We start from the raw sequence: 144,179 nt of genomic DNA, 5'->3' as shown, positions 1-144,179 counted from the left end.
AATGATTTGAAATTTCAAATGTCTATTCCTATATAATGATGTAACTATTTAATTAAAGTATGTAAAAAAAAGAAAAAACACTTCAAAATAATGTTTCATTTGTATTCTACTGCTTTTTATTTGATTTGATTTATTTATTTTTATTTTATTTTATTTATTTGGCATTCATTTTACATAATTTTTAGGGACAGAGATAAGTCAGGGGATTATATTGCACATCTTGATCATGGTGTTGTTAATAAAATGAATGGTTTTTAGAATCATGTGTGGGGGTAGAGGAATGTTTATAGAAGTTGTAATCCAATGATGTTAAATTTATGCATCCTTCTTTTACAAAAGAGAAAAAAAAAAAAAGAAAGAAGAAGAAAAAGAAAACACTATATTGTTGATATTATTTACTTATTTATTATTGGTACTAGCAACAACAACAACAGTACTACTAATAACAACAATAATACTACTACTTTTTATGGATAAACTTATTAAGAGTATGTTTAGGATGTTGCATGTCTCAATATGTATGTAGGAAGATATTCCATAATCTTAATTTGGTTTTAACTAGTGATTATATGATATTCCTTTTGGTGGAAAATAATTTGCAAGAGTTTTTCCATTTTGATGTTTAGTTTTTGGAAATTATTTTCTTATTGAATAAGGAGATGTGTTAGAATGTCTTGCTATAGATATGGACATGAGGAAACATGTGTAAGATTATTTTGGTTCTTAGGTTTTGTATTGGTATTTGTATTCTCCTTTTGTAATATTCCCTATGATATAATTCGACTAGTTTTCGAGGATGTATTCATGGTTTAGTGAAATTGTATTGCATTCCATTTTTTTGTACATGTTCGAATTAATTACGCTAAGAATATATGTTGTTTGTGGATGGTATGGTTCTAGTTTATGAAACTTCAGTAAAGGTTACTTCTAAGTAAGAAGACACACAAAGGCTATGCTTCACAAGGTTTTTAGGTTAATTAGACTAAGAACCAATATAGATGAACTTAAAAAAAAAAAAAATCATCCTTAAACTATCACTTTTGTCTTAATCTAGGCCCTATGGGTTTGTTCCTTTTTTTTTTTTCCCTAAACTATGCTAAAATATCAAATAAGCCCTTCTACTAAGATTTTCTATCAAAAAAAGGATGAAGAAATGTGACAAGCACTTAGATATTTATGAGCTTTTATATGATATATTTGAATGTGCCCAATTTGTCTCCGTGCTTTTCACAGGGGTTTCTACATCAGTTTTTAATGAAAATCTTAATAGAATGATCTATTTAATATTTGGGCATAGTGTAGGGTTGAATTTGCTTTTAAAAAAAAAAAACAAGTTTAGGGACTAAATTGAGACGGAGATGAAAGTACAAGGATGATTTTTGTAGTTTACCCATTAAGATAAAATTAAACAATGTAAGATTTACAACATCTATGGGTCAACATTCCTCTAGAATCCTCACACATAATATTAAAAAAATTTCTAGGAAATGGGGCAATCCTTTCATTGTCAATATTATGAGTTGAATGTAGCTTCATTTGAGTTACTCAATATTGCAAGACCAATTTTGGGCCCTTACAGTTTGAAGGGGAGAAATTTTTTGTTGGAGGTTGAAGAAAACATTACAGTTACCATGTAGTTGGTTTGAAAAGTTTCTAGGATATATAATATAATTGATGTTCTTATATCAAATTTTCATTTTTGAAATTTCCACGAGGAATAAGGCAAGGAGGATGATATTTCCCATGTGATTAGAATATGATCATGAAGCCAAGAAATGCCTTTTGGGTGTTTATGAAATTAATCAAAAGAAATTTTATGAGGCAAATGACTCCACTACTATGAATGAGTGACCAATTCAAGTCTTAAGGGACCAGAGCAATGAGAAGAGGCAAAAGAATTGTGTCAAGGCGGCACACAAATCTTTATGTATGGTTAACTTGGAGCTAAAAACTTGGATTCTTACAAAATTTGAGTTTGGTGATTAGAAGGAAATAAGAAAAGAAAAAATAGTTGATTTGAGTTGGTGGTTGAAAGAAAAAAAAATTTGAGAGATAGGGATGAGGCTACGTGGATGTGGATGAACAAAACATGTATCAAGTTTGTTGCTAACAAAATTTGGAATGATAGTTGACATATGAAAAATGCATGTGAAGCATAACTACATTTTTTGTGTTTATCAAACTAAACTTTTTAACGGTTTTGAAGAATATATGTACTTCAAATGAGTCTTAGAGAACTATATGATATAAACTTCTTGAACATATAAGGAAAGATGCATCAAAATTGTCAGCAAAACCTAGTCAGGTTAATTTCTAAAGTTGAAATTGCTTAACATATAATGCCACAAGTCAATTGGCTTCAGCATAGCTCTTTGGCATTATATTTGATTTTCTTTTGTATTTTTCATGATAAAACCAAACACCAAAAAGTTATTTTCTTCATATTTTATTTTCTTTTGTAATTTCACTCTATCAACCAACCACTCTGACATTAATTGAAAAAAATATTCTCTAATGACATAATTTGGCAGCTTCTTGAATTGTAATACTTGAGAGTTGAAGAATGTCATCAGAGATAATTATGAAATCTGCTAGAATCACATTTACTTCCAAAGCTGAATATCCCAGTGCTCCTTGATCTCCTAAAACTTAGAAGCATTTAGGTTGATAATTAATTGGAGTAGCCATAGCATCTTTGTAGAAGATTAAAGTGCTATATGTGACATGTTGAAGAGATTGACTTTCAACAATGTCAATGCAACCAATATGAGATCCATCAAAGGGCAACAGTCAACACTTCCACTATGGGAAGATGATGACATCAAACAAAGATTACAGTCTATTTGCATCCTCAACTGCCTCATCTAGAGGTTTGTGTCTAGGATTCCAAAACTTTAGCATGTACTTGTCTAAAACTTGCTACCCTGTATTCAATTTCTGAAGCTTTGCTACTTCGGATTGTAATTTTTGTTTTTTCAATATTTTTCGTTTCAGATTATTTTTGCTTATGTCTTGCTACTTCGGATTGTACTGTGTAATATGTGATTGCAGCTACTGGACTAAAGTATTATTAAGATTTATTAGGAAAGAAAATCTCACAGACCCACCCCTTTTGTGAAATCTTTTGATATTGTTCCATAATCCGGTCATAATATTCATATAATTTCCTTGAACAATATTTAAATACTATATCTCCCTTTTAAAGAATTGTCTTTTAGTTAGTTTTCATGTATTGTACTGTAGAAATGATTGTAAATATATGAAAATTTCCCACAAGACTTTGCATACTCTTCTTAGGATTTCTCAGTGTTGTTGCTCTTTCTGAAATTTTTGGCAATTAGGATGTTCAATTCTTTGGTGTGCATGAGTTTTCTCTTGCTAATTTACGTTACTTCTGATCTTGGTAATCTTCTTGTTTTTATTATTTGTATAGAATTTAGTCTACAGATTTTTATGGAAAATGCAATATGAAGAAAGATTTTCCCTTTTTTTAGTTTCTACTGTCTTCGGGTGGTCTAAAATGGTTAAAATCACATTCAAGGAACTGTTCTGGCCCATAGTACCAATGGCCTGTATTCTACAGCTTTAGAGGACAAATTCTAGTAGTCTTCAACTCTAATTTCATTCATTTGGTTAACGGCTGCTGCCAAATTCAAAGCATATTTGAAAATGCTGTTAGTTTATTATGTTTCAAATCAAGAGATTGCAAAAGAAAAAACAGTGGATAAAGTTGAAACTGAAGGCAAATTGGTAACAATACTAGCCCTTTCTTTTTTCAGCTAAAAGGAGAAAGCTAAGCAACTTGCTTCTGCAGGGCACTTCCTTGCTTGAAGGTTGAAGTTGATGATCGATTTCTGCCAATTGAGTCATCAAATCAATGAACACCACCAGTCTGCCTCTCCATTGTTTTGTAAAACCGAATATCAACTGTATGCCATTTTCTTTCAGGTTTTTTTTTTTTTTTTTTTCTATTACAACTCCATTTTAATTCTCTAAACATGCCCACTCCTCTCGAAAAATTAAAATTTGATTGTTCCTTGAATACAAACAAACTGAAGATGTCTCTTTTCAATACTGAATTCAAAAGCATACAACAAATACATATCACAACTTATTCAAAGAGACTAGAGAAGCCAGGTTTGATAATCCAAACAGTCTTTCTGTAAGGTTCTGAGTTTCCTTTTATGCACAACCAAAACACAACACAAAATAACTAAACAAACAAACAAACAACCTGAAATAAGGCAATTAGCAGCTGTAAGGAAAATATCAAACTTGAGCATGGAGATTGAATGAGCAAACAGAGGAGTTCTGAGAGTGGCCATCTCAAGGAAAAATACCCCAGTACTGGCCCTTTCTTTTTTCAGCTGAAAACGAGCTGCAGCTCCATAATTGCTCAAGCTTAGCTAGTATGCGCATGTAAAGCTAAGCAACTTGCTTTTGCTTTGAGGTTGTTTCGATCTCTACTGAAGGGGCCTTAGAGGAGTCACCAGGACCTGTCACTCATACACAAACAGCCAACAAAATATCAAATATAAGAAAGCAGATTAAAAGTGCGAGTTCAAAATCTGTTTTGGGGCATTCAAACGCTTGAGAATACCTTCTTTGCAAACTAGAGTAAAGGATTTTGAGGAAAACCAGCAAATTAAAATGTGTCCATGCTTGTTTGAATTCTACTTGCAATTCCATAATGAACAATAATCCCCCTTTGGGAAGAGATTTAAATATGTAGTATGACAATGAACCGGCTGTGGATAACATAAATAAAATGGAGATGATCTTTATATTTGAAAAGAAAGGAAAATGGATAAACAACCTGACTGTTGAGAAGGCTTTTCTTTTTGTGTCTGGGCTTTAAGTTGATCATTGATTTCTGCTAACTGAGTCATCAGATCTGTGTCCCCTTTGATTGGAACAAAGATAGAGTCCAGGTTTGGTGTCTGCAACCCTTCTGACTTATTCCACTTCAATGCACTCCACCAGTCTGCCTCTCCTATCATTACCTTTAAATCAGTACTGCTAACCAGGCTCGGACGCTTAGCCATTGTAATTTTGGTGCAAATGGTGAACCACCAGAGATGCTGACCAATTTAGGGATTTAATGAAGTGATAACTTCTTTAAGTTTGGGGAGAAACCTCATCCATGGATTTGCATCTTTAGCAGGAACATTATGACTCAATATGTTGTAGATTTCAGAGCAGTCTTCAACCACGATGTCCTCTAAGTTGTTGAAACCTTCAGAACAGTAAGTAAAATGGTTGTTAATTGGGTACAGGTATGCAGTGCCAAAGCTTTTAGATGTAACAGAAAAGTCAAGCCAAATGACCCCTTGTAGATGCGCCTTAAATTCTCCATTATATGAAGAATCAAGTAATATAGTGATCCAATTACAAGACTGCTATAATCATCTCCATCTATAATGGTTTGAATCTATTACATTCCCCTAATACACAAAATTTTAGACTCTTCGTATTCTGAACCCCAAAATTAGATAAATTGACCAGTTACAAATGACGATCCAGGACAAATGTAGTTGCATGTTGGAGTACCTCCTTAATTTCAATTGGGACACCTTCACCATTTACATACTTCAAGCATCTTTCTTCTTCTTTTTCTTCAAATTTAACTACAAATTCATGTGGTAATCGAGATATTATGCACTTTAGATGACTGTTAGCAGTAAAACTAAAGTGAATCCATGATGTTTATTCCTCAAGTCATTCAAAAGTATAACTGTGGCAAGTAAAATTTAAGAGTTTCCAACTGGTTTAAGCTACAAACTTCCTTTACAATATCTTCCAGTCATGTTTCATCCCTCATAATTTGGATTCACATGTATGCTTAACCCTTCCGATTGAGATAGATTGGATATCACATTATGGGGAATGATTCTATTGGACTGGTTGCTTTTTCTATTGAGATTATTTTAGGAATAAAATGATACTTTCAAGCTTGTCAAATTTATTAATTTTCCTACAACATATGATTTCAGTCCTTTCAAGATCAAGCACTTCAAGATTACAAACTTCTCTAACTTCAGTTGGTAGCTCCTTAAACAGTTCACAACACCTTGAAATGAATTTCCAAAGTTGGACCAACTTAAAAAGAGATTTTGGTAAAGATTTTATTCTTGTGTGGGGCAGGTCTAGAATTTGTTGGACTAGCATACATTTGACAAGAAAAATGGAGGAATAGCTCTTAGATGATGATTAACTTGTTAAGAATAATACGCTGAGTTTAGGGCAATTTGAATTCTCTAGTACCTTTGATATTTTAATATTCATCAAATGCATCTCATAGGCTTCCTCCCATGCCTCATTTTCCAATGCCTTCATTAGTCCTCTTCCATATAGTTCAAGAAACATAATTGGATTTATTTTGGTTTTGAACAAATTTATTAACTCCTTACAAATTTCATCTCGCATTAGGACTGAATCTCCATTCCTAAAGCTTTCTAACAAGAAGGCATTGAGAAGATCTTGAATCATATCCTCTCCGTGACTGAGTGTTCCAATTAAGCCATCCTTCATCCACCTTTTGATCAAATCAACTTTTTTTGTCCCTTCCATCTCTAAGTAGGATGCACATTATTTTACACATTTATTTGTTGAACCTAAGCGGCCTTGAACAAATGCTAATGCATTAAACAAAATTCTATCTTCTCTGTATGTGATGTTGGTAGCAAGCCTAGTACCCAAGATGCATATTCCCAGATGCAAATATCCTTGACCTCTTTCAAGGCTTTTGTTATAAGAACAGTGGCTAGTAAATAGCCATAGCACTGTTTCAACACTTGTATGGCTAGGCGTCAGATACTTGAAGAATGCACAACTGTGCCAGCATTCCCACTAAATAATTCCATTGATAACAGATGACCTTTCATCCTAATCTCCAAATCCACTGCCAATTGACCAAATTTGTTTCCCATACACCACCAACTTGCAACAACTATCTTCTCCAAGTTCTTTGCGTCATCCAATTCTTTTGTGATACTTTCTTCAATATCTCTACTAGAGATCTTTAAGTAATCCAGCATTTAGAGACGAGCGTGATCAACCTTAGTTAACATGGGGCTTCTCCTCTTTAAGTAATCTAGCTGCCCATCCGCCTTTCCCTTCCAAAGTCTGTCTGACTACCCCTACCACCAATTCTGTTATCATATATTATCAAATGTGTTAGGTGGTGTTTAGCTTAGAGAAACCTCTAACAATAACCTATTTTTCTTTTATTTTCTAAAAAACAGTGTCCTGATAACTTATGCTATCACTTCATTTGTACAATCATTTTACGTAAACGCAGGTGTGATGGTTTAATGTGGGTTCAACAATCATTTTTTTCTTCTGTAAATGTATTTTAATGTTGAGGGAAAATGAACTGAGTAGATTAAGCCCTTCTGAGTATTCCATCTTTATTCTCAAAACTTCTGCTGCTACTTCCTTCAGTCTACTAGTCTGAAAAACATGTCCACTCCTGGAAAATGGAAATTGAAAAATTCACTAATCAACTTTTTGTGATAAGAGGCCGAGGAGAATGCAACCTATCATAGACTGAATTCCACTAGCACATCCTTCTAACATATTTTGGCAATGGAACGTCTCAAAACTTACGACATAGTCATTATAAAGAGCAATGTTCTTTGAGTACAAATCAAACTAGAAGGAGGGAAAAATGTGTAGCACTACACAAACCAGAATACATTAAATAAAACAAACTGATTATCACTTGAGTACAAATCAAACTGATGCATAGCACCACCAAATTCTGCATGCCAAAGCATACTGCAAGTCTACGTTACAATTTATTCCAAGTGATCAGAGAATAAGCAAGTTTTGATAGTTGAAGCAGAGTTTTTTGAAGATTCCGAATTCCCTTCCCTTTTCCACATTCATGGCAACTAAACAAGGCTTCAAGAACTACAGACAATAATTGAAAATATAGTCAGCAAGATTCTCAGAAGTTTTAAAAATTCAGACATAATTATACAAGCATGAATAACTCAGCTTCCAGTCCAGAGAGTAGCCACTTCATTTCTTTTTCCACCATAAGGGAGGAGCTGTTCAGGGAGTAGCTGTTCAGGGAGTCTCCTCAATCTATCACTCACAGACAAACAACCAACAAAAATAAAAATGAGACAGAAGAATGAAAATGTGCACCTAGAGTTAGAAATTTGATACACATGATAAAAATGTCGAGGGAAATTAGTATTTAGCCACCATGTTTTGTGGCATTCAAATGAATTGATTCCCCTTTAGCTGTTGGAAATTTGAGATTCAATATCTCGTAGGGACGGATACCTTATTCCAATTTTTCATAAGTTGATATGACCTATAGATGGTATATGAGATTCCCCGCATATATAGATTCAATAGCACTTGTAGTGCAAGTACTACTGGAGAACATATTAGGGGAAAAATGCTTTTCAGCAGGACAAAACAAAGGTTTATTTCTTTGGGAAACTGAAAAAATTTGCACATGCTTCTGGAGATTCAACTTGCAACCCATTCTATGATAATGAATCATTTAGCTCTCAATGAAGATACTCAAATATGCAATGAATGGAACTGTGTACCTACTATGAATAAAGCAAATACAAGAGGGATTACCTGTCTTTGAAAAGATAAGGAAATGTAAAAATAACCTGGATGTTGAGAAGGCTTCTCTCTTGCTTCAGCTGAAGCTGATCACCAATTTCTGCCATCTGATTCATCAATTATGTGGCTCTTTTAACGGGGACAAATATAGAATCCAGATTTTCTTTCTGAACATCCCAAGTCAATTCATTCCACCAGTCCACCTCTCCTATGATCCCCTTTAAATTGCTACTTGAAACATCCATGGGAGAAAGAGTTTTGAGGTTTGGGCAACCATAGAAGCTCATCCATTCTACTTTTGGCACAATGCGTAGAGCACTAGAAATACTGATCAATTCATGCATATAATGAAGAGATATCTTCTTCAACTTTGAAAGATGCTCTATTGAGCACAACTGTTGCAGGAAGCTCATGGGTTACAAGGCTGATGATTTTAGGACAATTTTCAATCACAAGCTCCTCTAAGATGTTGAGATTTTCAAGCAAATCCCAAGTGAAAACGATCGTCAATTGGGGACATGTATGCAATGCCAAGGACTTTAGGCTGGATAGACAACCCTTTTGAACTCGCCCTTTCAAGATGCTCCTTAAATTCTTCAAATAATGAATATTCAAGTACCGTAGTGATCCAAGTACAGTTTCTTCATTGACATCTCCAGCATTATCTTCTTGTTTGTTGATTTCAGCTCCATCCACAAGGGTTTGGATCTCCTTACATTCCTCCAATACACAAACTTCCAACTCCTTCATATTTTCAATCCCAAATTCAGATAGCTTGGTAAGAGCTAAATGACGATCCAGGAAGAGTGCAGTAGCATGCCGGAGCACCTCCTTAATTTCAACTGGGATATCTTCACCATTAACATACTTCAAGCATCTTTTTTGCTTCTTAAACTCGAATGTTGTTTCACGTGGGAATTGAGATATAGTGCGCTTAAGATGAGCACCAACTACAAAGTTGAAGCTTGACAATGACCGGAATGATATCTCATTCTGATTGAATTCATTCAACAATGTAACTTCGGGCAAGTAAAGTTTGAGAACCTTCAACCCTTTTAAGAAGCATACTTCTTTTATAATATTTTTCACCGTCTCATTCCATCTCACATCATCTGGATTCACGTCTATGCTTAACTCCTCCAACTAAAAAAGTTTTCCTATTACATTCTAGTGAGGTTTCTAACCCAATGACTGCAGTTATGATGACAGCATGTAGCAATAAGATACCTCAGATCCCAACTCATCTTTCAAAGGAGGGGTTGGATTTTTTGGCGAAATGCCTGGATAGGAACCCAGCAAAGAGGTGGACAGCCGAGGAATTGCTTAGCCATCCCTTTGTTTCGAGGCATTTGGAGAGGAAGAATTTGAGAAAGGAAGATTTTGACTCACCCAAAAGCATCCAAGATGTCAGAAACCATGAGGATGGTTCTGACTCAGATCAACCAGAGTGTGTTGATGGATGTGGGTTTTTTCGAAGAATCTCATTCTCAAAAAGGCATGGCTGCAAAAGAAAGAAAATGAACAAAAAATCACGAAAGCAGTTAGTAGAAGGTGACTTGGCTTCATCTGGCAATTGGGTTACTGTTAGATCAGGATGAAAACCTAAAATCTGTGCAAAAGGTTTCAAGTAAATATAAACATAGACTTACTGGATTTGAGTGTACAGCTAACAAGTAGAGACAAATAGGTTCTTCACATTATGTTGTATTTTCCCAAGAAAATCTTTCCTTTTCAATGCACACTAGTAGGTTTGCCATATAAACAATTCATTCTCCAAACAATTCAATCAGAAAACCAGATCATAATCTTTTGAAGCACACAGAGGCTAGGCAACTTAATGGAAAAATGTAGATTATTTTTTTGATAGGTCTTAAAAAAATGTAGATTATAACAGAGTGAGTTCATTTATTCAACACAACATCAGTCCCAACCAGAGCAATTTTCCTCATCATTTATACAAAAATACAGCATTCATTGATAAAGAATTCAACTGGGTTAAATATCTTGTCTGTTAAGATGCCAACAATGAGGTCCTACTCGATTCATGTAAAGGATGGTACAGGTCACAGGATATTGAGGTGCCCATTGACTATAATTGCAGGCAGAACCTTGAACAGGGTTCTATTCAGTATCTTTTATAGCATCTTGCACCAGAAACAATAAAAGAACGAGCAAATGAATTATTGTTTCAAATTTGTTGGGAATTCTGCTATAACATTTGCTTCATCAGTTCAAGTTGATTATGTCTAGTGAATTATGGCTAGATCTCAGAAGGGCTGTCTCAGCATTTTTCTCAGAACAGATCAAAGGCTTAGAAACAAATAGGTAAAAATATGAAACAGATCAATAAATCATGGAATTACCTTTGCTAGGCGTGTCACATAAACTGCAGCCAGGGCTGTTGCTAAGAGTCCCAGGCCCAGTGTCAATAACTGGCCATTTCCTCCAGGTAAGCCAAACTCTGATTCTTCTTGCTGCAGAAACCCCCAATAAATCCCCAGCCCAGAACACCAAAAAGGGAGTAAAAAGGATGAGCAAAGCAACAAAAAAAAAAAAAAAAGCCTTCTAGATTGAATCAAATTACAAAATGTGAGATCAAAGATGATGCCACACAATTTCTCTAAAACATCCAGATGGTAAGAGTAGAAGAGCTTCAAATATCAAAACATTGCAAAAAACAAAGGAATTCAAGGCTATGAGTATAATTTCTTATCTTTTCACAATTATTTCTTCTACATCAAAATCTGAAAAAACGCAGTTGTATATAAACTTTGAGCATTTTCTTCATTTCCCAACAAGGACAAAGTTCAAAAACTGAAAAAAATCAACAAGATACACACACACAGAGAGTAGATATGACACTACTATATTGTCAAATACTTTACTCACAATGATTGCTCGCCCAAATGCACCAGCACTGACATAAGCCCATGTCCCAGGAAGCATTCCCAACCAACTGCACCAAAATTTGCGGTTGAATTGGTAGCAGGCATAAGATGCTCTTGATCCTCAGCTCATTTCCAATTTAATCAACAAACTATAAAAATAGGACTGCATGTATATGGGCATTTCACCTTTCACTGAGAAAATGACTATAAATAGGGCAGAAAGGAGAGACATGATTTGAGTCACCGATCCTAGGACTCAGTTAAACTATGATCTGATATTATTCTGGTTTGAATTCACATGAAAGGCTGAATCTCCATTAGCTAACATCAATCAAGCACCTCAGGTATAGGAACTTAAGAATGCCTTTCTGGTTTTGCTTTAAATGCAATAGCATCCAGAATTTGATTCATTTTAAATAATTTCTTATATTCAACAATTTGATTTCAAATTTGGCCAAAAGAACTAAAGAAAAAGAAGAAAATCTGATAAATGCCCTCAAGAAGAAGTGCATGAAACTGTACATACCTATTGAAGCTGATAGTGTGACAATGAGGTGGTAGTGGTGTGTCAACAAGAGAGAGCTTGTAAAAATTTCTGAACAGAATTACCAGAAATTATTCTTTTTCTTCTCTAATTCTCTATATGGTATCAGAGCTCCTGAGAGCTTGAAATCCAACAATGGCATATTCTCCCCAAACACCACCAACCTATTCAAGTATTTTGCAACAACAGTCAGAAACAGTTCCAGTGACGATGACGAAAGTCAAAGCAGCTACCCAACTTATTGCAATGAAGCTCGACCACAATTACTATCTCTTGAGGAAGCAGCAGATCTTTGCTGCTGCAGAAGGTTTTGGCCTGGAGGGATTCCCATCTGGATCTACCCATGCATCCATCAGAATTTGTCTCATCCACTCCCAGCAACAACTCTCAATTCAAACGCAACCCAGATTTTGATCTGTAGAATCACCAAGATAAGTTGATAGTTTCCTGATTGGTCAGCTTAATTTTGGTGAGCATTCTACCACAACTTGTAGTCTGTAAAACCTCTTGTGAGATTTGGGATGTTTTAACATCTTATTTTTCTGTTCGAAATGGAGCTTATATCATGCAATATAAGTATGATCTGCAAAAACTTCAATAGGGAGGTTTAATAATGAGGGAATATCATTTAATCAGAAGAAAACTCTCATTTATTCACTAGCCTCTGTCGGAGATATCATCTCCAAACATGATCAGATTCTGGCTGTTACTACAGGACTTGATAAAGAATATGAATCTGAATTTGTTCAGATCACTTCACCTTTGGATTTATACAAATCTTCTGATGTCTCTGCTCTTTTATTGGCTCATGAGAAGAGAATCGAACAACATAACAGTACTACTACTGAATATGTTATGTCTACTAGCTTGGTATATCAATTTCAAAACAATCCAGGAAATAAGTGGAAAGGAAAAGGTAGAAACAATGGTGAACAATTTGGTGGTGGCTCTAAACCTCAAATGCTAACTTCGGAAAATTTGGTCATACAGTGATAAAAAGCTATAAGTCTTTTGATCCCTTTTTCACTAGACTCAACAATTCCTCCTGTAACACTGCTGGGGATGGCATAAATCCTATGGAGGGTAAAGACCAAATGAGAGCTATGGTTGCTGCAGCTGGTATGACCAGTGACATGTCTAGTGGAGCATGTGGGCTACAAATTGTGTCACCAATAATTTCAACAATCTCAACATTAGTACTGAATATTAGGGCAACAACAAGCAGCATATGGGCAATGGAGCAGGTTTAAATATTCTTCACATTAGCCAAGCTACTTTCTCTTCACCCACATCTTCCAAAACACTCATTCTTAGAAATATATTAAAGGTTCCTCAAAACTAATTAGTGCTATCTCAATTTGTAAGAGATAATCAGGTGTATTTTGAATTTACCCCTCTCTCTGTTGTGTCAAGGCTTTGGGAATGGATCAAATTTTACTCTAAGGGGATGCTTAAGAATGGATTGTATTGGTTCAAGCTGTCTTGCTCAAAACATCAGCTCAGTTCACTAGTTACAACCTCAGTCCGTCCCAATTCCATCACTGCTTCCACCAAGCCTATCTGCCATACTTGCTAATTCTGCAGTTTCTAGCTTAGATTCCATTTGATCAAGTTGTAACTAACAACATCAGAACAATTTTGTTCTGTGTTATCAAAGACTAAGTCATCCAACTGCCAAGGTTGTTAAAATTATTTCTCTTGATGTAATGAAGTTTTGTCATATAATAAAAATTTTCTGTTTTGTGTTGTTTGTCATTTGGGTAGAAGTCATAAGCTCCCTTTCCCTATTTCTGAACTCAGTACACAAAACCTCTACAACCTGTGCATTATGCTCTTTGGAGCCCTTTACCATCAGTTTCCACAATTGATTTAAAATATTATGTTACATTAATCAATGCCTATTCTTGCTTTACCTGGATTTATTCTCTGAAAACTAGATTTGAGGTGTTTCAAGCATTCCAAAACCAAAGCACAAGTTGAATTGCATCTGAACTACCCCTTCAAAAATATGAGGACTAACTGGGGAGGAGAATATCATTCCTTGACAAAACATAATTCATCAACTTTCCCACCCTGACACTCCTGAACAAAATGGAGTAGCTGAATGTAAACATAGACATATTGTTGAGTAGGGTCTTACACTCTTAGCGTAAGCATGTCTTACACTCTTAGGTCAAGCATCTCTACCTCTGAAATACTGGGCCTATTCCTTTTCCATTGCAGCATATCTTATCAATCGCTTGCCAACTCTAGTGCTCAACAACACTTGCCCGATGAAAGTTCTCTTTCATATCAAGCCAAATTACTCTGAACTAAAAGTATCTGGCTGTACTTGTTTTCCTTATCTCAGCCCTATAATGCCAATAAGCTTGAATATCGATCAACCCCTTGCACACTTCTTGGATACAACAATCATCACAAAGGTTACAAGTGCCTGTCTCACAATGGTAGACTTTACATCTCCAGGCATGTTAAATTTGATGAGCAATCCTTCCTATTTACTCAACTTAGTGCCTCATCTTTACCCTAGTCTAGTCCAACTTCAACCCTGTCAATTCCGTTCCATGTGTTGGACCCCTAGTCCCTGCACCTATTCTATCATCTTCTACTCAATCCCAGCATGATAGTCCATTCAACAACACTCTCGAGTCTCCCGTGCCACCAACTATTGTTAGCTTTATATCTTATTATTCTTCCCTTCAAAATCCATTAGCACCGACTCCTATAGAATTGGTGAATGAGTTGAATGCTCTAATTAAAACTCATCCCATGCTCCTGTAGAATTTGTTGTCATGGAGCTTCAACAAATAACAAATTGTTTCAAGGTCTTCAACAGAAGCTGTGTATTGCAGTTTAGCTCATGTAACTGCAGAGATACTGTGGTTATAATGTGGTTACAAAGTCTTCTTATAGTTCTGGGTGTCCAACAAATGAAGCCGCCACTAGTATGGTATGACAATTTTAGCACAGTATCCTTACCAGTGAATCCAGTATTACATTCCCATACCAAACACATGGAACAAGATTTATAATTTGTGAGAGAAAGTCATTGAAAAGAAATTGCAAATTCAACACTGGATCAAACATCATACATACTCACAAAGGCCTTATTAGCCTCACATTTTCATAGACTAAAAGGCAAGCTACACATGGTCTCACTAACCTCGATTAGCTTGAGGTGAAGAATTAAAGCTGATAGTGTGAAAATGAAGTGGTACTGGTGTGTCAATGAGAGAGATCTTTTGACACATATTCAGGTTGTTAGAAATTAAAGAATATAAATGAATAAATTAATAAAAGGCATGTATTGTTTTGCTCCCTTTTTTGTATAAAAAAGAGGGGAACTCTTATGTAAAAATGTCTTAACAGAAGAAATTCTTCTTCTTCTCTGATTCTCTATAATATCTCACTCCAATAGCTTGCATTCTAGACACCATCTGCAACATACTGAAACTCATCAGCAACTAGCTGAAAAAGTGTGTCTCAGTGCCCTTTCATGTGTGTGCCTATGTATGTGGATGCATATTCAGGCAAGCCAAAGGGATGTCAAATTTTGATACAGATTTGCCGACACACTTGAGCCCGACATGTTTTACGGGTTTAAGTTGAATATAATCATGTTCTACATGACCCGTTTGATAAATAAGTTGGTTTTAGGCCAACCTGAATAATTGAAATTTAACTTGAATTGACTTTTAAATAATTATGCTAATTAACCAACTCGATTATAAACATAACCTATTTAACCTGCAATGGACTAGTTTAAGATTTAATTTTGAATAAAATTCATCAACTGAATCATAAATGTATTAGCTTGGAGGTTAATCATATTAACTCAAAAAATATTTAAATCAACTTGATTATTTTTTTTTTTTTTTGATAGGTAAACACAGAAAAATTATATTAAAAGAAGGGAGCAAGAAGGCAACCCGAAGCATATAGGAGGTATACACGAGAAGCCCCACAAACAAGAAGCACAAAGAAGCAAACACTCACCAACCCTCAATTAGAACCCAACCAATCTACAAAGTTAATTAAGGAACGGGGCTCTCCATCTAAACAAGACTTAGACCAAGAGAAAAGATTACAAACGAAGGAGCTTTTCAATCTTTGGATCGACAAAGCCTCATTATAAAAAACTATCATATTTCTTTCTTTCCACATCGTCCAAAATAAACAAAGGGGGGCTGCCCGCCAAAACTTCCCACACTTCTTGTCCATAAAGGAAGCGGACCAACCAAGGAGAGTGTCTCTAACCGTGAGCTGAAGGACCCAATTAACCCTAAACAACGAAAGCACAAGAATCCACAACACCCTCGCCTTGGGGCAATGAATAAGGATGTGGTTTATTGTCTCCTCGTCATCACAACATAAGAAGCATCTGTTTGCTAGAGACCAACCCCTCCTTTTGAGTTGATCTTGGGTTAGCACCCTCCCCCAAGAAGCTTCCCAAGCAAAAAAACCCACCTTAGTAGGCACGCAAGGGCTCCATATGATTCTCCATGGAAACGGGACTGCACCACCAGAATCAAGAGTATTGTAAAGGGATTTTACAGAGAAAATCCCATTCTTAAAAGCATTCCACACCACTCTATCCTCCATCCCAACATTGAGCCTTTTTCCTTGAAGGACCGAAAGGAGACTCGCCACCGCCTCCAGCTCCTAGTCATTAAATGATCTAGAAAAATAAGGATACCATCCCCCCACATCCCCCATAGAATCCCAACAATCCGCTACCCACGCATCTTAGGATACCGCAAAGGCAAACAGAGAAGGAAAAGCCTCACATAGGGGAATGTTTCCACACCAAATGTCCTTCCAAAATTTCACCCTTTTACCATCCCCTACATTGAAGGAAACGTTTTTAAACATTAGAGCGCCTTCCTTTCTAATTTCCTTCCACAACTCCACCCCATAACCTTCCCTAACCTCACAAGAGATCCACTCTCCTCCTTCTTCCCCATACTTTGTGCTGATAATAAGCTTCCAAAAAGACTCTCTTTCAGCCGCAAAACGCTAGCTCCATTTACACAACAGGGCCCTATTGAGGATAGAAAAATTTCTAATCCCCAAGCCACCCTTCATTTTATGAGAGCGAACCACATCCCACTTAACAAGGTGAGGCCTCTTCTCCAACGCACTCCCACCCGAAAGGAAATCCCTTTGGATTTTCTCAAGCCTCAATCTTACAACTCTTGGAATACGCATCAGGGACATAAGATAAATCGGCATGCTAGATGAGGGTGATTCTCCCCTCCCCCCCTTAAAAATGAACTGCCTCTTCCACAAAGCGAGTCTCTTCCTCATCCTTTCTTCCACACCATCCCACACAACCACCGATTTGTGAGGAGCACCTAGAGGCAGCCCCAAGTAAGTGGAAGGAAGAGAACCCACTTTGCAACCTAGTTAGAAGCCAAGACCTCAGCATTCTCAACTCTTCCCACCGACAGAATTTCGCTCTTTTCCAAGTTGATGTTCAGGCCAGAAATGGCTTCAAACCACATTAAAAGCCAGCTTAGAACAACCATTTAGTCTTGGGAATCCTTACAAAAGACCAACGTATCATCCGCGAATAACAGATGAGATACTTGAATCCCATTTCCACCCCTACCCCTTAACCTGCATCCGGAAACGAAGCCCCCCCTAACCGCTTTATTAATGAGGCAGCTTAAGGCCTCCATTCCTAAGACAAACAAGTAGGGGGAAATGGGGTCCCCTTGCCTTAACCCTTGAGTGCTCTGGAAGAAACCCGCTGGCGAATTGTTAATCAGAACTGAGAAGGAGGCAGTGGAGATGCACCACCTAATCCAGCCAGCCCACTTCTCCCCAAAACCCATTTTTTGCATCACTAACATCAGAAAATCCTAGTTAATATGGTCATAAGCCTTCTCTAGGTCCAGTTTGCATAACACACCAGCTTCATCCCCTTTCAGCAGCGAGTCTATGGCCTCGTTAGCAATTAACGCTGCGTCAAGGATTTGCCTTCCTTCAACAAAGGCATTTTGGGAAGAGGACACCACCTTACTCACTACTTTCTTCAGCCTATTGGCTAGAACCTTGGTGAGAATCTTGTACAGACTACCCACCAAGTTGATGGGTCTATAGTCACGTAAATCCTCAGCCCCACCTTTCTTGGGGACTAAAACTAGAAACGTGGAGTTAAGACCTCTAACGAATTTCCCCCTCTAAAAAAAAATCCTTAAAGAAGCCCATTATTTCGTCTTTGACAAAATCCCAACAAAACTGCCAAAAAGTAATGGGAAATCCATCCGGTCCAGGAGCCTTGTCCCCATTCAGCTCCGAAAGGGCCAGATACACCTCTTCCAAGGAGAACATCTCCTCCAGCCTGGCAGCCTCATCTCTTCTAATTCTATCAAACTCCAAGCTGCTCATACTCGGGTGCCAGCCACTAGGATCCGATAACAGGTCCTGATAGGCCCTCACCACTCCCCTTTGAATTTCTTGATCTTCTGAAAGCCAGATACCACTGACTTTACTCTTTTTCAAACAATTCCTTTTACTGTTAGAGTTCGCCATCTTATGAAAGAATCCCGTGTTCTTATCTCCTGTCTTCAACCATATTTGTCTTGATTTCTGCCTCCACGAGATTTCCTCCATAATCGCCCACTTTTTAAACTCCTTCTTGCCCTCCTTTCTAGCCTCTAACTCCTGCTCGTTTAACGTTCTCTGCCTCTCCTGATCATCCCAAAAAGAAACTTTGCCCAAGGCCATCCTCAAGTTTACCCCCACTTTACCAAAGACTTCCTTATTCCAATTCTTCAGCTTAACTTTTAAGGTCTTTAGTTTTTCTGAGATGACAAAGCTATAAGAACCACTGAAATTAAAACCTTGCCACCAGCCCTTCAGAAGCTCCTTAAATCCCTCCTCCTTCAACCATATATTCAAAAAACGAAAAGGAATAGGACCTCTCCTAACTCCACCCCCATCTAACAGGATTGGGGAATGGTCAGACACAGGCCTTGGGAGTGTGCATTGAGACACTCCACTAAAATGGTTTTCCTAGTCCTCCGAAATCAGGAAACGATCCAGTCTTGACCTGGATTGGCCATTTAACCCCCCACTCCACGTATAAGGACCCCCCTGAAAAGGCAAATCTCTTAAAGCCAACTCATCTAGCACCTCCGAAAACCTTCTCATAGAACCAGACAATCTTCTTACTCTACTCCGTTCACTGGGAAATCTAGAAACATTGAAGTCCCCACTGATGCACCAGGGATCAGACCACAGACCTCGAATTGCACCTAACTCTTCCCAAAAAGGTTCTCTATACCTTTTCATAATAGGTCCGTAGACCCCCGTGAAGAACCACATAAACCCATCCTTGCAGTTCTTGAATCGACACGAGATTGAGAAGATTCCCACTTCCAGGCCTACTAACTCCAACACTCTCTTATCCCAGAACACCACCACCCCTCCAGCCGCCCCTTTTGCATTCACAACTCCCTAACCTAAAAATCTTCCCACTCCAAGACTGTGAATAACCCCTTAGGACATTTCTTGGATTTTGGTCTCCTGCAAGCACACCAAATCCATCTTTTGCGATCTGATTAGGGCCTTGATAACCTTCTTTTTATTTCTATTATTAGCCCCTCTGACATTCCAAGATAGCATTTTTAGCTTCATCTAACTGTCGAGATTCTAACCCCACCTTCTCTAACCATAGGATTCTCTTTTTTTGCCCCATTATAATTGATAGACCACTCAAGTTTTTTCAACTCCCGATCAAACTTAGTGGTCCCTGACATTCCCTTCTTCAAATTTTGCTCTCTTCTTCTCTTAGTCCTTAGGAGCAAATTCAGGATTTCGCCTTCAAAACCATCTGTGGAGAAGCCCAAGAATTTGCTAAACCTCGCTAAGTAACTGTCGTCCCACCGGTACCCATCCAGATCCTGAAGCAACCCCTCAAACTCCCCACCCGGACCTTCTCCAGCCACTGGCTTCTCTCCCTTAGAGGCTAGCACCCCATTGCTACCGTCAGCTAGAATGATACTCAACCGAGTCTGCTCCTCTTCGTTGACCTCAGAAACCGAAACACCGATGGACCCCTCATTCAACGTCACCCGTCTGAAAGAAAAAGGAAAAGGAGAAGGAGAAGAGAGATCCTGGCCCCCCATAGGAATATAATAGAGATCGATGTACCTGGAAGCCTCTTCGCACAGAGCTTTGTCAGTCAAAAGCCCCCGATCCATCATCTGAGAGGAAACTCATGACGTCGAGTCTCCCGGCAGCTTGACGAGGGGATCAGCTTCTCCTCTTGCATCTTGACTTGCGCCCCTGGAAATGGGAGGCGATTGCAAAAACCGAGATCTAGGAAGCGAGATTGGGGTCTTGTTTCCATAACAGGCCCCATCTTCCAAAGCGCTAGCTTGAACAGGCCCACAGGCCTCACCCGACACCCCATCTCTTAAGGAAAGGGGACTAGGCCTTGGATCCCGGCCCAACACCACCCGGCTTACAAGACAAAAGTCTTAGGCCTCCCCAGAGCTTAAAGCTGAAGGGCCACAGCTTGGCCCACTGCTTGGGCCTGCCAGCCCACTTCCACAGTTGACCAGACTGATGGGAGAGGACTCCCTACCCCCTCCCACTAGGTCGGCTGGACCACCAGCCCATCTCCTCTCAACAGTCCTTTCTGTAGAGGCCTCATCAAAAGGAATGAGAAGTTTTCCTCCATTACGCGCCACGTCTTGTACCTCCACCTGCAACCCCAACTGCTCCACCCCCTTCCTTTGACTCCCACAGCAAGCCACCCGATGAGACCCAACAACTTCTTCACCTGCCCTCAGCCTGCCCTTCCCAAAGGAGCTTCCCATCGATACCACCTACGAGAACCAAGGTGCAGATTCTCACCACAGATGAAGGGAAAAGCACCCCGTCTCCAAAACTATATGAACAGAGTTAGGGACCTCCTAATTCGCACGCTTCACCAAAATCCTCGCCCATTGCATCTTAGACATGGATTTGGTTTCTTCATCCATTGCTATAAATCCTCCACACCCATCTCCAATACTTTTAAACACCTCAAGACTCCAAAGATGGAGTGGGAGCCCAACCACCCTAACCCATGACTCTACGGCAATGGAGTTCTTGAAGGAACACCCATCTCAAGATTCCATTTCTCCAAGATAAGCCAATTTTCCTTAATGCTTCTTTTGTCTTTGGCCAAAACATGCTCAGCCTCTTGAGCCTGCTTGAATTCGAACAACATAATACTTCTGCCCAACACAACAATCATCAAACTCCCCTTAACCTTCCAATTTTGGCGGGTCCAATTCCTAACGTAATCCAACTCAGGTAATGGAGCTGAGATAGAACCCCACCTCCCTATTAGACAATGTTTCAGATGCTCTAGTATACCACACACCTCTTTTTCCCCTACCTCTAACCACATTGACTCACCCGCCTTTCTCGGGGTCGATTTAACAGCTTCTGCAACACCTTCCGTGATAGTCAGTGGAAGCTCACTAGAGATTCTATGGTGATAGCAAAAGGAAATAAGAGTTCCACATTGTATTTGATGCAGGCAAGGGTAATTGATTCCAGTATCAATGCAGTGGATGATGATAGTACATTTGAGCTTTGGCACAACAAGCTTGGTCACATGAGTGGGAAGGGCTTGATGATTTTGGCTAAGAAGAATCTTCTTTCTGGTATGAAGAAGGGATCTTTGAAGAGGTGTGCTCATTGCTTAGCAGGAAAGTAGACCAGAGTTGCATTCAAAACACTTCACCATACAAGGAAGCCAGGTATGCTTGATTTAGTGTATTCTGATGTGTGTGGCCCTATGAAAACAAAAACACTTGGTGGATCTCTATATTTTGTGACTTTTATAGATGATCATTCAAGAAAGATTTGGTTTATACCTTGAAAACAAAAGACCAAGTGTTAGACGTGTTTAAGCAGTTTCATGCACTTGTTGAAAGACAATATGGTGAAAAGTTGAAATGTATCCAGACTGACAATGGGGGTGAGTATTCTGGTCCTTTTGATGAGTATTGTAGACAACATGGTATTCAACATCAAAAGACACCCCCTAAGACTCCTCAGTTGAATGGGTTGGCTGAAAGAATGAATAGAACACTGGTTGAAAGAGTAAGATGCTTACTTTCGCAGTCATAGTTGCCAAGATCTTTTTGGGGTGAGGCTTTGAATACTGTTGTACATGTTCTCAATCTTACACCATGTGTTGTGTTCCTTTAGAATTTGATGTTCCGGATAGAATTTGGTCAAATAATGAAATCTCTTATGATCACTTGCGTGTCTTTGGATGCAAGGCTTTTGTGCATATTCCCAAAGATGAGAGATCTAAGCTTGATGCTAAGACAAGACCTTGTGTATTTATTGGCTATGGTCAGGATGAGCTTGGTTACAGGTTTTATGATTCGGTGCAGAAAAAACTTGTAAGAAGCCGAGATGTTGTGTTTATGGAAGACCATACTATACAGGATATTGAGAAGACTAATCCAATGGAGTCTCAGCATAGTGGTGATTTGATTGATTTAGATCTAGCCCTCTGACAAATCTTCCTACACAGGTTGAAGATGAAGCACATGATGACCAACATGACATGGGTGATGTTGAAACACCCACACAGGTTGAAGATGAAGCACATGATGACCAACATGGCATGGGTTATGTTGAAACACCCACACAAGTTGAGGTGGATGATGATGTTCATGAGCAGTCACCAGCAGTAGAGGCTTCATCAGATACCACTTAGAAGGTCTACCAGAGACCGACATCCTTCCACAAGGTATTCTGTTGATGACTATGTATTACTAACTGACGGGGAAGAACCTGAAAGTTATGTGGAAGCCATGGAAGATGAAAATAAGATGAAGTGGGTTGATGTTATGCAAGATGAGATGGAGTCATTGCATGAGAACCATTCTTTTGAGCTTGTCAAGTTGCCAAAGGGAAAAAGAGCTTTGAAAAACAGGTGGGTTTACAGAGTGAAGCAAGAAGAACACACTTCACAACCTCGTTACAAAGCTAGATTAGTCGTCAAAGGGTTCAATCAAAAGAAAGGTATTGATTTTGATGAGATTTTTTCTCCTATTGTTAAGATGTCATCTATTCATGTGGTTTTGGGCTTGGCAGCTAGTCTTGATTTAGAGATTCAGCAGATGGATGTTAAGACTGCATTTCTCCATGGTGATTTAGACAAAGAAATTTATATGGAACAACTAGAGGGTTTCGTACTAAAAGGGAAAGAGGATTATGTGTGTAAGCTGAAGAAAAGTCTTTATGGCTTGAAGCAAGCACCGAGGCAGTGGTATAAGAAGTTTGAGTCAGTTATGGGGGAGCAAGGCTACCGAAAAACTACTTCTGACCATTGTGTATTTGTGCAGAAATTCTCTGATGATGATTTTGTTATATTGTTGCTCTATGTTGATGATATCTTGATTGTTGGCAGGAATGTTTCAACAATTGATAACTTGAAGAAGCAGTTAAGCAAATCCTTTGCCATGAAGGATTTAGGGCCAGTAAAGAGAATTCTTGGCATCAGAATTGAGCGGGATAGAGCATCCAAGAAACTATGTATGTTACAAGAGCAATAGATTGAAAAGGTGCTTGCAAGGTTTAACATAAGCAAAGCCAAAGTGGTTAGTTCTCCTCTAGCTAGTCACTTTAAGCTAAGCAGCAGACATAACCCTTCTATAGATAAGGAGAAGGAAGACATGAGAAGAGTTCCGTATGCCTTAGTAGTAGGAAGTTTGATGTATGCCATGGTATGTACTAGACCAGACATAGCTTATGCAGTTGGTGTTGTTAGTCATTTTTTATCGAATCCAGGAAGACATCATTGGGAAGCAGTCAAGTGGATTATGAGATATTTACGAGGCACTTCCAAGTTGAAACTCACTTTTGGAGGTGGGAAACCAATACTTGTTGGATACACTGATTCAGACATGGTAGGAGATATGGATAATAGAAGGTCTACTTCAGGCTATTTGATGACATTCTCAGGAGGTGCTGTGTCTTGGCAATCGAGACTACAGAAATGTGTTGCACTTTCTACAACAGAGGCAGAGTACATTGCAGCAGCAGAAGCATGTAAAGAGTTGTTGTGGATGAAGTGTTTTATGCAAGAGCTCGGGTTTAAACAACAGCGCTATGTGGTATACTGTGATAACCAAAGTGCTATTCACCTCAGTAAGAATTCTACCTATCATGCAAGATCTAAACACATTGATGTGAGGTATCATTGGATGAGAGATGCTTTCAATGACAACTTGTTTGAAATTGAGAAGATACATACAGATAACAATGGCTCAGATATGTTGACAAAGACACTACCAAGGGAGAAGCTTGGAGTTTGTTGCTCCATCACTAGGATCGTGAGTCCCTCCACATAGTTGGAAAGGGGGAGATTTGTTGGGTTGGGTTATTTCCTTCTTGTGGAGGAAAGCCCAAAGCCCAAACATTTAAGGCTTCTTAGGCCTTAATGTATAAAAGGGAAGAAGAAACTGTTTTCTCTTCTTCTTCTTCATCTTGGCAGCCTTAGGAGGAGAATAAGAAGAAAAAGGAAGAGAAAGTTAGAGAGAAAAAGAAAAAGAGCCACTGAATTTTTGAACTTAGAGAGAAGAAAAACGCTGATTTCTTTTCTTCTCTTTATTATCTAGATTTCATCAAATGGCCGATTCCGCTTCGTGTGTGGTCCGATCGACCTGAAATTTGAAGGAGAGATTTTCAACTCATTGATCTCTAATCTGAATGGTGGAGATCGGATTTGGAGTTCCGGAAGGTTGTTGTTTCAGTCCATGAACAGTGCGTCTTTGTTGTTGAATTTCTTCTCACCAGGGCAGTTCTGATCTTCAGCTTTGATCGAGCTTAATCCGTGGTCTGATCGAGATGATTTTTGGTTAACACATTCTTAACTCATTGATCTTCATTTTGAACGGTGGAGATTGGATTTGGAGTTTGGAACAGTGGTGATTTGTGTCTGGGAACAATGACTCTGTTTTGGTGAGATATCTCCATTGTTTTATGCAAGTTGTTTTGTATTTGCCAAGACTAATTGTCTTAAGATATGGTTGATGTAAATCTCTAGTTTCATCTAGAGAGAATTGTGTAACCCATTGATTATATTAGTGGAGGGTTTAAGTAGCCTAAGGGTCCCGTGGTTTTTACTTCTCACATTTGGGAAGGTTTTCCACGCTAAAAATTGTTGGTGTTCATATTCTTGTTGCATTGGGTGAATTTTTGTTACTCTATTAAATTGATTCCTATTAGGTTCTCACCAGAGGGGATAAAATTTGATTGTGCATTGTTTACGTTTATCCCATCAGGAACACAGAGATGAGAAGAGAACAAAGAAAATGGATCTCCACAACCATATATAATAACCATAACTCAGCATCTCTACGCTAGAAATATCAGAATGGCAAGAGATGAACAGAGTTTTACCTTCACAACACATATGGAATGAATTTAACAGACGTCAACCCATACAGATAATGGAAGCAAAGGGCTCGCCCGGAGAAGGGTTACAACCCTAAAACCATTCCCCCTGATAGCTTTGTCGATGGCCATGCCAAAAACTTTTTGTTTCCCTCCACCAGTCTAAGAATCCGCTCATGTGCAAAATATCTTGCAATAAGAAAGGCAACGGCTGCAGCCACCTGCAAAGGGGGCCATTGATTCATATTAACAAAGCAAGATATTTTTAAGATATTTTCAAGATACTTTTTGGGCTTTTTTGATTAAATGACCAAATTACCCTCTTCTTCAACCACCAAACACCTCCCCACCCAATCTTAATCCAATTTCTTCCCTCGACGAAGAAGAGGGTATTTTGGACATTGAATATATAACTTTTATTTTATTTTTTAAGAAAAAGGGAAAAATAATTTTTAAGACCGGTTTTTTAGAACAATTTTGAAAAATGATTCTTTTTATCCAGCAAAATTTAGTTTAAGAATTTGAAATATATTTAGGTAGTGTTTTTTTTTTTTTTTTTTTTTTTTTTTTTAAAATTTAATTCTAAATAAAACTTAAAACAAAAAAATACTTAATAATATTAAGTATTAAGATGTTTGTTTTTTTAATATTTCTTTTGAAGTATTAAAAAAAATCGATATAATATTTTTAATAGAAAAAGTCAGATATTTGAATTTTTTTTATTCAATCAAAAAATTTAAGAAATAAGAAATAAGTCAATAAAAAGTAAAAAAATAAATAATTTCAATATGAAAACAAAATACTTTATTTTTTATGTTTTTAGATATATTTAAAAAATAACTTTATTTAGATGGTTTTATTTTTAATATATCTTTATATTTATAGAAAACAACTCAAAACATTTATCTGAAAAAAATCATATTTTATGTTTTTCTTTTTTATTGCCAACACAATATTTTGTATTAAAAGACAAAACAGGGCCTTAGTTCAAGGAAACCCGGGAATGATTGATCAATCTTACCCATAATTGAGTATAATGAAAATGCTGCAATTGACCTAAGAAATCTCAAACGGGTATGGCAGAATTAGTCTGAAATGGGGCTGCCAATATCCCATGCACAAGCACAATTTTTCATCTAAATCTCTGAAATATTCACAGAATGGCATGGCAATACCACATACAGAAGCACAGATTTTCTCTAGAAAATTCTCAAAAAGCTGAAATGGGCATGGCATTATCACAAAATTTAAAGTGACATCTTCTTCAAGCTTGGAAGATGTACGATTTTGAACCATTCATTTTCAACACCAAATTCACAGGTCACTAGGCTGTTGATTTCAGGGCAGTCTTCAATCACAAGCTCCTCCAAGATGTTGAGATTTTCAAGCAGATTCAAAGTAAAAATGGTACTCAATCGGGGGCATGTACACAACACCAAGGATTTTAGATTGGACAGAGAGAGCCCTTATGAACTGGCACCTTCCAGATGCATTCCAAATTCTTCATATAATGAATACCCAAGTACCACAATGACACTGTTACAGTATCTTCATTAACATCTCCTTCATCGTGTTTGCCAGCCCGTTGCTTATGAATTTCTGCCCCATCCATGGTTTGAATTTCATTACATTCCCACAAAACACAAAACTGTAGCTTCTTCATATTTCCAATTCCAAATTTAGATAGCTTGGTAACAGTTAACAGGCGATCCAAAAAGAGAGCAGTAGATGTGATAAAAAATCTATTTCATCCCCTTGGAGATGTATGACAACTCGATTTTAATTCTCAAAAACTTCTACTACTTTGGTATACATGAGTATGAATATCATGTCAGTGTGTGGAGCTGCTTGATGTTTATTGAATCAAAGGCCAAGTTTGCCCACTGCCACCAGAGATTCTGGCAAACTTTTCAAATCAACATCAAAATTTATTGGAGGGTAACACTGCTTAAACAAGGGTACATTATATAAAACTGATTGTCACTGCAATACAAACAAACTGAAGGATGTTGTTTTTGAATACCAGATTCAAAAGCATAAACAGGTCCACATCACAATTTATTGAAAGAGATTAGAGAAGTAAGGTTCTGAGTTCCCTTTTCTCCACAACCAAGCACAACATGAAATAACTAAACAAACAACAATCAATAAGACAATCGGCAGCTGTCCAGAAAATACCAAACTAGATGCCTTAATCTGTCACATGCAGGGAGCTTGAATGAGAAAACGATGGAGTCCTGAGAGTGGCCACTTCCTGAAAAGATACCCATGTATCAACCCTTTCTTTTTTTTAGCTAAAAGGAGCAGCAGTTCCATAGTAGCTCTAGCTTAGCTAGTACTGCATATGTACAGCTAAGCAACTTGCTTCTGCTTTGAGCTTGTTTCGACCTCAACTGCAGGGTTCTATAGGGGGTCATTAAGACCTGTTCCTCATAGATAAATTAATAGCCAACAAAAATACCACGTATGAGACAGTAGAATAAAGCGTCTACATAGAGTAATAAACTTGGACATGTAATACGTATAACACAAATGTTGTTGGGGTAATTCAAACAGTGCCTTCCCACCCATGTTTTGGGGCATGGCTGTGTAGCAAAACATAAACGTTGGTTAGCCAAAATGTGCACAGCAGCACAGACTTGTTTGGATTCTACCTTCAACTCTATAATGAAGCATTTTCCAGTAGGGAGAGATTCAAATAGTAATAGGACAATTAATGTAGCAGCTGTGGATAAGATAGATAAAATGGAGATCACCCTTATTTCTGAAAAGAAAGAGAAATGGAAAACCAACCTGACTGTTCAGAGGGCTCTGTTTCTTGCATCTGAGCTTGAAGTTGATCATTGATTTCTGCTAACTGTGTCCTCAAATCTAAGTCCCTTTCAATTGGAATAAAGATAGCATCCAGATTTGATGGATCAAACATTTCTGATTCATTCCACTTCAATGCACTCCACCAGTCTGCCTCTCCTATTATAACCTTTAATTCATCACTGATAACTTCCTCCGGGGACAGAATTTTGAGGCTCGGGCAATCATAGAAGCTTAGCCATTCCAAGCTCGGTGCAATCTGTTGACCTCCGGAAATGCTGATCAATTTAGGCATGTAATGAAGTGATATCTTCTTCAACTTTGGAAAAGCAGTCCCCCACCAACTTCGTTCATCAGTAAGCAGCACTATGCTGTTGATTTCCTGGCAGTCTTCAACCACAAGCTCCTCTAAGTTGTGAAGCATTCCAACCAAATCCAAAGTAAAAATGTTAGTCAATTTGGGGCAGGAATACAATGCCAAAATTTTTAGAAACCCGAGATGATGACCCCACCAACTAAGTGAGCCTTTCCAGATGCTCCTTAAGTTCTTCATATAATGAAGACTCAAGTACTCTAGTGATTCAAGTCCAATATCTTCACCAAGATCATCTATATCTATACCAAGATCATCTGTATCAACAATGATTTCAATCTCATTACACTCCTGTAATATACAACATTTTAAATTCTTCATATTTTCAATCCCAAATTTAGACAAACTGGTTGCATTTAAATGATGATCCAGGAAAAATGCAGTAGCATGCTGGAGTACCTCCTTAATTTCAATTGGAATGTCTTTACCATTCACATACTTCAAGCAACTTTCTTGTTCTTCAAATTTAATTGTAGATTCATGTGGCAACCGGGATATTATGCGCTTCAGATGATTGCCAACAATAAATCTAAAGTGCATCCGTGACAGGTTTATCAACGATGATCCATTTCTCAAATCACTCAAAAGCAAAACTTCTGGCAAGTGAAGTTTAAGAAAATGCAATCGATTTAAGCAACAAACTTCCTCTACAATATCTTTAATGGTCGCATTCCACCTCTCATCCTTTGGATTCACATCTATGCTTAACTCTTCTAATTGAAGCAAGTTGGATATCACATTTTGGGGAATGATTCTATTGGACAGATTGTTTTTTCTATTGCCATTAGCTTGGGGATAAAATGACACTTTCAAGCATGTCAAATTTGTCAGTTTCCCAATAGCAACAGGTAAATTTATGATTTCAGTCCCTTCAAGATCAAGTACCTCAAGATGACAGAATTCTCCAACTTCAGCTGGCAGCTCCGAGAATAGTTCACAGCTTCTTAAAATGAATTTTCGGAGTTGAACCAGCTTAAAAAGAGATTGTGGTAAAGATTTTATTTTAGTTTGGGACAAGTCTAGGATTTGGAGGATAGGCATGCATTGGAAAAAAGAGGGAGAAATAACTCTCAGATGATGGTTACCTTGTAAGAACAATGCGTTGAGTTTAGGGCAATTTGGATTATCCAGTAGCTTGGATATTTTATTATTCATCAAATGCATCTCATTAGCTTCCTCCCATGTCTCATTTTTTGGTGCCTCCATGAGTCCTCTTCCATCTAATTCAACAAGTGATATTGGAAGCATTTCAGCTTCATAAAAATTCACTAACTCCTTACGGATTTCTTCTCGCATTCGAATTGACTCTCCATTTCGAAAGCTTTCCAACAAGAGGGCATTGACAAGATGTTGAACAATCTTCTCTCCTTCATCGAGTGTTTCGATTAAGTCTTCCTTCATCCAGCTATCAAGCAAATCCACTTTGTATGTTCCTTTCATCTTTAGGTGAGATGCACAATATTTTACACATTTATTTGCAGAACCTAAATGCTCCAGAACGAACGCTAATGCATTAAACAAAATTCTATCTTCAGCGTGTGATGTTGGTAGACAGCCTATTACCCGAGAAGCATGCTGCCAGATGCAAACATTCTTGACATCTTTTAAGGCTCTTGCCATTAGAACAGTGGCTAGTAAATGACCCGAGCATTGTCTCAATAGATGCACAGCTAGTTGTTGGATACTCGACATAACTTCACCAGCATTCTCACAAAATAATTCCCATGATAATAGATGATGGCTCCTCCAAATCTCCAGATCCGCCACTGGCATGATTCGAAAACGAGAATAGCACATCAAAACTATCTTTTGAGTGTTGTCTGAGTTCCACCACCCATTCCCCAGGTCTTGAAAATATATTCTCCATGAATCACAGTCATCAAGAAGGATTAAGAAATTTTGGCTTCTTAATAATTGCTCTGCTTCCCTTCTGCTAGATGTTGAGAAACCCAATTCTTCTATTATACTATTCTCGATATCTTCAATTGACAGACAAAACTTTACATTAACTTGAATGACGAGATCAAACATTTGCCTTATTGGTGGAAGATTCTTCAGTCTGCACAGAAAGGTTTTATCATTTACTTTTGAAATCAAAATACTCCGAATTTGGGGAATTTGTATATATTGTAAAATTTGGCGAATCATAAAATCATCAATACACAAATCCAGCACTACGTTCTTAGGTGTTGTATGCCATGGAGACCACCACTGACACATCTGCACAATGATGTGTGATGGAACATGAGCTTCAATATCATGGATTGAATGACAAAGCAATTCAGTGATTTCAAAAGAGAGCCCTGAAATATTCACTTGTTTCTTCCTGTTAAGTGCTTCTCTTGCTTTGTGAGTAATCTCCAAAACATCTCGAATCCAACCTCTGTGTGTTTCAATGTTCCGGGAGTTCAAAGGAGGATATGATAAAATAAGGCACACAACATCCTTCTTCCTGTTCAATTCCCTAAGTTTGCCCTTGATTCTGTATAGGATAAAATGCAAGAAAAAAAAAATCATTAGAGTGAGTTGAGAATGCAGTTCTAGAAGACTAATTGTAGCCGAGAGATTCTTAGCCGGAATTCAATAACATCTCTCACCCATATTGTGTTAAAATAAATTTTATGATAAAGTGGGCGATGGTGATTGGGGAAGTTGAAACAATGCTATTCATTTTCAAATCATGGAGGATTTTTTTTTTTTTTTTTTAATCAGGAATTAATCTTAGGCTACTAAAATTTAATTTAGGGACCCTAAAAATATAATAATTTCTTAAAAATGTTTTTCAATTTTTTTTATTAAAAATGAAAAATAAATCTCATTTTGGAATATGATATACTTCTCAACTCAAAAAAATGAATCTCACTTTCTAAAGATTTTAAACATGATGATTGCTAAAGGAAATCATGTTTAAAATTTCTACAACATAGGAGTTATTTTTTATTATATATGAATTACTTTATCACTTTTAAATAAATAATTTAGCCTAAAAATTAAGACTATTAAAATCTTATCCTATCTTCATTCAAACATGAGATAATATTAGTGGTGATTTATCATATAATTTTTATTATTTTTTATATCAAATTTTTATTTTTATATGTTATTTATTTTGTAAAATAAAAAAATTTGATTAAAAAAATTAAATTTGTAGTTAAAAAAAAAAGAATTAAAAAACTTGAAGTGTGTTCGTATATGACTTATTATTTTAAATTAATTTGGACTAAAGTAGTGTATTAAAGTCATAAAGTGGTTTCGAAAGGGATCACCCTAAAGCTACATTTGATCGGCAGAACAAGATAAGATATAATATGTATATCTTAAAATATCATATCTTATTGGATATAAAATATATATATATTAAGATATATATTTTCTATCCATTGGGATATGATACTCTTGAATATACATATCTTATGAATATGATATTTTAAGATAACATGTCCAATGTGATATATTATGTCTATATTTAATTTGTGAAATAAATAAAAAAATAATATGAAATATATATTTTTTAATATTTAAAATAAAAATTATATTACATTCCAAAATTTTCCATTTAAAAAATTGAAATTTCTCTTATATTTAACAATATTCATGATTACAATATTTAAACTTTATAAATAATTTTTTTATATTATGGTATTCAATATATATATATATATATACACTATATTAATATTAGTTTATAATTTTTTTTAGTTTTTATTTTTTAACCATAAATTTAATTTATAATAAAAAATTATTTTTCAAAATGAGTAAATAAAAAACTAAAAAATTGATAAAAAAAAAAAAAAAGTTTATGATCCATGGATATGCATATCCCATATCATAGCATAGATTAATAACATATCCTATGTAGAAGGGAAAAAAACAAGAACGTGAATAATATATCCCACCACTTATCTTATTTCATATTTAATTGAACATAAGATATAATAAATGATTAGTTAACTTATTCTGTCTCATTACCGATTAAATATGGGATAAAAATATAAGATATAATATCCGGTCAATTAAACATAAAGTAAATTAAAAAACTTTTTGATTCCAAAATTCAATCTTTCTTAATCATTAAAAGCGTACGTACGTTGCATGCAATAAGGGAGGATAAGGAAGAGAAAGCTTACTCAATCCTAGCCATCCCTGCTAAGTCTTGGGAGACTCCTGATCTCAAACCAATCTCACTCCTGGCCAAGGCTCCTGATTTCGAAGCAATCTCACTCTTCCTTGCCAAGGTACCAATATTCTCACTCTTCCCTGCCAACAAGGACTTCCCTGCCAAGAAAACAATCTCACTCTTCCCTGCTAAGTCTTGGGAGGTTTCGCTCTTCTTCGGCTCCATGATAAGGCTTGAGAGGGAAGGTATGGATCCACGAGAATCGATCCGCTTCTATCTAGCAGCAACTTGCAGTCCACGGATGATCATTTAAGCAAACTCAGGGCCTTTCCTCTTCCAACTCCAACTACTATATCAAACCTTCTCTTCCACTCTGCCTCTCTTTGACCTGTAGTGGATAAACAGCGGCTAGACAGCATTTCATAAACTTATAATATATTAAAAATTTAAGAGCGTTGTGTGATTTAAAAACTGTTTTTAAAAATTCTTAACACTACATTGTTTAGAGCATGTTGGACACTGCTTTTAGTGAAAGTATTTTCTTCTACAACACTTCTATGAAAACCGCTTTTATGAGAATCTAGAAAAGTGATTCTACTAATTTTTTATTTTTTTATAATATATCACATAAATACAAAAACCATTATAATAATCATAAATTACTAAAAAAGACATTTATTACAAAAAGAAAATATTATAATAAATAAAAAAATTTTATTATAAAAAAATATATAAACATTTATGTTGTTAAAAAAACTAAAAAAATTATTTTTATCAAAGGGAAGTGAAAGATGAAGAGGAGAGTGAGAAGGAAGTGAACAGTGAAAGGGAAATAGAGAATAGCTAGAAATGACATTTTAGTAATATATGAAAAAGTTTGAATTGTTTTTTTAAAGAAACATCTTTCAAGTGCTTCTCTAAAAAACACTTGAAGCGTTTTTCAAAATATTGTCAAACACCTATTTTTTTATATTAAGAATGCTTTTAGGTGTTTTTAGGGCTAAAAATGCTTTTAAAAAGTATAGCCAAACGGGCTCTTAGTCATAGTTATTTGAAAACAATTTTTGAAAACAAAGTGAAATAGAGAACGATACAGTTTTTAAAATCAGAGTGAAATAAAAAATAATTTTTAGAAAACAAATACAAGTTATTTTCATTAGTTTTTAAAAATAAAATGAAAATAGAAAATTTTAAAAATGAATAAAAAAATTGAACATGATATCATTCCTTTTCTCTATCCATGATATAATATCGAAAATCTTCAAATATGATCTTCTTTTAAAGTACATGTATTTTTATGAAAATCCTTTAACATCTCTAAAGTTTTTCAATGAACAAATAAATTTCAAATCAAATTATACTTGATATATAAAATTCATTAATTTCAAAATTAATTTGAAACCCAAAAACCAATTTAATTAATATTAAAAATTCATAGAACTCAATATCATTAGAGAGTTATAGATCAACTTTTTATATTTAAAATAAATTTTGGCCTATAACTTTTTAATGTTATTGAGTTCTATAGTTTCTCCTTTATATATATATATATTAAGCAAATAAACTCTAAATTAAGCCTTGCAAATAAACTCCAAATTAAGCAAGATTTAATGTTTTGGATTTATTAACGGATTTAATAATTTCAAAAAATTGACTTAAAATTTAAATAGTGAAACAATTAATATAAAAAATTTATGTACAAAAATTAAACAACTTTTTGAGTTATGGGCATATTCCTTTTCATAATTCAGTCTTTCTTAATCATTAATAGGGAAGAGAAAACTTACTCATCAGTTAACTGGCCCTTTCTGCAGGCTTACTGAATCCAACATCACCTGATTTCAAACCAATCTTACTCTTCGCTGCTAAATCTTGGGAGGTTTTGCCTGGCTTCGACTACCACTTCCACTTTGAAAACCTCTACGGCAACCACTCTCGCAAACCACCCTTTATGTCAGTATCCGAATAGGAAGTAAAGCTATCGAAATCACTCTCTCTCCGCTGCCAAGTCTTGGGAGGTTCCGCTCTTCTTCAGCTCCATGGTCAGGCTTGAGAATGGAAGGCATGGATCCATGAGAATCGATCCGCTTGTACGTGCTCTTCTTTGGCTCCAGATCAGGCTTGAGATGGAAGGTATGGATCCATGAGAATCGATCCGCTTGTATGTAAGAGCAACTCACACCGTACAGATGCTTTAAGCCGACTCAGGGCCTTCTGCCAACTCTAACTACTAACCTTCTCTTCCAAACTCTGCCCATCTTTGACCTGTTGCTTCAGTGGATAAGAACATGGACTAGACAGCATGTTATAAAAAATTTAGATGGTATTTGATTAACCAACTTAATAAATTAAGTGACTTTATAACTTAATTTTATCATTCTTTTTTTTTTTAAACATCGTTCTAGATTTAAATAAGAATAAATTAATTTTAAATATTAAGTCAAAATAATTAACTTATTTTTATTTAAATATAAAACTATATTTATAAAAAGATTTGAAATTAATATAAATTAAGTTATTAAGTTGATTTACCAAATATCCTCTTACAATACAAAACAAGTTTTATTCATCCTTATTTTTTCTTCCATTTTTTCTTGATTTCCACTTTTTTAAGCTTTCCAATAAATACTAATACATATAGTTTTTTAAATAATATAAAAAAGAAAATCAATAAAAATAAATTGCAATAGTAAAAAAAATAAAATGTATTACTTAGTTTATTTCATCATCATTTTTATTTATTTTTTGTTAAAATCATTCTTTTTCTATAAAAAAAAAAAAATGTTACATGCATCAACATTTTTTCTTTTCACATTCACTTCTTTTTGTTGTTTTAAGTAAGGCGGATATCAAGAGAGAAAAGTGAATGCATTTAACATCTCTATTAATGAAATATAATCATCATTTTAATTTTTCATTAACCCTTTTATTAAAAATTATTACTTTTTATAAATAAATTAAGTTGATTTTATTTGGAATTATATCTTTATTATACTAAATGAATAAAAATAAAGGATTCTATTTAAAAAATTTTAATTACATGAAGGAATTAGTAGTACAAATTTGATTTAAAAAAGAGACATTTTAGTATATTTAATAATTAAAACCTTTATTTTACAAAAGGATAAATATGTAATACAAAATGTTATAAAATTTAAAATTTACTTATCGTGTTTGATCATAAGTGGTCACTCAAGTCCTGTTAGTAAACAAATTCAAAGTTTTTGGATGGTGTTTAAACCTAAGTGGTTGGTTTAAAATTTATGTTATTGAGTGTGCTTAAAATATGGACAAACCATTATTAAGTTTATATTTTATTTTGGTAGTCTATAAAAAATAAGGACAATAAGACAAGTTCAGGAGGGGTTGCCCCCATCCTAACCCCACTCCATTTATTCAAAATAATTCATATCTCCATCCTATTAAAAAAAATTATACGGGACGGTTTAGGTATGTGAATTTCCCATACCCGTTCGGCCTATCCTACCCCATTAAATTTTTTCTTGAATTTTGATTTATTTTTAAATTATTTAAAAAATTTTAATTATATTAAAATAAATATATTTTACGAATAATTAAAATATTATAAATTTTTATAACTTATTTTAATTGAAAAGTTTATTATTATTATTATTATATAAAAATAAGAAAATAAAAATTAAATTAAATTAATTTTTAAAATTAATTTTATATATAATCGTGACGGGACAAGGTGGGATAAGTTAATATCCGAACCCACCCCAAACTCATTGTAGGTTTTAAAATAAAATTTCAAATCTATCTTTAACCTATTTATTTAAATTTCTAACTTATTCCATCGGGAGCAAGGTGAGGCAGATACCTGAAAAAACATACCCATTACTATCTCTAATAAAAAAGTTAACAAGGAATAATAAAATTGAATTGTTAAAGTAAAGTTTAAATAGACTTCTTCTTTTGTTTTTAATAACAAAAAGTGGTATAACTTCAAATAAAAAAATAGAAACTCATAAAGAAAAAGTATGAACTTATATTATGTTTTTAAAAATTATTTGAACTTAAAAACCATTTCTTCTTAATGTAAATCTATAACATTCTTAAATTTAATATAGAAGTTATTACAGTGTTTTGTTTTCAAACATAGAAAATATGAAGTGTACCAAAAAACAATGTTTTTATTACCGTCTTTACTAAAGACAAATCCAACAACAAATTAATCTAAGAAAAGTGGAGGCAATTTCTAACAATAGGTTTGAATGGTGGACAATACTCAAATATGACAGCTAATAAATCCCTATAGATAATAAAAATAAGAATAAGAATAAGAAATGATAACCTTGTAATCAAGGGGCCTTACCTCACTAGTTGATCACATTGGAAAGACAAGTCAAAGGGTTCATGGAAAAAATGAATAAACATCCAAAATTTGAAATTAGAGGCATAGAATTGCCGTAAAATTGTTGTATAATCATCTTTATATTATAAAAGCTGAGATGACAGTTTGTTGTAACTTTTCTTTTTATCCTCTTTTATTTATTTATTTTTTTTATTGAATATTTACGAACCTATCATTAATTCAATTTGTAATTTCACCCTACTTCATGCCCCTTTACACAATCCTTTGCTATGATGCGTGCACAAACCTTTGCCATGATTTGTGGCAAGTCGAATTCTTGCCATTACACCATCTGTCTCAAATTCATTTCTCATGTTAACAACTATGTATAATTTATTTCCCATCATTTATAATTAACAAATAAACATCATTTCCTCATAAAACTTTAATTTTAAAACTCGTATAATAAGTAAAAATGTAAGACAGGTCAAATAGTAGGATTTTGTTTTTTAAAATATATTCTCACTATAAATCTAAAGCTTTGAATATGGAAGTTTTTAGTCTTTTGACCCCACCCCTGTCACCTCGTCAAAATGATGTTATAAAAAAAATGACGTGAATCATAGATTATTGGGTAGTAAAAAATTTTTGTGTTTGAATCCTAGATTGTCTTTTGCTTTATATGATTGCATATAATATATCCATGTGGAGATGAACTAGTCATTCAGCTAGCTAAAACATCCTTTTTAATTTCTTAAAGGGAGATTGTTTTGGTTTTGATTTTTTTTTTCCCAGCAATACACTAGTTTAGTGAAGATATCTCCATGATTCTATCAACTTTATGAAGTACTAAAACATATGGGTGATGTTGTTCATAGCCTAAACCTCACTAATGTTTGAGAAAGAAACTGGGAAAACATATATTTGCCCAGAATCACTCGCCAAACAAAAAGATTTGTCTAGCACAATAATCAAACTGTCATCAACGTCCTTGTTCAGTGGCTTAATTTCCCAGTTAAATTTTTTAGGATTTGCCAATATTCAGCCTTGATGGCAAGACTGAAACTAAGGGTAGAGGAATGGTATTTGGTTCTGTATCAGTCATTGATTCCCTTTCCTTTTCTAAAACATCACTGCTTTACCCATTATTTGAGAGTCAATCAATGAAGTAATTGCCGCTGGATTTTGCATTCTATTGAAGAAATTTTTAGGGGTTGTATCAATTCTTTCAGGAGAAAACCAGAAAAACTTTTAATTCTAATGAATCCCATCACGTTTCTAAGTGGGTAGAGAACTTACAGCTCATTAGATTTGGATAGAAACTCATTTTTTGAACGGAAATCCAAGTCGATCTCAAGATGGTCAAGCTCAGGGTCATCAGACCTCTTGCTCTGCTTCGGCCCCATCATCCATCCACTACTTGGTAGGATTGCAGGAGGTCATGGATTTAGAGGAAGATCTGAAAATTTAGAGATATTTGAAAGAGGAAAGCCAATTGGAATAATAAGGAAAGAAACAAAATACTAAAAAAAATGATTTCATTATAGAAAATATAAAATATAATATAATATAGTTAAAATTTATCAAAAATTTATATATTTTTTGTTATAATTGTAATAATGAATGCCACCACATTAATGTTAATTAAGTATTATTTATGACTTCCATTAATACTCATTAATGAAAACCATTAATGTTATTTATGAGTTTCATTAATATTCATTAATGGGGATATTAATGGAAGCCATTTGAAAGCCTATAAAAGGGCTTCTCGTCTCCTGTAATATACATCCCGAAAAAAGAAAGAAATTCTCTTCCTTTCATTCTTTTTATTTTTCATTCTCTCAACTTTCTCAACTCTCTTATCTAATTTCTTTTTCCCTATTATAAATCAAAGTAAGATATATTTCATCTCTACTACTTTGATTTGCATTGTATTTGTCCTTGTTTTACAACACGTTATTAGTACGAATTGCTCTGAAGGTAATTCTCGTATCTTAAACTTGAAGTTATTTATATAGAATAAAATTTTACATATTTATATTATTGTTGATTTGTTTTGTTACATATTCTTAAAAGTTATAAACAAATTATTTGATTTTGTTTATAATCAAAGTTATACTAATGCTATCAAGTTATTATAATTGATTCTAATAATATTGTTTTGTCATATATTTGAAATTATTTGACAATGTCGAATCTCATAAAACTCAAATTTGTGGCACTGGACATTTCGAGAAAGAACTCTCTATCTTGGATCCTTGATGTTGAAATACATCTTGATGCAATAATCTTGGAGTTATGATCAAAGAAGGAAATCAAGCATCCCTGCAGGATCGCACAAAAACACTGATTTTTCTTTGTCATCATCTCCATGAAGGTTTAAAAAAAAAAAAAAAAGAGTTTTTGATGAAAAATCACAAGTCTCATCCAACTAGATTTGAATCATTCCCTGAAGTGAATGCAATATTGTCCCAAACTTGTGGACGTGGATGAGAACGTGGTTGTGGTCTTGGAAGAAATCCCCGATACCATGGTTCTTATAATAATAATTCTCAAAAAATGAAAGCCTCATTGCACCACCAGAAGTGGAACAATACAAAATGGAACAATACTGAGGCAAAACAAGAAAATGGAAAGCATTTACAAGATAAACCTCCTAAGAACCATGTGAATAATTGTTATAAATGTGGTATGAAGGGGCATTGGTCACGTACCTGTTGTATACCCAAACATTGGGTCAACCTTTACCAAGCATCAATAAAAGCAAAAGGAAAAGAGATAGAAATTAACTTTACCAATGGTGATGGATTAGACCGAACCTACTACGACATTGATTTCTTTGGAGGTCCCAATGAAAAAACAGACCATTTGATAAATGATGCAAAAATTAACATTGATTGATGGTACTTTATATATGAAATAATATATTATTATGTCTTATATTTACATTTGATTTTCTTTTGTTATTTACATTATGCCTTGTTTTTTATAGTTATATCTAAAATCCATGTGTTATTTGGTCTCAAGATGAATGAGGATGATGTATGTCTCGCAGACTGTGCAACCATGCACATGATTCTTCGAGATAAAAGATATTTCCTCGAATTGACATTAATAAAAACTAATGTAAGTACCATATCTAGTACTACAAACTTAGTTGAAGGCTTTTGAAGAGCAAACATAATGTTGTCAAATGGAACTAGATTCCATATAAATGACGCTTTATATTCTAGCAAATCCAGAAGAAATTTGCTCAGTTTTAAAGATATTCGCAGAAATTGATATCATATTGAAACTATGAATGAAGATAATGTAGAATATGTTTACATTACTTCCATTATATCTGGCCAGAAGCTTATAATGGAAAAACTTTCGGCTTTCTCCTCTGGGTTGTATCATACAACTATAAAACCTATTGAATCATATGTTGTCGTGAACCAGAAGTTCAACGACCCAAAAGTTTTTGTCATTTGGCATGACAGGCTAGGTCACCCAAGGTCTTCAATGATGCATCGAATAATCGAACACTCACATGGGCATCCACTAAAGAACCAGAAGATTCTTTCGCCCAATGAATACTCATGTATTGCTTGCTCACAAGGTAAATTGATAATCAAACCATCTTTTACTAAAGTCATATCTAAGTCACCAGTCTTTTTAGAAAGAATACATGGGGACATATGTGGGCCTATCCATCCACCATGTGGACCATTCCGTTATTTTATGATCTTAATAGATGCTTCTACTAAGTGGTCACATGTTTGTCTCATTTCTACACGTAACGTTGCCTTTGCTAGACTCCTTGCACAAATAATCAGATTACGAGCATAATTTCTAGATTATCCAATTAAGACAATATGTCTTGATAATGCCGACGAATTTACTTCTCAAACATTCATTGACTATTGCATGTCAGTAGGGATAAATATTGAGCATTTTGTTGCTCATACTCATACCCAAAATGGTTTAGCAGAATCCTTCATCAAACATCTCCAATTAATAGCTCAACCATTACTAATGAAAACCAACTTACCTACTTCCGCCTGGGGACATGCTATTATGCATGCTGCAGCTTTAGTCCGTATTCAACCTACAACTTACCATGAACACTCCCCTTCACAATTTGTGCTTGGAAAACAACTAAATATCTCTCACTTACGAATCTTTGGTTGTGCAGTATATGTACCAATTGCACCTACACAACGCACTAAAATGGGTCCCCAATGAAGACTTGGTATTTATGTAGGTTATGATTCTCCATCTATCATAAGATATCTTGAACCTTTGACAAGAGATGTTTTTACAGCCCGCTTTGCGAATTGTCATTTTAATGAGAGTGTTTTCCTGTCATTAAGGGGAGAAAAGCCGATTCCTAAAGAACGATGAGAAGTTAGTTGGAAGGCATCTACTATGACTTATCTTGATCCTCGTAGAAATCAATGTGAACTAGAAGTTCAAAGGATCATTCATTTGCAAAATCTTGCAAATCAATTACCAGATGCATTCATTGATACAAAGAAAGTGACAAAGTCACATATCTCGGTTGCAAATACTCCAGCACGGATTGATGTCCCTATAAGACAGTTAACAAATGAATCTAAGATACGTCTGAAGTGTGGTAGACCTGTCGGCTCAAAGGATAAAACTCCCCGGAAGAGGAAAACCCAAGAAAAACTTGGCACTCTAAAAGAGGTCATCAAAATGACTGATCAGTTTAAAATTGATAAATCTATGGCCCTAGAAGAGGCACAAATAATGTAGAAAGCCCCTGAAGAGGCACGTATTGAACAAGAAGCCCCCGAAGAGGCACATATTGAACAAGAAGCCCTTGAAGATCCACATATTGAACGAGAAGTTCCTGAAGAGGCACAAATACCTGAAAATTGTGAGATCTCAATAAGTTATGTACACACGGGAGAAAAATGGGATCGAAATAATATTGTTATTAACAATATGTTTGCTTTCCAAGTGGCCGCTGAAGTCATAAGAAATGATGAAGATCCCGAACCATGAAATGTGGAAGAATGTCGACATTGAAATGATTGGCCAAAATGGAAAGAAGCTATACAGGCAAAATTAAACTCATTAACAAAAAAGAGAAGTTTTTGAACCTGTAGTCCAAACACCTGAAGATGCAAAACTTGTTGGGTACAAATGGGTATTTATACGAAAACGCAATGAGAATAATGAGATCATAAGATATAAAACGCGATTAGTAACAAGGTTTCTTGCAGAGACCTAGTATTGACTATGAGGAAACATATTCTCCCTTCATGGACGCAATCACATTTCGTTTATTAATTAGTTTGGCAGTCTCAAAAGGACTGGATATGCGTCTCATGGATGTTATTACATCATATTTATACGGATCCATGGATAATGATATATACATGAAAATCCCTGAAGGATTTAAATTGCTTGAAGCAAATAATACAAAGCCTCGTAGCATGCACTCAATCAAGTTAGAATGATCTTTGTATGGATTAAAGTAATCTGGACGCATATGGTACAATTGCCTTAGCGAATACTTGCTAAAAGAAGGGTATGTGAATAACCCTATATGCCCATGCATCTTCATTAAGAAATTACAAATCGGATTTGCAATTATTGCAGTGTATGTTGATGACTTAAATCTTGTTGAAACTCTTGAAGAGCTCACAAGAACAACAAATTACTTGAAAAAGGAATTTGAGATGAAAGATCTTGGAAAAACAAAATTTTGTCTCAGCCTGCAGATCGAGTATTTTCCAAATGGAGTTTTAGAACATCAATTAATATACGTTAAGAAAGTTTTGAAGTGTTTTTATATAGATAAAGCGCATCCTTTAAGTTCTCCAATGGTTGTCCGATCACTTGATGTGAAAAATGACCCATTTCGTCCTTGCGAAAATGATGAAGAGTTACTTGGTCCTGAAGTACCATATCTTAGTGCTATTGGTGCACTTATGTATCTTGCCAATTGTACACGTCCAGACATTGCTTTTTCTATCAATTTATTAGCAAGATATAGTTCCGCTCCAATTTAAAGACATTGGAATGGTATCAAACATATATTGCATTATCTTTGCGGAACTAATGATATGGGTTTATTTTACTCAAGGGAATCAAAGTAACAATTGCTTGGATATGCAGATACAGGATATCTTTCAGATCCACATAAAGGTAGGTCACAAACAGGGTATGTGTTTAATTGCAATGGTACTGCTATTTCATGGAGATCTGTCAAACAAACAATGGTGGCCACATCATCAAATCATTCAAAAACACTGGCAATTCATGAAGTAAGTCGTGAATGTATATGGCTAAGATCTAAGATCCAGCATATTCGGGAATCATGTGGACTCTCCTCTATCAAAGGTGACCCGACAATATTATTTGAAGATAATGCTACATGTATTCCACAAATAACAGGGGGTTATATTAAAGGAGATAGAACTAAACACATTTCACCAAAATTCTTTTATACATATGAACTCCAGAAGAGTGGTGAAATTGCTGTGCAACAAATACGCTCAAGTGATAATCTAGCAGATTTATTCACAAAATCATTGCCAACCTCAACATTCAAGAAGTTAATACACAGGATTGGAATGCGTCAACTCAAGGATATCGACATGAGGGAGAGTATGCTTGTAAAAGGGTGTTAGTGTACTGTACTCTTTTTTCATTCATCCAGGTTTTGTCCTACTGGGTTTTACTGACAAGGTTTTTAACGAGGTAGTCCTAATATACCAAGAAAAGAATATTGTACTCTTTTTCCTTCGCTAGGTTTTTCCTAAAGGGTTTTTTACTAGCAAGGTTTTAATGAGGCATATTCTTTCAATGTGGTGGACATCCAAGGGGGAGTGTTATAATTGTAGTAATGAATGCCACCACATTTATGTTAATTAAGTATTATTTATGACTTCTATTAATACTCATTAATAGAAACCATTAATGTTATTTATGAGTTTCATTAATATTCATTAATGGGGATATTAATGGAAGCCATTTGGAAAGCCTATAAAAGGGTTTCCCGTCTCCTGTAATATACATCCCGAAAAAAGAAAGAAATTCTCTTCCTCTCATTCTCTCTGTTTTTCATTCTCTCAACTTTCTCAACTCTCTTATTTGATTTCTTCTTCCTTATTATAAATCAAAGTAAGATATATTTCATCTCTACTACTTTGATTTGCATTGTATTTTTCCTTATTTTACAACATTTTTAAATTATTTAATTTTTATATAATAAAAGAAAATAAATGAAATGAGCTTGAAAAGAAAATATAATTTATTAGATTTAAATTTATTTTTTATTTTTTTTCTTTTCTTCTGCATTTTTTAAATTTTATTTTATTTATTTTATTTACATTTTTCCTCAAATATTCCAAAAACCAACCTAAATAAAAAATGGAAAATATAAAATGAGAAAAGAAAGGCCAACAATGCATACAATGACCACAATGTAATAACAATATAAAATGCACGGAATTGTCAAAATGACAATTACTTGTAAAAGATATGTTAAACAAATGGGGTGGTGCTTCATCGAGAAAAATGAATAGAAATCCAAATTCCGGAGTTGGTGGCATGAAATTGTCATATGACTGTTATTTGTAAAAGATATGTTAAACAAATGGGGTGGTGCTTCATCGAGAAAAATAAATAAATATCCAAATTCCGGAGTTGGTGGCATGGAATTGTCATATGACTTGTTACTTGTAAATGATATGTTAAACAAATGGGCTGGTGCTTCATCAAGAAAAATGAATAGAAATCCAAATTCCAGAGTTGGTGGCATGGAATTGTCATATGACTATTATTTGTAAAAGATATGTTAAACAAATGGAGTGGTGCTTCATCGAGAAAAATAAATAGAAATCCAAATTTCGGAGTTGGTGGCATGGAATTGTCATATGACTGTTACTTGTAAATGATATGTTAAACAAATGGGGTGGTGCTTCATCGAGAAAAATGAATAGAAATCCAAATTCCGGAGTTAGTGGCATGGAATTTTCATATGACTGTTACTTGTAAATGATATGTTAAACAAATGGGGTTGTGCTTTCATCGAGAAAAACAAAGAGAAATCCAAATTATGAACTTGGTGGCATGGAATTGTCATATAATTGTTCCTTGTGAATTACATGTTAAACAAATGGGGTGGTGTTGTTATTCTGTAGTTAATTGTATTATATGTTTGTATATTCCAGAGTTGGTGGCATGAAATTGTCATATGACTATTCCCTGTGAATTATATGTTAAACAAATGAGACAGTGCTTTATTGAGAAAAGCGAATAGGAATTTAAATTCTAAAGTTGGTGGCATGAAATTATCATATATATATATAAAAGCCAAAACAGGGGAAGGTGAGTTAGATAAAGAGATCTTTTAAAATAATCGATCAAAAATAAAAATATTAATCACATATGAAAAGTAGAGCTATTGCACCTTGATGGTCCTACGTTCATTTTATATTGTTATTATATATATATATATATATAACCTTCAAGGTTCTAGTGACACTACATATGTTTATTTTGATTGATTATTTTAAGGGATAATTGTGTTTCCAACCCAGTTGGACTCCATAATTGAGTTAAGGTTCTCTTATCACCCATAATTAAACCCAAAACTCAATGAAAGAGTAGAAATTGAGAGAAATGATATTGCCTTAAAAACCCTAAAATATTCTTGACTATTAAATGAAAAAACTACTGGCCACTCCTACCTTTCTCACTCTCTTTTTGAATTTTTGACCCTTCTCTCACTTAGTTATTAGTAGGACCAAGTTGAATGATTTAACAATCATTTTTCTCCAACAAATTGAATATGAAAGATAAATGGTTAAAAATTATTATTATCAAATGCATTTTTGAAGTAAATAAATTTTAAATACCTTATCAAATATTATTCTTTTTTTCAAACTTACATAATATATAATAAATATTATTCTTTATTTCAAACTTATATTATTTCTCATATATATTAAACAATTTTTAAACACCTCATAAAATATTAATATTATTTGTTTGTTCTAACTTGCAAATTTGATATCATTAAATATATATATATATATATATATATTCAAACTTATAGAATATATGATAAATATTTTGAAATACCTTAGCAAATATTTTTTTGTTTCTTACTTACAAAATAATAAATATGTTGTACATTATTTTTCATAGGTCTTAATGGCATAGTTTGGTAAAAAAAAAATAGAAATAAAAAAAATCAATAATCGTTCTAATGTCAAGCTCAAGTTGTTTAAAAATTGTATAAAACCTATTAGGAGTCTTGTACGCCCTTATACACTTAGCACATTTTCCTCGTACAATTAGTGTAATTTTGTACAGTGGTACAAATTTTATATCCCTCCCAAGTTATGTGTTCATGTAAGTGTGTTAACCATGTTTTCAATGGTTTGGTTGAGAAAATGGTGGATGACTTATAATCAAATTTTTTTTTCCCAAACATCATTATTGGAGAAAACATTGGAATTTCCATATGAGAGTTAAATAAAGTGTATGACATGAGTATACAATCCTTGGGTGACAAGGAAAATAAAGGAGTGATTCAGAATCAATTGAAAATTTTCACAAATGGTAGCCTTGTATACCCTTGTACGCTTAATATATTTCCCTTATATAGTTAGTATAATACATTTGAACAATGACACAAATTTCATATCCCTCCTAAGTTATGTGTCCACGTAGGTCTAACCATATTTCCAATGGTTTTGTTGAGAAAATATTGGATGACTTAGGGTCAATTTTTTTTTTCCCTAAACAGCATTACTAAGGAAAGTATTAAAATTTTCATGTGAGAGTTAAATAAAGTGTATGACATGAGTGTACAATATGTGGGTAATAAAGAAAATAAAATGGAGTGGTTCATAATCAATTGAAATTTTTCACAAAGGGTAGTCTTGTATAACCTTGTATACTTAGTACATTTTCATTGTACAATTAGTGTAATACCTTTGTACATTGATACAAATTCCATATCCTTCTAAGTTTTGTTTTCACGTAGGTATGTTAATTTTCAATGGTTTGATTGAGAAAATGGTGGATGACTTAGGGTCAAAATTTTTCCTTAAACACCATTATTGTAGAAAGTATCGGAATTTCCATGTGGGTATTAAATAAAGTGTATGACTTAGGATCAAACTCTTTTGAGTCTTTTTATTATTTTCATATGAAAAAATAGTACTAAACAAGGTTTTCAATTTTCATTTTTAAAAATAGTTTTCATTTTTTAATTAAATGTATTTTCAAAAAAAGACAATATAGAATATAAAAAATATTTTTAAAAATAAAAATAAAAACTAGAAAAATATTTTAAAACCAAACTCAAACATAATCTATATAATTTTTAACTTCTTGTTGTCATCTAAAATGAGTAAATATACTTTTTAACCCTTTTATATAAGAAAAATTCAATATCTACTATGCATTGATATAATTCACTTCTAAAATTAAGTCATAAGAAAACATTTTAATTAGATATTTAAAATAAAAACTCTTCATCCATTTTCTTTCTTTCTTTTTCTTTTTCTTTTTCTTATTTTGATAAATTTTCAATTAATTCAAATCATTTTAAAAATCCTTAGTAAAAAATTTACAACATTTCATATAACTTGTTACTAAAAGTTATATTCAAAAAGTTATTAAAATAAGGAAGGAAGAAGATTTTAAAAAAATTTAAACTTTTTATTTTATAATAGAAAAAAGAAAACTTTAAAGTACTTTTTAGTATAAAAGAAAAGAAAATAACGAATATATTTATTTTAAATAGTGTTTTAATCATTAAATTATTTACTTCTAAATGTAAAAGATAATTTTTATTTATTTAAATTAATAATTTTAGAAAGTATTTTCCAAAATAGTTTTTTAATCATCAATATAATTTTTGTTTATTTATAATTTAAAATATATAAAATAATGTTAATTTTTTAATTATTTATAAAAAGGTTAAAAAAACCAATGAAAAAAAAAATCCAAAAATGGTTAAATAAGATAGAATTTGTTGATAGTGACATGTAAAGAGTGGTAGAATAAAGAAAGAAAAAAAAAAAGTCAAAGGAGTATTTTTGTTCATTACTATTTCATATCTTTGTAATCAATTATGGAAGATATAAGGACCTAAACTCAATTATCTAGCCCAATTAGGGTGGAAACACAATTCTTCCTTATTTTAAAAGTCCTCTATTTTACCTAACCTTTGAGGTCTTTTCATCTATGATTAATATTTTTATTTTTGATTGATTATTTTAAAAGTCCTCTTTACCTAACCCACCTTCCCTTAATGTAGGTCTTATACACACACACACACACACACACACACACACACACACACACATATATATATATATATATATATATATATATATATATATATATATATATATATAATAACAATATAAAATGCATGTAGGACCTTCAAGTGTGGTGGCTCTACGATTAATATTTTTATTTTTGATTGATTATTTTAAGGGAAAGTTGTGTTTTCATGGGCCAATATGGTAATAATATTGTTTTTGGAACCCAGGTTTGTGAAATGGGAAAAACATCTGTTAATGTGGAAACTTATATCAGTTTCATGCACTCTGAGCTGGCTGTGTTTTTTCTACCGAGCTTGCCCCTCCAGGTACCCATTCCTCTCATCTTTCTACACTCTGTCACGGAGGCGAAGTAGAGGTTCCCACAAGAAAACCCTAGCGTTCAGCCGTTCTTTCTTCCCTCTCTCTCATTTTTGCAGCCATTCCTCTCATCTGTCTTCACTCCGTCACCGAGGCGAAGCAGAGAATCTTGTATATTTTTCAACAATTTCTCTCATTTAATTTCTAAAGCCTTTAATCCCAAACTCCAATCTAGTTTTCTATCTTCAGCCCCTTCTCCTCTCAAAGTCCTAACCATTTGAACCCGATCATCCCAATTTCGTCACCCCTTCGGATCGAAGAGGGTGTGAAAATTTGCAAAATTTCACACATTTGAAAGTATAAACCTTTACTTGAAAACCTGAATCGAAATTTTTGTTGCTTGTGGTAATTGTGAAGAACCAAATGGAGCACTTCATTGAAACAAGGTCGAGTTAAGAAGACGGCTTGAGGAGGGTATGTGTTGACTGAAAATCTGGTTTAGGAAAGCGAACCGGAATGGAAGCGACAACTCTGATATATTGGGTTCATGAAAAAGAATCTCGTGTTCTTCTCATTGGATCACATTTTTCTGTAACCTTCACATCAAATGTGAAGGTAATTAATTTGTATTTAGGGTTGTTTTTTTAATATTTTTTTTTGTTTAAACTGGAGCAAAAGAGTGATTTTCGAGTGGTTGTTGTATTTGCAATTTTTCCTCCATTGGTGAGGGCATAGGTTGAGGCGAATGTCGATTTTGGATCGTATGAGCGGTTGTTCGATCTCAATATTTTTGTGTATTGGAGACTCATGAAATGGAAAAATGTTGTGGACATATTTAGAAATTGGGTGGAAAACTTGTGTATTTATTCAGATTTTTAGACTGATGGTAATAATTGATGAATATAATTAGGCAATATCATATATTGGCGATTAAAATGCATAAATTATGTGTTGGTTAGTAGAAATTGTTGGTAGTGTTTGTGAATTTGTAATGTTTGTTGGAATTTGTAGTGTACATCTTTTGTCAACGAAGACAGAATTGTTTCATCGCATCAGGTACTACCTTAATGCAAAACATGTACTACCTTAATGGGCTTGAGGTACTACATTAATGTACATCAGGTACTATCTTAGTGCATATTTGAGAAATGTTGTTGTTGTGTGACTTAAGACACAATTAGTTCATTTCATTACACATTGCAGCATGACATTGTTATGTTCTCATAGGTTACTCCATCGGTGGCGTATGTAATCATAAAAAATTTCATGTACTACCTTAATGCACATAAGGTACTACCTTAATGGTCTTCAGGTACTACCTTAATGTACCTCAGGTACTACCTTAACGCACCTGCGAGAAATGTAACCATTTTGTGGCTTCAGATTTTTATTAGTTAATTTCATTACCTATTGCAGCATGACATTGTTATGTTCTCATAGGTTACTCCAACGGTACCTTATGTAATCATAAGAAATTTCAGGTACTACCTTAATGCACATAAGGTACTACCTTAATGGTCTTCAGGTACTACCTTAATGTACCTCAGGTACTACCTTAACGCACCTGTGAGAAATGTAGCAATTTTGTGGCTTCAGATTTTTATTAGTTAATTTCATTACCTATTGCAGCATGACATTGTTATGTTCTCATAGGTTACTCCAACGGTACCTTATGTAATTATAAGAAATTTCAGGTACTACCTTAATGCACATAAGGTACTACCTTAATGGTCTTCAGGTACTACCTTAATGTACCTCAGGTACTACCTTAACGCACCTCAAGTACTACCTTCACGTGCTGAGATGGGCTGCTGACCTGGATACCTGGAGGGGCAATTTCGGTAGAAAAAAAACAACCGGCTCAGAGTGCATGAAACTGATATAAGTTTCCATATTAACAAATGTTTTTCCCATTTCACAAACCTGGGTTCCAAAAACAATATTATTACCATATTGGCCCATGAAAACACAACTTTCCCTTATTTTAAAAGACCTCTTTACCTAACCCACCAACTCCTGTTTTGGCCCGGTCTTTTATCTATATATATATATATTTATATATATATATATTACTTTTCATATACGATTAATATTTTTATTTTTGATTGATTATTTTGAAAGACCTCTTTACCTAACCCACCTACCCTTGTTTTGGCCCAACGTAGGTCTTTTATATGTATATATTAACCTTCACCACCTTCCCCTGTTTTGGCCCAACGTAGGTCTTAAAAAAAATAAAAAATTACACATTTGATTTGGACGTTAAAAATATTATCTGCCTAGACTGCCTTGCCCATGTGCATATCACGTTAACCAATGTATTTTTAAAATAAAAAATTCGAAAGGAAAAACACAGTTATGAATTTGGTTATTCTAAATAAGTAATCACGCAACTCTACTCGTGATTTCTCTCAATTTTTTTTTAAAAAGATAATTTTTTTTAATTCTTCTCTCTTTATTAAAATCATTTTTAAAGTCATTTAATGTTCCTATCTCTTTCCATTAAAACTTTTCATTCATTAAAGCATAATAAAACCTCTAATAATTTACCTTAACAATAAAATGTTGAATTTAAAAAAATTTAAAAATGCAATTTAATATATATATTAGAAATCTGACTGCTAATAAATACCTATAGATAAGAAGAACAAGAGAAGACAACTTTGTAATCAAAGACCGACATCAATTGGTCACATTGAAAAGGCAAGTTAAAGGCTTGATCGAGAAAAACAAATAGAAATTCAAATTCCAAAGTTGGTGGTATGAAATTGTCATATAACTGTTCATTGTGAATTATATGTTAAACAAATGGGGTGGTAGTGTTTGGTTGTAATTAACTGTCTTTTATATAAATATTCCAAAGTTAAGTGGCATGGAATTGTCAGATGACTGTTCTTTGTGAATTATATGTTAAACAAATGGAGTGGTGTTAGGTTATATATATATATATATATAAAAGGTTGGTGGCATGAAATTGTCATATAACTATTCTTTGTGAATTATATATTAAACAAATGGGGTGATGTTAAGTTGTAGTTAGCTGTATTACATATATATATATTCTCCATGTCAAGCAAAATGTTTAGAAAATAAAAAAAATTAAACACAAAACATTTGAAATCATACAATTCTTTAATTTTAAAACACATATAATAAGTAAAAAATATAAGACAGGTCAAATTGTAGGATTTTGTTTTTTAAAATATAATCTCACTACAAATTCGAAGCTTTGAATATTGAAGTAATGGAGAAACAAGTTTTTAGTCTTTTGACCCCACACCTGCCACCTCGTCAAATTGATGATATAAAAGAGAATAGGTGAATCATAGATTATTGGGTATTAAAAAAAATTGTGTTTGAATCCTCGATTGCCTTTTGCTTTGTATAATTGCATATAATAAATCGTGGAGAAGAGGTAACTACTAAGCTAGCTAAAACATCCTTTTTAATTTCTTAAAAGGAGATTGTTTTGGTTTTGAATTTTTTTTTTTCTAGTTTCAGCAATACATTAGTTGAAGTTGTGAAATTCTTCTTCCTCGTGGTTTGCAAAAATAGAAATGAGCTCACATATGATATTTTTGATCTCTTCCAAGGCTTGGTTAATATGGGCATTGATGGAGGTTTGATATTCTAGAAAGATGCTAATGATTTCCTCAAACTTAGTATTAGGTATGAGCTCATAAGACTTGAAATTTGGTTGATATTTATGGTAGTATAGTTGAGGTTAGTGTCGAAAAAATATAGGTTCTCATAATAGATTGGCCACTCCTTCCACCTAGGTCTATAAAGGTTGGGTAAGCCTCCCAAGTGTCACATGATAGGTCCCAAGATGGCTCCATAAACTCCCAATCCTCCTATGTATGCCTTTGAGATCAATCATGTGTTTTCTTCCAAAAAAATTATAATGGACCATGTAGAAATGGTAAAAATGTAGTTGATCGAGGTAGAATAGTATGAAAACGGTGTGATCAAGGTATACTAACTAATCAATCTAGTTAAATTTAATTATTGAATTTGAATGAACCAAATTTAACAAAAATAAAAATGAATCACTATTAATAAAAAAAGCTCATGGATTTAAAATTTACAAAATATCAATCTCTATGTTGGTATGTCTCACAAAATGATTTATTATTGATCGAGTTAGGTCAAGATCTTAAAATCTCTTCCAAACCAATTCTAGATTTAGCATTAAGTTTAGGTCAAATAAAATTTCCAAATTTGACATCCAATTACTATGATCAATTGATCAAACTCAATTAATCTCTAATCACCTTCCAAGAAGTCTTGTAATCAGTCTCAAACATCTCTTGTGGAACATAAGCTTCCATATCATCTCTTCCAAGAAGGATGAAACAGTTAAAGCAAAATTCTGTTTTAGAACTTAGACATAAAAAATAATTTTTCAAATATATTTTTATGAAGTTAGTGTGTACAATGGAAAAGTTTTTAAAATATTTTTATATTTTTAATCATTCTCAAAGAACAATATATAAAAGACAAACCAAAATAGTACAAATCCATTTTGAAAAATAATCTAGTGTTTGAATAAATTTTACAGGAAGCGGTTTTTACTAAACAAATTAATCTGAAGTTTTTTTTTAATTCCAAAAGGAGTTTTGAAAGGAAAAGTTGACTATGGAAAAGGGCGTGAATGAAAAAAGGGAGGGTGTATATAGAACCCACTTTGCCAAAATTTCATTGGGTCCCCCGGTGTACTGTCTGGAGAGTGACAAACAAAGAGAGGGAGAGAGGGGTGTGGGTAAACTTTGCACTTTGGATTTACTTTTGACATTTCTCTCCCACCAAGAGATCAAAACCAGCAGCAGGAACACTATATTTGGATTTCTCAACACCATCTCTCTGCTCCATTCCTTCAATCAGGTTCACTTTGTTCTTTCACTATGAATATTCTTTTTTTTCTTTTTTTCTTTTTCAAAAGCAATATAAAGTATGAATATTTTGCTTTGATTTTAGTGAAGCTTGTTTGATTTCATGGACTCTAGTTTGAGTAGCTGCTTTGGAAATAGCTGTTCCAAGAACCACTCATCTCTTATCAACCGAAAATTGAACCCATTATTGGAGAACGCTGAGTGTTGACTTTGGGTTCTTGCCCATTTTTTTTTTACTTTAATCTGAAATGCTTATTACAGCTCCATGTCTAAGCAAAATTTTGTTATAGGAACTAAATTTGTTGCGATCATTGTTGATAAAATAGAGTTATTTATCTATTTGGGTCGTTAATTTTTCTCCATTCAAGTAGTATTTGGTTTGCATACTACTATTCCTTATTCATTTATTTTTTGCTGTTTTATATTTAGCATGAGAAGAATTGAGTTTCAAAATAGGCTTACATATAATTAATCAAAATGCATTATTATTATTGTTGTTGTTTTCTTTCTACCTTGAAATGATTTTATTTCTTCACACATAAGTCTTATTTCATCATCTTAGATTCCATTTCTTATTACCCTAGTCTTATTTGTTCGTCCATAGATTTCATTTGTCTACATCTTTCATAATGATCTAGATTTACCTATCATTAGAGGCTCGAATTTCAAGTTCAATATGATACCCTATCGATACTCTAGAAATTTCAAAACGTAGTATATGATTAAGAAAAAATGAGTGTCTCATTATGTATATGAGAAAGTGTGTTAAAATTTTAATCTAGGTCAAGTTCCATGAGATCCCTCTTTAGTATGTGTTGTTGTGTAGATTTTGATGTTGATGTTTTCTTGGTTGTTTTGTTCAATTAATGTCATTGAATATTTTTATGTTGAGAGCTTTAAATTTTGTAAGGTGTATAATATTTTTATGTAACTGAAATAGAGGTAGAAAACATTTAATAGATCAAGGAAATATGAGACTATTTCAAAACTCATGTTTTCCAAGTAAATTTTTCTTTTTTGTGCTCTCTCTCTCTATTTTTTTGTTACCCCTTATAATAGTGGATTGATTTATCTCATCTAAAGATATAGGCATATTTATTTTTTTGATAAGCAGGCAACAAATATGTTAGTAGCACCCATAAAAAAAGAGCACATTGAAATACGTAGGTAATATCATATACACAAGGAAGCAAAAGATGAAAGTGCAAAAAGGAAACCAATATATAAAAAGTGATTACCGTTGCCTTAGATAACACCTAACCAATCAATTAAGTCTACGATAGACATAGATGCATTGTTTAAGCCAATATTTTAAAAATCAGATCGGATCAATCGGTCTGATTGGTTCGGTTGTCGGCTGGTGATCTTTTCGATTTGGTCCACCCTTTTAAGTTGGAGACTTATTAAACCGGCCTCGAATAATCAGAATTAATGGTCGGACAGGTAAACTAAGTGAACCGATCGGTTTGTAGTGAACCAAACAATTCACTGCATTTTTTTTTCTATTTTTCCATGAGAGAGAGATAGTGGGATGGTGGGGATGAGACGGTTGTTGGACGACAACTGATCTTCGTAGGAGCTACTGCCTATAGCGAGGTGGTTGGTGGTTGATTCGTGCCCAGTCGGGTATTTTAATAAAAAACATTTATAAATCCTATGACCTCATACTAGCGTAGCAAAACTACTATAGTATAGCAGCTCTAGGGTCGAACTCTGGGATGGGTTTTCACTTCACAACTGATATTAGTTCAAAAACGAATTGGTGCCTTTTCTTTTCTTTGTAAGCTTTAAAAGAAGACATAAGTTTGAATGAAAACGGATGGTATTAAGCTAACCTAACATAAAGTAACTAAAATTAACTAGAAAGAAATTAGAAAGAAAGGTGTTTCTTAGGATTTCAGGTTACTAGGATCAGGTGCCAACTGTAAAGTGGGAAATTCCGGATTTTTCTCATCGCATTGGGGATTTAACCTATAGTTATTTCCCGAACCGGTATAGGTTTAATAATGAAGATTTAATCCATAAAAAGTCAATAGAAATGGTAGTCAAGTTCCATTAATGGCTTTAGACACTATGGGTCTTCACCTTGAACCACTTTCCAATGGCTCGTACATGATAACTAATGGACTGATATGGATCTAGCAATAAGCATCCACAGAGACCTGAAGCTTACCATGTATTGGCCATTCAAAGTGATTCTAAGGGATTTAAAGCAAAACTTTAGATTTAAAAGCCATTTATGAACTCCAACTACCTGTATTTAATGCACGAGAGTTTTCCACTTTTGCATCTGGACTTTTCACCTAGCTTCCTTCACCCAAGAAACAAAAAGCCTAGCCACTCATCCTCTGAGAAAACATCTCAGAGAATGTTTGGCTAGCAAGAAAATGAAAATGAAAGAGAAGGAAAAATAGAGCAAGACTCTGTATGTTCTATATAATTATATATCTATATAATGGATCTCCTGGAAAAAGCTCCCCGAGAGTCTCTTTTTTAGTGTTTACAAGAGAGTTTATATAGGAAGGTAATTTACCCTTCCTTGGATACTTCCTAGCTAAGGAATTACATGAGTGACTGAATACAAGGAAAAAATGGAAATTTAGACACAAAAATATCTGAAGAAAAGATCTAAAAGAGTCGGTCGCAAATATCGGGAAACTTCAGGAGAAATTCCATAGCACTGTGCAAAATGGTTGCGAAATCATTTCGCAGCAAAAGGGTGATTTCGTAGCCGTGCAAAATTCTTCCTTCAGCTTGGAGTGATTGGCTTCCAATGGCTGTAACTTCCTCATTTTAGCTCCAAATCGTACACCGTTTGAAGCGTTGGATTCTTGACTTCCTGAGCTTTGAAGTGGTATATAGAATGTAGAAAAATGGACTTCGGGAAGTGCTCCAAAAGTGCGAAAGAAGACTGCAGCTGCTGTCCTCTGTTTTCCTCTTTGCTTTTCTCCTCTTTGCTTCTCTCCTTTGCTTGACTTGTCTTAATGATCCAAAAAGCTGTCAAAACACTAAAACTAGCCACAAATATGATTAGAAGTCATTGCTAGGTCCTTAACATGCCAATTGGAATAAAAATGGAGAACTACTACACAAAAGTGCTTAAAACATAATGAATTAAAGACACAAAATAACACTTTTTGGGTAGTAATCAGTGGTGAGGGCAGGTGTGAGCACAGTGAAAGAAAGAGGGAAAGAAAGAAAAGAAATGGGAGAAGAGAAGAAGAAGAAAAAGAAAAAGAGGAGAAGAAGAGAAAGGGGGAAAAAAAAAATAGGGAAGTGTGATTGTGGTGGGAAGAGATGGGTTTTGAGGAAAATAAGAAGAAAAGAAAGGGGAAAATATGAGGAGGTGTGACTGTGGTGGAAGAAATGGGTTTTAGGGTTTGTTTTTGAATGAATGGTGGAGATGAATTGAAAATGAAGGGTCTAGATAGGTTATCTAAAAATGGGTATAAATGGGCATAAAATTGGGCTTTTTAAAAGTAAAAATTCATTTATAATTTATCTTTATTATTTTTTATATTTGATATATCAAATATAAAATTGAAATATTATTAAAAAAATTTATTACATATATATATAATTTCTTATAAATATTTTCATTTTTAATAATATTATATCAATTATATATTTATGATGTCATTGGTTCATCATTGTTTGACTGTCAGTCTGACTAATGAACCGTGAACCGGTGATTTTTTCGGTTTAATGACTGGTTTGGTTCTGAAAACATTGGTTTAAGCCCATCCTTACCCACTCCATAGACAATCAATTTTTTTATAAGTAAAGGCAATTGTATTTAGGCATATTTATTTTTGAGTGCCTAAGGCAAAAAAGGATGAGGAAAAACACAAAGACACACTACTTACATCCCAACCAATCAATGAAATCAAATAAAAATTGTGAGCTAAAACCTATATGCATCCTAACCTAATCTAAAAAAAAAACTATACAAAAAGGATCGTAAAATAGTTTGGTTCCCTAATTCGAAATCTTCAAAGGTTCTTTTGTTTCTCTCTTTCTATAAGGTTCAAAATAAGAACAAAGGAGTTGCATTCCATGTCTTCTTCTTTTTCTTCCCAACAAAAGAGTCGTGCCATCTAAGAATCATAAAAAACTATTGTTCAGTAGGCTAACACCTAGAGGAGGGTGGATGAGTATATTTTAAAGATTATAATATAAGTGATGAACTATTACCCAAATTAATTCGAGGAAATATCAGGGATAAACAAAATAACCAAACATCAAACAAATGAGCAGGAGACATAAGAATTTTACGTGAAAACCCCCCATACTAACTATAAAGATAAAAAACCATGGGGTCTAAGACTTCTAATTTAAAATCCCCTATTTGTGATCAAGTCACACATAATTACCTAGCAACTTACCCCCTAAGACTTACTCTCTAGAGCTTACAACTTGATCTACGTCTGTGACACAACAATCTTCAATTGCTCTAATGAATTATCCTCAGCCTCATTGAAGGGATGCGGGTTTTCTAACAACCTAAGATTCAAGCTTTGAATATTTCTTTGAGAGGTGGGAATGATAGGCCAGTTAGGCTAAACCTTTCTATAAGTGTCCAACCTTAAATGGATTAAAGAAGTGTTTATATAAGCTTATAAGTCCGTATCTTGAATTTTCCAAAAAGAATACTCGTGAATTTCCAAAAAATAATCTACCATATTCTAGTAGATTTGGAATAACCACTCGAGCTCACTTACCCACTTGAATGCCTCGGGCGCTTGAGTGTTGGATAAGTGTAAAAAATGGGTTTTGCTTAAATACCACTTGAATAACAACCGAAAGTCCAATTGAAAACACCTAGAAGAGGGGTGAATGAGTGATTTAAAAATTTACAACAATATTTATAAATTATAATAAACTTTTTCTAATCCTAAGATATCACAGTGATATTCATGATGTCCAAAAGTGAGTTTACCCCAAATCTTATCTGATAAAAACTTGAATTTTATGGTTAATTGATATTTAAAGATTATTTGGGGATAAAATAAATTAATTATTAATATCCGAAGGATATCCTAAGAGGTGTTAGAGATAACAATAATTAGTCATAGATAACAACCATAACCACCAAGATAACCACCCTAACAACTTCAATAGCAATCTGAACAAATCAATCAAATAAAATCTAAGCAGGAATACATAGATATGCACCTTTTATGAAAACCCTACAAGATATTAGGGATAATTCATTTAACCTATTCTAGGCAATTCAAATAGAATATCAAATGTAAAAGATATAGACAATGAGACACAAGATTTTTACATGGAAAACCCCCACAAATTGTGGAGATAAGAAACCACGAGGTTTAAAACTTACCAATCTAAATCCATTATTCGAAATTAAGTTACACAAATTTACTTGGCCGCTTTACCTAAAAGATTTACTCTCCAGCACCTACAACTTGAACCACGTTTGCGACGTAGCAACTCCCTGTTGCTCTCTAGTAGATTTTCAGCCACTCCGAAGAGATTAAGGTCTTCAATCAACAATTCAAAGATCCAAATCCTTGAATGAGAGAACGAGAATGGTGTGTGACAATTAGGCTTTCTCACAAGGAGTCCCTCTAAAGAATAAGAGGACTCTAAACAATCTCAAAGATCTCTATGATCTTTCTAATATCCGATGTGTTAACCCTCAAAGGCTTACAAAGAATGTATTTATAGGCAAAAGCCATAAGGATTTTGGTATCTTAAGTTTCCAAATTTGAGTTTGAGTGAAATTAATTCAAAATATGTTTCTAAACTTGGCAGGACTATTATGTTCACTTGAGTAGACTTGGACTGCTTAAGCACTCCGCTTGAGAGGGTTGATTGCTTGAATGCCCCCTACTACGTTTGAAAAATCATTTAAAAATATTTTAAGTCCACAAATGATATCGAACTTTTTTATACCTCAAATAAGCCTTATATACCACAAGCTAAACCCTTTTAGATGTACTTGTGACTTTTCAATTGGATGAACAACAACTCTTGATCTTCAATGGAGAGTAAGTCACTATCTAAACAGACTTCTATGGCTAAACATTAATTGAAACAAAACTATCAACAAATAAACATGACTCAATGTCCTAATAATCTCCCCATTTGGCAATTTTGTGACAAAACATCGTTACATAAATCCACCTAAACTCTCATATTGCAGTTTAAATAACACACAGAAAACTAAACTAAGTGAATACTTTGCAACACTTTGTAGTACTTATCTTCTAATCCTGTAATCCACACACATATAGAAAACTATACCAAAGGTAAAACAGTGTGAAAGATAAAATAATATTGTGAAAGCAAAATATAATAGTTGGAGGTTTCACTTGATGCCTTGTGAAAGCATGAAAAAAATAATAGATTCCTTTAGTAACACTAAGGTATAAAGCAAAGCTCGAGAGGAAAATAGATGTATGCAAATCAACCAAACATAATAGAAGCTTAATAAGACACAATAGGTCAACAATGATGCCTAAAGATCTATTTTCAACTAGAAAATAGGCAATGATAACCATGAGAAGAAACTTCTACAACTAGGATTAGTTTTAAAGAGATAGACAATTCAAACAGTAATATTTTGCGGGAAACATTTGTGTTATTTATCTCTCTAAACTATCTAAGTTATGCTTCCTAAGGTTGATTTGGTTTACTCTAATGTCTCATGTTTAGTTTCCTCCAATATTTCAATTAAATTCCCTTAATTAAATAAATTAAAGAATTAAAATTAAAAAAAAAATTAACTCCCCTTAAATTAACGAGTTCTATTTCTCCATTTAACTCCATTTTTTTTCTTAATTCAATTTTATCCCCATTTTTTGTCACAAAATGGCAAAGTAATAAGGATATAAATGAGAGAAAGCACATAAGAGATAAGGAGAGAAATGAACAACATATATATATATATATATATATATATATCACAAAAATGGAAAAGTAACAAGGATATAATGGCAAGAAAACACTTCAACTGATCCTTGATCTCATAGAGTTGAGTGTCCTGTGAGTCCAACCTCTGAAACACTATAGACATGGGATCCATTTCTTGAGAAGTTGGGTGTGCGGAAGACGATGCTCCATGAGAAGCTCTAGATGATTTGGCATGACCTCGATTGGAGTGAGTCCTTAAAGGAACCTCTGGTATGGGTGCATCCTGCTCCATGGCTCGAATCTCATCCTCCTTGGCAAGTACCTCTTAAGCAGCCTACTGAGCTAGTGCAGTATCTTGGGGGCCATGGGGAACCGGAGGGGCTATAGGACCATAATGGCTATAGTGTTTGGCCTAAGAGCTCTCATCCAACAAGGCATGAGTAGCTTGAACCTTCTATGCAGTAGTAATCTCAAAGCCAATATGCTCCAACAGTTTAGAGATGAGGAACCCAAAATGGAGTGCGCCACAATGAAAGGAGAAGTCTTGGTAGGGAGTGATGGTGTCAATGATGACTTGACCAATATTGAACTATTGTCCAAATAGGATGGTATGGATGAAACAAGTAGTCGATTGACAAATCTCGATACGATGGGACAAGGGATAGAAAGAATATGTAAGGAAAGTAGCAAGAATCAAGAGGAATATACATGGGAAGCTCATGAGGAGCATTATATAACAAAATTAGAAGTGAAAAAAACTCTCCATGTGTGAGAAACTGAACCTCTAGAAGGAAGGAAGGAAGACACGCATGAAGTATAGGTAGGTCGAGTATACACCTAACTAACAAAGAGATGATATGAAAGAACTGACCAAACATGACCATTCCAAAAGAGCGACCGGGAGAAACAGTATGCATGTTCATATAAAACATGTGAACTAAAAGGGGATAGTAAGATCCTTGCAAGGTAAACAAGGACTTCCACTCTCTCTCTTTGAGAATGGCAGTAAGAGGAGTGTACTAGAAGTCATGAGGGTTAATAGAACACTTGACCTTGATACGATGGCTTTGAAAAGAAGCATAAAAATGATCACGAGACTCTTGAGAGTAGAAACACTCCATAAGAAGATTAGAAGGGTCAAAAGGACCTTAAAGAGCGATACCTTGAATGGGGCTCAAGTGACCCAAGAGGAGTCATCTCTCATTGATGCCTATGACTAGACATAGCTAAGGGAATGCTTAAGGACATGAAAATCGAGAAAAATATGGAGAAAAACTAAACCAGTAGAAATGTTCTAAACAAAGTGTAGAATAATACTATGAAGTCAAAAACATGAAAAATGATGAAGACTGACCTTAAAAGACAAAGAAACAAAGTTCAGAGCGTTTGAGAGAATAGGAAAATGTTTGAAATACAAAAGGCGCACTGGATGGGTTTTTATACTCGAACATACCATTGGATGCAGATTAGCACTTGAGAAAAACGCTCGATGGATGTGCCGCTGGATGCAACTAAGAGTGCTTGAGCGGTAGAGCCGTTGGATGAGGCTTAAGCACTTGAGTGTTAAGGACACTGGATGTAGTGCTCAAGTGGCCAGAACCTAATTTCAATTCTAACAAAAGATAGAATACTCAACTAACTTAGAGACAAGGATTGACACCAATTGAAACAAATTTTAATGATAAACTAAAATGAGTAGATAATTAAGTCCATAAACTTTCAACATTAGCTCAATCAGTAATAAGTTAAGTTACTTTAGATAGTATACATCAATCCATCAGGAATGAAGTTTCAAGATCAAAGGTGAGAGTTAATTGTAATCTTAGTTTCGAAAACCCAATGCATAACCATTAATGTATAAAAGAGATAACATAGAAACATAAATATTGATTTTCAAGGGAATACAACTTACTATCTAGTTCTATATTTTGAAATTGATCACTTAGAAGAGATCCAGTCATGCCTTTGGTCAAATTAAAGAACACATCCAGTCAATTTGAACTAAAATCATTAGATTTTTGTTTAACATGGCCTTGTTGATCTACATACAACACAACTTGAATCCCCCTTAATTTGATATCATTTTTTTTTTTCTTTTTCTTTTGAAAGTGGAGGCATTACACACCATGATAAATTGATTTTTTATTTTTATATTCATTCATGGTTGCCTTCGTATCCACTTGGGGGTGTTTCTAAATGTTGCAAGTGAGCAACATACATTCATGAATATGAATCTTGGAAAGAGTATGAGAGTTATGCTTAACCAAAGATTCAATATTTTGTATTGACTCACCTTGGGAAACAAATAATGATCATAGTCAAACAAAGTATGTGGATAATAAGAATTGAGCATGATAATGGATCATTCCAAAGCAGTCAAAGTCTATTTTATTGAGTTCCACTTAAGAAGTCTCACTCTTGATCAAGTACAAGATGTAACTAAAATTTGAATTTCTCATATACAAAGACATTTAATTATCAGGAATCAAATAATAGTGATTAACAAAAATTTATGATTTCATTCACATAAGATCTTGTAGATATAGTATATTTCTATAAATCATAAACTCAAGGTATTATGAATCATGCTAATATATCAAGTAAATAAACAAAAATCATATGCCCAAAACAAAATAACGTCAAAGGAAACAAAAAGATATAAACACTAAGCTCAACACCTTTGAAACCTAAACCTATGATGATCAATCAATTAGGCATATGCAAAGAGATTTCCCAAGGTATTTAAATCTAAGAGAATCCAGGGTTTGGTAAGAATATCTACTAATTGAAGTTTAGTGGGGACAGACTCTAAAAAAACAACATTTTTTTCAAAAAGATCCCTAATGAAATGATGACGAATTTCAATGTGTTTAGTACGCAAATGAAAAACAAGATTCTTTGAGATATTTATAGCACTAGAGTTGTCACAGTGTATGTTCATAGTTCCTTATTCAATTTTTATATCTTTGATTCTTGAAACTGATATACTTTTGAGAAAATCTTATATCAAAAGCACGACTTTCGAGTCGTGCCAGCGCTACTAATTGAGTGCCAGCACGTAGCTGTGCTGTCAGTAAGAAGGGAGCCGGCGCCTTTCGAAGCACTTTCTAGTATGTTCATAGTTCCTTATTCAATTTCACAGTCTTTAAGCATTTGCTTCATCAATGAGAGTTACGTACAATAACACTTAACAACAATATACTCAGCTTTAATAGTAGATAAAGATATAGAGTTTTGTTTCTTACTAAGCCAGGCCATAAGATAATTACCAATAAAATAAAAAAACAAGCACTAGATGCATTTTTTCTATCCTCAACATTTCTAACCCAATCAGTATCAGAATATCCATCAATCACAAGAGGAGAACCATAGGGATACCACAAACCATAGTCAAGAGTCCCATTTATATAACAAATAATTCCTTTAACAGACATTAAGTGTAACTCTTTGGGGTCTGCTTGATATCTAGCACAAGCTCCAACATTAAAAGATATGTTAGGATGACTCGTAGTGAGATAAAGTAAACTTCCAACCATACGTCTATAAAGCTTTTGCTCAACATCTTTTCCAGATGCATCCTTACTAAGCTTAGTGGTAGTGCTCATAGGTGTCCTAGAGTGTTTAGAGGATTCCAAATGTTATCGAACTCTATCCACCCATCACTCCTAGTACCTACAATTTGATTCCCTTTCTCAACTTGAATTCTAGTGCAAAGAACCTTTAAGTGCTCAATAGTTTTAGATTTTTCTCTCAAGAAGGATACAAAGGAAAACCTAGAGAAATCATCTACTACCACTAGGGCATATCTTTTCTTACATTTATTCTCAATGCGCATAGAACCCATGAAATCCATGTGAAAAAGGTCTAAGGGCATAGTAGTATTAATCCCTTGAATTTTCTTGTTTGAGTTTTTCACTTGCTTACCTTTCATGCACTTACCACAAATAGATTTAGGTGGACCACTCTACTTAGGGAGTCCTCCAACTCTATCTTTATTCACGATGTGAACAAAATCCTTATTGTTAATATGACCTAACCTTCTATACCATAGTTTAGTGACATCAAGCTTAACCCTGCTACACATTAAAGAGGTTTTGGAATTAGAGTTAATTGCATAGCAATTATCCACAGTTTTATGCGGAGTGAAAGTGACTTTTCCTTCTTTGTTGATCACTTCACATAAGTCCTAAGAGAAATTAACCCTAAAGTCATTGGCACAAATTTGGTTAATACTAAGAAGATTAGCCTTGAGTCCATCAACATACAAGATTCCCTCTAATTTTGCTCAACTAGGAATAGAAATACTACTCCTACCTCTCACACGAGATACACTATCATCCCCAAAGGTGAAATTTCCTCCATTAAAATCCTCAAGAGAGTTGAATAAAGACTTATCACCCGTCATATGCTTAGAGCACCCACTATCAAAGTACCATTCACTAGGGGCTCTAATTCTAAGGGTTGTGAAAACAACATGACACTTAGATTTATTTTTTCTCATTCAAACTTGTTTTACTTTAGGTGGTGACTTAGAGGAGCTTTGTGGAGTCTTCGACTTTGGATTAGTTTTATTCTCTTTCCTAGTATTCAGAATATTGTTCATTAGAGAATTAAAATAATTTACAAGCTTATTTAGTTGAGACTCATACCTCTTAAGAAATCTAGTGTTGCATCTATTTTGAGTATGTCTAGACTTTTTATAGTGTGTGCAAAATAAGGGAGTGCTAGAAGGTGCTACTTGGCTAAGGGTTCCTACTTACCTTTAACAAAAACCATGTCTCCACTAGTGGGAGTTTCGGTTCAGTTAATATACCTAAGCCCTCTCTTATCTCTATGGGACTTGCATTTCTTAAGAATTTCATCTAACACTTGAGTCTTAGGATGAAAAACCTCATTGATGGAAGAAGAAGAAGAATTTATATTCTCAATTTAATGGGTTATCTAATCAATTTAAAGTAACTATGAGGTTTTCTTTGTATCTTGTAATGGTCGTATTTCTTTACATGGAGGTTTTGTTTCCATTTCTTAGATCTCATTTGTTCATAATTAGGTCTTATTTCTTTATATTTTTATCATTTTATTTAACCATCATCAAGGATTCAAATTTCAATTTCAAGATGATGTCGAATTGGTAACTCTAGAATTTTCAAAACTTAGCATATATTCAGGAAGAGATGCATGTTTTATTAGGTATATTAGGAAATATCTAAAATTTTAATTCAATTTGTGTTCCATGAGATCCCCTTTTGCTAGGCCATATTGTGTGCATTATCTTGTTGATGTTTTCTCGTTCCCTTGTTGAATAAAAAATGATCTAGGAATGTATTCTAATATTTTTATGTTGAGATCTTTAAATGTTATAAGGATATGTCTAGTTCCCATAAAATGTTAGGGACAAAAAAAAAAAAATGTTAAGAAAAATAATTTTCTTCTATTTGATTTTATTACGAAAAATACAAAAGATAATCCAATATAATTAAAATTAGTGAGAAACTTATGTATTTTCAAATTATTTAACCAGAAGGTGCTCGAGGTATATGGTCCTAACTTACCAATGTGAATGATGGGTGACCCATAAAATAGACTTAATGAACATAGACTTAATAATGGAACACCCTAAATGAAAGTATAGGGATAAAATCATAAATTAGAAATAAAAAATAAAATAAATAAATTAATTAGTTGATGGTAGAGAGGTCCTTTGCTTTTAAAAGCCCTAGGTATAAATTAGATGTTTTTGACTTCTTTATAAAAAATGTTTTTTTTTTTTGCATAGAGATGAAAGAGATCAGAGAATGTAGGACTGAAGATTTAGAAGCTTAGAGTTTGAAGATTAGTTTTTTCAAGTAAGACTTTAACCCTTAGATTAGTATTTTATGTTCATTAAATAGTTTTGAATGGTTTAAATATGTTTTTGAAGATCTCAATCTAAATTAATGATTTTATTTAATTTTAGATAAAAAAAAATTGGAGATATATAAACATAGATTGATTTATTGATGGAAATATGGAAAATCTGAATATTCAAATGAATATATCTAAACAAAAAATTAAAAATAAAAATAAATAGAAGAATCATAGATCTTGGATGAAAAAAACATTAAAAAAATGGTTATAGGAAAAAGTGTATAGTTATGAATCTAGATATAAAAAGTATTTGACTTATAAAAAAAAGCCTATGGTACAGGAGATGACATGGTATTGGAGTAGAAAGTATAAAGGATGGCTTGCACACCGTGATTGTCCTTGTGAAAAAAAAGAAGATATTATTTGAATGAGTAGATTTATAAAATGAAAAAAATAGATATAGGAAAATAATAACACATGAAAGAATGTAAGAATTAAATAAGTTAGGAGGAAAACAAACATATCAAGTTTGTTTATGTAACTTAGTTGTGGTAAAAAAGAATATGTTTATTTGTATAACTTGGTCGTGGGAAAAGAGAGTAAGATTAAGGGAAGAAAGAGTAAAAGAAGTTGCACTATATGTATGTGATGGATGACTGCATATATTAAAAAAAATAAAAATAAATAAAATAAAGAGTGTTATGAAGATGAAATATTATGCTATGGTGGTATTGTGGGAAACAATAAAGTAGATATAATAGTTGTTGTGTGAAGAGATGATATAAATAAATAAATAAAAGTTACAACATAGGTTTTGGAGTGGGATTACTACAATGCCTAGTGTTGGAGCGAGATTCCTACTTGCATAAGATGATTGTTGGTTTAAGTTTAATCGAGGAGAAAAATAAAATTTTAATAAAAACTAGTTTAGTTCAAATATTAAGAGTCTTTTAGAAAGTTTATAATTTTAAAAAAAGATAGATTCTTGGGATTGGATCAAGACTATGAGTTTTAAATTAATGTTGGAAATTAGGAATATTAATATTCACATAGAATATTATTTAGCAATGTCAAATTATAATTTTAGACTAATGACCAATAGTAATAGTTGTTTATTATTATTATTTTAATGTTAGGTGAGGATTAGATTCTTTAACAGTAATCTCTTTAAGGATTTTGAGTGTCTTTTAAAGTAAGAGAAATTAATATAAATTTTGTAAAAGAAAATATTTCCTTTTTATATGTTATTTTGAATTATATAAAATGTTATTTTTGTTTCTTTGCATGTTCAAAAATATTTTGCATAAAAAATATGTTAAAACATTTTCTTTTGCTTATAATAGAAAATATGGAGATATTATGTTTTTTTTTTGTAAGTTTGAATGAATAAAACAAAGTGTTTGAATCTGGTTTGTTTGACCTAAGTCAATGGAATATAATTGTTCACCTTTTATCCTAGTCAATGGGTCATAATTATTGACCTTTTTAACCTTAGTTAATGGGATATAATTGCTAACCGTTTTGACCTTAGTCAATGTGATATAATTGTTATCCTTCACATTTCTTGGTGGGGAATGTAATTGCTTTGAACCTTGACCTCTAGGGCTTTGGTTAGAGGTAACTAGTATTAGTAGTGTTTGGTTTGGTCCACATGAAAAGGAATAAATTTCGAGCTAGCCACCCATTTGTAAAGTCTTACCTAATTGGGAACCATTTGTGATTTGATAATTAGAGTAAAAATGTTTTGAATGCTTTTGATTTGGATTTGATATGAAATTGTTATTGACATAAATGTAAAAATATTTGGTTAAAAAGTTTTGGATGCTTTAAAATGTTTAAACTCAAAAGTTTTTAGAAAAAAATATTATACATTGTATATTCTATTGTAATCATAATTGAAAATGTTTGATTTATGAAACTGTATTAATATTCCTTATTGGGCTTTAAACTCATCCCCTTTTGTTAACATATTTTAGGTACTCTTCATTTGGGCAAGGAGTGATTGGTTAGGTTGGGAATTTCTTCTTATTAGGATTTTTTTTTTTAATTCTTATTTTGGACATTGTTCAAATGTTAGAAGTTAATTACTATTTGAATTGTTTAAGTTCAAAGTTTTTGGACAATAATAATGTGGTTAATATGTAAGTTTTTGAAGTTGAGTTTTGAGGATTACGGTATGTTTGATTACTTTGAACAAGAATTTGCTAATTGGTAGCCTTCCAATTACATGATGATTATTTGAGTCTTTAGGCTTTAGGTGTGAAATGATCGTTACACCCTTTGGGTTTGTCTAGGGGTGTGACATTTGAGGCATGTGAGAATGTGAAAGAGAGGTGGGAAACAATACGTGGATCAAGCAAATATGAGATTGTTCAAGCAAATATGAGATTGTTTCAAACTAATGTTTTCCAAGCAAATGGTTTTTTTTTTTTTTTTTATGAAATCTTTCCTAGTCCAAATAGTACCTCTATAAGTACTATACATTAAGGTCCTCAATTATTAGATAGATTAATCTTAATAGTTGAATCCCAAAAATTAACCTTAATTAATGTGTGTTAGAATTTGAATGTTTTTATAAAATCCATTGTTTACATGTGGGTTAAAGAAAAGGGAATGAATAAGTAAATAAGATTATGTGAAATTCAAATTTTGTTTTTGAATTCAATAGGTTAAAAATAGAATGGAGCTAATTTTCCATTTAGTTTGAAATCCTTATCCTTCACCAATCAGCTTTCTAAATAATACAATTATTGGTGAGTCAAATGATTTTTTTTAGAGTGTTTGAGCTTTTATATTTTTGCTATTTTCTATCAATTAAGTTCTTCTTGGTGTCTATTTTCATTTAGATACTAGAGGTAGAATCTGGAAGGCGAATTAATAAGAAACTCAAATAGTTTCTTTGAAGGAAACTAGCAGCAATTAGAGATTGTAATTCAAGGGACGCATATTTTTCATAGGTATGTAATCTGAACTACAATTTTATTTTTATCTTACATTGGTATTAGAGTAAGACAAGGCTTGACTTCATATCTTAATTATATTTATTTCTTTGAAATAAATAGAGATTTATTTCCATAAAAATATTTTTTATTATTTATAGTAAAAATGAAAGATCTGCCTTTTATTTATTTGAAATAAATAGAAAAGTGTTTGATATGTTTTTTAAATTTGAAATAAATATATATATTTTTAAATGTAATGTTCCTTGAAGTTTGTGGGGATTAGACACCGCATTAATTAATTTTATTTGTTATAGATTTTTAGTAATTCTTATTGTTTAATATTCACATCAATATGGTTGACTTAGGGGAAAAGCTTTGAATACTCTTACTTGAAGGCAAAGGTTCAAGTCTGAACAATTGGATTTTTTTTAATAATATAAAATGCAATCCAAAAGTGCAAGCCGCAAGCAAAAAAATGCAAGCAAGCCTAGGGCAGGTTCATTAAAAAAATGATAATAGGGTTATTAAATTAATTGATTACATCTCTCTCTCTCTCTCTCTCTCTCTCTCTCTCTCTCTCTCTCTCTCTCTCTCTCTCTCTCTCTCTCTCTCTCTATATATATATATATATATATATATATATATGATTTTTATTTGCATATAAATTGTTTGTGGGTTGTTTTGTCCAATATTATTTGAATTGGACTTATGGACACATGGAGCATTTTTTATTATCTCATTGCTATTATGGTTGTTTTTATTTTATTTTTATTTTTTATTAGCTATATAATGTTCTAGTTCATTTAATGAGTTATGATTTATAAGCATTGTGAAAATTTCAAATATCATTATGTTAACACAAATATCATAAGCTAATTTGAAATTGAGAAATGTATGCTAATGTCGTACTCTATCCAATAAATGTAATGAAATGACCACAAAAAATGTCATTGTTGATTTGACTAAATAAGAAAAATTAGATGATAATAATTATGATATATAACATATAAAAATCCAATACTTGTTAAATGAACAGGTGGTCTTAGAGACCTTAGCTAATACCTATTCTAGTTCACATTCAATGAGCGACGATTATAAGCATTGCAAAAATTTTAATATCATTATGTTAACAAAAATATCATAGGCTAATTTGAAATTGAGAATTGTATGCTAATGTCATACTCTATATAATAAATGTAGTGAAATGACCATCAGGAACGTTGTTAGTGATTTGACTAAAGGAGAAAAATTAGATGACAATAATTAGGCTATGTGGCATACAAAAACTCCAGTACTTGTTAAATGAACAAGAGGTCTTAGAGACATTAATTAGTGCCATGATCCAACCTGAAAAAGGGAATTCAACTAAACACCACTGTGATATTGAAGATTATTATTCATAGGTTATAAAAGATCGATATGCACATTTCACTATGTTAAGTAGCATGCACAATGACTTAATAGGGAAGTTTGAGAATTTCCCCACTGCCTAAAGCATGTAGAATAAGCTCGTGATTTCTTATAGCTTGACATTTGCAACTAGGTTGGGAATGCTCACTTTGAGGTTCATGCAATATGTCATGAACTCCAAATAAACCATGGCTGAACATTTGAGGATAATGTTAGCCCTAATTTATTACTTAAAGGCGTTTAGAAATAACCTAACTAATGAGTAGCAAGTCATAGTTGTTATTCACTCTTTTCTTGAATCATAGGGTTAAATGAAATTTATGCTCACATATAATGAGAATACAAAAAAGTTTACTGATATTTCTCGCCAAATTGAGTTGGAAGTTGAGTGCTTATGGGTGTAACACACCACATTTATCGCCCATGCAGGGCAATAACAGACTAATAAACCTAAGGAATGCGATGGTATAACTAGAAATTTGGGGCAAAAGAAAGGAAATTAAGAAAAATCCTCAAAGAGGCAAGTAAATTAGAAATAAAGATAAAATGAAATGCTACAACTATAGAATGTTAGGTCACTTTACTTGTAAGTGCATTGAGCCAAAGAAGGTATACCCAAATCCCAACTTTCTCTTTTCATATGTTTGTCAACATGTATTGGTTGATGGTTCTCTTCCTGAATGGATTGTAAACTCACAAGCAACAAAAACTATAGTAAGCAATTGAGTGGGATTTGTAGATTAGAGAAGGATACCAACTGAAAGACAATATATTACTCTAGGTAATGTAACAATAGAGAATGTTTTAGGTATTGAGACATACTTGCTAAAATTACACTTAGGGCATACATTACTATTTCATGATGTGTTATTTGAACTAGGTATCCAATATAATCTACTTCAATAATAACACTACTTGAATTGGGTTTTCAATTTCATTTTATTGGGTTAATGATTGAATTCTATTTAAATAAGGCCTTATATGGACAAAGTTTTTTTTTTTTTTTTTTTTTATCTAATGGGTTATTTATTTTGGATTTATATTCTTCATTTTCTTATGTAGCTTGTGATAATACTACTGATTCTATGAATTTACATGCTAGGTCATAACACATAAGTGGAAAAAGAATGATTAGACTAGCTAATGAAGGATTTTTAGGGTCTCTTGCTAATGTTAGCATACCTATGTGTGACTCTTGTTAGGTAGGCAATGCCTGTAGGAAACCTTTTAGAAAGGCACCAAGGCCATCTTACTCTTTATAGTTGGTTTATTCAGACATCTGCAAGCCTATGAATTTGAAGGCATGCCATGATGCCTCTTATTTTCTCACATTCATCGATGATTATTTGTGTTTCAATTATGTAAAATTGATTTCTCATTACTTTGAAGCATTGGACTGTTTCAAGTACTTTTGGGCAGAGATTGAGAATAAGAAAAAGAGAAGAATTTAAAGATTCTCTAAACTAAAAGATGTTGCAAATACTAATTGCATTAATTCTAGAAATTATGTGAGGAAAAATGGATACATAGGCAATTAACATTTCCTACCACTCCACAACAATATGGTGTAGTAGAAAGAAGGAATTGTGTTTTGTTAGACATGGTTAGGTCAATAATGGCTAAGGTTGACCTCATAATTATTTTTTTGGGATGTTATTTTAACTATTGCCTACATCCTTAACCGAGTGTCTTCTAAGTTAGTCATTACTGTTAAACTACTAATTTTCTTAAAAGTTTAAGCTTGTAAGATTTGGGTTTACAATGTATATCATGCTCTTTAACACCCCTCTCATGTGCGATCTCATACTCGTATTTGGAAAGATAGATAGGCCCATAGGTAAACAACTATAAATTGGGAAACAAATAAGCAAATAGGGGAACGAACATGTGAGAATCAAACATATGACCTCTCTCTAAACAAAGCTCTAATACCATGAGGGAAAATGTTATTTTCTGCTATATTAAATTATCCTTATAAAGAGAATACATATACAAATTAGCTATACCCTATTTAAGGATAGTTTGGCATTCTTATCAATCCCCAAAACTCAAATAGAGCGAGCTTTGATACCATGTTAAACTACAAATTTTCCTAATAGCTTAAGCTTGTAGGATTTAGGTTCACAACGTATCTCATGCTCTTGGACATGATACACATTGTGAACCCAAATCTTACAAGCTTAAGCTTTTAGGAAAATGGGTAATTTAACATGGTATCAAAGCTCTCACTCTCTAGGATTTTGTATTGCTGAAAAAATTTTATAAGAAATTTGACTCTCTGAAAAATCCTTTCTAATTGTCTATCATTCAATCTTATCCATTATTTGACCATGTCCAAAACATTTTAAGTCAACCCCTTTTTTGTGATTACTAAACAACAATTTGGAGAGATGCAACAAAACTTGCCAAAACAAAAGTTGTAGAATGTCCAATCGTCATATTGATTAAATGCCATAAACTACTTGTGGTGGTCACAAGTGATAAAGACTTTTCTGAAAGAAAAAGGGAAATTGAGCCATTTGATGGGAACCAAACCAACTCAGAATGATTTTGCATTTGTTAAATGGAACAAGGAAGATTCCATGATCATGTATTAGTTATGGAATTCGATGTTGCCTGAAGTAAGCATAACTTGTATGTTTCTAATAATAACAAGGGAGATTTGGGAAATAGTTCACCAAACCTATTCCAAGATGCAAGATGTAGCCTTGGTTTATGAAATTAAGACAAAACAACAAAAACCAAACAAGGCTTGAATTGCACTATTATTAAATTTTTAAAATTAAGTGTAGTAAAGACGCTGTCATGTTACTAAAGCTTGTAGAAAGGGAAAAGATTTTTAGTTTTTTATTGGACTTAATGTTGAGTTTGACCAAGTACGAGTGTAAGTTTTATGGAAGGAAACTCTACCCTCACTGTAAGGTTTCTTCTTAATAATCCAAGTCGAAGAAAATCAAAGAAGTGTCATGCTTGATTCACAACCCATAGAAGAGTCTATTATGCTTTCCATAAAAAACAAGTGATAGAGGAATCAAAAAAGATATTAAGGGATAAGGAAAAACAATTAAAACCGTAAAGAATGAATCAACAAGGTCATTGAATTGTGATGGAGTATGGTACACCTATTGTAAGAAGCCTTATCACACTAAAGAGGCCCTAATGGAAACTCCATGGGAAACCCAAAGGAGTAGATCAAAATGATGGTCTTAAGGGTGGACAACAGAGAAGATAGTCTCACTTGACTAATGAAAAAAACCATTCTTATAAGCATTCTAATTCGAGTAGGTTAGAGACTAGAGCATTCAATAAGGACCAGATAGAGAAATGTTGAGAAATCTTGTTAGTTCCCTTGAAAAAACCAAAGGGATCGTGTTCTTTGCACAAACAGGTTAGTTTCCTACTTTTCATGCCTTTAGTGCCTCAAACACATTCCACAATGATTCTTGGTCATAGACTCAGGAGTAACTAATCATATGACATATTCTTCTTAGTTATTTATCACTTATAATATTTGCCCTAGTAATATGAAAATAAAAATTTTATATAACTCTTTCACTACTGTTGCGGATTAGGGAACCATTACTTTGTTCCCCTCTTCTACTAAAAAAAAGTGTTGCATGTTCCTAAATTATCCATCGATCTTTTGTCTATTCATCAAGTCACTAAAGATTTGGATTGTAAAGTAACTTTCTATCCAACCTATTGTGTTTTTTAGGATTAGGTTATGAGGAAGACAATTGGACATGCTAAGGAAAATGATGGACTTTATTTCCTTGAGACAAAGGGTAGCAATTGCGACTAGCCTTAACATTCCTATTTATCCAATAATTTCACCTTCAGTAAAGATGGCATTTGGCTTTAATACTTCCTTCTTAGACATCCACTATTTAGTTTACTCAAAGATATGCTCCCTTTACTATTAAAAATATTGATGTTAATAATTTACATTGTGATATTTATGAGTTTGCTAAACATCATCATGTTTCATTTTCTTTGAGTAATATAAGACCATCTTCTCCATTTCCTTTGATTCACTCTAATATTAGGGAGCTATCTAAAATTCCTAATATTTTGGGTACAAAGTGGTTTATCTTATTTATTGATGATTACACAAGGGTAACATGGGTTTTTATCTTAAAACAAAAATCTAAAGCAAGTGAAGTTCTTCTGAATTTTTTCAAAATGATCACTTTGTAGAATTTAAGGAGTGATAATGCAAAAGACTATTTCAATCAAACCCTATCACATTTTTTTTTTCTTTCAAAAAGAAGGTATTCTTCATTATTCATCCTGTGTAGATATTCCATAATAAAAAGGGTAATTGAATGGAAAATCAAACACTTACTTAAGGTTACACTAGCCCTTTTGTTTCAAACACATGTTCCTAAATCTTATTGGGAAGAAGTCATGTTGATGTCAGTATGCTTGATAAACCAAATACCCTCAATGGTTATAGGGTTTAAAAGTCTTATTATTGTTTTTTCTAACCATTTTCCAGATTTTCATATCACTTGCAAGCTTACTCTTAAAGTTTTTAGGCATGTTAGCTTTATCCATATTCATGCTCATAATCGGGGGAAAGTTTTACCGACGTGCTTTGAAGTATGTCTTTGTATGTTATTCTACCACAAATATATATATATATATATATATATATATATATATATATATATATAAATGTTATCACCCACCTTTAAGAAAATTCTTTATCTCCATGGATTTTACCTTCATTAAAAAATAATCATTTTTCTCCACTCCTTATCTTCAAGGGGAGAGAACCACTATAGAAGATAAGGATCAATTTCTTCTTGATCTTTCTCTTCCATTAGGTTCACTAGGTTTTACTTGCCTCAACAACCACTATTTTCCATTGTGTTACCCAAGCCATTTCCTAAAACTCTAAGCAACACTCAACCTGAAACGAAGCCTAAAATAAAGATTAAAATAGAAATTCTAACCTTAGATCCTGCAAATGTTCGTCCATTCCAAGTATACTCTAGGAGAAAGGCATCCATTCATCTACCTATGCAAATTCAAGAATCTAATTCACAACCACATATGGAAGCACCTCCTATTATAAATGATCTAGATGTTTCCATAACACTTAGGAAGGAAATTAGTGCTATCAACATCCAATATCTCATTTTGTTTCTTTAGACAAACTATCTCCTTAGTACAAGAGTTTTTTTTTTTTTTTCACTAAGTGAATTCTATTCAAATTCCTCAAATTTATCATGAGACACTTAGGGATAAGATTGGAAAAATGTCATGAATGAGGAAATGAAAGAATTAAATAAAGATTAGACTTGGTAAATAATGTATTTTCCAAAATGGAAAAAAACTTGTATGGTATAAATGTGTGTTTACTATAAAGCATAAAGTTGACTGGTCTCTAGAAAGATATAAGGCAAGATTGATATCCAAGGGCTACATTCAAACTTATGGGGTTGATTATGAAGAAACTTTGGCACCTGTGGCAAAAATTAATATTGTTTGTGTGCTCTTATCTTTAACAACTAACATTTCCTAGTGTTTATAACAATTTGATGGGAAAATTGAATTTTTAAATGATGATTTGGAAGAACAAGTGTATATGGAGGCTCCGTCGGGTTTTGACATGGTTTTTACATGAATAAAGTTTGTAGGTTGAAGAAAGGTTCATATGGTTTGAAGTAATATCTGAGAGTGTGGTTTGGAAGATTTAATAAGACGATGTCAAAGATAAAATACAAACAAAGTCAAGGAGATCACGCATTGTTCATTAAACACTCGACTTTAGGGGGAGTTATTGCTAGGAATTTGGATTACTCTACTTCCTGCTCGTAGATCACATAAGGTGCATGTATCTATCCATAGGGTTCTCTAGATTTATCACATAAAAAACATATGACATCAGAAACCATTATAGAATAAAGATTTAGAGATAGAAAAGCTCAAACTTGCGATCTGAATGTTCTCAGATCGATTTCCATCTTATGAAGACTATAAAACCATGGTTGTCACTATAGAACTCATCTACTCAATGATCTTCCACTTGATATCTCCTTTCATGGGTCTTGGCATGAGAGAAAAGTGAACTTCTTTTTCTTTCTCCTTAGAGGGTGGCTAGGTTTCATTTCTTTGGAATTTTAGAAAACCGAACTACAAGATTGAAGCCCCAACTCCTAAAGGGGTTTATATAGGTCTCCTTATGGGTGTTAGTGACTTGAGCCCAACTTGGGCTTTGGTTACCTATTCCAACCCACTTAGGTCCTAATTAACTAGTTAACCCTAATGGACTTCAATCAATTAAGTATCCCATTCTAGAAAGTTAGTTCATAAGATCTAATGCAACCTTACGTTTTTAACAAAATGCCCTTATGCACACTTATGAATTACATACCAAAATACCCTTAAAGCTTATGCCACCATGAACTAGGAGCTTGAGTGGAAACCATTGGGACCTATAGGAAAATACTAGTTCTCTCATAATTCAATTTTGAAATTAAGTCAACACTCTACTAAAGAAACTTACTACATTCTAGTATCTTGTGAAATTACAATGAGCAAAAGTTCGGGTCCATGACCTACTATTCATTGCATACAAACTTTCCATGAACCGGTGTCCATAATCTAACAGGGTAGTGCTATCAACCTATCAAGATTACCTCTCCAATCCTTGAGTTATGAATCCTCATATTATGTGATCAACTAACATACTCTAGCTCCAAGAAATATATGTCAAATTTCACTAAAGGAGTTACTACGACCACAAATTTCATGATCACATGTCCTTGGGATCACCCAAGGGAACACACTATGTAAATCCCATGAGATATCATGTTGTCTTTGTTGAGAATATCTATTGCCACCAACCTATATCCATAATGGCCCAATATGTAGAAATATATGACCACATTATATTCTCACCTATAGATTAAAACCTCCTATTGATTCGACATAGATTCAATATCCTTTCAATATAGTAGCTTGGTAAATCATGATAACTCAATAGCCTTATGTCATGATTTGCCATAGGTCTTGTCCTATGTGTAACCATACACACTGATGCACTCACCATGGGAACCTTATTCTTATGGCCAAGACAAGTCATCCCTCTAATTAAGAGGTAGTGCACTATAGTCATTACTAGCTTATCCAAATCTATGAACTGATTGTGAAGAATTTATTATCTTGCAAGGAAACTATGCCTTGTATCCTTTGTGTAACTCCTAATGCATCAAAGTCATGTACAATACAAGTGATATAGGTTGAATACTTGAATCAATGTTAATACATAAAAAAAAGGGATAGCAAATGGATAGTCAAGTCTAACTTTGTTATATTATGTCTTGGTTTTAGGGGCTTAATCCTAACATTTACAACATTAATTATGTATATTGATTTATAATTATAACGGACAAAGATCCAATGAAAATGTAACTATTTAAAGACTAGTTGGCCAAGGAATTTGAAGTAAAAGAACTTGGAAAGCTCAAGTATTTCCTAGGAATTGAAGTAGATCAATCAAAAGAAGTAATATTTCTGTCACAACAAAAGTACATACTTGATCTCCTTAAAGAATCTGGAATATTAGGATACAAGCTTATTGACACACCTGTTGAACCAAATCACAAGATAAAAGAGGCTAGTGATGATACACCAATGGATCAAGGAAGATATTAGAGGTGGGTTGGCAAGTTAATTTACCTTCCACACACAACTGAATATAGCATATGTGAGGAGTGTGATAAGCCAATTCATGCATAATTCAAAGGATGTTTATTTTCAAGCAACTTATAGAGTTCTTTGATATTTTAAGAGTATTCTAAGGAAAGGAATTTTCTTTTAAGAAAGGTGTAGAGCTAAACCTTGAGGCAGACAAAATGTTAACTGGGTTAGGTCAGTTGTGGATAGAATGTCAACCTCAGGTTCATGCTACTTGGAGGAAGTTTAGTAACTTGTAGAAGTAAGAAGCAGATCGTGGTTGCAAGGTCAAGTGTCAAGGCAAAGTTTAGAGCCATGGCTCATGGTATTTGTGAACTTTTGTGGTTAAAAATCATTCTTAATGATCTTAAAATTAAGTGGAAAGGACCAATGAAGTTGTACTATGGCAATAAGTCAACCATCAACATTGCTCATAATCTGGTTCAACATAACTTAACCAAACATGTTGTAGTAGATAAACACTTCATCAAAGAGAAACTTGAGAGTGGGTTGATATGTACACCATATGTCCCAACACATGGATAGTTGATAGATATTTTAACCTAGGGACTAGCCATCTCTTGATTCTAAAAGATTACAAGCAAGTTGAGAATGAATAGTATTTTTTTCACCAACTTGAGGGGGAGTGTTTGATAATTTATTTGATTCTCTAACTTTCAAAACTCATGTGCAATTGTGGAGATTTTGTAAACTAGAGTAGTTTCTTAGTTGTAAAATTTTCCTAATTTTGTTATGTAATTAACTAGGTTATCCCCTAATTTTTGGGGATCGATAGAAGTGTCAAACTCTCCTTAAATAGGTTATAGTGACTTTGTATATATATTCCCTTTGTAAGGATTAATCAATATAACATAAAATAATGTTTCTTTCACCTATAACTCCACATGAGTTGAGGAATGACACAAAACCAAATCTAAAGAGTTTGTAGCCTTTGGGTTGTACGAGTTATTTTCATAACACTTCCCATAGATGAGGTGTGGAATGATGCAAAACCAAATTTGGAGAGTCTACGGCCTTAGGGTTGTACAAGTTATTTTCATAACACTTCCCATAGATATGGGAAGTTAGACCCTAGAGCAAATAAGAATGTCTTTGTAAGGTATTCTAACTACTCAAAAGGTTATGTAATGTATAGTGAACTTCCCAATAGAGAGTTGACTGAAATAAAGTCACACAATGTTAATTTTATGGAAAATGATTTTCATAATATTGGTGAAGTAAAGAAAAATCTTAAACATTATGAGCTGCAAATCTTTGAGCAAGGGTAGGGGATTACAGGCCCATCCTAAAACGGTTAAAGATAGTAGGAGTGATTTGCCTCTTGGAGGGAGTATACCACTAAATAGATTTTCACAAGGTCTTTAGTTATAGAGCAAACATGGCTAAATTCCCTATCATCGTTTTGAGATTGAAGGGGACTCCTACAAGTGTGTGACTCCTACATGTGTGCTCTATTAGACCTTGATGAACCCGTTTCTTGTGAAGAAGATTTGAATTCACCTAAATTAGGATATTAGATGGCTACTATAAGGAAATAGATGAGTTCCATGGCAAGGAATCATGTTTGAGAGTTGGGTGATATTCCACCTAGGCATAAGACCACTGGGAATAAATGGGTTTTGAAAATTAAACACAAGGAAGATGGTTCAATCAATAGATATAAGGCTCGTCTAGTGGCAAAAGAATATACATAAGGAGAAGTTATATATTATGAATAGACATTCTCCTTAGTGGTGAGATTTGCATTTATTTGCCTTATTCTGACTATTGTCACATATTTAGACTTGAAGCTCTTCTAAATGGATGTAAAGACTGTATTTCTCAATGAAAAACTAGATGAGAAGATTTATATGGATCTACCTTTTTTTTTTTAGGCTCAAAGTCAAGAGTGTTGTCTCAGGCATTCCATTTATAGCCCAAAATAGTCATCTAGGCAATGATACTTTAGATTTCATCAAACCATTATTTCTATTGGTTTTGAAATGTTGGAAGAGCACCAGTATGTGCATGTTAAACAATCAAGGGAAGACTTTCACATTCTTTGTATGTTGATTATATTTTATTAGTTATAAATGACATAGACGTGATTGTTGCCACCAAATGGTGGTTGTCTACCACTTTTATTATGAAGAACATGAAAGAAAAAAATTTTGTGCTTAAAGTTAGGATCCTGAAAGATTGCTCGAGAAGGTTTCTTGGTTTGTCTCAAGAGACTTACATTAAGATGATTCTAAATCAATTTCATATATAAAATTGCAAACCTATTGACATTTCTATCGAGAAGGGTTACACCTTGAGCCTTAATTAATACCTTAGGAATGATGATAAAAGAAAACAAATGGCAAGATTGGAAGTTTGACATATGTTATTTTATGTACTCGACTTGACATATCCTTCACAGTTGGATTGGTTAGCTATTACTAGATTGACCTAAACCTTGTTCATGGGCAAGCAAGTAAGAGGATTTTTCATTGCCTCTAAGGGACTAGATATTTCATCCTTTGCTATCAAGGTGTGGACTTGAGGATACTGTGATGAAGATTAGGCTAGTGACAAAGATCAGTGTCAATCCACTATAGGATATGCTTTGTTACTTAATGGTGTTGCTATTACTTGGTGTAATAAGAAACAATCCTATATTGCTCTATCTACTATGGAGTCGAAGGATGTCACTTGTTCAATGGCAATATGAGAGGTTTCCTAGTTGAGAAGATTCCTCTAATACCTAAAAGTCACAGCTCTAATTGAAAAACCCATCACTATTTTTAGTGATAGCATAACTGCTTTAGCATATAGTAAGGATCCTAAATACCATGACAAAACCAATCACATAGATATTCATTTTCACTACATTCAAGAATTGTTACATAGAAGGAGATAATTCTAATGAAACATATCTTGATCAATAGAATAATAGTTAATATGATTACTAAAGCCACTGTTAGAGATGTCTTTTAAAGTCGTACGAGGAGTTTAGGAATCTGTAGACTTTGACATGTATTTCATTTTTGGACACCTCTAGTATTGACATTTTATTTATGGGTATCTTATGCATTTATTACTCATAGATGTAGGTTCCTTTTTTGTTGGATTGATACCACCAACATACATTATTTGAATGTCTTCTTACTTAGATTGGTCCACTCACATGGGCAATCATCTTAGCACTTAGATGGCAAGCAAGATGAGATGATGATGATTATTTTGGAGCTAAGAAAGTGAGAAAAATAAACTATATTTTGGGAAAAACCTAAGCTAGGCTAAGATGACACTTATAAGAGTCAAACATGAAATTATTCCACAAAATCATAGCTTAAACAAGTCGAATGTGAGATCTTAGGTAGGTGCTTGATTAGTGACTATGCTAAGACACTCAAGTTAGGTGCTTAGGGAGATGACTAAACTAAGATTCTTATGACATTAGAGAGTGGCACACCCATTGTAGTGGAAGCTCTCCTATAGCATACATATCATACTATTTGTGATATCTTTGACTATTGGAGGGAGTGGTTGGTTGGATCCTTACCCTAACACTATGTAAGTCCTTATAGACTACTATAAAGCCTATTTTATACCCTTTAACCTTGAACTATGTCATAAAGTAGGGGCTAGATATTATTACTTTAACAGGTAACCTAAGGATCATGGTTGATATAGTCCAATGAAATATGTTAGGGAAGCTATCAATCCTAAATGAATTGGCATGAGTGGTTAGGAAAGATTATTGCTAACACGCTATTTATAGCTCATGACGTGGACAATTATATCAACTTTGTATTGGATATAATTATGAATAAGAATATGAATGTAAGTTGGGGTTAAGCATTTTTAATTGAGATTACTCATTATTTAAAAGTGCTTGAATTGGTGTGATTAACAAGTTTGGGGTATAGGTGAAATATTTTTTTCTAGTGATGTGTTATGCAAGGGAGATGGACACTTAGCATAAGCACTCCTATTTTACAACTTCTCATTATGTTACACACTCCATTTTGTATGAATAAAAGGACTTGATGCAGGACTAAGAGAAAAAGAAGACAAAGATTTTATGATATCCAATGTAGATGAGTGAGTGATGTTAGAATTTAAATGTTTTTATAAAATTCACTATTGAAATGTAGAGAAAAGAAAAGGAAATAAATAAGATTCCATGAAATTCAAAATTTGTTTTTGAATTCAACCAGTTTAAAACAAAATGGAATAATTCTCCATTTAGTTTGAAATCCTTATTCTTCACCAATAAGCTTGCCTATAAATAGTACAATTACTTACGAGTCGAATGATATTTTTCTAGAGTATTTGAGCTTCTATGTTTGTGATATTTTCTCCCAATCATGTTCTTCTTGGTGTTTACCTACATTTAGAATTTAGATGATGAAGTAATAAGAAACTGTAACAGTTTCTTTGAAGAAGTTATTAGCAATTACAAATCGTACTTCAAGCTACAATTTTATTTGAACTAAATTTTATTTTTATCCTACAATGTCAAATATCCTAATAAAGAAAAAATAAATGTAGATTGACAAAGGGTACAACAAAAAATAAAACAAAAAGAGATATAACCATTTTTTGTTACCAATCATATTTTGTAAGAAAACTTAGGTATTGTTTGTTTTTTCCCTCAAGTCTTATTGCAACTTATTTTCAGATTTATGATATTAAGGCTATGTTTAGGAATTGTTATTAAGAACAATTTTTTGTTTAACACACATCTGATCATCAATTATTCCCAAAATAGGTTCTTGAGAATTGTTTTCAAAATAAGATGAAAACACGTCTTAGAACATATTGCAATTATTTTTAGTTGTTTTCACTTATTTTTTAAGGGTAATAATTAAAAATAAAATATTATAAATAATTTTTTATAAAAAAAAATCTTTAAAACACAAAACCTGGTTGACAATATTCTAAATTTTCAAACAAATTTTTGTTCTAAAAAATATTAAAAAATTATTATTATTATTTTTTTAAAAAAAATGCTTCTAAACAGGCACTAGGTATTTATTACTTTTTCTTTAAAAAAAAAAATTACCTTTTCTTGACTTGAACTTCAACAAATACCAAAACATAAATTCTATTCTCTCTCCACTTTTGTTGCCATTAACCATATCCACTAGCCCCACCCTTCTTGGTGTTGAAATCCAAAAAAGATTCAAAGAGAAAAAGAGAAAAGAAAATCTAGGATTTCTTATTATTAATTATCTTGAAAAAAGGTACAACATCATTGGAATTTAAATAGACCTAATAAAAGGAAATAAAGGCTAATTTATTCTTACTTATAAGAAAGAAATAAAATAATTCTAATATAGTAACTAAATAAATAATTCTAATATAGTAACTAAATATATTAATAACTTCTAACATCCCCCACAAACTCATGATGCAATTGTAAGGAACATCAAGAGTTTGTTAACCAAAAACTGAAAAAACGGAAGTGGGTGTGACTTGGTAAACAATTTCGCAATCATACTATTAAGAAAATCCCTTAACAACCAATCGAGCTCTATACCACTTAATCAAAGTACCAAATGCCAAGTATCAAAGTAGAAAGTTTTTCAATCATAACTTAGAAGATGCTAATAAGAATGTGAGAAAGGAGGATCCACAATCTTAGAAGGTGTTGGAATAGCCATGGGAGGAGAGGAAAGAGCATGACATTAAAAAACCTAAGTACCAATATTTGCATGAAAACTATTTGTATCATCTAAGAAATGATCAATGCGTACAAGTCTCGACTGAGACATTATGAGATTCAGTATGAATAGAAAAGAAAGGTATATGTTTAAGGAAGAAAACATGACAAGAAAAGAAGGTATATACTCAAAGAAGAAGTAGTAGAAGACATAAAACTAAAACTATCAAGGAAAGAGAGAAGATGAAGTCAACATAAAACTATCAAGGAATGAGAGATTAAGAAAGAGAGACATAAGAAAACATAAAACCATAGCAAAAAGAGAGACAAACAGAATTTGGATTCATATCCGACAAATAGAGACAAACAAATTTTTTGATTCATATCCAACAAACAAATAGGGGAAATGCAAAATTAGAATGCCTATACAATCTTTCCAAATGTTCCTAGATCTCCTTAGCAGGTTCATATTTCATCAACTGTATGCCTATCGAATTATCGATGGAGTTGTTGATCTTAGTGATAGTTTTCAAAATGCTTACTTCCCAAGCATCTAACTGTTTTGCATATTTTTCTTTCTTTTCATTCATAGGTTTGTGTAGACTGCCAATAATATAACCCCATACCCTTTTTCCCTTTAGAAAATTTTTCATCACATAACTCTAATATGAATAATTTTTTCCATCCAATCTCACACTAATACATTCAAAGGGAATCATCTCATTCACCATCCATGACGAATAAATAACGAATAGTCACTAAACAAAAGAAAGCAGATACAAACTGAAGAAAACAAATACGAAATCAAATTCCAAGATCAAGTAGGAAAATAACAATGCAATCACCCATTACACTATTCCACGATCAAACACAACAAGAAAAAAAATATTCCATGATCAAATATATACAAAAGCAGTGTATGAGATTAAACTCTCTTCTATGAGATCACAAATCAAAAGTCCCATTAAAAATCAGTTTTACTTTGATACCATGTTGAAATCCAAAAAAGATTCAAAGAAAAAAAAAAGAAAAAATAGGATTTCTTATTATTAATTCTCTTGAAAAAAGGTACAACATCATTGAAATTTAAATAGACCTAATAAAAATAAATAAAAACTAATTTACCCTTACTTCTAAAAAGAAAGAAAATAATTCTAATACAGTAACTAAATAAATAAATATATAATAACTAAATAAATATATAGTAACTAAATAAATAATTCTAATATAATAACTAAATATATTAATAACTTCTAACACTTGGATAACTAGTCTATGCTCCATCACAAATGGTCGAACATTTAATATTGTAATGAATATTATAAAAAATTTTCTATTGTTGTAATAAACTTTGGTACTTTGAGGTAATAGAAATATGTTAAGTTATTACTTTTTTTGTTAAATCATTATTTTCCAAATATTCTATTTAAATCTTATAAAATTATAATAAGATTTTATAATAGAAATTTAGAGCTCATTTTATTACTAAGATGCTTTTAGCATCTAAAAATAAAAAACTTTAATACTTAACAACATTAATATAAATAAATAAATTATTTAAATTTAAGCATTCGACTTTCCTCAAACTAAATTAAGTTAAACCAAGTTCTATTCAAATTTAAGATAAAAAAACAAATGCAACCTTAAATTGATTCAAAGGCTTATTTTATAATCTCATATTGTTAGAATAGTTTAAAATAAACAAGCAATCAACTTAAGAGTAAATTTGTTTAACCTAAATTCCAATAACTTGTAATAATAAACAATTACTATATTAATTTGAAATAGTAGGGACTCTAGAAAGTTTGTTTTGAGGTAAGTAGATGCACTTTTTTAAAGAGAAATATGTCTTCTATTGCACAAAATAAATTGACATGCTCTCAAAATACAAGGATCTTGAAGGTCAAATTATTGTAGAAAATTGATTATACAAATTAGATTTTCACTCATTGCTCTCAAAATACACCCTATTTTCATTTAGCTAATTGAATAAAACTAAATACAATCAATTTGATTTGCATACCATCGATTTCATTTTGAAAAAATAGAATCTTGAGGCTGAAAAAAATTGAAAAAAAATGATATGGAAAATATGAGAAATCAGTAAGTAAAAGATGGATAGAGAACTTATTAAATGGTGAGTCAGATGGTTTTTAATAAGTTCACATACTATTGGATTTGAACCAACTTGAAAAGGCTATTTATGGCTAATGGCATACCATTGAAAGGTACTTGGTATTTTGAGAAACCAAATACAAACAGCAGTAAACTTGTGTTTGATTTCTCGACCACTCTGGGGACAATATTAAAATGGTATAATTATTGTTTTGACACACAAAAATCTAATTCCCCATCCAGCATTTAGAAATTCAAGAGATTCTTGTTATTCTTTGAAGTTAACCAAGACGTACCTTTTTTTTTTTTTTGTGCGTGTAGTGGTTTTTTTATTTGCTGGGATGGGAACTGTGGGCACTTCGGCATTTTTCACCCTCCCAGAGATTTAAATCCATAGAAGGGACATTGAGATTTGGTCTGAGTTGGAGGTTCTTTCCTTTGAGTTAGGATTTCTCATCAGCATCTCTCTATTTCCATTGCTTCAATCAGGTTCACTCTTTTCTTCTACTAATTAATTTTTATCATACACCTCTATGAAGTTAAAGTAGTTAATTTACTCGCTTATTTGATTTCATAATATCACTGAAAATATCTGATCCAAAAAACCACTGATCTTTTATCCACAAAAAGTCGAACCCATAACTAAGGAGGCTGAGTTTTGACTTTGGATTCTTGCTTTTTCTTCTTTAATATTCAGGACATGTACCTCCATATAAAAACTACTTTGTTCAAGGATCTGAATTTGATGCAATTAATGTTGATAACTAATAATTAAAATTTAACAAATATATGTTAAGGAAAACATATTACATGTCCCGTTAGGTGTCTTTCGGCTCTTAATAAGCCTCTTTTGGGTAAGTGGAGTTGGGATATGCATTATAAGAAAAGATGTTTTGGAATCATATTATTATGAAAAAGTATGGACAGGAGTAAGGGGGTTAGAGGTCTTGCATATGAAGAGGTGGGTATGATGTTGGGATTTGGAAAGCTTTTAAGAAAGGGTAGGATCTTTTCATTAGCAATACTTCTTTTGAGTTAGGGAATGGGAGGAGGGATGAAGTTTTGAAATGATAGATAGTGTAGGGAGAAACCCTTATACTTATCTTTTCCCACTCTATATGTCATTGCTTTGGATAAGGAGGCTTGGATACCAAATGTTTAAGAAGTGTAAGGGAATGGGGGACACTGAAATCCATGTTAGATATTTGAATGATATTTGGGACTTGGAAATTTTGGTGTCTTTTTTCTTTAAGTTGTAATAGAAAGTTGTGAACACGGGAGAGAAGGATAAGGTGGTGAACAGGATGAAGGAATGATGTATTTTTAGTGAAATTTGTTTGTTTTCTACTAGAGTCGGAGCGTTCAGTCCCTTTCTTAGAAGGCATTGTTTGGATTTTGTGGAAAGAAAGAAACTGTAGAACACTTGAAAATACAGAGCAATCTGCTTAGTCATTGAAGAGCTCATTTGTTAAAACTTTGTTGTTTTGGTTTCAGATGTACATAGTGGAAAGAACAATGTCATTAATCGATTTTGTAGATTGGGTGAGATTTAGATAAGAGAAAGAACACATTTTGTATTTTCCCTCTATTGGGTTATACCTTTTGTTTCCTTTTACGTTTGTTAGACCACACCTGGTTAATCCTTCTAGAAAGAAAAGAAATAAATAAATAAATGAATAAAGATGGGAAGAAGAGACAAAACCGAGTCTTGTGAAGCCATAATTTCCTTAAAATAGATTTGTTTTCTCCGTTTGTGCTTTGAGAATTGCAAAACGTCTGTTTCCTAGGATATAAAGGTCTTCGAGTGGCAGCAACAACACCTTGCAACCACACCCTATGAATTGAACTGTGTTTGACTTTATCACCATGGAAGGGGGAATGAAGGTTTTTCATGACTTCAACGCCAGAAAATTGGAACTTTTGAAAGAGAGTTAGAGTCTTTTTATATAGAGTTCAAAATGGGGGAAAGAGATTGTTCACTTTTGATAAGCCAAAATGTCTTGGCTTCTTAAGGCTTTTAGGTTTCTAGAAAGGGTTAAATTCATTCACCCTATTCAATGTATTTACTCAATTTTCCAACAATTCCCCACATGAATGAAATTAACGACTAAAGACACGACATACTTTATGATAGAGTTCAACGGTTGAAACCTGCATAGGAAAGGTAGGTGGTACCCTTTGAACCTTCCTTTCTAAAAATATGTTTACTCTACTAACTAAATAGTAGACATGATTTCCATGAACTATTTTTTCATTTATGTAAACGATGACATATCTTACATAGGAATCTTCCTAACATATTATGTTCATTTTGGCCATGAACATACACCTGGTTCTATAAGAGTTTAATAAGAATTGTACCCTATTCAATTCCCTTAAAAGTGACCCCACTTCACTCTTACATAGGTGATCTCTTAATTAAGAGTAACCCGCATTACCCTGCTCGAATTTCTGATGCTTAAGGATTAGTAAAAGCATAGCTTACCCTTTCCTCTTACGGGTATCACTATTTCATCATAGGAATGGACAAGAGAAGATCCCCACAGTGATTTAACATAGTCTTTATAGTTTAGTTGTCCCTTTTGAACCTAGATCTTAGGATCTCCAGTAAATTAGGTTGGGTATCCATTGTATCGACTTATTCTTTTATGGGCTTTAGTCCCATTCCCTTTGATGACTTTTCAACAAACTCTCTATTTAATCCTTTGGTTAGTGGATCTGCTATGTTATCCTTAGATTTTACACAGTCCACATTGACAACCCCAATTGAGAGTAGTTGTCTAATGGTATTGTGTTTATGATGAATATGTCTAGACTAACTATTATACATATTGCTCTGTGCTTTACCAATTGCAGATTGACTATCACAATGTATGCAAATTAGAGGCACAATCTTTGGCCATCTTGGAATATCCTCTAGGAAGCGACGTAACCATTCAACCTCTTCTTTACATTTAACTAGTGCTATAAATTCAGATTCCATTGTGGATCTGCTATGTTATCCTTAGATTTTACACAGTCCACATTGATAACCCCAATTGAGAGTAGTTGTCTAATGGTATTGTGTTTATGAAGAATATGTCTAAACTTACTATTATACATATTGCTCTGTGTTCTACCAATTGCAGATTGACTATCACAATGTATGCAAATTGGAGGCACAACCTATGGCCATCTTGGAATATCCTCTAGGAAGCGGCGTAACCATTCAACCTCTTCTTTATATTTATCTAGTGCTATAAATTCAGATTCCATTATGGATCTGCTATGTTATCCTTAGATTTTACACGGTCCACATTGATAACCCCAATTGAGAGTAGTTGTCCAATGGTATTGTGTTTATGATGAATATGTCTAGACTTACTATTATACATATTGCTCTGTGTTCTACCAATTGCAGATTGACTATCACAATGTATGCAAATTGGAGGCACAACCTTTGGCCATCTTGGAATATCCTCTAGGAAGCGGTGTAACCATTCAACCTCTTCTTTATATTTATCTAGTGCTATAAATTCAGATTCCATTGTGGATCTGCTATGTTATCCTTAGATTTTACACAGTCCACATTGATAACCCCAATTGAGAGTAGTTGTCTAATGGTATTGTGTTTATGATGAATATGTCTAGACTTACTATTATACATATTGCTCTGTGCTCTACCAGTTGTAGATTGACTATCACAATGTATGCAAATTGGAGGCACAACCTTTGGCCATCTTGGAATATCCTCTAGGAAGCAGCGTAACCATTCAACCTCTTCTTTACATTTATCTAGTGCTATAAGTTCAGATTCCATTGTGGATCTGACTATAACCATTTGTTTTGAGGATTTCCACAAGATTGTTACACCTCTTAGTGTAAACACATAACCACTAGTGGATTTTGAGTCTTCAACATTAGATATCCAATTTGCATCACTGTATCATTCAAGTACAACTGAATATCTCGTATAGTGCAACCCATAATCATGAGAAAATACTTTAGTACTCTTATAAATCCTTGCCAATGCTTGGCTCTAGGATTACTCGTGTATCTACTCAGTTTACTACATAGGTTATGTCTGGTATTGTACAACTCATTAAGTACATTAGATTGCCTATTACTCTAGAGTAGTCTATTTGAGAAACACTCTCACCTTTATTCTTTGACAAATGTAGAGTTACATCTACTGGTGTTTTGGCTACTCCAGAGTTATCTTTATCAAACTTGCTAAGGATATTGTCTACACAATGTGATTGACTTAAGATAAGTCCATTTGATGTTCTTATGATTTTTACTCCCAATATAACATTAGCAAGTCCCATGTCTTTCATATCAAATCTTGAATTCAACATGTTCTTAGTAGATGTGATTATCTTATCATCACTACCAACAATAAGCATGTTGTATACATACAAACATACTTGTCACATTCATTGATTTTGAAGCCATGTGACATCATAACATTGTCAAATTTCTCATGCCATTGTTTCAGTGCTTGTTTTAAGCCATACAGATTTCACTAATTTACAACTTTCTTTTCTTGTCTTGGAGTAGGAGAACCCTCTAGTTGCTCCATATAGATTTCTTCATCTAAATCTCCATTTAGAAAGGCTATTTTTACATCCATTTGATGCACTTCAAGATTTGTAAGTACCATCCAAATGGAATTTATTCTTGTCACAGGAGAATACGTGTCAAAGTAATCTAGGCCTTCAGTTTGTCTATAGCCTTTGATTACAAGTCTTGCTTTGTACTTGTCAATTGACCAATCCGCTTTCATCTTTCTTTTGAAAATCCACTTAGAATTTAAGGGTTTACAACTTGGTGGAAGATCCACTAGTTCCCAAGCATGGTTTTGCAATATGGAATCGATTTCACTCTTAATGGCCTTTTTCCACAAAAGACCTTTTGTAAAGTTCACTACCTCTTTAAAAGTCCAAGGTTTGCCTTCAAGCATATAAGTAAGAAAATTTGGACCAAAAGATTTCTCTGTCCTTGCCCTTTTGTTATGTCTAGGTTCTACCTCAACTTCTTTATTCTGATCTTGACTATTTTCATTAATAGTCTCAAGCATTTGTTTTGATGAACTTGACTCCTCTTTAGATTTATATGGAAATACATCTTCAAAGAATGATGCATTCCTTGATTCCATTATTGTGTTCTTGTGAATATCTGGGATATTTGATTCATAAACAAGAAACTGATAAACATTACTGTTATGTGCATAACCAATGAAAATGCAATCAATAGCCTTAGGTCCTATTTTCACCTTTTTAGGTGGAAAAACTACCACTTTAGCAAGACATCCCCACATTGGTCAGTATTTGTAGGATGACTTTCTTCCTTTCCATAACTCATATAAAGTCTTTTCTACTTTCTTTTTTGGTAGCTTATTTACAAGGTAATTAGCAGTCAAAATGGCTTCTCCCCACATATTTTGTGGTAATCCAAAACTTATTAACGTTTCATTCATCATTTCCTTCAAGGTACGATTCTTTAGCTTTGCCACTCCATTGGACTAAGGCAAATAAGGTGTTGTGGTTTCATGTATAATCCCATGTTGAGCACAAATGTTAACAAATGGTGATTCATTCTCACCACCTTGGTCACTTCTTAGCACCTTAATTTTCTTATTGAGTTGATTCTCAACTTCATTTTTATAGAGAACAAATTCTTTATAGCTTTGTCCTTGCTTCTTAACAAATACACGTAACAGTATTTGGTGCTATCATCGACAAAAGTAATAAAATATTTATTGCCACCTCTTGTTTGTACAAATTTCAGGTAAGATATATCATTGTGAATTAAATCAAGGGGTCTAGTGTTTCTTTCAACACTTTGAAAAGATGACCTTGTTAGTTTTTCCTCAACACAAGTTTCACAGTTATGTTTGGAATTAATTTTGGAATGTTGGTATATGATTTAAGTTAATTAATCTACAAAATGTATCATAATTAATATATCCTAATCTACCATGCCAGAGATTACAAGACTCAAGTATGTAAGTAAAAGTACTAGCTTTATTCATATTTGACTTAATGATAGTCATTACATTGTGTTTCCACATTCCATCACTCATATATCCCTTTCCAGCATACATTCCACTATTGGACAAAACAAATTTGTTTGACTCAAATACCAATTGAAATCCATGATTATTCAACAATGAACCGGACACCAAGTTCTTACGGATTTTGGGTCCATATAAAACATTATTCAGATTCAACTCCTTCCCAGAAGTCATCTTCAAAATTACTTTGCCTTGACCTTTGATCTCAAAGGTGGCAGAGTTCCCCATTCTCAATTGGTTCAAAAATGGAGAATAGTTTCTTATTAGAGCATACATGGCTAGTAACACCAATATCAATCCACCATTCCTTTGGGTTAGATCCCACCAAGTTCACTTCAGAGACTACGACTGTGAGGTCAATGTTAGAGACGTCTTTAAAGATGTCATCGATCACATTAGCTTCCTTGGGGTTGTTATTTTTAGGTAGTCTACAATCATCAAATTTGTGACCTTGTTTTCCACAATTGAAGCACTTTCCTTGAAACTTTGACTTCTTGGAGATCCCTCATTTAGGTCTCAACTTAGATCATTTCCATTTGTTGTTGTTCTTTTTTGCCTTTGAACTTTGACCATGTTCCACAAAATTAGCCTTGGCTTCATTTAAAGTGTTTGCCCTTTTCTTTTAGATTCTTTATTATCTTCTCCAATGAGAAGTCTGATAATAAGATCTTTGATGCTCATTTCCTTTCTTTTGTGCTTGAGGTAATTCTTAAAATCTTTCCAAGCAAGGGGTAGTTTCTTAATTATAGCTGCCACTTGGAAAGTTTCACTCAAAATCATTCCCTCAGCATGTATCTCATGTAAGATTACTTGAAGTTCCTAGACTTGACTTACCACAGTCTTGGAATCTACCATCTTATAGTTAAGGAAGCGATCCACGATGAATTTCTTAGCCCCAACATCCTTAGTTTTATATTTCTGATCTAGAGATGCCTATAGCTCCTTAGTTGTTTTGTTGTTAAAGTAAACATTGTATAGAAAATCAGTTTCTACATAGGAAGTTAGAATGTTTCCAAGCATCCACAATATTGAAGACTTGGATATTGAGCTCGTCTTCTCTAAGCTTAGGAGCATTCTCAATCAAGAATCCTACAAGATTCATAGTGGTCAGATAGAATAACATCTTTTGCTGCCACCTTTTAAAATTAAGTCTACTAAACTTTTCTAGTTTTTCTCCAGGTGAGACAGATATAGGTACAATGGTAGGTAGTGTTGGCACTCGTGCCACAGTAGGGGTTGCCATGTGGGCCAATACATCCACAACAAAATTGTCGGATTCAGTTGCCATTTTCCTGAAACACCCAAGAAAATGTGTTTAAAATGTTTTTATTTTTTCAAAAATTAATAAAGCCAATTTTCTGAGAATAACTGAAAACCACTCTACAGAGTATTCCCAGGAAAGACTAGTGGGGTGTAATAGCCCATACTAGGACCGACCTTCTTAGACAAAATATTTAGTTCTCAAGAAAAATGGAGGGGTCACAAATGGTCCCGCTTAAAATCTAAATTCCTTAGCCAATTTTCCGAGAATAACTTAAAACCACTCTATAGAGTATTCCCAAGAAAAACTAGTGGGGTGTAATAGCCCATACTAGGAGTGACCTCCTTAGACAAAATATTCAGTTCTCAAGAAATATGGAGGGGTCACAAATGGTCCCACTTAAAATCTAAATTCCTTAGACATAACTTCTTTGTATCGTAGTTTCCAATAAAAATTGGTGTAAACCTCACAAGGAAAATAGAGTAAGTAGGCTTATTTCCCTAGTAGGTCTATTTACATGACTTAGCATAATCATGAGCCATAGCCCAATGGTACAACCAATGCACTGGTTAGGAATGAGGGCACCCATGGTCATGAGTTTAAGGCTTGTTCTTGTAATTAATAAGAATTTTATTTTAAAACAAATTATTATTATTATTATTATTATTATTATTATTTTATTTCTTGAAAACAACAAATCACTTTGTTTGATTGTTTTCCCTAAAAAACCTAGAACAACAAACCTTTTCTTTTCCTTCTCTCCAGAAAAAAAAAAAAAAAAAACTTGGAGGCCTCCTTCTTGAACAATTTTTTTTTTCCTCAACCACGTTTTTTTTTTCTCCATTTTTCCCTTTTTTTTTTTTCCCCTAGCCATGATGTATGGTATATTTGAGATATCGTAATAACCATTTTGCTAATGTCCAATGACGCTTTAGGAGAGTGCATGAATTGAGCTAGTTTGTTGATAGAGGATAAGATGTCTGGCAGTGTTAGAGAGAGATACTACAAGGCACCAATGACACGTTGATATTTTGTTGCATCTATATGAGCAAAGGGCTATCATGAGGAGTAGATGTTCTGTGGTCGACATAGGAGTGATAACCTCTTTAGCACCATCCATATTGGTTTTTGCCAGGAGCTCTCTCTTATATATTTGTGTTGAGTAAGGAACATTCCTTGGGAAGTTAGCAAGACCTTAATGTTAAGAAAATAGTGGAGATTGCCTAAATCCTTTATAGAGAACTGAGTGAAGAGAGAGTAAATGAACTGTTGTACAAGAGATTGGCTACTACTTGTTACAATGAGATCATCAGCATAGATAAGGAAATAAAATAGTGAACCATTTTGCATTGTGCATGAAGAGAGAGGCACCAGACTTGTAGTTGGTAAAGCCAAAATCATGTAGAAATTCTTTAAGCTCATTGTACCATGAGTTGAGTGCTTGTTTAAGGCCATAAAGAGTCTTATGTAGCCAACACACATAAGTAGGATTAGCTTCATCAACAAAACCATTTTGCATTGTGTCATGTAAACTACTTTATGGAGAGTTCTATGTAAAAAAGGTGTTATTAACATGCATTTGGTGAAGGGATCAGTCACGAATAAGCATAATGGAGAAAACTATTTGAATGGTAGTTGCTTTCATTACCAGGTTGAACGTGTCATGATAATCGATGCCAAGCCATTAGTGAAAGCCTTGGGCAATAGGTCATGCCTTATAATGAGCTAAACTCCCATTTGGATCGCATTTCACTTGAAAAGCCCACTTACAACCAACAATGTTTTTGATGGATGAGGTGGAACAAGTTCCCATATCCCATTTCTAGTAGGGAATTAAGCTCATCAATCATTGTTTCATGCCAATTCGAAACACGAAGGGCAGTTTTGGGATTTGTGGGTTCAAGGGGATCAAGTAAAGGATGCTTGATTGTGGTATGGAATTGTTTAGACTTGAAAATATTATTTTGAGAGTGAATAGTCATGGGGTGAGTGTAGTGAGAGAGGAAGGGCAATCCGGTTGGGTTTGGTAAAGAGGAAGAAAGATCAGCTAGTAAGATGGGATCAAAAGGAGTAGTAGTGTCTCCACAAAAAGCCAAAGTAGAGGACGTACATGATGGTGAGCCATTGAATGGAGGTACTGCTTCAACATTTGATGAGATGACAGGTGGTGGAGACATAGATAGAGAGGAGGGAAGAGGTTGAGAGTGATGAACTAAGGAGGGAGTATCACTTAGAAAGGCAAGGGAAGGAGAACATGATAACCACTTTTGGAAATCAGAAGTAGTAGGTTGCATTGCAATAAAATCTTTAGTAGAGGTTGCTGTTGGATCCAGAGTGGCAGGAGCAAGAAAAGGGCTTCCATTAGCATTAGTGGTTTTAGCGGGCACTCATCCCACAATTGCTTACTCGATCAAGGGCTATCTTACTAAAAAGTTGAAAGGAGAAGCAAAACCTGCTCCTAACAAATTAAGTTGTTAGATTAATATTCCTTCAACATTTGATGAGGAAGTAGTCGGTGGTGACATAGATAAAGAGGAGGGGGGAGGTTGAGAGTAATGAACTAAGGAGGGAGTATCACTTAGAGAGGCAAAAGAAGGAGAATAAGATGACCACTTTTGAAAATTGGAGGTAATAGGTTGCATGAAGTTATCCTTAGAGAATGGAAAAACACCCTCCACAAATTGAACATGATGAGAAAGGTACATTTTATTAGTGAAGTGGTCAAGACATTTATATGCACTCTGAGCTATGGAATACTCTAAAAAGACACAAGGTTTAGATCATTGGTCTAACTTGTGTTGAGTATATGGGCATAGCCAAGGGTAAGAGAGACAACCAAAGGTTTTGAGTTTAGTTTAATTTGGTAGAGTATGAAAGAGAGCTTCAAAGGGGATTTGGAGTGAAGGATCAAGGTGGGAATTCTATTGATGAGATATGTAGTTGTTTAAAAAGAAAATGGCAAATAAGAAAGGGGCATAGTGGCCCAATGCAACAAGGTTAAGCCTATCTCAACAATATGTCAATGCCGTTGTTCAGATGAGCCATTGTGTTGAGGTGCATAAGGAGTAGTGAGATGTTGAACACCATTGGTTTGGAGGGACTTGGTGAGTTTTTTATATTTTCTGCCCAAGTTATAGAGTTAAAAGTCACAAGCTCATGAAAATAGCATTCAACATTGGCTTTTGAATTTGAGAAAGAGGGGGCATTATATCAGATTTAGTTGGAAAGGATAAAGCCAAGTATACTTAGTAAAGTGATCAACAAAGATAACATAGTATTTAAAACCATTGACAACAAAAACAGATGATGGGACACAAATATCATAATAAACTAAGTCTAGAGGGCCACGACTTATTAAAGAAGACACACCAAAAGAAAGTTTGTAATCTTATTAAAATGGCATGGATTGTAATTCAAACTGGATGATATTGAGTATAACACAAGTCAAGAGCTAGACTTGACAGTTTGTAAGAGAATTTTGAAGGAGGGTGACCAAGATGGTTATGACAACTACTTAAAGAAGCCTTAATTCTAAACAGAGAACAAGGAGGGACAAACGCAGTGCCACCAGACTGGAGCCACTCATTGATGGCCTTGGAGAAGATGTGCCCCTATGATGAGATCCTTGACAACAAAAAAAGAAGGAAAAAATTCAATGGATGTGTTGCTAATTTTGCATAATATAGAAACAAAAGTCAAATTTTGTTGTATAGACGACACACATAGAATATGAGATAAAAAGAAAGAGTTAAGAGTTTGAGGAAATGTGTGTAGAACTAGATGAGAAATGGGAAGCACAGATCCATCTCCACTGATGATATGATCAGTGCCCTCATAGCCGTGGTACAGGGCTAGGTTGTTAAGATCACCATTCATGACATGATGACTAGAAATAGAGTCCACAAACCAATGGGGATTATAGTTGTTTATCATGGTTTGGTGGGCAGTAGGCTGAGACATCAATTTTAGCTTTGAGTTTGAAACATTGTAGTGCAAAATGACCATGTTTTCCACATATTTGGCAGGCTATGGTCTGATTAGTGTTGATGCCTTTTTGGTTGTTGTATGATCAATCATGAGCATTAGGATTGTGGTTGGAATAGTTAAACTTGTCGCCATTTCTGGTTTGATTCCATTGATTTTAGGTTCTAATTTCTGTTACCATTTTCATGAGTATAATTGATTGTAATACGTGGACTTAGATTGTAATTCGTCTCTTGAGAAAGGTTTCATGTTCAACTAATTTATCATGCAACTCTTCAAAGGAAATGGGACTATCAAGGGCATGAACAGCTGTAGCAATGTCCTTGAAATTAGGCCCGAGGCCATTGAGATCATGAATAATCAAATCATCACCAGAGTGGAGAGTTGATCGGTGCAATTTCATCATAAATTCCTTTTTGAGGTTTTAAAGATAATTATAGATAGGTTTAGTGCCTTTATTCATGAGATGCAACCATTCTTTTAGATGCATAATACAAGAACAAGATTTACTAGCACAGAGCTTAGCAAGATGAGTCCATGCATCTCGCGAAGTAGAGGCCGAAGCAACCAAAGGTATAACTGTTTCAAACAAAGAGGCAAGTATTGCATGTGGAAGGAGTTGATCTTGTCTTTTCTAATGCATGTGTTGGATTTGGTACGATAGTGTCTTTGTCAATAATGGTGGGTACTGAGCAGATATTCAAACCATCGAGAGAGCTAGGAGGTCATAGCCAAATAAGCGAGAATGAAACTATACTTGCCATGAAGGAAAAGTTGATGGAGTCAACTTCACTAACAGTTGAGCAATAACATTAATCGAGATCAGTTGAGTTGAAACCTGAGCAAATGAAGTAGCAGCGTTGATTACAAGAGTTTTCTTCAGCCATGATGGTTGATTAAAAAAAAGAAAACTTGAACAAAGACTGGAACCAAAAATTTGTTATATATTGGTGACGGTAATGGATAATAGGAAATGGAAACATGATAAGGGATGGTGCAAAACTTGGAATCAAACAATTGGCATTAAAAAAAAAAAAAACCTGGAAATGGAACAGCAGAGAAGGATCACTTGTTAGAGTTGGATGACTCTAATACCATGTTAAAATTGAAATTGAAAAAAAAAAAAAAAAAAGTAATGAAGCATTGAATAGGATAGGAATTTTTCTGTGTTATACTAGGTAAGCATACGCTTATATATGCAAATCAATGGAGATATATACAGGAAAGTTAAGTAATTAGGGCCAAATTAATGGAGTTATTTATAGAGTGATATTAGAAGTTTTATAGTCAGATAATTTGGTCTACGATTGTAGGCATAATGTATGTAAAAGATCATTGACTGGTATTCTCCTTTATAATGATTACATACTAAGTGTTGGATTGAGCTCTAGGAATGTCTATATAAATAGTGCCATATCATGATGCTCATAATCCTTATATTACTTGTTGGATAAAGCTCTAATCATCTCATATAAATCCGTTTATATAAATAAAGCTACACTGTGGTACTCATAATGCTAGGCTCTTATACCACTTGTTAAGATAGGTGGTATTCAATAAGGAAATTAAGCCAAAGGTTTTATTGCATTCAAAGTCATGATATTGTTGTTTCCTATTGCTAATACCACTTGCCGAATTGATATTTGATGATCTCAGCTAAAAACCACTAGCAAGTGAAAGTTGAATTTAGCCCAAAGCTTAGAAAATTTTATTTATTTTTCATGAATTCTTTAATTAATTAGATTGTCATGGAAAATTGTTTTGAGAGTTTTCGGTTGAATGCAGAGAATAATGATTAAAAATTTAGGCATGTCAATTCTAAGGTGAACTCTCTCAAGAGGCATATTAATATTAGAGAAACTCTAGTGGACTTGGACTCAATTTAGAGACCATATTTCAAAAAAGCAATTTAGGAAAGTTAAAGATGGAAAGATTTTCCTTTTTAAATTGGTTTCCAAATTTCTTTCATTCTCGGTTTCTATATAAGTCTTTCAATCTTTTATGTTGATTTATAGAAACCTTGAGTCTCCATATAAATAGTAAATCACAATAAAGGATGTAGACTCCTAACTAGAATGAATGGAACAAAATTATCAACTTAATCCAAATAAACTAATATACTAACAATCCTCTTTTTGAAAATTTCATGAAAAATAATGATTACATAAACCCTCCAATATTCTCATATGGAGTTTACAAATTACATACTTTCACTCATGTCTCAACCAAACATCCTAATGACTAATATTGAATATCTGCAACACATTTGGAAAATATCCATAATATAAAATCAATAATTACCACAAAAAGTAGTATAGGGAAAAAGATAAACCAATATAGTCTAATCATAGTCCATAACCTAATATAAAAAAGAAATCCTCAACCATATATTCAATAATCATGTAATCTGATGAAAGAAATCTTGAACCATATATTTAATAATCATGTAATTCAATGCAAAAAGATAAAGCAATATAGTCTAATCATAGTCCATAATCTAATATAAAAAAGAAATTCTGAACCATATATTCAATAATCATGTAATCTGATGAAAGAAATCTTGAACCGTATATTTAATAATAATGTAATTCGATGGAAAAAGATAAACCAATATAGTCTAATCATAGTCCATAATCTAATATAAAAAAGAAATCTTGAACCATATATTCAATAATCGTGTAATTTGATGAATGAAATCTTGAACCATATATTTAATAATCATGTAATTCAATGCATCTAGCAAAATAAAATATTTTGTAGTTATACTTAATTGTACTTGAGATGCAAACCATCAAGACCAAATGACTCTTACATTAAAATATGTGGACATTTCAACAGCTCTTCTAAAAGTAGATGAATATTTTTAGAATTTTTAAAAGTTGATGATGCATATACCAAGTGGTTGTCATAACCTCAATCTGAAAATAAATAAATAAATAAATAAATTTTAGATTAAAATATATTTGCATAAGTAACAAGATTTATATAGTAATAATATTAAAAAAGGTCTTATTTATATCTTCATTTATTTATTTATATAGTAATAATATTAAAAAAGGTTTAACAAGATTTATATAGAAATCTCAAACAAATACAAACCTAGCAAGTTTTGGACAGATATGTTCAAACAAGAGAGGATATATTAGTTAAACAAATACATGCCCAAGTTTTTGAATCCCACACACAAACCTTTGGCTCAGGCAGCATCCATTCCAATCAGCTTTAAAATGACACTGCTGCACAGAAATCCGAGGAGCTAGTTAAAGTTGCGAAGAGACTCTCTAGTCTCTGTTTAATGGCACCATCATCTTTCCATTCTAGTGCTTCCCACCACGCCCGCTGGCCTTTGATGCTTCTCAATTTGGTTGCATTGTCATTGTTGAAAGGCAAACTCTTCAACTCGGGACACATAGATATTTTAATCTCTTGTAAAGATCGCCACTCCAGTGGATCACCACCCCAAATGCTTGTCAGTGTTTTGAGATTAAGGAGTGTTAGGGTCTTCAGTCTTGGAAGCTGGTTGGATTCTAACCCATTGTTCTCCGATTCCATTATTATCTCTTGAATTTCGTCACATTCTTCAACTCTCAAGTCCTCCAGCTTAGAAAGCTGCTGAATGATGCCATTAGAGAATATATTCTCCAGTCGTGGACATTTAACTAAGGTTAGTGTCCTTAGACGAGTCAAACTTCCAGCATGAACAGGCCCCTGCCAAATGCTTTTCAATTTTAGGACATTCTTTATGTGCAGATGTTGCAAGCATTTCAACACACTTTGTGTTATTCCAGTACCATCTATGATGGTTTCAATTTCATTGCATTCTTCAATTGAACAAATAAAGAGATCATTCATGTTCTCGATACCAAAATCCGATAGTCTTGAAACTCCCTTGTGTTTAACTAGTCCAAATGCATGAGTTTTTGCAAGTACCTTCAATAAATGATCCGTACCTTTGCCATCGATGAATTTCAGACAGTTGTAGCTTGGATCATCAAAAGACTCAAGAATTTGAAAGCAGGTTAAGCTATGATAGCCAACAGCAAATTGGAATGTGAAAGAGAGATCTTCCCTTGCTGGGCTGGTCCTGTTGAAGAAATCTTTCCATGCTGAGCTGTTCCTGATAAAGATCTCAAGGCACTGCACTGTTGGGAAGCAAAATTGAAGAGAAGTCAACTTTTTCAAGGTAGCCACTTCCTCCGTAATAATATTTCCGTTCCCGGCCCACCATTGCAAGGACGAATCAATGTCAATACTGAACTCTTCCAAGGAAACAAAGCTTGAAACATATCCTGATTGATTCTGAGTATGGCTTCCCTTGCCAAAATTAGACAATGATATTCGTAATAACTTCAACCAGGTTAAAGTTCTAATTTGACACAAACTGAGTTTAGTCCCTCGGATATCAAGCACCTCAAGCCGCTCAAGTGCATCTATGTCAGTTGGGAGTCCTACCAAATTGATGCAGGAATTCAGATAAAGCCCTCCAAGACAAATCAATCTGCATAAAGATGAAGGTAATGATTCGATGCCAGTGCCATGCAAATCCAGAACTCGAAGACAACACATTGATGTAAAGAATAACTCAGGAATGGCAATCAAGTTCTCATTCCTTTGAAGTAACAATGTTAAAAGATCACGACAGTCTGGAGTTTCTGGTAAACCGTGCAGTTCATTATCCATCAAAGAGATGCGACTTGCTTGTTTCCATTCTTGAGGATTTGGTAGCTCATGCAACCCCTCACAGGGCTTTGCCAAAAATTTGGAATCTTTCCTTTGTAGTGATACTTTAAGGGCCATTTCCCGGATCACTTTGTTCATCTTAACACTTATCTTGTTCCCACAACTCTCTAACAATGAGACATTGATAAGATGACTCAATATTTCATGCCCATTATTATCAATAAAACCTTCTACTCTCCAATATTCTACCAAACAACGAATATAAATCTCACATTCTTCAGAAAATAATGTACAATACAGAAAACAATCCTTCTTTGCATCACTATCCAAACTATTATAGCAAAACTCGAGACGTTCAAGTACTGCAGCCATTCCTTCTTTATTCATCGAATTTCGCAAACTTCCCTGTGCATCCCTCCAATGCTGAACATTCCCTCCCATTCTTTTGAAGGTTTTTGCAAATTTGTCTATCAGTAGTGGCAAACCCCCGCACTCTCTAACCACCAGCTGGCCCACTTGTACAACTCTTGGGATGCTATTAATAAACTCGCCTACTTTTTCCTTGAACATGTTGAAAGCTTCATCTGATGACAATGGTTTCACATTGATTGTCTCATCAACATCCATCTCCCTACAAATGCCTAGGTCTCTACTTGCCAACACCACCTTGCAGTCCTGGATGCCATGGATTCCAATTACATTTTTTAACTCAATAGGATGGCAAACTTCGTCTAAAAGAATCAAACACTTCTTTTTCTTCAACTCTTCGAATATTATCTGTGTATTTTCCTCAATGTCAGTAGGGCCTCCCATATTCAAATTTAGCCGACGCATGATTTTCTGTTGCAATCCTACCTCGCTCCACTCCTTTGGGACAGTTACTCGAATGACAATATCAAACATTTTGTTAATATTGTCATGAGTGTTCAAGTTTTCAATTATTGTGGTCTTCCCGGTTCCCACCATTCCCCAGATTCCTATTCTTTTTATTTCAGGATCCTCTAGAAAATGCACTGCTGCTTTTACATGTTTGTGCAGTGGTGATTTATATTCTATTTTGGCTGGACATATTCCCATGACACGCTTTGGCAGTTCCGCATCCAACACTCCTCTTTTACGTTTTCCCTCTTCCCAAAGACTAAGAACTTGCTTGTACTTCTCAGCCATGTCTTTGCTAAGACTAGCACCCTTCCCAAAACGAAACAATTTCCATGGGTGATTTTTTCTATCATTGTATTTGGTGTCTAGTTCTATCACTTCACTTTCATTCATCTCCACGTTAGCCATCCATTCTGTTGTGTCTCGCCTGATTCTATTTTGGCTTATTCCTTCCCTTATGCCATTTCTCAGTTCCCAAAGCTCTCTAGCTTTCTGCATTAAATCTTCATGGTTTCTTTTTAGATTCTTCCGATAACCAAATTTACGACCAGACCAAATTAATAAGCTTCGCCCATCTCTATATACCTCAGTCACTGTTGTTTCCACTGCTGCTCCAGCTGCTGCTTCTAAGGCCATCCTTCTGGTACCAACAACATACAAGTCAGAATTTAATTAAAAAAAAAAAAAAGAATTCAAATTCAAAACAATAACGGGTATCAAATGCTTAAAGAAGGGGGCGGGGGAGGGAAGAAAACAAAACAAAAGACACAAAGGGAGGCTCAACAAGAAATGTGGCCTCTCTTATCATCACCCTTAAATCAGTACTGCTAACCAGGCTCGGACGCTTTGCCATTCTAATTTTGGTGCAAATGGTGAACCACCAGAGATGCTGACCAATTTAGGGATTTAATGAAGTGATAACTTCTTTAAGTTTGGGGAGAAACCTCATCCATGGATTTGCATCTTTAGCAGGAACATTATGACTCAATATGTTGTTGATTTCAGAGCAGTCTTCAACCACGATGTCCTCTAAGTTGTTGAAACCTTCAAAACAGTAAGTAAAATGGTTGTTAATTGGGTACAGGTATGCAGTGCCAAAGCTTTTAGATGTAACAGAAAACTCAAGCCAAATGACCCCTTGTAGATGGGCCTTAAATTCTCCATTATATGAAGAATCAAGTAATATAGTGATCCAATTACAACACTGCTATAATCATCTCCATCTATAATGGTTTAAATCTATTACATTCTCCTAATACACAAAATTTTAGACTCTTCGTATTTTGAACCCCAAAATTAGATAAATTGACCGGTTACAAATGATGATCCAGGAAAAATGTAGTTGCATGTTGGAGTACCTCCTTAATTTCAGTTGGGACACCTTCACCATTTATATACTTCAAGCATCTTTCTTCTTCTTTTTCTTCAAATTTAACTACAAATTCATGTGGTAATCGAGATATCATGCACTTTAGATGACTGTTAGCAGTAAAACTAAAGTGAATCCATGATGTTTTATTCCTCAAGTCATTCAAAAGTACAACTGTGGCAAGTAAAATTTAAGAGTTTCCAACTGGTTTAAGCTACAAACTTCCTTTACAATATCTTCCAGTCATGTTTCATCCCTCATAATCTGGATTCACATGTATGCTTAACCCTTCCGATTGAAATAGATTGGATATCACATTATGGGGAATGATTCTGTTGGACTGGTTGCTTTTTCTATTGAGATTATTTTAGGAATAAAATGATACTTTCAAGCTTGTCAAATTTATTAATTTTCCTACAACATATGATTTCAGTCCTTTCAAGATCAAGCACTTCAAGATTACAAACTTCTCTAACTTCAGTTGGTAGCTCCTTAAACAGTTCACAACACCTTAAAATGAATTTCCAAAGTTGGACCAACTTAAAAAGAGATTTTGGTAAAGATTTTATTCTTGTGTGGGACAGGTCTAGGATTTGTTGGAGTAGCATACATTTGAAAAGAAAAATGGAGGAATAGCTCTTAGATGATGATTAACTTGTTAAGAATAATACGCTGAGTTTAGGGCAATCCAGATTCTCTGGTACCTTTGATATTTTATTATTCATCAAATGCATCTTATTGGCTTCCTCCCATGCCTCATTTTCCAGTGCCTTCATTAGTCCTCTTCCATCTAGTTCAAGAAACATAATTGGATTTATTTTGGTTTTGAACAAATTTATTAACTCCTTACAAATTTCATCTCACATTAGGACTGAATCTCCATTCCTAAAGCTTTCTAACAAGAAGGCATTGGGAAGATCTTGAATCATATCCTCTCTGTGATTGAGTGTTCCAATTAAGCCATCCTTCACCCACCTTTTGATCAAATCAACTTTTTTTGTCCCTTCCATCTCTAAGTAGGATGCACATTATTTTACACATTTATTTGTTGAACCTAAGCGGCCTTGAACAAATGCTAATGCATTAAACAAAATTCTGTCTTCTCTGTGTGTGATGTTGGTAGCAAGCCTAGTACCCAAGATGCATATTCCCAGATGCATATTATTTCAAGGCTCTTGTTATTAGAACTAGTAAATGGCCATAGCACTGTTTCAACACTTGTATGGCTAGGCGTCAGATACTTGAAGAATGCACAACTGTGCCAGCATTCCCACTAAATAATTCCATTGATAACAGATGACCTTTCATCCTAATCTCCAAATCCACTGCCAATTGACCACCTTTGCTTCCCATATACCACCAACTTGTAACAACTATCTTCTCCAAGTTCTTTGCGCTCCACCAGTTGGTCCCCGCGTCATCCAATTCTTTTGTGATACTTTCTTCAATATCTCTACTAGAGATCTTTAAGTAATCCACCATTTTGAGACAAGCGTGATCAACCTTAGTTAACATGGGGCTTCTCCTCTTTAAGTAATCTAGCTGCCCATCCGCCTTTCCCTTCCAAAGTCTGGCTGACTACCCCTACCACCAATTCTGTTATCATATATTATCAAATGTGTTAGGTGGTGGTTACCTCTAACAATAACCTATTTTTCTTTTATTTTCTAAAAAACAGTGTCATAGTAAAACCAAAATAAATAAATACTGGTAACTTATGCTATCACTTCATTTCAACAATCATTTTTTTCTCCTGTAAATGTATTTTAATGTTGAGGGAAATGAACTGAGTAGATTAAGCCCTTCTGAGTATTCCATCTTTATTCTCAAAACTTCTGCTGCTACTTCCTTCAGTCTACTAGTCTGAAAAACATGTCCACTCCTGGAAAATGGAAATTGAAAAATTCACTAATCAACTTTTTGTGATGAGAGGCCGAGGAGAATACAACCTATCATAAACTGAATTCACTAGCACATCCTTCTAACATATTTTGGCAATGGAACGTCTCAAAACTTACGACATAGTCATTATAAAGAGCAATGTTCTAAGGAAAAGGAGGGAAAAATGTGTAGCACTACACAAACCAGAATACATTAAATAAAACAAACTGAATATCACTTGAGTACAAATCAGACTGATGCATAGCACCACCAAATTCTGCACGCAAAGGCATACTGCAAGTCTACATTACAATTTATTCCAAGTGATCAGAGAATAAGCAAGTTTTGATAGTTCAAGCAGAGTTTTTGGAAGATTCCGAATCCCCTTCCCTTTTCCACATTCATGGCAACTAAACAAGGCATCAAAACTACAGACAATAATTGAAAAAACAATCAGCAAGATTCTCAGAAGTTCTAAAAATTCAGACATAATTATACAAGCATGAATAACTCAGCTTCCAGTCCAGAGAGTAGCCACTTCATTTCTCTTTCCACCATGTTCAGGGAGTCTCCTCAATCTGTCACTCACAGACAAACAACCAACAAAAAAAAGAAAATGAGACAGAAGAATAAAAATGTGCACCTAGAGTTAGAAATTTGACACACATGATAAAAATGCTGAGGGAAATTAGTATTTAGCCACCGTATTTTGTGGCATTCAAATGAATTGATTCCCCTTTAGCGGTTGGAAATTGGGGATTCAATATCTTGTAGGGACGGGTACGACCTATAGATGGTATATGAGATTCCCCACATTTATAGATTCAATAGCACTTGTAGTGCAAGTACTACTGGAGAACATATTAGGGGAAAAACGCTTTTCAGCAGGACAAAACAAAGGTTTATTTCTTTGGGAAACCGCAAAAATTTGCACATGCCTCTGGAGATTCAACTTGCAACCCATTCTATGATAATGAATCATTTAGCTCAATGAAGATACTCAAATATGCAATGAATGGAACTGTGTACCTACTATGAATAAAGCAAATACAAGAGGGATACCTCTGTCTTTAAAAAGATAAGGAAATGTAAAAATAACCTGGATGTTGAGAAGGCTTCTCTCTTGCTTCAGTGCTGAAGCTGATCACCAATTTCTGCTATCTGATTCATCAATTCTGTGACTCCTTTAACGGGGACAAATATAGAATCCAGATTTTCTTTCTGAACATTCCAAGTCAATTCATTCCACCAGTCCACCTCTCCTATGATCTCCTTTAAATTGCTACTTGAAACATCCATGGGAGAAAGAGTTTTGAGGTTTGGGCAACCATAGAAGCTCATCCATTCTACTTTTGGTGCAATGCATAAACCACTAGAAATACTGACCAATTCATGCATATAATGAAGAGATATCTTCTTCAACTTTGGAAGATGCTCTATTGAGCACAACTGTATTTCTTCAGCAGGAAGCTCATGGGTTACAAGGCTGTTGATTTTAGGACAATTTTCAATCACAAGCTCCTCTAAGATGTTGAGATTTTCAAGCAAATCCAAAGTGAAAATGGTTGTCAATTGGGGACATGTATGCAATGCCAAGGACTTTAGGCTGGATAGACAACCCTTTTGAACTGGCCCTTTCCAGAAGCTCCTTAAATTCTTCATATAATGAATACTCAAGTACTGTAGTGATCCAAGTACAGTATCTTCATTGACATCTCTAGCATTATCTTCTTGCTTATTGATTTCAGCTCCATCTACAAGGGTTTGGATCTCCTTACATTCCCCCAATACACAAACTTCCAACTTCTTCATATTTTCAATCCCAAATTCAGATAGCTTGGTAAGAGTTAAATGACGATCCAGGAAGAGTGCAGTAGCATGCTAGAGCACTTCCTTAATTTCAACTGGGATATCTTCGCCATTAACATACTTCAAGCATTTTTTTTGCTTTTTAAACTCAAATGTTGTTTCACGTGGCAATCGAGATATAATGCACTTAAGATGACCACCAACTATAAAGCTGAAGCGTGACGATGACAGGAATGGTATCTCATTCCACATGAAGTCATTCAACAGCACAATTTCTGGCAAGTAAAGTTTGAGAACCTTCAACTCTTTTAAGCTGCATACTTCCTTTATAATATTTTTCACTGTCCCATTCCATCTCTCATCATCTGGATTCACGTCTATGCTTAACTCCTCCAACTGAAGAAGTTTTCCTATTACATTATGGGGAATGATTGTTGTTGATCTATTATTTTTTCTTTCGTCTTTATCCTCTCCATAAAATGACAATTTCAAGCACGTCAATTTAGACAGTTTTCCAACATCCATTGGTAGACTTATGATTTCAGTCCCTTCAAAATCAAGCACCTCAAGATTACTGAGTTCTCCAACTTCAGGCGGCACCTTCATGAAGAGTTCACAACCTCTTAAAAAGAAATTTCTGAGTTTGAACAATTTAAAAAGGGATTTTGGTAAAAAATTTATTCTGAGAACTCTCCAACAAGAAGGCGTTGAGGAGATCTTCAACAATCACTTCTCCTTCACCAACTGTTCCTATTAAGCCATCTTTGATCCACCTCTGAATCAAATGAACTTTGTCCATCCCTTCCTTGTCCATGTTCAGAGCACAGTGTTTGACACAGTTTGTTTTTGAACCTAACTGCTCACAAATGAATGCTAGTGCATTAAACAAGATGCTATCTTTCATCTGAGAAGTGGGGCACACGCACAGTGCATGAGATGCATGTTTCCAAATGCTAACATCATTGACCTCTTTCAAGGCTCTTCCCATTAGAACAATGGCAAGTAAATGGCCACAGCATCTTTCAACCACATCTATGGCCACACCTTGGATATGTGAAGACCGAACAACTTTGCCAACATTCATACAAAATAATTTCCATGATAACAGATGATCTTCCATTCTGATCTCTAGATCCACTATCATCCTGCGATGAGCTTTCTGAAGTCTAGTTGTGGAAACTATCTTTTGAATGTTCTTCGAGTTCCACCAGTTGGTTCCCACGTGAGACATATTTATACTTTCATGAATATAATCTACAATGATTAAAAAGTTTGTGCCTCTTAAGAATTTGTCTACTTCCTGTCTGCTTAATGTTGAGTTGCCCGATTGTGCAGCAATATGTTTTTCAATATCTGCGATGGTTGAATATGATGAGGCCCGAACCTGAACAACAACGTTAAACATTTTCCTTATCTGTGGTAGATTCTTCAATTGTGATGTAACTCTTATCGCATCTCGTCCAGAAATCCCGATCCTCAGAACTTCAGGGTTTTCTATGTCTCTTGAAATTTGGTTAATAGCAAAATCAACAGCCAGATTACATATTTTTTCTGGCACAAAGATGATATTGCCATGTTGTGCTGAGGCTTCCTCACCTTGTTTTACCGCTGAATGTCTGTGGATTGTGCCTTTCTTACCTTGTTCCACCTTTGAATCAGACCGTGTCTCTTTGGTATGGATTGTGGCAGTCGTATCAACAGCTAGGGACTTCTTGCACATCTTGTTAATCACCTCAAGGGGAACGTAAGCTTCAATATCATCCATTGAATGATCCAGCAGTGTAATGATTTCAGAATACATCTTGGAAGTATCTACTGGTGTCATCTTTCTCTCTTTGGGAAGCATTTTTTCCATTTCTCGTACTTTGCGATTAATCTGCAAAACATCCCGAATCCAACCTTCATGCCTACCTTTGTTCACCATATTTATAGGATATGATAAGATTAGGCATAACAAATCTTTCTTCCTGTTCAAATCCTCCCCTTTTTGCTTAATTAGTTGATAGCCATTTGACTTTTGGATTCATAAGATGCACCCTTCTCCGGGCTGAGTAATTGCAGATGCTTCTTTGAGTCCTCCACTAAGCCTTTAAATTTTGAACTGTTGACATTGGGAAAGAAAAATGTAAGACTAGGTGGTGTTTTTTTTTTATATATATAATTTTAAATTTAAATAAAACTTAATTTAACTTAATTCTAAGTACAACTTAATAGTATTAATTATTAAGTTGTTTGGTTTTTTTTATTATTTTACTTTTGTTAAGTATTAAGTATTAATAGGGTGAGGGTCATGTTGAGATTGTGGTTTGGTTGTTTCAAAAAAATTATTTTTAACATTAAAAAAAAAAAAAATCAAATATTTTGTTTTTTTCTATTTAGTCAAATACAAGTAATAAGTAAAAAAATAAAAATTAAAAAAGTTAAAAACAAAGTATCTAAAGCCTAAAATTAAATTGCATTCAGCATTTAGTTTCAAAGAACAAATACCACCTAAGTCTAAAATGCAACCATAGAGTCCTACTTCACTCTAAACTTTAGCTAGTATATAAATCAAATTTTTTTGTTTTCAAGTTACACCTAACTATGGTGGTTAGCATCAATATGAATAAGCTCCTTTCCTAGTCAGTTTAGAACATTTAGATCTAGGTATTCATATTATGGAAAAAAAAAGATTTTGGTTCCCAAAAAGTTAGACAAAATGAAATAGGGAGGAAAAATGTAAGAAAAAATTATAAAATTTCTCTTATTTAGTCGCACATGGACAAGTTAAGGGAAAGAAAATTAAATAGTTGGCAAATATAATTTTTTCAAACTTTCCTTACCTTTATCTAAAGAAAATGAGGAAGAAAATTTTTAGTATTTCATATTCTTTTTTCTTTAGGCTATGTTTGGTTCCCAGAAAATTTGAGGGAAAATGCGAGGGAAAGAAAATACAAAGGAAAAGTAGAAGGAAAGAAAAAGTGAAGGAAAATAAAAAAATAGATTAAAGGTTGATAAATTATTTTTTTTGTTACTTCAAACTCATTTTATTTATTTTAACTCATCAATATAAAGATTAAATAATTTAAAAATACATAAGTTTTTAATTAGTTTTAATTATATTTGATTTTCTTTAATATTTTTCATAGGACAACCAAACATGAGAAAATCATTTTCCTTATCATTTTTTTTCTTTCCTTTGTACTTTCCGGGAACCAAACATAGCCCTAGTGTTTTTTTCCTCAACTTTTTATAGGATACACAAATATAAGAAAAGAAAAATGTAAATATGATTACAATGAATAGCAAAGTGGTAGCAAAAATAAATTTTGAAAATATTTTCTTATGTAGGGGTTTCACCAATTCCTCAAATTAATATACACGAATTTAGCCTAAAATTATCCCATTTATTTGGGACCACAAGCTTTGATTCGCGTTTTGTTCAAAACCAAAATTTTTGTTGAAAATTGAGAAGGATGCGAATCAATTAAGACACGGTTGCATATTATTTTTTAAAAAGAAAAGAGATTTTGATTCTAGAGGCTTTAAATGAATTTTTTTAAAAAATTCTCAAAAGGTTTTTTTTTTAGAAAAAGAGTTTTGTTTTAAAATAAAAGAAATTAACTTTTAAAATAGCAAAAAAAGAAAACAAAATATCAGTCAAAACAAAAGGAAACAAATATCACAAAATAAAAATTTTAGAAAATCATGTCAATTAAAGTGGTGAGAGTAAGGCCAACCTTCATAGGTTTCCAATGGCCCTCAAAAAAGGATTTGACCAACAATCACTAAGGTAACAATTTTATGACTTCCTAATCAAACAAACTAACAAAAATTATCATCCAAAAAACTAACATTTAGATTTCAAGAAACACATGAATAACTAGAATTAAACTAATTGGAATTAAAAATATAAACTTTACCTCACAAGATCAATTAAACTAAAGAATTAAGATCGATAACATGTTCAAATTAAAAATAAACTAGAATTTAAACTAATTGGAATTAAAAATATAAACTTTACCTTACAAGACCAATTAAACTAATAGATTTAAGATCAATAACTCATTCAAATTAAAAATAAACTAGAATTTAAACTAATTGGAATTAAAAATATAAAATTTACCTTACAAGACCAATTAAACTAATAGATTTAAGATCAATAACTCATTCAAATTAAAAATAAACTAAAATTAAACTAATTGGAATTAAAAATATAAATTTTATCTCACAAGATCAATTAAACTAAAGAATTAAGATCGATAACATATTCAAATTAAAAAAAATTAGAATTTAAACTAATTGGAATTAAAAATATAAACTTTACCTCACAAGATCAATTAAATTAAAGAATTAAGATCAATAACTCATTCAAATTAAAAATAAACTAAAATTAAACTAATGGGAATTAAAAATATAAATTTTATCTCACAAGATCAATTAAACTAAAGAATTAAGATCAATAACATATTCAAATTAAAAATAAACTAGAATTAAACTAATTGGAATTAAAAATATAAATTTTACCTCACAAGATCAATTAAACTAAAAAATTAAGATCAATAACATATTCAAATTAAAAATAAACTAGAATTAAACTAATTGGAATTAAAAATATAAATTTTACCTTATAAGATCAATTAAACTAAAGAATTAAGATCAATAACATATTTAAATTAAAAATAAACTAGAAGTAAACTAATTGGAATTAAAAATATAAATTTTTCCTCACAAAATCAATTAAACTAAAGAATTAAGATCAATAACATATTCAAATTAAAAATAAACTAGAATTAAACTAATTGGAATTAAAAATATAAATTTTTCCTCACAAGATCAATTAAACTAAAGAATTAAGATCAATAACATATTCAAATTAAAAATAAACTAGAAGTAAACTAATTGGAATTAAAAATATAAATTTTTCCTCACAAGATCAATTAAACTAAAGAATTAAGATCAATAACATATTCAAATTAAAAATAAACTAGAATTAAACTAATTGGAATTAAAAATATAAATTTTTCCTCACAAGATCAATTAAACTAAAGAATTAAGATCAATAACATATTCAAATTAAAAATAAACTAGAATTAAACTAATTGGAATTAAAAATATAAACTTTACCTCACAAGACCAATTAAACTAAAGAATTAAGATCAATAACATATTCAAATTAAAAATAAACTAATTGGAATTAAAAAATATAAACTTTATTTAAACTTTCATGTAGATTAAAATAAACTAGTATAGAACTAATGAATTGCAATCATAAAAGAGAAACATTTAATCTAAGAAAAATAAAAAATTGTTCGAAATCGAGATTTAAAAGAATTTATCACAAACAATTAATTAAACAAATAAACTAAAACCCAAACTAAAAAAAAGAAATACTATATTAGAAACTGAAAACTAACATGTATTGTATCGAAAAAATACTCTCTTGATGTGTCTACTGCTCCCCCCCAAAAAACTCTTGGGCCTGTCCTCTCTAAAAAAATATTGCTTTTGTATGTGGACCTCTGCTCTCAAAAGAACAGCCCTCTCTCTCGCTGCCCGTTTCTTACCTTCTTATTTATATGACAGCCCACCTTTATGGAGTATTTTATTTTCTTTTGGGAGATGTATTTCCAACCTTAAAGGTGATCCCACTTTCTAAACTTCTGATGACACTTACCATTTCAATTGACTTAATAAAAGAAACCTGTTAACCCAATGAACGTTGTCTGGTGGGTCCCATGGTCATATTCTCTTCTCTCTTCCAATTAGAAACAGCCGCCTATGCCATTTCTTCGTGCTCCCAGTGCGAAACCTCGTTTGCAGCCTCTACGTGTTCGGTGGGGTCAGCGGTGATCCAAAATACGGAGATGGCGGAGGAGCGGTTGGCGAAGGCGGAGCCGCTTTTAGGTGCCGGCGTAGGTGATAAATCTGGCGGATCTGCTGAATCAAAGTGCGATTCTGATCCAACACGGACTGCATCCGCCGAAGTCAGTCATTGAAGGTTTCCCAGACCTCAGCGCTACCCCTCTCTGCCTCTCGCCGGAGTCATCTCCTTCGTTTGCAGGGCTGGAACTTGCGCAACGACGATCAGCAGTTGCAAAGCTTTATCGACTGCGATGATGGCGGTTATGGTGGTGGCGGCGGCGGCGGGTCGGCGGCGGAAGCCATTGGAGGCGTCTTCGTCCATGTTAGATTCGGCCGGCGATGGTGAGGAGTGCAGCAGCGTTGCAATGTGGAGATGATGGTTCCGACGGCAGTGTAGCGGTGCAGGAAGAGAAGATCGCATCGTCGGTGGTTGGCAGTGCATGAGGAGTGGTCGTCGGAGGTAAAATCGAAACCGACGCCGTCTAAACCTGGATCAGACATGAAGGTTCCATGCAGGGCAGCGTCGTTGCTGTTATCAGAGAAGAAGTCCGGGTCCAAAGGCGGCACTGCCAGTGGATGCATTCTTGATGTGCCTCCCCAGCCAGTGTGCCATTGGTCGCGATGAAGTGTGGAGAATGATAATGGCGGTGATTGATCAGTATCAAGACCTAGTCTATGCGTGGCTTCGATGAGTTGTTGCTTTTCTATGGAGATGCGGTGAATTCGTGTAGACAAGCAAATGACTACTATAAAAAAGGCTTGTTTTCTCCAACTGATGGCGTCCCTGTGGAGGTGATGCTCGCTGCTGGTAGAGATGCATCTCTCTTGAAAAGACCTAGCTTCCTACCATGCTCTCTGCATTTTCCGTAACGGAGTCTTGAAGTACCCAAATTCTTGAAAAGATCTAGAATGACTACTAGCGATTTGACACGCTTCTACATTAATAGGAACTGATCTAGGAACATTCAAACTTTGGTAAGCACATCTAACCTGTAATACTAGATCCACTTTTGTTTTGAATGCTTCAATTGCTATGATCTAATGGCCCTAGGAGTTTTGCATGCACCTAACAAGATTCAAGGCCAAGGAATAGAGTAATCCTGGTTTTCTTACAAATGTTAAGGTAGAGCCCTTAAAAAGTAGTGACATGATGTAACATTTAATTTCATTATATATTATATTAGTTTCCATTTCTATCCTATTTACATTATATGATATATTAGTCAAGCCTAATCACTTATATCGTGCGAGACTTGAGTGCATTAGAAGTTGTATGGAAGATTCAAATCATGAGTTTCTTACAAGTTGATATGTTGATTCATAGTTGGTTCATGGATTTAGGCTATCTAGTAGAAACTATAATACACTACCTTCTAATTGGTGGGATTACTTGTTTTAGTCATCAGGATGGATTTTCCATGATGAGTGTATGATTACAACTAAAATATGTGCTTCAATGGCACACAAGGACTATAATTTATGCAATATAAAAAGTGTTAATCACTCAACTTAACTCAAATTGATGCTAAAACCCTATCCAATGATCTAAATTCTACTTAGCCTAATATCAAGTTTAAAGGATGAAAAAGGTATAAGTTACAAGGATCATTTTTCAGCCATGGTAGAGCAGGGGGTTAAGTGTGCTCAAATGAGAGATTCGAAATTTGTGAAGCATGATGAGAGCTTAAGCAAAGGAAAATAGAGTAACACGCAACATGATAAATAAGAAATGGAAGTTATGAAGAGAGTTAAAGAGCAAGAAAATATGAGAAAGAAGGTTGGAGGTCATAACTTGAAGTTTAAAATGAAATTCATAATTTAAAATCTGGTAGCAATGCATGGAAGCTTTAAGGTAAATTTTGTAGAAATTTTAAAGATCACTTTGGGGCAAGCTACAAATGGTTCCAAAGCTTGAGAAATCAAAAGTCCAACACTTAAAATGGTTCACGAATCAGAGTTGAAGTGAGAAAGTTAAGACCAATTGAAACTAGCTGGGCAGAAGAATATGTTGAATTCATATTCAACTTTTTCAAATTCGAATTGAACGTGTGAATTCAAAAATGCTCTCCAATTCAAATTCTTTCAGTACCCGAGAGCAAAAACCAACTTATGAATTTGAATCCACTTTCAAAATACACCCAATTCAAATTAATCAATAGCCACTTCAAGAACAAGTTTCCTTCACTTTGAATTTAGCATTTTTGGCACTCTCCAACTAGAGATGGGGCCCGATCATTTAGAAATTGTGATTTATTATTATTATTCTTTTATAAATTTTTAGGTAATTTTTTTAGAATAAGTGATTAATAGGAATGTCACTTGTTAAGTACTTTCATTTTGCTATAAAAATTCAATGTTTTAAGGTTTTGAGGATTTCTTAAAGATTCTTGAGAGAGAAGACATTGAAAAATTCTTAGTTGATTTTTCTTCTCTTTCTTATTAATGTAATCATTTTTATTATTATTTTCAATCCAATAATGGTTCTTTTTCTTTATTTAATGGAATGTATTTTTTACAACACCCTCATGAGAGGCCAAAAAACAATCTTGGGGTGTGAAACATAAAGACCTAGGGTTAGAGCTTAGGAGAAAAAATGAGTAAAAAAAAAGACTAAAAATAAATTTAATGAAAGGTTAAGGAATAAACATCAAAATCAAAAGACTCTCCAAGGTTAGTTTGAATTAGGAGATAATACAAAAGCCCATTACTTGAGACGGGTGACTTTTTGTGAATCTTGATCACCAATTATCTTGGTTCTTACATTTGTTACCTACACTAAGACAAATCTACAAGAAGTAGTGTGAGCCTTAAATCCTTGACCTAGACCCAGGTTTCAAATCCATTCATTAATTAGTAATTCAATTATCAAATAAAAAAATTTAAGGTTTGGATGCAACACTGAGTTATAGAACTCAGGTTGATCTAACTTAACCCAAGATTATAAATACCCTAAGATCTCTTTAACTTGAATACCCTTATATTAGTCCAAGATCCCACCTAAAGTTGAATTGTGGAACCCTCAATCTTAAATCATTTGAATTAAAAAACAACCTCATAAGCTATTTGGCTATAAAACTTTAGTTCAAGACTCAAAATTGAGGACTCCATCTCTAAGCCAATTTAGATATATTATGATAACTTTACAATAGTTTTCTTCTCTAAAAAATAATAAGTACTCTAATAAGTCAAAAGATATTGAGTTAACATTGGAGTATCATATGGTTAGAAAGATTATACTTTCAAAAGATGTCCATCAAACACATTGGCATAGGCATGACAATAGTAGATCCTTTAACAAAAGCTATAGGTCTTACTGATGTTGTACAATTATTTTGGACATACATGAGTAATAAAATTTCTTAATCCTTTATGCACATTTTATGGGTAATAGTTAACAGGATTGTCCCAATTTTTACATTAAGGTTAGGATCATGGTTTATTACTTCCTTATTTAGATTATCTACATGAGTTTGTCAGTTGTGTGATACATAGAAGGAATCATATATGATAAAATGATATGAGACCATTGTGATTCATATTGGTGACCTCATAAGATTAGCATGTTACACTCATAATATTTTTAGGTGGTCACTTATTGAATCCATAAAGGTTTCAAGTCTCCATGTAGTCATTTGTTAAAGTGGGAGAATGTTGGAAACTTATTATCACCTTCATGAAAACATTATACCGATTAGGAATTTGAGACACTTTCCAACACACATGAAGTTACATCTCCCATATTCCAAGGGTTCATGACTTTGGTCATGAACCTAATGTAACTATATTTCTCATATTATACATCTAACATATATGACAAGGTTAAATGTAAAAAAATATAAAGTATCATAACCAAAGTCATGAACCTAGTAAATTATGCACAAGGTAAAAAGATCAAAGTCATGTACCTACATTAAAGTTCGATATACACTGAATATTACATGAGATTATGAGTAAATTCATATAATCTAAGGGGAAGCATACATTTACAAGTCTAGTACCTTAACATTATATAGAAAGACTTTATGTCTATCTCTCCACTCATCCTAAGTTTGGGATTTCTCGCTATTTGTGCAAACATTAAGAAGAGAATTCGGAGAAAGAAGATATAAGGGCCTAACACCAACACAAAGTGACAAGATGTTGTCTAAAGAGATATAATTTTGTAAACAATATACATAAGGTTATTTTTATAACAACAGTACAAGGTGAGTTTTATGTATTTATTCTGTTTTATTAAATTACATTGAAAAAACTTATTTATTTGATTTTCTAAAGCATTTAGTATACCGTAAAAAGATAGAAATAAAATGAGAATAAAGAAAAATTATAATATCACATATCAAAAGGAGAAATTAAAATCTCAACCAAAGATCTTGTTTTCTTATAGTATTAATGAATTTTTTATTTTTTTTATTCTAAAAAACAATTCAAATATTTAAAAAAATACAAAATTAAATGATTTCTCAATCTCATTTCATTATGGTTGGACTTCAAATTATAAAGTGGAGTCAAAACATCAGTTTGTTGAACTTTGGCCCATCAAAAAGTAAATAAAGGACTTCAGGAAAAGAGTTGAAACGGGGGACTTTCTTTTTGCACTATTGAGTTTTGCATTTGTACTAGGAATGCGAAAGAATGAAGGCCAATTATTCAATTGTGCATTATATATATATATATACTAGGAATGGATGGGGGAAGGGAAGGGTTTGTCTTCATCCTCTGAAGAAGAGAAATGAAAAAAGACAAAGAAGGCATCTGAGAGGGAAACCTTAGTTGTGCCTTGATATTGTATTTGCAAAGCATCTTAAGCTTCTTTAGACTTTGTTGTTGTCGAGGAAAGATAGTTTCTGAAACTGCTTGTTGGATAAAAAACAATGCATTAGCATCTTTCTTTTGAACGTCTCTAATAGCCTCTACAGGAATTTCCACTTTTTCATAACCCTTATCTACAAGCTCCCACAAACCTTGGGAGATAAAAGAAAAGTCCTCATGTTCATACTCCAAACTTCATATCCACTTCCTTGAAAAAATGAAATGCTAGGCTAAGTTGGGATAAGACCAATGTTGTTTACCATTTGTTTAACCTGGCTTTGATACCAGATGAAAATATAGTCTGTGGTACTTCTTCAATCTTCAATTAAACCTGTCCAATCACTATCAGAAAAACCATATAGCTAAAGATTGTTAGAATAAGTATACCAAATGCCATATGAGCTTGTTCCCCTTAAATATCTTAACACTCTCTTGGCTGCACCATGATGAAGCTTGCTTGGACTTTGCATAAACCTTGACAGGAGACTTGTTGCTTGCTTAATATCTAGCCTAGTGTTGGTGAGATACAATAAACTACCAATCAAACTTTGATATTCTTGAACATCAATTTTCTCTTCCCCATCATTCAAACAAAATTTCTTATTAGTGTTCATAGAAGTTTTCATTGGATTACAATTCTTCAATTTAAACTTCTTAAGAAGATCATTTGCATACTCCTCTTGAGAAATAAAAATTATCGTATCACATTGTTTCACTTTCAACCCAAGAATATAACTCATCAAGCCAAGATCAATCATCTCAAATTCATCGATCATTATCTTTTTTAAATCCTCCATTAAAACAATGCTATTGCTAGTATAAATCAAATCATCAACATAAAGGCAAATAATAAGTATCTCACTCATATCTCTTGTCTTAACATACAAGGTCGGCTCATTTTTGCTCCTCTAAAACCCATGTTATTTGAAGCGCCCATTAATACAATCATACCATGCCCTTAGTGCTTGTTTTAAGCCATAAAGGGCCTTTTTAATCGATACACTTTCTATTCTTCGCCCATAATTTCATAACTCCGAGGTTGCTGAACATAGACTTCTTCAATCAATAAACCATTTAAAAAAGCAGACTTCACATCAAATTGAAAGACATTCCATTTATAATCCGCAATAATAGCCAAAACAATCCTAATGCTATCAAATCTAGCAACAAGAGCAAACATTTCTTCAAAATGAATACCTTCACACTGCATGTAGCCTTTTGCAACTAACCTTGCTTTTTTACTTTTGACTTGAACCATGTGAGCAATATTTGATTTTGTAGATCCATTTTAGTCCAACAACTTCCTTGCCATTTGGTATATCTACTAGCTACCATGTTTAATTCCTTTTCAGAGCCTCAATTTCTTCATTTATAGCATTACACCATTCTTTATACTTCACAACTTCTTGAAAGTGATGTGGCTTATTAATTTCAATGAATTAACATCTTTCACTCTGCTCATGTATTTCTTTCAAGGACCTCATCTTCCTCGGCGGTGTTTTAGGAGAGAAGAGAGAAGAAGAACTTGAAGATGTTGATGAAGTATATCTAAAAGTACTTGTGAAAGGATAAAAATTATCACCATTTGGAATTTCATGCCTTAAAGGAGTCTCTACCAACTCATCATCTTATAGAAGTACACCTAGAGAATTTTGAGATCCCCAATTCCAAGCATTTTTCTCACTAAACACAACATCACAACTAATAATTAGTTACTTGGTGATAAGATTATTGTAGACCCCCATTCAGGGTCTGCTTTGCTGCAGCCAAGATTGACAGGTGTCGCCACCTTAGGTGGCCATGTGTCACTCCGAGATGGGCTGTGGTGGAATCAAAGTAGTGGTTTTGAGAACCACTAGGGGAGGGACACTTGGAAGAAGGTTCTAGAAGGAGGAGCGTTTTTGTTAGGACGTTGCCAGCTGCATGTGGAGGTGAGTGGAGGCTGGCAGCTGGAGGGTAGTGCTTTTTGTGGTGGTTTTCTGCAGAGGCTGTTAGGAGGGCAAATCCGGGAGAGAGGAAGAAAAGAAAAAGAAAAGAAAAGCTGCAAGAAAAAAAAGAGAAAGGAAAAGGGGGGAAGGAATTGGTTTGGGGCTGGGACAGAGAGAGCTTTTAAGAGAGGAGCCTTTGGTTTAGTGGTTTTTGGGGGGGGGGAGTGAAAAGCAGACGAAAGAAGGACGGCAGAGAGCTTTTGGCCAGAGGAGTTTTTGGCTTTGGTGATTTTTGGGTGAGGAATTCTAGGGAGCTTTTTGAGAGTTTTGGAGTTTGAGGCTGAGAAGAGAGGGTTGGCTTAAAGCCAATCAAACTTCTACTTGAGGAGAACACAGCTAGGTAAGACTCTTTGGGTTCATAGGCTACTGATAATCATCATGCTTCCTCTATGTTCTGGTTCATGTGATCATCTTGCATTGTTCGTGAGGTTGTTTCGATTTGATTATTGTGGTTCCATTCTCTATTCCTCTGGTTTCATTCAAGGATAACCTGACTGTGCTTGGTTTGGTTGTTAGATATTAGAAAACTTGCTTGTATCTTGGATTTATTTTGCCTCTTAAGATGTTTTTCTAGTTTAATCCACCGACCTTCAAACCCACGGATAAAGAAACATGAAATAGGTTTTTGTATATTTGTTGGGTATTTGGTCTTTTTCTTTATCTTCTTTTAAAGCTTCATTCCATTGTACTCTCTGTTTTCTTCTCCCTATTATGTGCGTGGGTGTTTCCTTCCGAATCTCTGTTTTTGGCTCCCACTTGAGGTTTCCTTCTACGAGTGAAGGTCTCAGAAATGGAGTCTAGCTTCTTGCGATTGATAAAATAGCTGGGGCCATGTATGGGTTCGAATGAAGCAGGAGTTTGTTAACCGGACTGTGTTCATGAATGCTCTGTTTTGGACCTCAATGAGAATGAAACTGGTTTGGCTCTATCCTTGTGGATCTAAAGGCGATTAAAAGGATCCAAGGAGGAGGATGCAGGTGGTGAGTAGGGTTTAAGATGACAGGCATAGGGTGAGGTGCCTTGCAAGACCCAGATTTGTTCCTACTGGCTTCCTTATCGATCAGGTTTGTTTCAAATGGCGATGCCGGTGTGAAAGAGCTGCAGGAGAGCGGCAATGGCTACATGGTAGACGCATCTCCTAAGTTCATAATCATTGATATTAATTAGAGGAGTCGATCGGTAATGAGAACAAGAATCCCATATGCGATTTCATGAGGCTGCATGCAACTCTGAATCAGTTGGAAACATTTCTCTCAGCTTCACTACCGAGTTTGTAGCACTGGAAGAAGTCATTGATGACCATGCATGACCATGTTGATGCGGGCATAGCCTCCTTGGACATTTCATTTTCTAAGACTACAAGTGCACGTGTTCTTCAATGCTCCCACACTGGTTAAGGGTGTTTATTTCTTATATAAAAATCTGGTGATTTTGTATGGAGTTTTGATGAATAAGGATCCACAAGTGGACTCCAACGAGAGGCTTGATGAATATGCAGAAATGCAAGTGCAGTGATGACAGTTTCAATCATCCACAAAGGGAAGAACAGCTACAGCGGCAGTGAAGGGCTTCAGGTACATAAGCTACGGCGTACTGAGCAGGAACGGTGTGCCGTGCTCACAGCAAGGCGCGTCCTAATACAACGGCAGACTTGGCGCTCAAGCCAACTCCTACACTCGCGGCTGCAGTGTCATTATTCGTTGCCACCGTGTCACGTTCCTGGGTGGTGTTGCCAGCCCAAATACCTCATGTCCGATCACCAGTGGCGTGAGGATGCTGCGTCTTCATGTACAATAACAAAATTCAGCATCGTCGAGGGTGACAGAGATTTTAGAAGTCCATTATAAGATGAATACGAGTGTTGTAGCTGAGGGAAGGACTGTCGAGTAGCAAGTTCTTGAGTCCAATCCAGTTCTAGAAGCATTTGGTAATGCGAAGACTGTCAGAAGCAATAATTCCAGTCGGTTTTGGGTAAGTTTGTGGAGTTTCAATTTGAACAGAGTGGAAGGATATCTGGGACAAAGGTCAGCACTTATTTTCTGGCAGGGATGAACAGTCAAGGTTCCATCATAACAGTGATGACCCCATCCCACCATGCAAATCACCTAACCATCCTTGCCTCCATACCTTTTTTTTTATATATATACCCACTGCCATGATATCCCATTCTCCCTACCACTCTCCTCATGCATTCCCATCATTCCTATTGCTCTCCACATCATCCCCATACCCATCATCACTTTACTTGAATACCAGTTAACTCACGTTCCATCCACTATCACTTCCATCTTGTTACCATCTCAACTTTGACATTCCACAACACCCATTTCCCACTCATCCTTTCTCTATCCCCCCACATGTATATCGTTCATGCACGTGACTCTCTATCCCCCACAGTAGCTGTTACAATAGCGGCTGCTGCTGCAGCCAATTTGAGGAAAACATTAGGCACGTTTGCTACGACTGCTGCTAACGCCTTTGCTGGTGAGGGAACAACGTACATGCCTTAGTTGTTCAGTCTTTTATCGACTGATAACTGGGGGAGGGGGCAGACTTCCATGCTCAGTTTTTGGTGGGTGAAAGTGGTAATGAGAGGGAAAAGAAGGCTCCCTCGCGTTTTACTCATGCATTCAAGCCACAATGCTGATTTGTTGGTCTGGAGCGTACTTATGGGCTCGGGTTACTTGGAAAAACAGTGTTTGTGAAGCTTTAAAAACCTTCTATCCAGTTGTGAAGCTTAAAGCTATGGCGTGCCGGAGTCAAAATATTTTGCAGATGCCGATCTTGTGACTGCGGATTCTGTCATTCAACACTGGGGGCGTGCACATTATGTGAAGTAGAAGGTGGCTCTGTTATGCATCCGAGTGAATCAACTTTTGATAGAAGTATAAAGGAGTGCTTCAGCTCCACTGAGCTTTCAATGAATTCTGTTTCCTCGAGTGTTCCTTTAGAGGAAAGGATTGCCGCACAAGAGGATTCAGGTGATGTAGAGCTTAGTAATTTCTTTGAAGATGCTCAATCCAGTGAAGTCTTGCCTCATGAAGTCCTGAAACTACAAAATAAAGAAAAGATGAAAGAACTATCTAGTGGGAAGAATTTGGAGAAATTAGAGGGTATCTGGAAGAAGGGTGACCCCCAAAAAAAAAATTCCTAAGGCTGTTCTTCATCAACTATGTCAGAGGTCAGGCTGGGAAGCACCGAAATTCAACAAAGTGCTTGGAAAAGAAAATGGTTTCTGTTATGCTGTCAGTGTACTGCGTAAAAGTACTGGGAGGGGTAAGAGCCGAAAAGCTGGAGGGTTGACTACTCTTGAGCTTCCTGACCAGCTTGAAGCTTTTGAATCTGCTGAGGATGCTCAGAATGCGGTTGCAGCATATGCTCTTTATCAGCTGTTTCCTGATCTTCCTATTCACTTGGCAATTACTGAACCATATGCTTCATTTGTCATACAATGGAAGGAAGGTGAATCATCAATCAGAATAGAAGATAGTGAGGAAGACCGAAGGGCTGGTTTTGTAAATTCGATATTAGATGCTGGGGATTCTGGATCTACTGCATTTGTTGATGTTACAGATAATTCTCTTCAAAAAAAGTTCCAAATGCCCCAAATTGAAGAAAATAGAAATTTAAATGCTGCTGGTCCAGATCTGAAGCCTGGGAGAGTTGGTAATTTTAAAGAAGCAGAGAGTTCTTATCTGAAACAGGAATACAAGAATAAAATGAAAATTGGAAAATATAAGGACATGTTGAAAACTAGATCTGGACTTCCTATAGCGGAGCTTAAGAGTAAGATATTGCAAGTGCTGAAGGAGAAGAGTGTTCTTGTTGTTTGTGGGGAAACTGGTTCTGGAAAGACAACTCAGGTCCCACAATTTATATTGGATGACATGATTGAAGCAGGAAATGGTGGATACTGTAACATTATATGCACACAACCAAGGAGAATAGCGGTTATTTCTGTGGCTGAAAGGGTTGCTGATGAGCGCTGTGAACCTTCACCAGGTTCAGATGGTTCTGTGGTTGGTTATCAAGTTCGTCTTGATAGTGCAAGGAAGTCAGGACAATCAATAAAAGCACTGGAAAATATAAAGAGATGTTTTGAAGGATGGGTTTTGTCCTTGTAGCTTTGATGTTACCTCGTCTTCATCCTCGTATACAGTCTGGTTCGTAATGGATGCGTACTTTCGTGCATTGAAGGATTCGTTGAATGATTCCAACACCAGAAGTCCAGTTCGTTGCTGACACTCTTGTAGCCAGAATTCATTGTCTGGACTACTGCATAAAGGTGTTTCGGCACAACTTGATGAGGAGTAAGAATCAGATAATCGTGAAAGTGTTTTGGACCTGTTTCTTACCGAGCACTTGGAGGTATTGACTAAGCTTGGCAATTATGGTGAGTACAGTGGCAGTGAACTGGAGGCCACGTGCTCTCGCCCACTCTTTCTTCTCGTGATTTTCAATATAATCTTCCTTAATATCATTTTTATTAATAATTCCTCCAATTGTTTTCTTCTTAGTAATGTCAAATTTCTACATTCTTCATCTTTGTTTTGTTTTCTTAATTGATTTCTCACATTCATGGTTCTCAAAATAACTTTTTCTTAAATTCTCATTTTCTTAAATAATTTTCCCAATTTCCAAATCCTTTAAATAATTTTAGTTTTTTTTCAAATTCTCATCCTTAGGGTTTTAGGTACCAAAATCATCTTTTTAATAAAATTTGGCCGTCATTTTCTTTTCGGTGAGCCACTTTCAAATTTTTCATGATTTTAAAACATTTTAAAATAAACATGAACATTGATTCCGTAATTCCGAATAATGGAATTTATGGAATTAATTCATGCAAAAATAAACGGGCTTTGGTGGGAGCCCGACATATCTGATTTTTCGATTGATTGCCTGATTGATTGATTTATTTGACATGCACGATTGATTTACTCTATTCCTTGATATGCGTTTAATTATATCTGTTCATTGTTCACTAACCATGTTTCTTGATAGCGCATGAAGGTTCGTTGCCCAGGTACGCACTCATTCTCACTCTGGTTAATTCATATGTATTTTCCGACTCTCATATGTGCATGATCGATTCGAGTATTCATTGTTTTCCTCATCATTGCCATCATCGCTTCATTTTATTAGTAGAGACCCGACTTTAGGGACTTAGAGGGGTGCTACGGTCTTTACCGTACCTTCCCGATAAGTAACCTGACCCCCGAACCCGATCCGGTTTTTCGTAGATTGCCTTTTCCAAAATAAGGAGTCATACTTAGGGTTTTTCTTTCTTATTTTGTTTACCCTTTAAAAATAAAACAAAAATAAGTGGCGACTCCAAGTCATTTTTCAAACAATAAATAAAATCAACTTTTCAAAAATAAAATCGAGCTCGCCATCGAGTGGGAAACGCATGAGCTCGAAATGCGGGGTCCACAATTATAAAATCCATATCCTTTAGTTTCAGCACTTTAACCCACAATATATCCATTTCACACTATTATCATTGAGTTTATGTTTTTTTTTTGGGAAGGCACAAAAGCGTATGAAACACAACCATAAAATCTTAAAGTGGGTTACCTTAGGTTTCCATTCATTCCATGCTCCAAAAGGAGGTTTGGTAGTGTAGTGCTAATGTAAGACTCCTATTAAGAATGTAAGCTGCAATATGAATTGCTTCAACCTAGAAACAATTTGGAAGTCCCTTTGCTTTCAACATACTCTTATCCATCTCCATGATACTTCTATTTTTCCTTTTTGCGACCCTATTTTGCTAAGGAGTGTAGCTAATTGTTAACTACCTCTAGATACCATAATCTTCACAAAATTTATCGAACTCATTAGGATAAAATTCACCACCACAATCTGTTTGCAATATCTTCAAGGAAAAACCATTGTTTTTTTCAACATGGTTCTTGAATCTCTTAAAGATAGGTAATGCTTTTGATTTTTCTTTGGCAAAATAGACCCAAGTCATCCTACTAAAATCATTCACAAAAACAACAAAATATTTGTTATTGTTAAGAGAATAAGTTCTCATTAGCCCACAAATATTTGCATGCACAAATTCAATTGGTCTTGTAGCTTTTCTTGCTTCCCTTTGGAAAAGCATCCCAATGCTGCTTCCCAAACACATAACTCTCACAGGTTTCAGCTACACGTTTTACAAAAGGCAAACCATGCACCATATTTTCTTTGGCCAAATTTCCCAAACTCTTAAAGTTTAGATGCCCAAATCTATGATGCCACAACCAATTATCGTCAATCAACAAAACACTACATGGATTTGTATCACCACCAAGGGTTAGAGGAAAAAAATTGTTTTTGGCAATAGGAGCTTTCACTAACAAATTCTTTTTTGGTTTTATCTTGAAATATTGAATATGATAAATCTTAAAAAACAAGTGAGTAGCCTTCTAATAGAAACTATCCCACACTTAACAAACTTGCATCTAAATCAAGAACATAAAGAACATTTTTTATGCAACTCATTTCACTTGATTTTACCTTTATAGTATCTCCACCTTGTTCTTCTCTGATTGCTTCATCACTCATCTTCACCTAAGTGGTTATCGATTTATCTAGATTTGTAAAGACATCCAAGTTTGTTGTCATGTGATTACTACACACACCGTCTATATACCAAACATCTTAAACACATTCTTCAATAGAATAAAAAGCAAGAAATAAGATTTCAAATTCTTTATTGTCTTTTTCTTACTCCTCAACAAATTTGACATGTTTTTCTTTTAGTCTGCAATACTTTTCTATGTGGTCAAATTTCTTACAATAGTAGCATTGGATTGACTTATGATTGTAACTTTCACCTTTTTCACCAAACTCATTTTGGTAGTGGTTACTTGAATGATCACCACCACTTCCACCTATTCCACTTCTTTTGCTTCTTCTACCATGATAGGAATGCTCTCCATGACTCCTTTTGTTGCTAGATTCCTTGTCCTTGCCACCTACCTTATCTTTAGAAAACTGTAATTTAATCTGAAATGCATTTTCAATGAATGTTTCTTCATATCTCTTCATCTTTTCTTCATGGGATTGAAGTGAACCAAGCAACTCGTCAATAGTTAGTATACTTAAATCTTTGGACTCTTCTATTGCTGAAACCACATGATTATAATTCTTAGCCAAGCATCTCAAATTTTTTTCAACCGCTTTTTCATCCAATAATCGTTTACTATATTTTCGAATTTGGTTCACAATTTCCAAAATATTACAAAAGTAGTCATGCAAACAATCACCATCTTTCATGAGTGACATTTCAACTTCCTACGAAGAGTTTGAAGTTTAACGACAAGTACCTTGGTTGTGCCTTGATATCCTATTTGCAAAGCATCCCAAGCTTCTTCAGAATTTAATAGCTTCTGAAACCACTTGTTGGATGAAAAAATAATGCTTTTCCATCTTTCTTTGGACTGTCTTTGATATCCTCTTCTTTTTCATCCTTATCCACAAGCTCCCACAAATGTTGGGAGATAAAAAGAGTCCTCATTTTTGTGCTCCAAACTTCATATCCACTTTCTTAAAAAAGTGTTTATGATAGTGTGAGTTGGAATAAAACCAACATTGTTTACCATTTGATTAACTTGACTCTAGTACTAGATGATAATCCAAAGGAAGTTGTCTTTTCTACGACGTAGAGAGAAGTAAAATAACATAAAATAGAGCAAAAACAAACTTTGGATAAGGCAAGAATTCTGATCCAACTTGGACTCCTAATTTTTTTATTCATGAATCTCAATTTAAATACATAAGTAAATTGTAGCAGACTCCTAAGTGAATCAACTAGTAGCCCACTGTGAAAAATTAACTAATTTACTTAGTAGTTCCTAAAAAATTAGGATAGCACGTTCCACGTCTTATTTGACTCAAACTCCAATCACAACCAATCTATAAAATATCAGCATTAATTCCAACAAGTTTGCTGCGGGTGATGCTCGTGTACTTCAACTGTGAAAGGATTCAAGATCGCCCTGAAAATTCAGGGAGTCGTTCTTCCCAACGTGGAGAGCGATTCTATGGTCTTGAATTTGAAATCCAACCAGTCGGATTTGCACGATGCTAGGGTAATGTTTTCCCCAATTTTTCGATGGAAATCCATGCCCTTCCTTTCAAATGCTCTTCTCGGCTCCATGGAGATGAGGCAGTGTATTTTTCATGATGTTGGCACTTGATTAAAGTTTTATTTGAACAAGAAAAGTTTGCAAAGGTGGGTTTTTCCCACCGTAGTGCAGTATGTTATAATTGTGCAAGATTCGTTGCTCCCATGGCCTCATTTTGATTATGTTATTTTGTCGTGGTTGTTAGATTTGGAGATGGGTTCTAGGTGGACTGTTTCATTTCATGTGTTGAATTTAAGTTACCCAAATTATATCATGCTTGTTACTTATTTGATGAAATGTTTGAGTAGTATTTTCGTAAATTCTGCATGTGGAAATAGAAAGATATTGGATGCGTGAAAATGGAATTGGAAAAGATCCCATTGAGAGGAAATTAAAGAGGGTCAAGCAATCCCAAGATGAGAGCCCGTTAGTGTGAAAGACATCAAAATATACCTACGTGAGCCTCCACATGAGTATATCTAAGTGCGGCTATACATCTTTTAGTGAAATCCTGAGAACAAGGTTGCATTGTATGGATGAATAAGCATATTTACATGCACTGAGTGGTATCTGTTGAGATCTTTGATTTATTGATTTGCATAGAGTTGTGAGTAATTGGAAATCTTCCATATATGGTGATTATAAAAATGTTTGGTTTTGGGATACATTGCTCATGTGTGTAATAATGTGATTTATTTATGTGTTTTTCCCAAGGTAGAAAAACCCCTACTAAAGCATAAACATTTCATGCTTGCCCTCATCCCCTATAGTTTAGATGTAGTTTTGGAGGAACCTCTTACATGAATAAAAGCATTAGAGGATGTAGGGTTGATAAATAATTGATATCATGCTTCTGTGTCCATCATGTTTTGGATGCTTGGTTGGTTATCTTAAAGCATTGCTGTTTTGCTCTTCGCATCCCTTGCTATAATTTTAGGCTTGCTCTTGAATCATATACAGGATTAGGCATGTGAGACAATCATATACCTTTTGATTTATAACTTCATTTGAAAAACCTTGACTTGTAATTCCATACATACGAAGGAAATGGTGCTAAGGCTGAATATGGAGATAGAGATTTGAACTCATGTTCAGCTAAGTGATGTAAGAAGCATAATGGAAATTAAATTTAGCCATTTGGTCGGGTAATAGTATGTATGTTGGCTTGAACTTGAAAGTTTTTGAAATGTGGGGATGGAATCTTATGGAAAGCCTTGAGGCTAACTGTTACACGATTAGATTTATATATGTTCTTGTATATGGTTTGAGAAACAAAGTATATATAGAAGATTGGCAGCTTCCATGTGAAGCCTGAAGTTCATGTTGAGAGTTGCCTTAGATGTCTCTTTGAGATTGAGTACTTGTGTGCAAAGATTGGAAGCAGGGAAATGGTGAAAAGGGTATTGTATGGAAGAAAATCTGGAAACTGGCCATCATGGGAGCAAAAAAAGATTGTGCCACCCAACCGATCAAGTGGTACCACTAACCGGCCAATCAACTACGTAACATGGACCCCACTACCTAAGGGCCAATCTATAGCCATGCAGAGCCAATCGATTGGCACCTGGTTGATCGTTCATTCCCTTTGTTTGCATTGTTAGCCTATGCTCCACTTTTTGATCCCTTTGGAGCCTTAGAAGCATATGTTAGGTCCTTAAAACCCTTTTAGGATTGTTAATGGGTCTCATTGATAGCTTTAGATCATGTGGTTCTGGAATATGACTAATTCAATATTTTAATTAGATTAAATGAACATACTAGACCATGTTAACTGGTAGCTAGGTCAATTTTACCTTCGGGGTTAAACCTTCAACCCCAAAATTGTGGTTTGGCTTTTGGATCATTTGGAACCCTGGTTGGGACAACATGGTACCAAAGCTTGAAGTTGCAATAGTACTTTGGGATTGTTTATTTTACACATGCTTACATAGCTTTTGTTACATATTATTATTCTTAACCATGATTATTAATTGGATAAGATATTAACATGTGATGAGATGGTGAGAGTGTTGGAATGGCACGCATATGTCTCAATACGATACACTGAACCCGTGATGTTGATTAGTTTTGTTAAATGATATGTTGAGTGCTTGTTTGATTATTGCTTTGAATTTCTTGCTATATTTGTATTCTTGCTGCACCTCCTTGGTAATCATCCTTGAGGTTAACTTCATTTGGGAAACTATTGGAAACTAGCTGGCATGGCAGGAAAATCAAGGAGGGGTAGGCTCAGGTACCATCACCATTATCAGTGGCAAATTTGTTAGGAGATGAGGTATCTGAATTAAGACAGAAGTTGAGGGAGATGACCCAAGCTTTTAGCAATCAAAGGTGGGGAGTAGCAGGAAACACCTTTTCAGTAAGATGGTTCAGGGGCATGTGACCTAGAGAGCCTCAAGCCAAGATACACATGAGTCAAATACAATCAATAAAAAGTTCATGAGAATGATCCCTTTTTGTTTCAATGGCTAGCTTAATCTTAAGAGGGTTGAAAACTGGCTAAAGCAAATTAAGAGAATTAATGTGCTTAGAGCACCCGAAGATGAAAGACTCAGCTTGTCTACACATGTATGCTGGTGAGTAAGGCCAACATTTGGTGGGCAATGGAGAAAAGAGTTCATGATAGAGATGTCATGACTTTGGAACAGTTTGACGCAATCGTCTTGGATAAGTACTCTTCATGGTAAGAGAATGGCGTTTGAGGTTTGATTCAGGGAAATATATCAGTACAAGTATAAATCCGGATTCTCAAAGCTATCCAGATTTCCCACCAAGATGATGTCGAATGAAGATGGGAAGGCAAAAAGGCTTGAAAATGGCTGGGGCTTGCAATCAAAGGCCGAGTAATGGGATTGGCCATCAGGAAATGTTAAAAGTTCGTGAGAAGATAATTATTGATCAAGCAAGGGATAAAAAACACCAACGAGACCCAAGAGCAGAGGTAACAGGGAAGAGAAAGCATAAAGTGGGAGAGTTGTCCAAGAAAGGATCTCAACAGCAGCATCAGTACTACCTACTTTTCAGCAGTCAGGAGAGGGTACAACCTAAGTGGTATATGCATTTTTACATCCTGAAGTTAAGCAAGAACACTGCTATCTAGATAAGTATCGAGATGCTGGAGGCATTGGAGGCAGTGGGACTATATAAATTTGCCCATTGTAGAACATCCTAACATAGGATTAAACCTCCAAGCAAAAAACTCTGATACACATCAAGCTTGAAGAGCTCGATACACAATATGAGCTTTGTTGTCATATAAGGCTTGGTCTAATCCTCTAAAACTCTACCATCAAGTGATGACTCTCAAGCTAGGAAGCATGCCCTTCCAAGCCCTATTATGGTCTTTCCTTCTAGCTTGAAAGGTTCAACTCTAGCCTATTTTCACCCTTTACCATCTAACTTGGGTCTCTTCTTAAATTAATTTATGTTAGATTTTTGTATCTCAACATAGGTTTTCAATGTGAAAGAAAATGGTTTGACACACTCTTCCATAAAAGCGTGATGCACAGCCCATCCAGGACCTCATAAAGTGCTTTAGTAATCAGTTCCTATAGATGGAATGGTGTGACGAATCAGTAATGGTAAAAGCATTTAAACATGATTGCTTGTGAACTTAGATTTATCTCCATATCAAACAATCCCTAGTTCCACTCAAAGAGTTGTTTGCTTGAACTTGTAAGTGTGGCACTCTCAAAGAACTATAGGTAGTGCCACGGTAGCATTCTGTCAATAATGCCTAGTTAGAGAGTGCAAGAAAGGAAAAATCCTAGCAAGATAGACCCAAGCAAAAAAGGGGAACATGTCCCAAGCGTATAAGAAAGAAAAAATAAAGAAGATATGATAATGCCCCAAACCAACTTGAATGCAAATGTTACCATTCTCAATGCCTCATTTAATAAAACTGGTGCAAAAATTCAGTGAATGGAAGACTTTAAATGCCTAGAAGTGATGTAGAAAGCTCTAGCAAAGGACAAGTAGTCTTGGTTATTGTGGTTTTAAAACTAAATAATGTTTAATAGTATTAATTATTAAGTTGTTTGTTTTTTTAAATAATTTTTTAAGTATTAAAAAATAAAGAAAAATCAACTCAAAACATTTATCTGAAAAAAAAAATCATATTTTATGTTTTTCTTTTTTGATTGGCAACACAATATTTTGTATTAAAAGACAGTTGCCAAAGAGGGCTTTAGTTCAAGGAAACCCAGGAATGGCATGAATGGCATTGTAGTGGGTCAAGGATTGATCAATCTTACCCATAATTGAGTATAATGAAAATGCTGCAATTGACCTAAGAAATCTCAAACGGGTATGGCAGAATTAGTCTGAAATGGGGCTGCCAATATCCCATGCACAAGCACAATTTTTCATCTAAATCTCTGAAATATTCACAGAATGGCATGGCAATACCACATACAGAAGCACAGATTTTCTCTAGAAAATTCTCAAAAAGCTGAAATGGGCATGGCATTATCACAAAATTTAAAGTGACATCTTCTTCAAGCTTGGAAGATGTACGATTTTGAACCATTCATTTTCAACACCAAATTCACAGGTCACTAGGCTGTTGATTTCAGGGCAGTCTTCAATCACAAGCTCCTCCAAGAAGATGAGATTTTCAAGCAGATTCAAAGTAAAAATGGTACTCAATCGGGGGCATGTACACAACACCAAGGATTTTAGATTGGACAGAGAGAACCCTTATGAACTGGCCCCTTCCAGATGCATTCCAACTACCGCAATGACACTGTTACAGTATCTTCATTAACATCTCCTTCATCGTGTTTGCCAGCCCGTTGCTTATGAATTTCTGCTCCATCCATGGTTTGAATTTCATTACATTCCCACAAAACACAAAACTCTAGCTTCTTCATATTTCCAATTCCAAATTCAGATAGCTTGGTAACAGTTAACTGGCAATCCAAAAAGAGAGCAGTAGACGTGATAAAAAAATCTATTTCATCCCCTTGGAGACGTATGACAACTCGATTTTAATTCTCAAAAACTTCTACTGCTTTGGTATACATGAGTATGAATATCATGTCAGTGTGTGCAGCTGCTTGATGTTTATTGAATCAAAGGCCAAGTTTGCCCACTGCCACCAGAGATTCTGGCAAACTTTTCAAATCAACATCAAAATTTATTGGAGGGTAACACTGCTTAAACAAGGGTACATTATATAAAACTGATTGTCACTTCAATACAAACAAACTGAAGGATGTTGTTTTTGAATACCGGATTCAAAAGCATAAACAAGTCCACATCACAATTTATTCAAAGAGATTAGAGAAGTAAGGTTCTGAGTTCCCTTTTCTCCACAACCAAGCACAACATGAAATAACTAAACAAACAACAATCAATAAGACAATCGGCAGCTGTCCAGAAAATACCAAACTAGATGCCTTAATCTGTTCACATTCAGGGAGCTTGAATGAGAAAACGATGGAGTTCTGAGAGTGGCCACTTCATGAAAAGATACCCATGTATCAACCCTTTCTTTTTTTTAGCTAAAAGGAGCAGCAGTTCCATAGTAGCTCTAGCTTAGCTAGTACTGCATATGTACAACTAAGCAACTTGCTTCTGCTTTGAGCTTGTTTCGACCTCAACTGCAGGGTTCTCCAGGGAGTCATCAAGACCTGTTCCTCCATAGATAAATTAATAGCCAACAAAAATACCACATATGAGACAGTAGAATAAAGAGTCTACACAGAGTAATAAACTTGGACATGTAATACGTATAATACAAATGTTGTTGGGGTAATTCAAACAGTGCCTTCCCACCCATGTTTTGGGGCATGGCTGTGTAGCAAAACATAAACGTTGGTTAGCCAAAATGTGCACAGCAGCACAGGCTTGTTTGGATTCTACCTTCAACTCTATAATGAATCATTTTCCAGTAGGGAGAGATTCAAATAGTAATAGGACAATTAATGTAGCAGCTGTGGATAAGATAGATAAAATGGAGATCACCCTTATTTTTGAAAAGAAAGAGAAATGGAAAACCAACCTGACTGTTGAGAGGGCTCTGTTTTTTGCATCTGAGCTTGAAGTTGATCATTGATTTCTGCTAACTGTGTCCTCAAATCTATGTCCCTTTCAATTGGAAAAAAGATAGCACCCAGATTTTGTAGCTGAAACCGTTCTGATTCATTCAATGCACTCCACCAGTCTACCTCCCCTATTATCACCTTTAATTTATGACTGCTAACTTCCTCCGGGAAGAGAATTTTGAGGCTCGGGCAATCATAGAAGCTTAGCCATTCCAAGCTTGGTGCAATCGGTACATTTCCGAAAATGCTGACCAATTTAGGCAAGTAATGAAGTGATATCTTCTTCAAATTTGGTAGGTACCTTTTCCTCCAATTTTGTTGATCAGCAGGCAGCATTATGGTGTTGATTTCCGGGCAGTCTTCAACCACAAGCTCCTCTAAGTTGTCAAGCCTTTCAACCAAATCCCAAGTAAAAGTGTTAGTCAAATTAAGGCAGGAATACAATGCCAAAACTTTTAGAGACTCTAGATGAGGCCTCCAAATATTTGGCCCTTTCCAGATGCTCCTTAAGTTCTTCATATAATGAAGACTCAAGTACTCCAGTGATTCAAGTACAATATCTTTACTGGAACCATCTGTATCTACAATGGTTTGAATCTCACTACATTCCTGTAATACACAACATTTTAAATTCTCCATATTTTCAATCCCAAATTCAGACAAACTGGTTGCATTTAAATGACGATCTAGGAAAAATGCAGTAGTATGTTGGAGTACCTCCTTAATTTCAATTGGAATGTCTTTACCGTTCACATACTTCAAGCAACTTTCTTGTTCTTCAAATTTAATTGCAGATTCATGTAGCAACCGGGATATTATGCGCTTCGGATGATTGCCAACAATAAATCTAAAGTGCATCCGTGACAAGTTTATCAATGATGATCCATTTCTCAAATCATTCAAAAGAAAAACTTCTGGCAAGTGAAGTTTAAGAAAATGCAACCGATTTAAGCAACAAACTTCCTCTACAATATCTTTAATGGTTGCATTCCACCTCTCATCCTCTGGATTCACATCTATGCTCAACTCTTCTAATTGAAGCAAGCTGGATATCACATTCTGGGGAATGATTCTATTGGACGGATTGTTTTTTCTATTGCCATTAGCTTGGGGATAAAATGACACTTTCAAGCATGTCAAATTTGTCAGTTTCCCAATAGCAACAGGTAAATTTGTGATTTCAGTCCCTTCAAGATCAAGTACCTCAAGATGACAGAATTCCCCAACTTCAGCTGGCAGCTCCGAGAATAGTTCACAGCTTCTTAAAATGAATTTTCGGAGTTGAACCAACTTAAAAAGAGATTGTGGTAAAGATTTTATTTTAGTTTGGGACAAGTCTAGGATTTGGAGGATAGGCATGCATTGGAAAAAAGATGGAGAAATAACTCTCAGATGATGGTTACCTTGTAAGAACAATGCGTTGAGTTTAGGGCAATTCGGATTATCCAATAGCTTGGATATTTTATTATTCATCAAATACATCTCATTAGCTTCCTCCCATGTCTCATTTTTTGGTGCCTCCATGAGTCCTCTTCCATCTAATTCAACAAGTAGTATTGGATTCATTTCAGCTTCATAAAAATTCACTAACTCCTTATGAATTTCTTTTCGCATTCGGATCGACTCTCCATTTTGAAAGCTTTCCAACAAGAGGGCATTGACAAGATGTTGAACAATCTTCTTTCCTTCATCGAGTGTTTTGATTAAGTCTTCCTTCATCCAGCTATCAAGCAAATCCACTTTGTATGTTCCTTCCATCTCTAGGTGAGATGCACAATATTTTACACATTTATTTGCAGAACCTAAATGCTCCAGAACGAACGCTAATGCATTAAACAAAATTCTATCTTCAGCGTGTGATGTTGGTAGACAGCCTATTACCCGAGATGCATGCTGCCAGATGCGAACATTCTTGACATCTTTTAAGGCTCTTGCCATTAGAACAGTGGCTAGTAAATGGCCCGAGCATTGTCTCAACAGATGCACAGCTAGTTGTTGGATACTCGACATAACTTCACCAACATTCTTACAAAATAATTCCCATGATAATAGATGATGGCTCCCCCTAATCTCCAGATCCGCCACTGGCACGACTGAAAAACCAGAATAGCCCATCAGAACTATCTTTTGAGTGTTGTCTGAGTTCCACCACCCATTCCCCAGGTCATGCAAATCCAAATCCATTATCCATGGATCGAAGCGATCAAGAAAGATTAAGAAATTTTGGCTTCTCAACAATTGCTCTGCTTCCCCTCTGCTAGATTTTGAGAAACCCAATTCTTCTATGATTCTATCCTGCATATGTTCAACTGTCATACAAGACTTGACATTAACTTGAATGACGAGATCAAACATTTGCCTTATTGGTGGAAGATTCTTCAGTCTGCGCGGAAAGGTTTTATCATTTACTCCTGAAATCAAAATACTCCGAATTTCGGAGATTTGTATATTTTGTAAAATTTGGCGAATCATAAAATCATCAATACACAAATCCAGCATTGCCATCTTCGGTGTTGGATACCATAGAGACACGTCCTCACACATCTCCACAAGGATGTGTGATGGAACATGAGCTTCGATATCATGGATGGAATGATGAAGCAATCCAGTGATTTTAGAAGAGAGGTCTGAAACACTCACTCCGTACTTCATGAGGGGGTCTGAAAGGAGCTTCCCGTAATTTTTTTTTCTTACTTCGTGATTAATCTCCAAAACATCTCGAATCCAGCCTCTGTGTGTTTCAATGTTCCGGGAGTTGAAAGGAGGATATGATAAAATAAGGCACACAACATCCTTCTTCCTGTTCAATTCCTCAAGTTCGTCTGTGATTCTGTATAGGATAAAATGCAAGAAAAATAAATAAATCATTAGAGTGAGTTGAGAATGCAGTTCTAGAAGACTAATTGTAGCCGAGAGATTCTTAGCCGGAATTCAATAACATCTCTCACCCATATTGTGTTAAAATAAATTTTATGATAAAGTGGCGATGGTGATTGGGGAAGTTGAAACAATGCTATTCATTTTCAAATCATGGAGGATTTTTTTTTTTTTTTTTTAATCAGGAATTAATCTTAGGCTACTAAAATTTAATTTACGGACCCTAAAAATATAATAATTCCTTAAAAATGTTTTTCAATTTTTTTTTATTAAAAATGAAAAATAAATCTCATTTTGGAATATGATATACTTCTCAACTCAAAAAAATGAATCTCACTTTCTAAAGATTTTAAATATGATGATTGCTAAACGAAATCATGTTTAAAATTTCTACAACATAGGAGTTATTTTTTATTATATATGAATTACTTTATCACTTTTAAATAAATAATTTAGCCTAAAAATTAAAACTATTAAAATCTTATCCTATCTTCATTCAAACATGAGATAATATTAGTGGTGATTTATCATATAATTTTTATTATATTTTATATCAAATTTTTATTTTTATATGTTATTTATTTTGTAAAATAAAAAAATTCGATTAAAAAAATTAAATTTGTAGTTAAAAAAGAAGAATTAAAAAACTTGAAGTGTGTCGTATATAACTTATTATTTTAAATTAATTTGGACTAAAGTAGTGTATTAAAGTCATAAAGTGGTTTCGGAAGGGATCACCCTAAAGCTATGTTTGATTAGCAGAACAAGATAAGATATAATATGTATATCTTAAGATATCATATCTTATTGGATATAAAATATATATATATATATATATATATATATATATATATATATATATATATTAAGATATATATTTTCTATCCATTGGGATATGATACTCTTGAATATACATATGTTATGAATATGATATTCTAAGATAACATGTCCAATGTGATATATTATGTCTATATTTAATTTGTGAAATAAATAAAAAAATAATATGAAATATATATATATTTTTAATATTTAAAATAAAAATTATATCACATTCCAAAATTTTCCATTTAAAAAATTGAAATTTATCTTATATTTAACAATATTCATGAGTACAATATTTAAACTTTATAAATAAATTTTTTATATTATGGTATTCAATATATATATATATATATATATATATATATATACTATATTAATATTAGTTTATAATTTTTTTAGTTTTTATTTTTTAACCATAAATTTAATTTATAATAAAAAATTATTTTGCAAAATGAGTAAATAAAAAACTAAAAAATTGATAAAAAAGAAGAAAAAAGTTTATGATACATGGATATGTATATCTCATATCATAGCATAGATTAATAACATATCCCATGTACAAGGGAAAAAAACAAGAATGTGAATAATATATCTCACCACTTATCTTATCTCATGTTTAATTGTAATGATTAGTTAACTTATCCTATCTCATTACTAATTAAATATGGGATAAAAATATAAGATATAATATCCATCCTTTTATCCTATCTTATACTATATATCCGGTCAATTAAACATGAACTAAATTAAAAGCTTTTTGATTCCAAAATTCAATCTTTCTTAATCATTAAAAGCGTACGTACGTTGCATGCAATAAGGGAGGATAAGGAAGAGAAAGCTTACTTAGACCTAGCCATCCCTGTCAAACGAAACACAGTCCTTGCAAAGGCTCCTGGTTTCGAAGCAATCACACTCGTCCTTGCCAAGGTACCAATATTCTCACTCTTCCCTGCCAAGAAACCAATCTCACTCTTCCCTGCCAAGGTACCAATCTCACTCTTCCCTGTCAAGGGTCCTGATTTCAAACCAATCTCACTCTTCCCTGCCAAGGGTCCTGATTTCAAACCAATCTCACTCTTCCCTGCTAAGTCTTGGGAGGTTTCGCTCTTCTTCGGCTCCATGATCAGGCTTGAGAGGGAAGGTATGGACCCACGAGAATCGATCCGCTTCTATCTAGGAGCAACTTGCAGTCCACGGATGATCATTTAAGCAAACTCAGGGCCTTTCCTCTTCCAACTCCAACTACTATATCAAACCTTCTCTTCCACTCTGCCTCTCTTTGACCTGTAGTGGATAAACAGCGGCTAGACAGCATTTCATAAACTTATAATATATTAAAAATTTAAGAGCCGTTGTGTGATTTAAAAACTGTTTTTAAAAATTCTTAACACTACATTGTTTAGAGCATGTTTGCCACTGCTTTTAGTGAACGTATTTTCTTCTACAACACTTCTATGAAAGCCGCTTTTATGAGAATCTAGAAAAGTGATTCTACTAATTTTTTATTTTTTATTTATAATATATCACATAAATACAAAAACGATTATAATAATCATAAATTACTAAAAAAGACATTTATTACAAAAAGAAAATATTATAATAAATAAAAAAGTTTTATTACAAAAAAATATATAAACATTTATATTGTTAAAAAAACTAAAAAAATTATTTTTATCAAAGGGAAGTGAAAGATGAAGAGGAGAGTGAGAAGGAAGTGAACAATGAAAGGGAAATAGAGAATAGTTGGAAATGACATTTTAGTAATATATGAAAAAGTTAGAATTGTTTTTTTAAAGAAACATCTTCCAAGTGCTTCTCTAAAAAACACTTGAAGTGTTTTTCAAAATATTGTCAAACACCTATTTTTTTACATTAAGAACGCTTTTAGGTGTTTTTAGGGCTAAAAACACTTTTAAAAAGCATAGCCAAACGGGCTCTTAGTCATAATTATTTGAAAACAAAGTGAAATAGAGAATGATACAGTTTTTAAAATCAAAGTGAAATAAAAAATAATTTTTAGAAAACAAATACAAGTTATTTTCATTAGTTTTTAAAAATAAAATGAAAATATAAAATTTTAAAAATGAATAAAAAAATTGAACATGATATCATTCATTTTCTTTATCCATGATATAATATCGAAAATCTTTAAATATGATCTTTTAAAGTACATGTATTTTTATGAAAATCCTTCAACATCTCTAAAGTTTTTCATTGAACAAATAAATTTCAAATCAAGTTATACTTGATATATAAAATTCATTAATTTCAAAATTAATTTGAAACCCAAAAACCAATTTAATTAATATTAAAAATTCATAGAACTCAATATCATTAGAGAGTTATAGATCAACTTTTTATATTTAAAATAAATTTTGGCCCGTAACTTTTTAATGTTATTGAGTTCTATAGTTTCACCTTTATTTATATATATTAAGCAAATAAACTCCAAATTAAACAAGGTTTAATGTTTTGGATTTATTAACGGGTTTAATAATTTTTTAAAAATGACTTAAAATTTAAGTAGTGAAACAATTAATATAAAAAATTTATGTACAAAAATTAAACAACTTTTTGAGTTATGGGCATTCCTTTTCATAATTCAGTCTTTCTTAATCATTAATAGGGAAGAGAAAACTTACTCATCAGTTAATTGGCCCTTTCTGCAGGCTTACTGAATCCAACATCACCTGATTTCAAACCAATCTTACTCTTCGCTGCTAAATCTGGGGAGGTTTTGCCTGGCTTCGACTACCACTTCCACTTTGGAAACCTCTACGGCAACCGCTCTCGCAAACCACCCTTTAATTAAGTCAGTATCCGAATAGGAAGCAAAGCTATCGAAAGCACTCTCTTTCCACTGCCAAGTCTTGGGAGGTTCCACTCTTCTTCAGCTCCATGGTCAGGCTTGAGAATGGAAGGTATGGATCCATGAGAATCGATCCGCTTGTATGAGCTCTTCTTCGGCTCCAGATCAGGCTTGAGATGGAAGGTATGGATCCATGAGTTGTATGTAAAAGCAACTCACACCGTACAGATGCTTTAAGCCGACTCAGGGCCTTCTGCCAACTCTAACTACTAACCTTCTCTTCCAAACTCTGCCCATCTTTGACCTGTTGCTTCAGTGGATAAGAACATGGACTAGACAACAACATGTTATAAAAAATTTAGATAGTATTTTATAAATCAATTTAATGACTTGATTTATATCATTCTTAATTCTTATTATTATTTTTTATGAACATCGTTCTAGATTTAAATAAGAATAAATTAATTTTAACTATTAAGTCAAAATAATTAATTTATTTTTATTTAAATATAAAATTATATTTACATTTTTTTTTTGAAATTAATATAAATTAAGTCATTAAATTAATTTACCAAATATCCTCTCCACACAACAAGTTTTATTCATCATTCTTTTTTCTCCCATTTTTTTTTTTATTTTCATTTTTTTTACGCTTTCCAATAAATACTAATAAATATATTTTTTTAAATAATATATAAGAAGAAAATCAATAAAAATAAATTGTAATAGTAACATATATATTACCGAGTTCATTTCATCATCATTTTTATTTTTTTGTTAAAATCATTTTTATTTTTAAAAATATGTTATATGCATCCAAAACACTTTTTCTTCACATTCACTTCTTTTTGTTATTTTATGTAAGGCGGATATCGAGAGAGAAAAGTGGATGCATTTAACATCTCTGTTAGAGAAATATAATCATCATTTTTAATTTTTTCATTGACCCTATAATTAAAAATTAGTTCTTATAAATAAATTTAAGTTGATTTTATTTGGAATTATAACTTTATTATACAAATGAATAAAAATAAAGGATTTGATTTAAAAAAATTCAATTACATGAAGGAATTAATAGTACAAATTTGATTTAAAAAAGAGATATTTTAGTATATTTAATAACTAAAACCTTTATTTTACAAAAGGATAAATATGTAACATAAAATGTTTTAAAATTTAAAATTTACTTAGTCATGATTTATCATAAGTGGTCACTCAAGTTCCTTTTAGTAAACAAATTCAAAGTTTTTGAATGGCGTTTAAACTTAAGTGGTTAAAATTTATGTTATTAAATATGCGTAAAATATGGACAAAACATTATTAACTTTATATTTTATTTTGGTGGTTTATAAAGAATAGGGATGGCAAGGGATGGGTTGGGCCCATCCTAACTCCACCCTGTTTATTTAAAATAATTCATATCTTCGTCCCAATAAAAAAATTAAATGGGGTGGGACAGGTACGTGAATTTCTCATACTCATGTGTCCTAACTCATTTAACCTACTTGAAAAGGCTATTTGTGGCTCCGATATCCGTTGAAAGATACTTGGTATTTTGAAAAATCAATACAAAGGTAAGCCAACATGTCTTTGGTTTGTCAAACACCGTGTGGGGACAATATTGAAATGGTAGAATTATTGGTTTGAGACCCGAAGAAATCTAGTTCCCCGTCAAAACTTCAAAAATTTAAGAGATTATTGTTAATTCTTTAAAGATGACTAATTGTTTTTAATAAGGTGGATGGACATTATCCAACTTGAAAAGGATAGTTGTGGCTGCTACAACATCCGTTGAAAGATACTTGGTATTTTGAAAAATCAATACAAAGGTAAGCCAACATGTCTTTGGGTTCTCAACCACCGTGTGGGGCCAATATTGAAATGTACAATTATTAGTTCGAGACCTAAAGAAATCTAATTCCCCATCTAGAATTTAGAAATTTAAGAGATTATTGTTAATTATATCAAGATAACTAGTATTTTTTATTAACGTGAATAGATATCAACCAACTTGAAAAGCCTATTTGTGGCTATGACATCCATTGAAAGATACTTGGTGTTTTGAAAAATCAATATAGAAGTAGGCCAACATGTCTTTAGTTTCTCAACCATTATGTGGGGACAATAATGAATTGGTAGAATTATTGGTTTGAGACCCAAAGAAATCTAATTCACCATCCAAACTTTAAAAATTTAAGATATTATTTTTAACAAAGTTGAAATGTAGAATTATTGGTTTGAGACCCAAAGAAACCTAATTCCCCATCTAACTTTAAAAAATTAAGAGATTATTGTTAATTTTTCGAAGATAACTAATTGTTTTTAACAAAGTGGATAGATATCAACCAACTTGAAAAGGCTATGTGGCTATGACATCATGGGGACAATATTGAAAAGTAAGAATCATTGGTTTGAGACCAAAAGAAATCTAATTCCCCATCCGAACTTTAAAAATTTAAGAGATAATTGGTAATTCTTTGAAGATAACTGATTATTTTTAATAAGTTGGATAGATATCAACCAACTTGAAAAGGCTATTTGTGGCTATGACATCCATTGAAAGATATTTGCTGTTTTGAAAAATCAATACAAAAGTAAGCTAACATGTCTTTGGTTTGTCAAACACCGTGTGGGGACAATATTGAAATGGTAGAATTATTGGTTTGAGACCCAAAGAAATCTAGTTCCCCGTCAAAACTTCAAAAATTTAAGAGATTATTGTTAATTCTTTAAAGATGACTAATTGTTTTTAATAAGGTGGATGGATATCATCCAACTTGAAAAGGATATTTGTGGTTGCTACAACATCCATTGAAAGATACTTGGTATTTTGAAAAA

At 33.8% G+C, this 144,179-nt stretch overlaps 4 protein-coding genes and 2 long non-coding RNA genes across 21 annotated transcripts; 1 reads left to right on the top strand and 5 right to left on the bottom strand.

Annotated features, from left to right (window-relative positions):
- Positions 1-7,205: 7,205 nt before the first annotated feature.
- LOC117927170 lies at positions 7,206-25,520 on the bottom strand. 13 transcript variants are annotated; one of them, XR_004653301.1, is made up of 6 exons: positions 12,007-12,285; positions 10,956-11,548; positions 9,982-10,093; positions 9,820-9,884; positions 8,640-9,735; positions 7,206-7,471 (listed from the first exon to the last, which is right to left on the bottom strand). XR_004653301.1 is itself a non-coding variant. In XM_034846595.1 (6 exons), the coding sequence occupies exons 4-6, from the start codon at positions 9,989-9,991 to the stop codon at positions 8,929-8,931; spliced, it is 882 nt and encodes a 293-aa protein (XP_034702486.1). In that variant the 5' UTR covers positions 9,992-10,093; positions 10,956-11,548; positions 12,007-12,188; positions 12,263-12,577; the 3' UTR covers positions 8,414-8,928. The 13 variants fall into 13 exon arrangements, 11 of the variants coding, with proteins under 11 accessions (XP_034702486.1, XP_034702485.1, XP_034702483.1 ...); XR_004653300.1 differs by lacking the exon at positions 7,206-7,471 and adding an exon at positions 8,063-8,091; XM_034846595.1 differs by lacking the exon at positions 7,206-7,471 and having other exon boundaries at positions 8,414-9,735; positions 12,007-12,188; positions 12,263-12,577.
- Positions 25,521-27,353: 1,833 nt separating this feature from the next.
- Positions 27,354-35,057, bottom strand: LOC117926156 (disease resistance protein At4g27190-like). The gene is made up of 4 exons (XM_034845236.1): positions 34,535-35,057; positions 32,758-33,135; positions 28,240-31,112; positions 27,354-27,869 (listed from the first exon to the last, which is right to left on the bottom strand). The coding sequence occupies exons 2-4, from the start codon at positions 32,970-32,972 to the stop codon at positions 27,850-27,852; spliced, it is 3,108 nt and encodes a 1,035-aa protein (XP_034701127.1). The 5' UTR covers positions 32,973-33,135; positions 34,535-35,057; the 3' UTR covers positions 27,354-27,849.
- An 18,361-nt stretch (positions 35,058-53,418) lies between these two features.
- LOC117927137 lies at positions 53,419-86,593 on the top strand. The gene is made up of 3 exons (XR_004653297.1): positions 53,419-53,573; positions 69,151-69,261; positions 86,432-86,593. It is a non-coding gene; the product is annotated as an uncharacterized LOC117927137 (long non-coding RNA).
- Positions 86,594-100,632: 14,039 nt separating this feature from the next.
- LOC117926824 (disease resistance protein At4g27190-like) lies at positions 100,633-105,820 on the bottom strand. The gene is made up of 3 exons (XM_034846115.1): positions 105,580-105,820; positions 103,914-104,013; positions 100,633-103,609 (listed from the first exon to the last, which is right to left on the bottom strand). The coding sequence occupies exons 1-3, from the start codon at positions 105,818-105,820 to the stop codon at positions 100,633-100,635; spliced, it is 3,318 nt and encodes a 1,105-aa protein (XP_034702006.1).
- A 674-nt stretch (positions 105,821-106,494) lies between these two features.
- Positions 106,495-108,266, bottom strand: LOC117926998. Its single transcript, XR_004653260.1, has 2 exons — positions 107,319-108,266; positions 106,495-106,797 (listed from the first exon to the last, which is right to left on the bottom strand). It is a non-coding gene; the product is annotated as an uncharacterized LOC117926998 (long non-coding RNA).
- A 25,636-nt stretch (positions 108,267-133,902) lies between these two features.
- On the bottom strand, positions 133,903-141,669 carry LOC117927270 (disease resistance protein At4g27190-like). 4 transcript variants are annotated; one of them, XM_034846731.1, is made up of 5 exons: positions 141,175-141,669; positions 139,376-139,816; positions 136,237-137,663; positions 134,791-135,210; positions 133,903-134,419 (listed from the first exon to the last, which is right to left on the bottom strand). In XM_034846731.1, exons 2-5 carry the CDS (start codon positions 139,651-139,653, stop codon positions 134,349-134,351), a joined length of 2,196 nt encoding a protein of 731 aa, XP_034702622.1. In that variant the 5' UTR covers positions 139,654-139,816; positions 141,175-141,669; the 3' UTR covers positions 133,903-134,348. The 4 variants fall into 4 exon arrangements, with proteins under 4 accessions (XP_034702622.1, XP_034702621.1, XP_034702620.1 ...); XM_034846730.1 differs by having other exon boundaries at positions 134,791-137,663; positions 139,376-139,520; positions 139,599-139,816; XM_034846729.1 differs by having other exon boundaries at positions 134,791-137,663; positions 139,376-139,836.
- Between the last annotated feature and the right edge of the window lie 2,510 nt (positions 141,670-144,179).

This window comes from Vitis riparia, chromosome 12 (genome assembly GCF_004353265.1).
Source record: "Vitis riparia cultivar Riparia Gloire de Montpellier isolate 1030 chromosome 12, EGFV_Vit.rip_1.0, whole genome shotgun sequence".
NCBI lineage: Eukaryota > Viridiplantae > Streptophyta > Magnoliopsida > Vitales > Vitaceae > Vitis > Vitis riparia.
The sequence above is the reverse complement of the archived record's forward strand: the minus strand, read 5'-3'. Positions and strand labels throughout refer to the sequence as shown.

Excerpts from the sequence above, each read along its gene's own strand:
- LOC117926156 (XM_034845236.1), bottom strand. The coding sequence starts at position 32,972 with ATGGAGCCGAAGAAGAGCGAAACCTCCCAAGACTTAGCAGGGAAGAGT. Across the intron at positions 31,113-32,757 it reads GCAGGGATGGCTAGGATTGA|AATCAAGGGCAAACTTAGGG; the intron begins GTAAGCTTTCTC and ends TATCCTATACAG. Across the intron at positions 27,870-28,239 it reads AGAGCCCTCTGAACAGTCAG|GTCTTAATGACCCCCTATAG; the intron begins GTTGGTTTTCCA and ends TATGAGGAACAG.
- LOC117926824 (XM_034846115.1), bottom strand. The coding sequence starts at position 105,820 with ATGGTGGATTACTTAAAGATCTCTAGTAGAGATATTGAAGAAAGTATC. Across the intron at positions 104,014-105,579 it reads CACAGTTGTGCATTCTTCAA|GTTTCAACAACTTAGAGGAC; the intron begins GTATCTGACGCC and ends ACTGTTTTGAAG. Across the intron at positions 103,610-103,913 it reads GATGCAAATCCATGGATGAG|AAGGATGGCCTTAGAAGCAG; the intron begins GTTTCTCCCCAA and ends TGTTGGTACCAG.
- LOC117927170 (XM_034846596.1), bottom strand. Across the intron at positions 9,736-9,819 it reads AAGATGAGTTGGGATCTGAG|TTGGAGGAGTTAAGCATAGA; the intron begins GTATCTTATTGC and ends AAACTTTTTTAG.
- LOC117927270 (XM_034846729.1), bottom strand. The coding sequence starts at position 139,653 with ATGGAGCCGAAGAAGAGCGAAACCTCCCAAGACTTAGCAGGGAAGAGT. Across the intron at positions 137,664-139,375 it reads ACAGGGATGGCTAGGTCTAA|AATCACAGACGAACTTGAGG; the intron begins GTAAGCTTTCTC and ends TATCCTATACAG. Across the intron at positions 134,420-134,790 it reads AGAGCCCTCTCAACAGTCAG|GTCTTGATGACTCCCTGGAG; the intron begins GTTGGTTTTCCA and ends ATGGAGGAACAG.